The sequence below is a fragment of the Protomyctophum parallelum genome, assembly GCF_964188405.1.
Source record: "Protomyctophum parallelum genome assembly, chromosome: 12".
Taxonomy (NCBI): Eukaryota; Metazoa; Chordata; class Actinopteri; order Myctophiformes; family Myctophidae; genus Protomyctophum; species Protomyctophum parallelum.
In genome coordinates this window covers 46,679,741-46,823,919 of record NC_139712.1, presented here as the reverse complement: position 1 = coordinate 46,823,919, position 144,179 = coordinate 46,679,741, and the positions used below count along the sequence as shown (strand labels likewise).

The following is a 144,179-nucleotide window of genomic DNA, read 5'->3' as shown; positions in this document are numbered from 1 at the left end:
ACGCTCTTAATCCAGAGCGACTTTCATTTAAGCAAGAACAAAAGCATGGGAATACATCACATAAAAGCATTTATCAATATCATGAAACATGCGTAAGCTAAGAAAGTAACAGTGGAATATCTATATAATGAAACTATACATACACTATACATATAAACTATACATATTTACTACTATGCTATACATATGTACTATGGCGTGCTATGACTATATACAATACAATTATAGTGCTGTCTACATAACATGCTATAAGTCTGTGTCAAATGCTATCTAAGCCAACAGAAATGCTATCTAAGGGGTTAGGGTAAGTGCTATGGGCCATGATGGAGTCTGAAAAGGTGGGTTTTCAGGCTACGGCGGAAGATTGGGAGTGATGCTGCAGTTCTGACTGCAATGGGAAGTGCATTCCACAGTTTTGGAGCCAGAAGGGAGAAGAGTTTGGGACGTGTGGAGCGTTGTCCCGGCGTTTTTAGTGAGGGTACTTCCAGTTTCCCTGCGTTGGCTGATCTGAGTGCGCGGGAGGGTTTGTAGGGTTCAATCATACTTGTAAGATATGGGGGAGCCATACCTTTGGTTGCTTTGAATGCCAGCATCAGAGTTTTGTATTCTGTGCGGGCAGCGACCGGGAGCCAGTGGAGGGAGCGGAGCAGGGGGGAGACATGTGAGAATTTTGGCTGGTTGAAGACCAAGCGAGCTGCTGCATTTTGGATCAGCTGGAGAGGCTTAAGTGCACATGCTGGTAGGCCAGTAAGGAGGGAGTTACAATAGTCGAGTTTTGACAAGACTGTTGTCTGGATTAGGAGCTGGGCTGATTCCTGGGTGAGGAACGGTCTAATTCGTCGTATGTTATAGAGTGTGAACCTACATGATCGAGTGACAGCTGTGATGTGAGCTTTGAACGAGAGCTGACTATCCAGGACAACACCAAGATTCCTGGCTGTTGGGACAGACGTTACCAGGGCGTTGTCTACATATATATATGTCTACATAATATGTATTGCATGGGGGTGTTGTGTATATTATACACAACACCCCCATGCAAAGACCCCCTAGCAAGGGAATAGAATGGTCTTGGACCTGAATACCAGCTTTTTTTCCATTATCATTTGTGCAGTAAAAACTCTATACAAAACAAATTTGTAGGAATTGTCAGCATTTTTAAAATAATACGTTTTTAATTTTTAAAATAATAAAAGTTTTAAAAAATGTGTGTGTGTGTGTGTGTGTGGTAATTGAGGTAAAGTTACTTTTGTTGGTGTGTGTTCCTGATACAGCATTCACTTTCAAGGTGACCAGACTTACTGAAAATGTGTTTAATAAATAAGACAAAAGGCAAGCCGACAGGTCTTTTTTTTCTCTTTTCCCGTCCAGAGTTCACTTACGGAGGTCTGACATTTAGTTCCTTTGTGCTTCTGCCAGGGCGCCGCCGTGCTGCCGCAGCTGGCTGGTGAAGAAGCGCTCCCGCTGGGACACCTGCTCGTCGAAGGCCTCCAGGATGCGCCGGCGCTCCGGGGCGTCCAGGCTCAGCGTCTCCGGGTGGGCCTCCTCGATGTGGGCCTGCACCACCTGCGGGCTGTGCGAGTACTGCAGGTCGCCGCACACCATGCACACCAGCAGCTGCTTGAGCGGGTCGTGGTCCATGAGGTAGCGGTTCCTCCACACGCCGTCCGAGACGGGCCCGTCTTCGCTGCTGCTGTTGTTGTTGTACTCCGAGAACAGCAGCTCGTCCGAGTCGTCTTCCACTGGTGCATGGTAGCTGTAGTATCCTAGTTCGGCCTCCGAGGAAGTGCTGCTCAGAGTCCCCATAGGAGTGTTCCCACTGGCTAGAATCCACCGCTCCACGTTATTACAGTGCCTGGGGCCTGGCTTTGGACGCTCTGGGGAGCAGCGTTGCTGATGGCCCACTCTTTTGGCCCTCACTCTGTGCCCGCCGGGTAGAGGATAAGACTACCGTGGAGGTACGCAGGTTTGAGGGTGTGTTCGATGAAGATTCTGAGAGGGACGCGGTGGACGAGGGCGGAGCAGAGATCTGGGGGGAGGCCTTGGGACGTTGGGGGCACTTTTGCACTCGCTGACCGTGCTGAGCGTCTCTTCCAGAAGTTTCTTCATGGAGGCCACGGCGAGGAGCGTGGTGGCTTGGCTGTCGGCACTCTGGGCTGGGTCGGGCTCTGCCTGGGGTCCTCCAAGGGAAGGTGGCAATGGAGCCGGTGGGGGTTTGAGATCTGGACAGATGGCTTGTTCTGGCTGAGAATTTAGGTCAACTGCTGGTGTCGAGTCTCTCTCTCGTTTTATCTCATCTGACTGCGGTGTGGTAGGCGCGCGATGGGGAAGAGGTTGGATATTCACTACATGGTTAGGAACCACACCAGGCCCCAGCACCGCACCACCCCCCAGCACAGCCGGCAGGCCACGTGAGGACACCACAGGACACCCCAGCACATCCAGAGACCCCAGCACCGCCCCAGCACCGCACCAGGCCCCAGCACGGCACCAGGCCCCAGCACCGCACCAGGCCCCAGCACGGCACCAGGCCCCAGCACCGCACCAGGCCCCAGCACGGCACCAGGCCCCAGCACCGCACCAGGCCCCAGCACGGCACCAGGCCCCAGCACCGCACCAGGCCCCAGCACGGCACCAGGCCCCAGCACGGCACCAGGCCCCAGCACCGCACCAGGCCCCAGCACCGCACCAGGCCCCAGCACGGCACCAGGCCCCAGCACCGCACCAGGCCCCAGCACCGCACCAGGCCCCAGCACCGCACCAGGCCCCAGCACCGCCCCAGCACCGCACCAGGCCCCAGCACGGCACCAGGCCCCAGCACCGCACCAGGCCCCAGCACGGCACCAGGCCCCAGCACGGCACCAGGCCCCAGCACCGCACCAGGCCCCAGCACGGCACCAGGCCCCAGCACCGCACCAGGCCCCAGCACCGCACCAGGCCCCAGCACCGCACCAGGCCCCAGCACCGCACCAGGCCCCAGCACCGCACCAGGCCCCAGCACCGCACCAGGCCCCAGCACCGCACCAGGCCCCAGCACCGCACCAGGCCCCAGCACCGCCCCAGCACCGCACCAGGCCCCAGCACCAGGCCCCAGCACCGCACCAGGCCCCAGCACCGCACCAGGCCCCAGCACCGCCCCAGCACCGCACCAGGCCCCAGCACCAGGCCCCAGCACCGCACCAGGCCCCAGCACCGCACCAGGCCCCAGCACCGCACCAGGCCCCAGCACCAGGCCCCAGCACCGCCCCAGCACCGCACCAGGCCCCAGCACCAGGCCCCAGCACCGCACCAGGCCCCAGCACCGCACCAGGCCCCAGCACCGCCCCAGCACCGCACCAGGCCCCAGCACCGCACCAGGCCCCAGCACCGCACCAGGCCCCAGCACCGCACCAGGCCCCAGCACTGCACCAGGCCCCAGCACCACCCCAGCACCGCACCAGGCCCCAGCACCGCACCAGGCCCCAGCACCGCACCAGGCCCCAGCAGCTGAGGAAAGCATTGGAGGAAGCATTGGAGGAAGCATTGGAGGAAGGAGCTTTGCACCAAGCAAAGCGCCGTCATACATGAACTAAAAAAGAACAACAAGGATCTCAGGAAGGAGAGGACGGAGGACGGATAAGGAGTTTGAGATCAGCCGCCAGCCGGGGTGAACCACCATGCACCATCAGGGTGTCTCCGGTGAAGAGGGGCATGGTGGTACATCCCGGCTGGCGGCTGGTGGTCCTGCTCCCACTGATTTTCTCTGTCCCGCTTGTTGAATTAATATTCTATTCTTTGTCAAGGCCGTCCCACATCTTGCCTTATACAAATACATTTTGGCAATTGCCCAATTTCTCTCGTTCCTGAGATCCTTATGTTTTCGAAGGAGTTCTTTTTCGTTCTCCTCCTTCTTCTTTATGATCTTCGTCTTCACCTTTATGACGGCACTTTGCACCGAGCAAAGCGCCGTCCTCTTCTCCAAGACGGCGCCTTGCTTGCTGAAACGCGCCTCCAACTCCTCCAATGCTTGGCTCTTCTCCTCCAATGCTTGGCTCTTCTCCTCCAATGCTCGCCTCAGCTGGTTCTCAGTGGTGCTGGGGCCTGGTGCCGTGCCGGGGCCTGGTGCCGTGCTGGGGCCTGGTGCCGTGCTGGGGCCTGGTGCCGTGCTGGGGCCTGGTGCCGTGCCGGGGCCTGGTGCCGTGCTGGGGTCCACGGAGGTGCTGGGGTGTCCTCTTCTCAACGAGAAATTTCTGCCCGCTTTCCTGGGGGGTGGTGTGATGTATTCTGGTGCTGTGCTGGGCTGTTTTAGCAGGCTCCACACCCCCTTGGTTACCACAAAGTCTTCATACATGCTCAGGCAGCTGCTAAGGATGGCCTTGATGTTAACGTTTCTCCTTTCTGGATATTTCAACCAGACATACACGTCAATTTCCTTTAACGTCATTGCTTTTTTGCCTAACCCTTCTTGTATTATCTCCTTCCATGTTACTTTCTTTTCCTTTCCTGCTGCCCACTGCTGCCCACTGCTCTTTCCCTTGGCCTGCATGTCAATGATGTCACAGCATTGCCTCTTGGTGAAGATTTGTAGAAATTTGAAAGGAAAAGCTCTTTTTAGTTGTTGCACAGAGTAGGAATGTTACAAGCAAAAGTCCGGAATTTAATGCAAAGTATTGGCATTGAAATGTATTTAAAGTACAAAAAGTAAAAATTACTCATTACGCAGGGGGGATGTATGCATGCATAAAACATATTTTTGAAAATAGCAGAACTACAAGCTTACAATGTGTCACATAGCGACACATTGTGAGCTTGTAGATCGGCTATTTTAAAATGTCCAAAATCTATATAGGGATGAAGTGGTTACTGTATGTTTTGTAATAATCAAAATCTACCAAGTAACTAGTAAGTAACGTTTTCAAAGTGTATACTGGAGTAAAAGTCCAATATTTGCCTCTGAGATGTAATGGAGTAGAAGTAAAAGTACTGGAAATTGGAAATACTCAAGTAAAGTACAACTGCCTCAAAATTGTACTTGAGTATACAGTGCTTAAGTAACTGTACATAGTTACTTTCCACCACTGCATACAGAACATAAGATACTGTACTGTCTTTCTTGGGGGGGGTGCTATTGCCTTCTTAACCCATTCTGACCGGGCACCCATTTTGGTGTCAGCATCATGTTATGCTTTAGCTATTGAAAAATAGCAGATCTACAAGCTCATATCGCGCCACCGAGTGGCGCGATACGAGCTTGTAGGTCTGCTATTTTTGAAAAATCGAAGAACGACTGACATTTTTTAAATCTGATCTCAGGTCAGAATGGGTTAATCAGACCAGTGTGTGTCCAGTGGAAACCCTCGTATGAATCTGATCTCAGGTCAGAATGGGTTAAATTCTATACTTTTATTTGTGTACCTTCCATGAACGTCAAATGTTTTATACATTGGCGTGTCATGCAATGCAGGATGAGTAAAACAGCAGAGGATAGTGGGAGGGAGGGAGAGAGACAGCGGAGGCTCAGAGGCTATTATTGGCAGCGCCCGACGTCTGACATTGTTCAGGATTCTTTCTCAGACTGTTCCTGGTGGGGAAGCAGTATAAGTTGGCCTTTGCTGGGATGTGAAACACATTTCACACAATTTCCAAATATATATATACCTTTGCCGAAATGTCTGTATCGGTGGTGGCACATTCCTACTTATTCACAGCTTGCATTGTTTATTCAGTTATAACACCCACTGAACTGCCACACAGCAGGCCCATTGTAGCAGCTAATATACAATATTATGCAATATGTTTATGTATGTGCCACTGTGAACACGAATAATAAAACTGATGTTGGATGGCAGGTTAAAAAGATTTTTATATAAATGTGGTCACAACATTATTGTTATTTATCCCATTCTGACCGGGCACCCATTTTGGTGTCAGCATCATGTCATGCTTTAGCTATTTAAAAATAGCAGATCTACAAGCTCATATCGCGCCACCGAGTGGCGCGATACGAGCTTGTAGGTCTGCTATTTCTGAAAAATCGAAGAGCGACTGACATTTTTAGAATCTGATCTCAGGTCAGAATGGGTTCATCAGACCAGTGTGTGTCCGGCGGAAACCTCGTATGAATCTGATCTCAGGTCAGAATGGGTTATATTATACACGCACGCACACACACACACACACACTTGTGACATTTGTATCTGTGCGCGCTCACATCACAAAATCTAAACGGCGTAGCACTCATATACTTTCACCAATAAGGTGCATGGATTGTTCTGCATATTTATACGTTAACTTTTGCAACTCTGTGAGAAGTAAACATGTTCAGTCATCCGTGTGATACTTTGGTATCCTGCCAGTTATAAGCAGTGGTGTTAAAGTAACACAATGTAAGGCCATTTACTTAGATAGAATGTTGAGGTATTGGTATATTCTTACTCTACTGTATTTCCAATTGTCACATTGTGAAATGGGACATTCTGCATAATGAGTATTTATGTATTTTCTACTTTTGGTATGTTAAGTACATTTTGACATGTTTGTACTTTTACTCAAGTAGGCTACATTTTGAATTCTGGACGTATTTCGGCATGGCAGTATTGATACTATATCGACTGTCCGTCATCAGATTATTATTATTATTACATGTGTGCGTGTGCGTGCCTCCTTTTTAACCTTTTAAGTGTGCCCGGCTATCCGCTTTGTTCTATAGATGTGTTATCCCGATTGATCCCAGGAGCACCTTTTTACTATCTTTACCTGTTGTATACATTACCTGCACGCCTCCTGAGCACCCTGGTTGCCTCCTTGCCTCACCTCCTGAGCACCCTGGTTGCCTCCTTGCCTCACCTCCTGAGCACCCTGGTTGCCTCCTTGCCTCACCTCCTGAGCACCCTGGTTGCCTCCTTGCCTCACCTCCTGAGCACCCTGGTTGCCTCCTTGCCTCACCTCCTGAGCACCCTGGTTGCCTCCTTGCCTCACCTCCTGAGCACCCTGGTTGCCTCCTTGCCTCACCTCCTGAGCACCCTGGTTGCCTCCTTGCCTCACCTCCTGAGCACCCTGGTTGCCTCCTTGCCTCACCTCCTGAGCACCCTGGTTGCCTCCTTGCCTCACCTCCTGAGCACCCTGGTTGCCTCCTTGCCTCACCTCCTGAGCACCCTGGTTGCCTCCTTGCCTCTGCAAACAAACTTCTTCTGCCTGTTCACTCAGTGTGAGCTGCTGGGGAGGCAGAGAGCTGTTCACTCAGTGTGAGCTGCTGGGGAGGCATAGAGCTGTTCACTCAGTGTGAGCTGCTGGGGAGGCAGAGAGCTGTTCACTCAGTGTGAGCTGCTGGGGAGGCATAGAGCTGTTCACTCAGTGTGAGCTGCTGGGGAGGCAGAGAGCTGTTCACTCAGTGTGAGCTGCTGGGGAGGCATAGAGCTGTTCACTCAGTGTGAGCTGCTGGGGAGGCGTAGAGCTGTTCACTCAGTGTGAGCTGCTGGGGAGGCGTAGAGCTGTTCACTCAGTGTGAGCTGCTGGGGAGGCAGAGAGCTGTTCACTCAGTGTGAGCTGCTGGGGAGGCAGAGAGCTGTTCACTCAGTGTGAGCTGCTGGGCAGGCAGAGAGCTGTTCACTCAGTGTGAGCTGCTGGGGAGGCAGAGAGCTGTTCACTCAGTGTGAGCTGCTGGGGAGGCAGAGAGCTGTTCACTCAGTGTGAGCTGCTGGGGAGCCATAGAGCTGTTCACTCAGTGTGAGCTGCTGGGGAGGCACAGAGCTGTTCACTCAGTGTGAGCTGCTGGGGAGGCAGAGAGCTGTTCACTCAGTGTGAGCTGCTGGGGAGGCAGAGAGCTGTTCACTCAGTGTGAGCTGCTGGGGAGCCATAGAGCTGTTCACTCAGTGTGAGCTGCTGGGGAGGCAGAGAGCTGTTCACTCAGTGTGAGCTGCTGGGGAGCCATAGAGCTGTTCACTCAGTGTGAGCTGCTGGGGAGGCACAGAGCTGTTCACTCAGTGTGAGCTGCTGGGGAGGCATAGAGCTGTTCACTCAGTGTGAGCTGCTGGGGAGCCATAGAGCTGTTCACTCAGTGTGAGCTGCTGGGGAGGCAGAGAGCTGTTCACTCAGTGTGAGCTGCTGGGGAGCCATAGAGCTGTTCACTCAGTGTGAGCTGCTGGGGAGGCATAGAGCTGTTCACTCAGTGTGAGCTGCTGGGGAGGCATAGAGCTGTTCACTCAGTGTGAGCTGCTGGGGAGGCATAGAGCTGTTCACTCAGTGTGAGCTGCTGGGGAGGCATAGAGCTGTTCACTCAGTGTGAGCTGCTGGGGAGGCATAGAGCTGTTCACTCAGTGTGAGCTGCTGTTTGGGAGGCAGAGAGCTGTTCACTCAGTGTGAGCTGCTGGGGAGGCATAGAGCTGTTCACTCAGTGTGAGCTGCTGTTTGGGAGGCAGAGAGCTGTTCACTCAGTGTGAGCTGCTGGGGAGGCATAGAGCTGTTCACTCAGTGTGAGCTGCTGTTTGGGAGGCAGAGAGCTGTTCACTCAGTGTGAGCTGCTGGGGAGGCAGAGAGCTGTTCACTCAGTGTGAGCTGCTGGGGAGGCATATAGAGCTGTTCACTCAGTGTGAGCTGCTGGGGAGGCAGAGAGCTGTTCACTCAGTGTGAGCTGCTGGGGAGGCAGAGAGCTGTTCACTCAGTGTGAGCTGCTGGGGAGGCATATAGAGCTGTTCACTCAGTGTGAGCTGCTGGGGAGGCAGAGAGCTGTTCACTCAGTGTGAGCTGCTGGGGAGGCAGAGAGCTGTTCACTCAGTGTGAGCTGCTGGGGAGCCATAGAGCTGTTCATTCAGTGTGAGCTGCTGGGGAGGCACAGAGCTGTTCACTCAGTGTGAGCTGCTGGGGAGGCATAGAGCTGTTCACTCTGTGAGCTGCTGGGGAGGCATATAGCTGTTCACTCAGTGTGAGCTGCTGGGGAGGCAGAGAGCTGTTCACTCAGTGTGAGCTGCTGGGGAGGCAGAGAGCTGCTCACTCAGTGTGAGCTGCTGGGGAGGCATAGAGCTGTTCACTCAGTGTGAGCTGCTGGGGAGGCAGAGAGCTGTTCACTCAGTGTGAGCTGCTGGGGAGGCAGAGAGCTGTTCACTCAGTGTGAGCTGCTGGGGAGGCAGAGAGCTGTTCACTCAGTGTGAGCTGCTGGGGAGGCAGAGAGCTGTTCACTCAGTGTGAGCTGCTGGGGAGGCAGAGAGCTGTTCACTCAGTGTGAGCTGCTGGGGAGGCAGAGAGCTGTTCACTCAGTGTGAGCTGCTGGGGAGGCAGAGAGCTGTTCACTCAGTGTGAGCTGCTGGGGAGGCAGAGAGCTGTTCACTCAGTGTGAGCTGCTGGGGAGGCAGAGAGCTGTTCACTCAGTGTGAGCTGCTGGGGAGGCACAGAGCTGTTCACTCAGTGTGAGCTGCTGGGGAGGCACAGAGCTGTTCACTCAGTGTGAGCTGCTGGGGAGGCAGAGAGCTGTTCACTCAGTGTGAGCTGCTGGGGAGGCACAGAGCTGTTCACTCAGTGTGAGCTGCTGGGGAGGCATAGAGCTGTTCACTCAGTGTGAGCTGCTGGGGAGGCAGAGAGCTGTTCACTCAGTGTGAGCTGCTGGGGAGGCAGAGAGCTGTTCACTCAGTGTGAGCTGCTGGGGAGGCACGGAGCTGTTCACTCAGTGTGAGCTGCTGGGGAGGCGTAGAGCTGCTCACTCAGTGTGAGCTGCTGGGGAGGCAGAGAGCTGCTGTGATCAAGCTATGAAGCTATAAATTATCATTGGGACAGCATGAAGAGTGGAACTTCTTTTGATCACCACATCGCTGTGTTGCCATAATTAACCCATTCTGACCTGAGATCAGATTCATACGAGGTTTCCGCCGGACACACACTGGTCTGATGAACCCATTCTGACCTGAGATCAGATTCTAAAAAATGTCAGTCGTTCTTCGATTTTTCAAAAATAGCAGACCTACAAGCTCGTATCGCGCCACTCGGTGGCGCGATATGAGCTTGTAGATCTGCTATTTTTAAATGGCTAAAGCATAACATGATGCCAACACCAAAATGGGTGCCCCGGTCAGAATGGGTTAATATGCTCCTAAAAATGAGTGGTTTTAAGATAATGTCCTATAAATGATCAGTAATTTTCCTGTGGCGTGGTTGATAGGTAATTAATTATCTTCTGATGATGGCAGAGCAGGATATTTTGTTAATGAGAGATTTAAACGGCATCAATCAGTTTAAGCATACTTAATTATGGTATTTAATGAAAATCATAATTGATTGAGTACTGGCATGGTAATTAATTACTTTCTGTGCACATTTTATGACAAATTATTTTTTCGTTTGAGAATAAACCATAATATGTTAGTGAAAGTCAACACTTTAAAATGTAATAAATCCAGGATAATCCCATAGCAATCAATTTAGATTCAAATTGCTTTACTCCAAAGGTCGCAATGTGTAGCAAACACATCCTCCGTATGCCCCATAACCCATTCTGACCGGGCACCCATTTTGGTGTCAGCATCATGTTATGCTTTAGCTATTGAAAAATAGCAGATCTACAAGCTCATATCGCGCCACCGAGTGGCGCGATACGAGCTTGTAGGTCTGCTATTTTTTGAAAAATCGAAGAACGACTGACATTTTTAGAATCTGATCTCAGGTCAGAATGGGTTCATCAGACCAGTGTGTGTCCGGCGGAAACCTCGTATGAATCTGATCTCAGGTCAGAATGGGATAATGATGTCTATTTATATGCAGAGGACTTTGCCAAACTGTGGGAGACCTGTGAACTTACTTGCGTGAAAAAAAGAGCAGTTAACGTGCAATTTTGGGCACTAGATTTGCCCCGTAAACCTCAAGTTTAGCAGGCATATACAGTAATATACGGTATAATATACAGGTGTGATGGTACAATTCGAGAGTTTACCGGAGTTTGTTGGAAAGTTTAACGGGAGTTTCCTGTAATATACACATCCGTATTCCATGATTTTTGCGCAGTGTTATTTACCAGTGTTATTTATTTATCTAATGAAGATGAATCATTGAACAAGGAGTTATTTTTGCAGTGTCACTTAGAAAAGGGATGCTCCATGGGTTGGGATTGACCACGACCACAATTTGACTAGTTTAACCCGCATTAAGACCTGACCGAGGTCCGATTCTACAAACGCCTTGTTTATGTATTGTGGCGTCTTGGTATGGGACCGCGCGCCACGTCAGAACCGCCCAGGGGAGAGAGAGGCTATGGGGGAGGCGGAGTGAAGTGCTGCCAGATCGGTTATGTCATAGAGGGGGGCGGTGCTTCCCTCGTTACCTGTTCCATCAAGACTGATGACCTACCACCTGCGTCTTCACTCCACCCAGTATAAGAAGCCTTCGTCCTCCCTCAGTCTGCAGAGTCTCTCCCGGGAGGAGGGAGGGCAAGGTGAATTTACCGGTCGGCCCATGGGTTGGCTGGTCACCCAATGCGCCGACTCATGCGGCCGACCCATGAGGCAACAAATTGCAACGTTTTGACCTACCTAGGGTAGGTCGAAACGTTGCAATTTGTTGCCTCTAGATAAAGTAAGTCTCGGAGCTCTAGAAACTATAGTGTGCGGATGTTCAGACAGAGAAACCTCATCTGTTTCACAGAGCTGGTTGAAAGAGGAGATGTCGGACTCAAATCTACCGGGTTACACAATAATACGGGTTTGAGACAGAGACACTTATACGTCACAGAAATCTATTGGTGGTGGCCTGTGTGTCTATATGGACACCCAGTATACGGTCCGGGAACGCGTATGCACACATGACTATGAAATCCTGGTCGTCTCATTTCGTCCATTCTACCTCCCAAGAGAGTTTGGCCAGATTACAATCATACTGGCCTACAGTATGTACCTGGGCCGGACTTTGTGGGGGCTGCGGCCAGTATAGCAGAGTGCTACAACAACGCTCTGTCCCGCGCAGTTAACCAACCCGTTCTGCTGCTAGGGGACTTTAACTCTTGTGAACTGTCCGATCACCTGCCCACTCTACACCAGTACGTGGACTGTCCGATCACCTGCCCACTCTACACCAGTACGTGGACTGTCTGATCACCTGCCCACTCTACACCAGTACGTGGACTGTCTGATCACCTGCCCACTCTACACCAGTACGTGGACTGTCCGATCACCTGCTCACTCTACACCAGTACGTGGACTGTCCGATCACCTTCCCACTCTACACCAGTACGTGGACTGTCCGATCACCTGCCCACTCTACACCAGTACGTGGACTGTCCGATCACCTTCCCACTCTACACCAGTACGTGGACTGTCCGATCACCTTCCCACTCTACACCAGTACGTGGACTGTCCGATCACCTGCTCACTCTACACCAGTACGTGGACTGTCCGATCACCTTCCCACTCTACACCAGTACGTGGACTGTCTGATCACCTTCCCACTCTACACCAGTACGTGGACTGTCCGACCCGCCTATAGCACGCACCCTGGACAAGTGTTATGGCAACATACCAGACGCCTATGGGGCGGTGGTGGCTCAGGGGTAGAGTGCCTGGATGGTAACCGTAAGGTTGCCAGTTCAAACCCGGGCTCCCCCAGAGTTACTGTCGAAGTGTCCTTGAGCAAGACACTGAACCCCAAATTGCTCCCGATGTGCTAGTTGGTGCCTTGCATGGTTTCCGCTGCCATCGGTGTGTGAATGGGTGAATGTAATGCACAATCTCTGTAAAGCGCCTTGGATAAAGGCGCTATATAAATGCACCATTTACCATTTTACCATTTGCCTATAAATCCACCTGCAGGCCTGCCCTGGGGAAGTCTGACCATAATGTCATACACCTACCTACTCCCACGCTATACAGGGCTAAACTGAGACGGGAAAAAACTAGTGATCTGAAGGGTTGCATTCGTGATAAAAAAACTTGCTTTTAAAAATGAAAATGTTGAGTTAGTTAGAGAAAAAATATGTGAAGATGTACGATCTAAACTGAGACAAGCAAAAATAGATTACAAAGTATAAAGTTGAGTACCAAGATCATCTCCAATTTGCTTATAAAAGTCAGAGAGGAACTGAAGATGCAACTATCAGCCCATTCTGACCGGGCACCCATTTTGGTGTTGGCATCATGTTATGCTTTAGCTATTGAAAAATAGCAGATCTACAAGCTCATATCGCGCCACCGAGTGGCGCGATACGAGCTTGTAGGTCTGCTATTTTTTGAAAAATCAAAGAACGACTGACATTTTTTTAGAATCTGATCTCAGGTCAGAATGGGTTAATCAGACCAGTGTGTGTCCAGTGGAAAACTCGTATGAATCTGATCTCAGGTCAGAATGGGTTAACACCCTGTCAAAGCGTCTCCAAGTCCCCTCCCACTTTGCCAGGGTCCTTTTTTATTGATTTTAAATTGATGTTAATGATACTCTGTCCGACATCACTGTGCTTAACACCGGTGTCCGGTGCTCCACAGGGGACCATCTTATCCCCCTTTCTCCTTATATACAAATAAATTCCAGTTAGACCAGGATATGTTTCATTTGTTCAAATATGCGGATGACATGGTCCTGGTTGCCTTACTGAAGAAGGGGGACACAGCGGTGGAGGAAGCATACAGAGTTCATCTCTTCAGAACTGGTGTGATAAAAGCTCCTTAGGGATCAATGTGACACAAACAAAATAACTTGTCATTCATGAAAAGGAACCTGTACAGTCCATTACAATTGGTGGACAAATAGTGGAGGTAGTAGACCATTTTAATGTAAAAGGGAGAAGTAAGCTGCAGCGAATGGTGAACCTAGCCTCAAAAATCATTGGGAAGAGACAGAAACAATGAAGTTGTATCGACAAGGAAGTACTTCGGAAAGAAAGCTGTCAAGATACCAAATGACCTCCTCTCTCTCATCCACTCTGCAGGGAGTTAGAAAACGACCTCCTCTCATCCACTCTGCAGGGAGTTAGAAAACCACCTCCTCTCATCCACTCTGCAGGGAGTTAGAAAACGACCTCCTCTCATCCACTCTGCAGGGAGTTAGAAAACGACCTCCTCTCATCCACTCTGCAGGGAGTTAGAAAACCACCTCCTCTCATCCACTCTGCAGGGAGTTAGAAAACGACCTCCTCTCATCCACTCTGCAGGGAGTTAGAAAACCACCTCCTCTCATCCACTCTGCAGGGAGTTAGAAAACCACCTCCTCTCATCCACTCTGCAGGGAGTTAGAAAACGACCTCCTCTCATCCACTCTGCAGGGAGTTAGAAAACGACCTCCTCTCATCCACTCTGCAGGGAGTTAGAAAACGACCTCCTCTCATCCACTCTGCAGGGAGTTAGAAAACCACCTCCTCTCATCCACTCTGCAGGGAGTTAGAAAACCACCTCCTCTCATCCACTCTGCAGGGAGTTAGAAAACCACCTCCTCTCATCCACTCTGCAGGGAGTTAGAAAACGACCTCCTCTCATCCACTCTGCAGGGAGTTAGAAAACCACCTCCTCTCATCCACTCTGCAGGGAGTTAGAAAACCACCTCCTCTCATCCACTCTACAGGGAGTTAGAAAACCACCTCCTCTCATCCACTCTGCAGGGAGTTAGAAAACCACCTCCTCTCATCCACTCTGCAGGGATTTCCAACTACTTCCCTCTGGTATAGACGGTACAAAGTACCAAAAGCTAAAGTTACCATTTTTTTTAAATTCCCTCTTCCCAAATGCCATTCTAAATGATACCATGTCTCGCTAGAAATGTTGTTTTTCAATGTACGTATTTGCCACTGTTGTCCTGCACATTTTTGCAATGGAAAAATAATTGTGTAAGTGTTGTTGCTGTTGTTGTAACTGTTTGTTTTTTTACTGTTGATGAGACCGAAGACAAATTTCCACACGTGGACAATAAATTAAACAAACTAACTAAATAACTAACTTCTTTCTCATCCTTGATGTTCACCGTTAAACCTCCCCAGTGAGCTAAAGTAGTAAAGCTAAAGTGTTAGACCTACCTGTTGATCCTATGGGAGGAACCCTGAGCCCACTTACCTGACGACGATCCATCCTTTTCCTCTCCCCCTGTGAATTGAAGAAAGATATTGATTAGTTGATTATCACCTTAGACGGCAGAAGAGACTTTATTTGATACAGAAGATACCTTAGTTAACCCCACTTACCTTACAGCTCCGTCTGGAGCCTCCATCCTCATGGGGCCCCCCGATACCCCCCTGAAACGGAGATCTACGTGGACTAAAGAAGAGAATGAAATAGTTAATCGTTACTGACTACTATGTTAGGCTATAGTCACTAGCCTAAATGTATTCGTAGAAGATCCACATCCATCAGGTTGTAATTGTTGTAAAGTGTAATATAAATCTTTGACTTATGCAAAATAGCCAAACTTGCTTACATGCAACTGTTAATTATAATTATATTTGTCCTTTCTAACATTTGATAGGCTGTTGATAATGTATTTACTAGTGAAGGTGGTGCCCATAGGGCTGTGTTTGCTTTGGAGATAAAACGGTGTGAAAAACATGAATTTTGCAAATTGAGTGTAAGAGACAATGAAGCATTGAGTAAAATAATAAATTAAACAATAGCCGTTAGTGTATGCATGGACATGCAGATAACTGCTCCTCTGTATACCCCAGAGGATTATTATTATTATTAAGGGGATAAAAACAGAAAGAGGAAGTTGTGCACTCCGAATCCAAAGCATAATTCCTGCCTGAAGATGTATTTTTCTTCTCTCCATTACCATTTACCATTTAATGATTCACATCACTGTAATGAGAAGTGACAGAAGGGATTGGAGAGCCAGACTGCGGGTATGATTTAGTTCTCAACAGGGATGGGATGATCTTTTGACAAAACCATCCAGCAAGACTGGAACAGTTGGGTACATGCCTGCCTGCCTGCCTGCCTGCCTGCCTGCGTGTGTGCATGTGTCTGAGTGGTTATTGAGAGAGCAGTCAGTGGTCCATCAGTCATGATTTCACAGATACAGTGGAGCACAATGAGACGTGGCGAATAGACTTTCATATCAGCAGCTGTACAGTGATAGAAAGCACTATAAGAGGCCCCTCAATGGCAAGAATTCACAGGTTCATTGAAGGGATTTAGCTTTGCAGTGGTATAGCCAGGGATTAAATAAAAAATAAAAGGATTAACAGGATGACTGATACAGGTATCCGCGTGTATTCGATAAGGTAACAAAACATGCATAACATTCTTTAGAAAACCTAAAAATAATATATAGCTTTTACACTGAGGAAGAAAAATAAGCAAGTAACTCACATACAGTAGTGTGCAGTAGAGGTACGGTGATTCCAGGAATGCTGGGGTCAGAAGTACTGCAATTACATTCTATTTTTACCTCTGATTATCCACTCACACAGCCTCAGATCACAGGCAGTCAGAGTTCACTCCCTGAGGTTTTCCTTGATTTGTGTGTGAATGTTTCAAAGGCCACTAAGCCAGGGACAGATTCCAGTTCCGAGGCCGCAGCCGCCTCCTTTAAAGGAGAATTCCATGCTAGAATGCTTTTTTATCTTTCTTACCTTTCTTTGTAGTTGTTACGTCCCCACCAAAGAGGTCCAGGTGTTTTTTTGTGCAAAAACTCCTTATTGGCTATTTTCCCTACCATAAGCCCTCAATGAATTGCATTGCATTGAATGGGAATTGAATGGGGCTATGGGGTGTTATGCTAGTTCGCTTATTTCCATCGAAAGAAGTAGTAAAGTGTGCCGCTTGGGATATTATTTACATTATGAAGAGAGGATATATACAAAGAAATTATAATTTTGAGCGATGGAAATAAGCGAATTAGCACAACACCCCATAGCCCCATTCAATTCCCATTCAATACAATTCATGTAGGGCTTATGGTAGGGGAAATAGCCAATAAGGAGCTTTTGCACAAAATAACACCTGGACCTCTTTGGTGGGGACGTAACAACTACAAAGAAAGGTAAGAAAGCCTTTTAGTATGGAATCCTCCTTTAAAAGGATCCCTGGCTAATACGACAAATATGTCTTAAAACATTATAATTGCCCTAAAATAAAATAAAGACACCTTAAATATTGTATTTCTTTCATAAATAGAGAATCTTTCACTCAATAGGCACTGCTCCTGTCGTAAATTGATGCTGTCATATGTTCATGTGTGGTCCAGCTCTATGGAATTATGGAATGCACGTGCTAATGAAACATATTTTAAATAATGCTTTGATGCTCATTTTAAAGGTATATTCAGTGATTTCACTTAATTCAAATATCACTTATTTTTTTGTTTTGTTGTGATAATCCTCCCTACTATAGAGTGTGCTGACCATATAAGGAGTTCCTCCCTGTCCCCAGTTAACCCCTGGGGGTCAAAAAACCTTAGGTTCCGTTTTTGACTCTCTATCCTGATTGGACGAAAGGCTGGGTCCCACAGCCAAAAACGAAACCTAAGGTTTTTTGAGTGAAATCACTGAATATACCTTTAACTTTAGGAAGTATTAAGTTGTTTTTTATTAGCATATATATGCGTTCCATAATTCCATAGGGCTCGACCACGTATACAACAAATACCTTTGGCTGAACCTGTAAATGCTTTTTTAAAGGAGATGTCCGTGCTTCTGGACAAGAACGCAATCTGGACACCACGGCTGCTAGACTGGTTTAAGTGGGTTTCTTTTATAATCCCCATGAAGGGGCTCGTATATCGTATATGAGCCCCATCCGATGTACAGTCCGACATGCAACAGCTTGATACAAACGTGGCTGGTTAAGAGACTCACCCGAGTTTAGGATTAGGTTAGGGTTTTGGGTAGGATGTCGGATGTCGGACTAATGCCTGTCGGACTGTTATAGTACGTCGGAGTCATGGCATACTGGGCTACTATACAGCTCTCTTTAACCCATTCTGACCTGAGATCAGATTCATAACGAGGTTTTCCACTGGGACACACACTGGTCTGATTAACCCCATTCTGACCTGAGATCAGATTCTAAAAAATGTCAGTCGTTCTTCGAATTTTCAAAAAATAGCAGACCTACAAGCTCGTATCGCGCCACTCGGTGGCGCGATACGAGCTTGTAGATCTGCTATTTTTAAATAGCTAAAGCATAACATGATGCCGACACCAAAATGGGTGCCCGTTCAGAATGGTTCAACGAATATACAACATACGCTTTCAGCAATGGCTCAAAATATCCACATCCTTAGACTAAATATGACATCCTACACAACATGTAGTCTCAGAATTGAAATGTTACTCCTAGGATGAACTTGCTAATATGCGTTTGAGGCTATAGGAAGTGTGTGTCTTGGGATGTACCCTGCTATGGTGGTGTGGCATCTGATGCTCTCTTTGTGCACAGTCCCACACCCTCTTCAAACATAGTGGTGGTGGCACACACTGCCTCAGAAGACCAGGCAGAAACAAATGACCCCGAAAAACTAAAACAAGCTAGCAAACGCAACCTTGCCTAATAGAAGTTTCAGCACCTTCAAAGCATTTCAGAGAGAGAGAGAGAGAGAGAGAGAGAGAGAGAGAGAGAGAGGGAGAGGGAGAGGGAGAGAGAGAGGGAGAGAGAGAGGGTTCTGAGAGGGGGGGGGGGGGGGGCAGATATTGGTACAGTGTGTGCAGGAACAAACTCTCAATCACTTACTACTTTGGGGGGGGGGGGGGGGGTCCGCTCAGCTGTGAAGGGGTGAATGATGGCTACTTGGATGAAGGCTGGGGTTTAGGACAGGTACAGTAACAAATGACACTATACTAATGATAGTATTTGACACTATCTAATATCCTACTGTATGTGGATTATAGTATAATTGCCTTAGACTATTAATTTCCATGCAATTTATATCTAGCATGTGTAGCATTGCGCGGCCATGCCTAGATTGTAAATTGTAACATGTTTTATTCATGACTTTAAAGTCATTCATCTGGTTTCCTGCTAAGTGAGGGTATAGAGGAGTAACTTAAAAAAGTGGCCATGATGTTTTTGTTTATAATGCATAGCTGGTTCGATTGGAATTAATAAACGGCCTACTGTACCTGATGACTTGAATGATTAAATACTAATAATATGATAAACTGCACAGAGCTAATGATGAATATTATGATTTTCACAGTTATGAATTGAAATGGATTCAGCTCACATGCTGTACTGGTATGTGTGGCTGCATCAGCAAAGCGTTCCCTGTTCATGGCATCATGGTGAGATTGCCCCATCAGTATTATGTAAATGCTTCACTCAAATTAGATTTTGATAACCATCATCAAAATACCATAACATACATCCATCCCCCTTTTTTGTCATGCAAACAAATAAGATCCGAGGCCTTCAATATTCATGTCAGGAAGTCCTAAAGTGTTCCATTTCATTAGCTCTGCAATTCCCGGTGGCCTGCCTCCTAGTGGCCTGGCCTGGATTTTTTTTTTTTTTTTTTTCATATTTTCAGGCCAGCAAAAAAAAAATCTCTCCTAAGCTCAGGCCAGGCCAGCCAGCCACAGTCAATTTCAATTAAATTCAGGCAGTGTTGCTGCAGCACAACTTCATTGTGTGTCTTATGCTAATGGAGGGAAGAAGTTAATAATATAAATAACATCAGATGGTACATTCCTCATGTGAAATTGCTGTAAAGGCCCCCAAAATGTCCCCCAAGGGACCCCAAAATGTTGGCGCGCGTGGTGTGGCCTGCCAAGGGCGTATAACTCCCGGCCTGATTTGGAGTTCCACTCCGGGCCTGTCCTGACCCCTTGTGCAGTGTGTTACTCTATGAAAATGTGTATTGGCATATTTACACATACTGTACCATTGAAGCACTGGCAGAAACAAGGCATACCGTTATACAGTTCCCAGAAACGGGCGGACGTGCACTTGGCAGCTTGAACCATGCAGCGCTTCTTATATTCTTGAATTTGTTCATTAGAACTATATGGTACTCTTCTCTTCTTGCACTCGCATGGAATGCAGTCTCTCGTCTGTAGCAAAATTATAAATAACTTTTGCTACTCACCAATACAAAGGTGGCTTGTGTCATTAGAAAGCCTACTTTCTTTAGTGGACGCACTCTGAGCCCCCCACCACACGTATAAAATGCACTTTTTGGCTGACTCTTTTTGCCTGTGCATGTGAATTATTCCACCTCTGCTAGGGCAGAGCTATTCGTGCTGGTTTTGTCGTGGGTCTTGTGTCTGTGCTGTATTGGTTGTTAAGACCAGTTTGTCCTGTCATTGTTCTAGAACACCTTGAGAGTTTTCACCAACAAAGTGGTGACAGAATTCTCTCAGTTTTGTCACATAGGCAGCGCCTCTAATGCTCATTTGTTCTCATTCGAGTGGAATGAAAGCCATGTCCCCAGACATCAGATTTGGTTCATGGAGGCAATCTATCACTGTGATTGCAATGTTCACACTCATGTGTTTTGCTAAATTTCTTCAGAACACCAATACAGGGTAGCATTTTTGTAGGGATTGAGTTGTGGGAGGCTGAGCTCTGATACGGAGGGGTCTGAGCTCTCATTGTACAATGGCTTTCTTTTGTATATGTGTATATATATATATATATGTATGGGGGGGGGGGGGGGCAGCGGACTGACCGACCTCATGCTTCCTTCTATGCATCCTCCTTTGTTGAAAGGATGTGTCCACAGAGACGCCCACTGAGATTGTAGCTGTCTCCAGGGCCACGCTGAAAAGGGAACGAGGGAACCCTTGGAGACTGTTTCAGCGAGGTGTTCCTGCCTAAAATTAAATAAAACTACTCCATATCCAGGGATGAGCGCACCCAAACTATTATGCAGACTTCGAAAAACCACAACCGCGACTACAACTTTGCACCGTTGAGCCAGCTCTCTCCCCGCTTTCATTCTCTTTGCCATTTTGTCTGGAGGAGAGACTGCAGGCCCAGAAGCCATGAGGGCAACCAACCGTGCAGATGAATGCCGTCCGTGTCAAACACAGTTCTACTGGTAGTACTCCAGAATTATAATTTTCTGCTTGGCTTCTATTGGCAGTTAACCCGTTCTGACCTGAGATCAGATTCATACGAGGTTTCCACTGGACACACACTGGTCTGATTGACCCATTCTGACCTGAGATCAGATTCATACGAGGTTTCCACTGGACACACACTGGTCTGATCGACCCATTCTGACCTGAGATCAGATTCTAGAAATGTCAGTCGCTCTTCGATTTTTCAAAAATAGCAGACCTACAAGCTCGTATCGCGCCACTCGGTGGCGCGCTATGAGCTTGTAGATCTGCTATTTTTCAATAGCTAAAGCATAACATGATGCCAACACCAAAATGGGTGCCCGTTCAGAATGGGTTAAAGTAACCGGTAGATGGAGAGTTTGCTCTGTCCCACGCAGCACGTCACATCAGAGCCTTCTGAGGGAGAACCTGACACTAACCTCATCCAGTCAATTAGAATTGTCTGGGGGTGTCTATCATTTCTTCCCGTAATGCATAATGCACCTGGGAGTCTGGGACACTGATTATCCATAAAATAACTGATTATTTGTTGCTTCTCACCTCACCCCATTTATGTCACTAATTTGGTTATCAATTACTGTCATATTTATAAAACCAGCCTTCAGCCTCAGTAATTAAAATAATGAATAAATCACACAAACAAAAAGTGTTGGTGCAAACGTCTAGGGACAGTGGCATCGGATCAACTCTGAGGCCTCATTCACACGTACCAAACACCAATCAAGCAATGTTTGGTCGTTTTTTTGGGCCACCACAATGCTTTTCCAATGGGAGTCACATGGTTTGATCAAACATTTGTGTTTGATTGCTGATTGCTCCCCCCTCATCAAACAAATGTTTGGTCAAACCATGTGACTCCCATTGAAAATGAATTGGAGCAGCAATCAAACAGCAATCAGACATCGCACACGGACCGAACATTTGTTGTGTAGGTGTGTACGAAGCCTGAGACTTTTTTTGATGGTAAATGGTGCATTTATATAGCGCCTTTATCCAAGGCGCTTTACAGAGATTGTGCATTACATTCACCCATTCACCCATTCACACACACATTCATACACCAATGGCAGCGGAAACCATGCAAGGCACCAACTAGCACATCAGGAGCAATTAGGGGTTCAGAGTCTTGCTCAAGGACACTTCGACAGTAACTCTGGGGGAGCCCGGGTTCGAACTGGCAACCTTACGGTTACCATCCAGGCACTCTACCCCTGAGCCACCGCCGCCCCGATGCAGTCAGCAGTCAGAGGTCAAGTGAGAAATGAGTGTTTGAGCTGCAGGTGCTGGGAGGCATTCAGCAGCAGGTGGTCCGGATCATGTTGCTGCTGTACTGTTGCTTGTAGCGAGTCATGTGGAAAAGTGGAGAGGAGCTCTTAGGGTTGTCTGTGCTTGATTCATAAGGACACAGAGAGGCAAATATGTGCACACAGTCACTGGGTAATGAGCCGCAAATGTGATTAGGTCTTTACACTGCAGCTGCCTCCACTTCAGTGTACAGCTTAGCAGCAACCCGTGCAAGAATAGAATACACACCACACACATCGGTTACAATGAACATCAAAGCAATGGTGCGTGCTTGAATTACATAGCCAAGTTGCCTTAAGTTGTGTGATTCAGAAGGTCTTGAGATGAATGTACATAATGAATGAAGGAATGAATGTACATAAACGCAAGATGAACACATTCTAGATAGATAGATAGATAGATCTTTATTGTCATTGTATCATGTACAACAACATTAAAAGTGCCAACCAATCAGTGCATCAAATCACAAAAAAACACTGAAAAATCTGAAACTAAAACAACAAAACACACATGACCATACTTCCTGTTATTGCACAACCCCTATATAGCACTAAGCATACATTGCACAATAAACATGTAATTGCAGCTGTTTTTGCACAAACCCTTATTGCACAAAACAAAGCATGTATCGCAGCAACAGATCATTTCTTAGCCGCATTGAGTGCGACTACCGCTGTGGGATAGAAGCTGTTACTGCATCTGCTTGATTGATTGATTGAAATATTTATTAACAGTTTGTAGAATTTACAGTACATTTTAAGCACAAACTCAATACAAAGACTGTTAACTGTGAGTGGACGACCCAATTAAGCATTACACTTGTTTACAACAGGGTCCACATTGTTCAATTCATCAAAACATTTAGAGACATACAAACATTTAGAGACATACAAATAGACACTTCTATGTAGCTAAAGAACAGAACAGGAATTCATCATATAGGAAGCAAAAAAGGGAAAAGATACATATACAGTGAGGGGAAATGGGGGGGGTGGGGGATTCAGATTTTACAGGGGCCAGTTTCGAATTGCAGCCATCCGTAGGTGCCCTTTGAGAGCGGTTTTGAAGGAGTCAAGGGATTCACATGTCTTAATGACTGTTGGTAGGCATAGGTTTGTTGCACTCCCACTGGTGTTGTGGGTGTGGACTTTGTTTACATTAAGGAAGTATTTAGACAGGTATATGGGTATCTTGGTGGTGTATCGAATCTTGTGGACCCTGGACCTTGCTGGTCCCTGACTTGATCACTCTGTACCGTCTGCCTGATGGCAGCAGTTTGAACAGTGAGTGACCGGGGTGGGAAGTGTCCTTCATAATGTTTTTTTTTTTTTTTTGAGAGACAGCAGGATCTGTGTAGTTCTTCCAGTATGTGGGGAAGAGGAGAGGGCAGCCAACGATCTTCTGTGCTGAATCTCTTCGTCTGTTCCAATTAACCTTCCTAGGAGTATAACCTTGTTTTGTGACATTTGTACCATTCAGGCCATTCATATAAAGGACTATTTGACCTATTCAAAGGTGATAATGAAATGGCATGTTATCTAAGGAGAGAAGGTGAATGTGAGTTAGAGGCTGATTATGAGCAACTGTGATGAATTATACAGTATGAATCATGGGAGTACCTACAGTTATGCATTGCAGATATGGGCCTCGCAGAAAGTGTTACTGAATAGCAATAGTGTTTGTTTATAGTATTTATTCATAATTGTTATTGGTAATGCAATCAGGTATGTATCCCCCTGCCACAAAATCAAGACTAATTTGTAATGAATTTCTATCTCCCCTTTTCTCCCAATCATCATGCCAATTCTCACATTTCCCCACACACTCACCAGCCGTTTCTTTTCCACTGACAGTGGCTGCATGGCATACATTTTGAGGAAGACGCCATGCTATTTCTAATCCCTGCTAATGCAGCAACAGACTTCGCCCTCCCCCATCTTTCCATGCTCAGAAATGGCCAGTTGTGTTTATTTCAGCCCTGGCCTGACAGGGTTTTTTTTTATTCTTCGGCTAACAGAGTCAGCTATTTTGGGCATGTGCTGACCAGGGGAAGCCTGAAAGTAGATCCTGACAAAACCAAGGCTCACCAAAATGTCCATCGCTGAAAATGTCACAGCACGCTTTTCCTGACGGTCAGTTAACTAGAAAACTTCATCCCAAACTTCAGTGAGCTTTCAGCCCAGCTGAGACAGCTATACTGTGGTGCTTGAAGCTTACACAAAGTCATCTATGAGTCTGACACTGGAAAGTTGCATATCCTGTCCACCTGTCCTGTCGCACTTCAAAGACTTCCTTCCTTCCTTCAAAACCACACTCAAAACACATCTCTTCAGGATAGCCTTTTACAGTAGAAAAGCACTGTATACATTTGAGCTATTGTTAATATTATTATTACTCTATCGACCAACCAGTTACACGTAGAGGTGATGATTCACAACATGGACAGGGAATGGCGTGCTTACAAAGAGCCAGACCATTTGCCTATCAATTGGCCAAAGTATCACAAACGATGACCGAAACACGATAATTATGCTCAAATTAAAACGGAGGTCTTAGCGGTTGTGGTTGTTTGTTCATGCTTCAATGAGTATATATTATACAACCAGTCATCATAGAAACTCACCACCGAACCCTGGTCATAATTATCAGAATGCCAATTCCAACAATGTGCTGTGACGTTGCAGACTCAGATATTTTAGTAGCAATGCAACAATGTAGAAATAATATGCTGCTAGTAAAAGTCCTATATTCAAAATGTTACATTTATATTCAAAAAGGGAAAATACAAAAGTGTTGGCATCATAATATACTTTAAGTACCAAAAGGCTTGTTTATTATGCAGAATGTCTATTTCACAAGTTGGTTTTTTCTAATTTTATTTTCTTGTCAAAATCTTTAAAAAATACCACACGTATGAGCTTACAACACATCACATTGCATACAATATAGGCCTTATATTGTATAGTTATTGTACTGCATGTTTGTACTAATCAACAATCTACATTTAATTTTAAAACCAGTTCCGGCCTTAAGTTTTGGGCCTGTTGAGAACTCTAGTTTTCGACGGCTGCCTTTGGGGCCCGTCTAGAGTTTGGATGGACAGGTATCAGTCAAAAGGGAGACATCGAAGTGGATGGACGGGTGGGGAAGGATCAACATATGGAATGTCGGAAAACAAGTCAGCTCCATATATGGAGATCTAAGGGTTTGATGAGGTCAGATCAACATGGTATCCATGAAGCCGGATATAGAGTTGCTGGCCGGCTCCATATATGTAGATCTAGGTGATGATCCAGTCCTCTCCATGTATGGCTATCCAGGGTTTGATGAGGTCAGTGTCGTGATCTTCATATATGGAGACGGCCATATGTGGAGACTGGCATGAAATGCAGGTTTTCATAATTGTAGTGGAGTAAAAAGTACAATGTACTTCTACTCCACTACATCTCAGGAAAACAAAGTAGTGAAAACTGGACATACGCAAAAGCACTGATGGAAAGTAACCAGGTTTTGACTTAAGTACTGTATACCTACTGTGAGGTACTTTTACTTTACATGAGTATGTACATTTTCCATTCTTCTTTACTTTCTGTGGCCAGTCTCCTGAAAGCAGTCTTGGGCTCATTCAGCCTGCTGAATGTATAGCCACATTGTGGATAGAGTGAATTCAAAGCAAATTGCTCCTATAAATTGGTTCCCCAAATTCACTTCTCTTACCCGACTGAACTCAAAGCAGGAAAAAATCAAGCACTACAATTTCCTCTCAGGGGGTCACCTCAGTGAGTCTGTAACCACAACTAAGTGCCTGCCAGCATGTGACGAACAGACATGGTGCTGATTGAGCTGCGAAGCCTGCGATTCAATTTAGGAATTTACTGAAGGAGAGTGCATGCTTTCCATTTTCCTGCACAAGATGAAAATAAAATGAAAAATAAATCCAACAACAACTTTACAAAAATGGAGAGAGACAGCGAGAGAGAGAGAGAGAGAGAGAGAGAGAAATCTTAACTTTAGAAAACTTGCATCTGATCGAACAGAAAGCAGGACATCCATGCAAGACAGTAAACTTATATTAATAAAGCATTAATAAGCCTACACAGTCTGACACACGGGTGCTTTGGGTTAATAGAAACATCTTTATCTGGGTACTTAACTCCCCGGGGAGATGCGTGTCGGACGACGTGACGTGCGGACAAGTTAACGTTCAGTCCTTCTTAGATCGCAGGTCTGCGGAGGAGCAAAGTGAGCACACACTCTCTAAAGCCCCCTCAGGTCTGCGGAGGAGCAAAGTGAGCACACACTCTCTAAAGCCCCCTCAGGTCTGCGGAGGAGCAAAGTGAGCACACACTCTCTAAAGCCCCCTCAGGTCTGCGGAGGAGCAAAGGGAGCACACACTCTCTAAAGCCCCCTCAGGTCTGCGGAGGAGCAAAGTGAGCACACACTCTCTAAAGCCCCCTCAGGTCTGCGGAGGAGCAGAGTGAGCACACACTCTCTAAAGCCCCCTCAGGTCTGCGGAGGAGCAGAGTGAGCACACACTCTCTAAAGCCCCCTCAGGTCTGCGGAGGAGCAAAGTGAGCACACACTCTCTAAAGCCCCCTCAGGTCTGCGGAGGAGCAAAGTGATCACACACTCTCTAAAGCCCCCTCAGGTCTGCGGAGGAGCAAAGTGAGCACACACTCTCTAAAGCCCCCTCAGGTCTGCCGGAGGAGCAAAGGGAGCACACACTCTCTAAAGCCCCCTCAGGTCTGCGGAGGAGCAAAGTGAGCACACACTCTCTAAAGCCCCCTCAGGTCTGCCGGAGGAGCAAAGGGAGCACACACTCTCTAAAGCCCCCTCAGGTCTGCGGAGGAGCAAAGGGAGCACACACTCTCTAAAGCCCCCTCAGGTCTGCGGAGGAGCAAAGGGAGCACACACTCTCTAAAGCCCCCTCAGGTCTGCCGGAGGAGCAAAGGGAGCACACACTCTCTAAAGCCCCCTCAGGTCTGCGGAGGAGCAAAGTGAGCACACACTCTCTAAAGCCCCCTCAGGTCTGCGGAGGAGCAAAGTGAGCACACACTCTCTAAAGCCCCCTCAGGTCTGCAGAGGAGCAAAGTGAGCACACACTCTCTAAAGCCCCCTCAGGTCTGCGGAGGAGCAAAGGGAGCACACACTCTCTAAAGCCCCCTCAGGTCTGCGGAGGAGCAAAGGGAGCACACACTCTCTAAAGCCCCCTCAGGTCTGCAGAGGAGCAAAGTGAGCACACACTCTCTAAAGCCCCCTCAGGTCTGCGGAGGAGCAAAGTGAGCACACACTCTCTAAAGCCCCCTCAGGTCTGCGGAGGAGCAAAGTGAGCACACACTCTCTAAAGCCCCCTCAGGTCTGCGGAGGAGCAAAGTGAGCACACACTCTCTAAAGCCCCCTCTATCTAACTACAGGAGACCACAGGTTTTGTCTCCCCTCCTGCTATGACTTATGACAGCTAGCTCCCCCTCACTAACTGTCTTCACCGCAACACCTGCCAACGGCCCCTCCCGTACCCAGAGTGCCGCTTCACAACACGTGGGCTCCAACGACGCACAAACGTCTCTAAACGTCCTATAGTCACCACCTGAATTAAATGCATGCAATCACTGTGTCCCCGGTCGTTTATCACACCTGCCTGTGTGGCGTACCACTGTACCCAACACAAGGTTGTGTGCACACTGCACATATAATTCCAGTCATTAAAGCATACAGTATGGGTTTACCATAAACAAAGATAATGAGCCAATGACTCACACATTCAGGGTTATAAATTATGATAAAAGCCCTCTCCTACAGCTGTGTCATGCCCCATTTGCAAATTGATTCAATGAGCTTGAATGACTTCTCCGACAATGTCCATTATGATACAACCTTACGACCTTACGACATTCTCCTCATAACGCTGGTACTCTCACATTATGTCTTTACATGCCCTCTCTGTGAAAGAGATGATGAGCATTCATTTAGCATCTGAGGCTAATGTCCTGACCCTAAAAAGAATGTGAAATGCAGGAATGTAAATCGGAATGTTTTAATCATTGTCAGACATGCATCAGCAACGAGAAGATAGTGAAATCCATCATATTGCAAGCATATTCATCTACCCCTTGTACAGTACAGTACAGTACAGTACAGTACAGTACAATACAGTACAGTACAGTACAGGGAATTGAGTGTTTATACCAAGGTAGTGGATACAATGTTTTATTATTAGCTCTATTCACACAGTGTCTACTGTAGTATTTGGCCAAGTTCACCCACATCATAAAATGAGCTTGCGGCTTCTAACAGACGTGATTAATCAAAGATTTAACTGTCATGCTCTCTCTAGCCAAATTCAAATAACTCATTTTCTGCCTCCTCACCTCCTCTGCACTCAGTCTTTGGGTGTAAACCGGAAATGGGTGTAAACCGGAAATCATTTGTGACCCATTGCGAATGGGAGACAGTCATTGGATTATTATACATTTTCGTTTTTTCATGTCATATGAAAGGGCAGTGAATCATAGCTTCAACTTTTGTTCAATTTGACCCACCAATTTTAGAGATATGGCTTATAGAGTAATGTCTGGCAGAAAACAGCGAGTTGAGAAAACAGGCTTGAAAGGTTCACTTCTGTGGACTCTAACATTACACCTGTTGTTTAAAGATGAAGTGCCGTGATTTTTGTGTTTTGCATGTGTCTATGGAGTTAACATTACTCTAATAGACCCCCAGGTGTGGTTTTAATATTCAAATATGTCTTCCCTGTGTATTTTTGGTGTCTTCCTGAAAGCTGAAAGCCTTTGAGTCAAAAGGCCCAATCGAATTGAAACCATTTTACCCCTCCCCTAGCCTCGATACCCAGGCTTTAATTTCGTCTGCGCGAAAGATGGGCCGGGGGTGACGGACAGATCGATGAGATCCAATCAGGGTGCGAGCTTTTCTGAGGCGCGACCCTCCCATCTAGGCCAGAAATGTCTCTGCTTAGGTCAGGCTACCCCTCCCCTAAACCCCTCCCACATTATAACATTTGTCAAACGTAGTGGAGTAAAAGTACTAGTAGGATCCAAGATGTAGTACAGTAGAAGTAAAAGTATTTGAAATTGGAAATACTCTCATACAAGTACAAATACCTCAACATTGTAACTAAAGTACAGTACTTAATAAATGCACTTAGTTTCTTCACACCACTGAGTACATTTTGGCTATTCAGTCCTACAAAATTATTGTAATGTGATGTGAAGGTACAGTGTGACAGACTGGCCCTTATAGTGTAGTATTATTACAGTATTATGTTATCAGGGCTTAATTGGGATCTGCAATTCTGCATGGGCTAAAGATAGCAGTTTATTCATTAGCACTTTTCCTCAGGCTGAGATGGATACTTGTCCGAGTTGTTGGTAACTTAACCCATTCTGAACGGGCACCCATTTTGGTGTCAGCATCATGTTATGCTTTATCTATTGAAAAATAGCAGATCTACAAGCTCATATCGCGCCACCGAGTGGCGCGATACGAGCTTGTAGGTCTGCTATTTTTTGAAAAATCGAAGAACGACTGACATTTTTTAGAATCTGATCTCAGGTCAGAATGGGTTCATCAGACCAGTGTGTGTCCGGCGGAAACCTCGTTATGAATCTGATCTCAGGTCAGAATGGGTTAATTCAAGGTCACAACTGATGATGGGGAAAGTGATAAAACGATGGGTCGTTTAATTTGCTGCCGATCAAACAGGGTGACATGACGGCAGAAATCCGTTTGAGAGGCAATATCACTTCCAGAGCTAATCCCTGTAAACTGACCGAAAGCAATTATGTGACATTGCTTTACTGTGTCGTCCACTTTCTGGAGAGAGGGATTCCAGAGCTCTCTTTATGTCGGCCCACTTCCTTAGCTGTTCCATTCCTCTATTCCACTGATCACATTTCCCTGTTCTAATAGGAGTGTGTTCCCTCAGCGCTATGTTAAAGATGGAGTGCCACAATTTTTGTATTTTTCCAGTTTTCCATGTGTCTATGAGGTGACCGTACTTCATTAGACACCCTGGAGTTGTTTGTATGTGCAATGGTGTATTAACTTTGTATTTAGGGTTTCTTCCTGGAGGATGAACCCTTGACAGTCAAACGGGCCAATGAAGTAAACAGTAATATAGTGACACCACACTATCAGCCCCTCCCCTAACCCCTCCCCCTTTATCATACAACTACAGCTGTGGGTGCGGCTTCAGTTCAGGTGGATCACCACCCATCACCACCCACCAGGCAAACCAGGCATACTTAATGAACTGGTGGGCGTGTCCACATAAAAGCATGATTTTAACAAATACTGTACACTTTTTAGAAAAAGTTCTTCCCCCTTATATTGTAATAATACCTGATGATCATGTTTTAGGGTGGAAAAAAATGGTGGCACTCCATCTTTAACCTTAACCTAGGTCCGGTATGAGACAATAATTCATGCTAGAAGCCATATATATACCCACCTGCCACACTGCCAACACACAGATGATGTACACACGCATTAATGCATGCAGGCACACACATATTTAACTAAAACAAGCATATAAACACCTGCAAGCACATGATCATAATACACAACACAACCAGCTAAGCACACTAACTCAAAACGTTCCTTTCACCATTTTAAAATGGAAGCAATGTCATGTGCTTTCACATTGGGCTGAAAGATGTACAGAGTGGATAGAACATGTTTCATTCCGCATTGCCACAGATTTGCTGCTATGTAATTTGGACAGTTGGGGTATATAGCCTCAAAGGATGAATACGATTCAATAATATGGCATTGCCCAGGCCGTAGCGTAACGGTCTGGGCACCGGACTGGTGATCCAGTCGCGGTGTGCCGCGGGTTCGACTCCCGGACCCGACACGGCCTTTACCGCATGTCATCCCCCCATCTCTCTCCCGTTTCCTGTCAGCCTACTTTCTATCCCTTAAAAAATCAATAAAAGGCGTAAGCCGCAAAAAAATATCTTTAAAAAAAATAAAAATAATATGGCATTACGTTGACAGACATTACATTGACATTTACCAATTTCTGCTATACAATGTTTCAATTGCAGCCTTAGATAGCATTTGACACAGACTTATAGCATGTTATGTTATGTAGACAGCACTATAATTGTATTGTATATAGTCATAGCACGCCATAGTACATATGTATAGCATAGTAGTAAATATGTATAGTTTATATGTATAGTGTATGTATAGTTTCATTATATAGATATTCCACTGTTACTCTCTTAGCTTACGCATGTTTCATGATAAATGCTTTTATGTGATGTATTCCCATGCTTTTGTTCTTGCTTAAATGTAAGTCGCTCTGGATTAAGAGCGTCTGCTAAATTGTAAATTGTAAATTGCAGCCTTTGGACAACTGGGCCTGCTTGCAACGAAAAAGAAGAAAGGAGAAATAACGAGTGTTAGTTCCCTCAGCCTTATATGCTCAGTCACCCCCAGCTGAGGCCCAGTGGCTGACGACCTGCCCTGCCTGCTGTGCCAATCACTTCGCCTAATGGTGAAAGTTCCAGACAGGCAAAGTGGGAGGCCGTCACAATATAGCCTTCACAACATGGCACTTCACTTTCTCAGCAGACAGGGGAGGTTCAAGCTCTTGCTCAAGGAAATTCAAATAAGGGAGAGGGAAAACGAGATGCTTATCTGGTGAGTTTTTGTTCAAAGTTGTGGCCTTTGAACAGAAATGCTGACATGGATCATTAATTTGCAGAGCAGTGAGAGCACAGAGACAGTAATATAGTGCAGTACTGCTACTTATGTGCACCTATCTCCAGCATAATAGATTAGCCATTTTGTCTGAACATGTCGGCTATTTAATAGCTTATATATATATCACAATGTTCTCCAACAGTTTTGACAGACCATTCATAGTGTGAATACTCAAGAGTCTCTCTTACCCTCTTACCCTTAAATCCATCTTGATGAATATGATTGTGTGGTCTCTGCACTTTCCTATCAATAATAGTAGATAATGATCATAGGACTTGTACCTGAATACAATATATAGTAGTAATATAAAATGGTAAATGGTGCATTTATATGGCGCCCTTATCCAAGGCGCTTTACATAGATTGTGCATTACATTCACCCATTCATACACAGATGGCAGCGGAAACCATGCAAGGCACCAACTAGCACATCGGGAGCGATTTGGGGTTCAGTGTCTTGCCCAAGGACATGTAGACAGGAGGAGCCGGGATTCGAACCGCCGACCCATGGATCATTGGACGACCTGTGTGAGCAGCGAGCACCAGCAACTTTACCTTGAAAAAGTGATGATGAGCCCAGGCCGTAGCGTAACGGTCTGGGCACCGGACTGGTAATCCAGTCGCAGTGTGCCGCGGGTTCGACTCCCGGACCCGACACGGCCTTTACTGCATGTCATCCCCCCATCTCTCTCCCGTTTCCTGTCAGCCTACTGTCTGTCCCTTCAAAAATCAATAAAAGGCGTAAGCCGCAAAAAAAATATCTTAAAAAAAAAAAAAAAAAAGTGATGATGACACATACTGTAGTATCGCCAAAATCAAATGCACACTAAAATCTTTTGATCATAAATATTTGAAAAGATGTAGGCAAATTTGAAGTTTATCCCATTCTGAACGGGAACCCATTTTGGTGTTAGCATCATGTTATGCTTTAGCTATTTAAAAATAGCAGATCTACAAGCTCATATCGCGCCACCGAGTGGCGCGATACGAGCTTGTAGGTCTGCTATTTTTGAAAAATCTAAGAACAACTGACGTAGAAACATAGCTTTTTCAGAAAACTGTCAGGATGTAGAAGACGTTTATAGAATCTGATCAGAATGGGTTATATAATCTCAAATCACCCAGGAACATGCAGCCATCTTCAGAAATGTATGAAAATCTGATTTGCGTGACTAAGTGCTGCATGGCTGGCTGCTGGCTAGATCCGAGCACTCAGGAGTCAGGAGTAAAGAACAACCTTTTTTTCTTTTATTTTTTAAAAGGCTGTTTTTAACTCTTTTTTTTTTTTACTCCTGAGAGCCCGAATCGTAATTTTTTTTTTTTCTTTTTCAAATTGATCCGTGAGCACCATAATATATACTTTTTACCTCCTGTGAGCACCTGCTTTTTTTTTTTACTACCTCCTCCTCCTTCTTTGTCTTCTTCATCATCACACATGCTCTGAAAGTGCAACAATCAATGTGCAACTCGGAGACATCAGGTGATTATATGGCTTTGATGAAAACCACTGTGCAGTGTGCACTATAATGGCCTGGTGGTCACAGGCTCACTGAGGCACATCTTAACCCATTCTGACCTGAGATCAGATTCATACGAAGGTTTCCACTGGACACACACTGGGTCTGATTAACCCATTCTGACCTGAGATCAGATTCTAAAAAATGTCAGTCGTTCTTCGATTTTTCAAAAAATAGCAGACCTACAAGCTCGTATCGCGCCACTCGGTGGCGCGATATGAGCTTGTAGATCTGCTATTTTTCAATAGCTAAAGCATAACATGATGCTGACACCAAAATGGGTGCCCGTTCAGAATGGGTTAAAGTGTGTGTGTGTGTGTGCGTGTGTGTGTGTGTGTGTGTGTGTGTGTGTGTGTGTGTGTGTGTGTGTGTGTGTGTGTGTGTGTGTGTGTGCGTGTGTGCGTGTGCGTGTGCGTGTAGGGGGTGGACTGAGTCCTATACTGGGAGAAAATTACCTCTTCTCTTCTTGGCCTACTTTAATCTCCGGCCCTCTATTGAGGGAGTGAACGTTCCCTTCTCTCCCATTGACGAGCCTAAAATAGGTTTGCCGGCTTGATTTTCTTGCCAGTTTATCGTATCAGACGGTTATTTGTGAGGGTGTGCTTTTGTGTGCAGGGTCCCCGTGTGTGGGCATACATGCCCTGTGTGCTTCTGTTAACCTTTTAGCTGCTTAGGTGTCCACAGAATTGTTTTCATTCTTATTTGTATTTTTTTTAATATTTCTGCTTGTAGCACTTTGAGATTTGTTTCAAATGTAAAGTGCGTTATAAATAAAATTTATTATTATTAGGGCAGGGACAAATTGTGATTAATTTAGATGAATTAACTACAGAAAAATGAATCGCGATTAACTACAGATAAATTAATCGCACCTTTTTTTTCACCTCGGAACGTTTCTCACTGGGCGCTTTTCTATAGTACTGAAAACTGGAAATAATAAAAAGTCACCCCATTTTGTGTTGCCTAGAACTGGAGGTCTGACAAAAAACAGTAACAATATGTACAGCTTTGTGATGTCACTGAGATGTACTTGTTACTGTTACTATTTTTCTTTCAGACCTCCAGTTCTAGGCAACACAGAATGGGGTGACTTTTTATTATTATTTCCACAACAGGTATATTAATGACAGTAAAATGTTGAAAATGAGTGGTATCCTGTAGTCACTATATTCGTTGATTCACTGGGATACCAAAAAACATTAAAAAAAAAGGTTTCTTGCTGTTCTCGGGTTGAATATTGATATGCGATTAAAATGCGATTAATCTAGATTAATTAATCGCAAAGCCTCTGATTAATTAGATTTCTTTTTTTAATCGAGTCCCAGCTCTAATTATTATGATTATTATTAATGTTTCTATCCGTGTCCGTGCACTGTTTGCGGGGGTGAATGCATGTTGCAGAGGAAAACAATTTTCTGGGATTCTTGGTGTAGCATAAGCAATAAAGCAACAACATGAAATCATTCCTCAAAGAAAATGTGACTCTGTTTGATACAGAGACAGTCATGGCGGTAAACTATCTGTTCAGTAGAGGAGGAAAAACTGTTTATTTTTTTATCCAAAATGAGTTTTGGAGGCACAGGCAGAATCTTCACATTCTAGAGCATGTCTAAAATAAATGTCAGAGCTGAAATCGAAATGTAAATATGAAGAAAATGCTTAAACATGTTAAGCATTTATTGTTAGGTGTAATGTTAGAGCCCACAGGAGTGAACCTTTCAAGCCTGTTTTCTCAACTCGCTGTTTTCTGCATGCAAGACATTTCTCGTTAAGCCATATCTCCAAAACTGGTGGGTCAAACTGAATAACCAATATGTCAATTTGAGGCTATGATTCCCTCCCAGCAAGCCAAATGACGTTATGATGATGTCCTCCGGTGACTCTGGTGACGTTCAGGACTATAGGCCAGATCACAGCCCATATGGGGATGATCTTTACGTCATTTCCAGGACGTCTTCACCAGTTGAAATAATATAGCTTAGTCTGGGATATGACTTAAGTGGATCTGGCCTTGATTGGACTCTCTGTGATTCATCCAGGGACTCCATCTGTCTTAGTGGGCAGAATGTATGTTGGTTGAAATCAGGTGATATTCTGGGCCAGATATGACTAGTCTTGGTTCGACTTGATGTGGCCACAATCAAGACGTCACTAATTCGTCCAGGTCCTGACGTTGCTTGCTGGGCTGCTTTCATATGACATGAAAAACAAAAATAAAAAAGTAATTAATTGCCTCGGTCAGAAACGGTCACAAATTGCATTTCTGCATAAAAAAAAGAGCTAAATTAGTATCTATCGCATCTTCATACAGTATACACTGAAGGAAGAAAATCTGACACAAGCAGCATAAAGAACTTGGCGTACATAGCTTTAATATCTACATAACTAAAATGTGTAGTAATGTAAGATTACTGCGATACGTGCTGCAGCGTATATGTGCAAACATTATGTCTTCAGCATCTTGCAACCCTAGTTCCAAGATGCTGTCCACCTGGGTCAACTTTCTTTGTCTTCTGGCTGAGTTCTCTTTTCCTTAGCCTACCGTTTGTTAAAGTGAATGTAGTACTGGTGCTGCTGCTCCGATGTTGAGGCTGACCTCACGCTGTCCCCTCACTTGAGAAATAAACCCAGAGACACTTGAACACCTAATTATGAACAACCTTTCCTGTGGATGTAGCTTCCAACGATTGCTATCAGTCTCCTTCAAAAGTCATTATGAAAGTGTCATGCTATAGTATAGTGTGTCAACACAATTGAATTACGTAGCAGATTGAAAGCATTTTTATCCGAACTGTTATTTTGCCATTGGCTTTCAACTACGCGCCCCTATCAGTCGGGAGGAAGGTGGCACTCGGTGTGTTCGATATAGGTACGCTGACCGCCCTGCCAATACAGACTAATAGGCGAGTGCGCTCCCGGTGTGCAACTGTGGATTTCCCAAACGAACCCCGTTTGAAAAATGTAGCCGGGGCGCTCGGATAAAAATGCTTTTTATTAAACAACGCGGGATGCAGCAATTCTAATCGCTGGTGCTGCAACTAACTAACACCCGTGGGACAAATTGTGAGTACTTTATATTTGAAATCTGAATGTTTATATATACGTAAAAGTTGTAAATGTAGCGAGCGCCAAAAACAGGGTGCAGTTAAGTCATGACTGTCATGATAATCATCATGGCAGTCATGTTTCAGGAGGGCTACAATATATCCATGTGTCTTTCATTCCCGCTTGCAGAAAACAACACTGGTAAGAGGGGAGTGTCACTGCAATGTACTTTATGGTTAATGCCAGTTGAACTTGACTGATGCTCTGGTTATCCTGCACACGTAACATATTCTATAGGTCTTACAGTATGACCTGCATGCTTAGAACTGCCACGGAGAGGAAGAGGAGTAGGGTGAGGGGGTTAACAATACCATCCTTGCACATCGCCGGGAAGATAATCACTTCCATTAAGTCATGGTTGAACCCATTTCATTATTTTATTTGACCTTTGCAAAAGGTTAACCGAGGTGCAGCTCTGCATGGATAACATCGTTCTGCCAACCGAAACAATGCTACGACGGTCATACTGATGCATCGTAAGTGAAAGGTCAAGGTGCAACATTACTGCAAGTCATGTGAGACTGAAAAATGGTTGATTCACTTTTGTTGCAACACAACTACATGCATACAAACAATATTGCAACAGATACGTACCCACTAGGCCACTACAACACTATTCAGAATAGTGGACTCCCACAATTTGTAATTTGTAATCATTCATTATGATTCTGACAAGAACATAATAAATCCCTTCATCCCATCCCTTTTGTTTGAGGAGGAAGGCATGAGGTCCTCTGGAAACATTGGAAACCTTTGTCCTGTGGATAGACTTATGTTTGTGTGTGTGTGATATTGTGTACACATTATCAGTAAAGACACATTGACACGTGCGTTGTGCGTGCATGTGTGTCGGGAAGATGTTAATCTGTCTCTGCTTCTCCCACATATTTTTCAGACGGGAAAGCATATTCACCATCAGAAGCATATAATAATTAACCGTCATAGTCTGGAATGGGTCCAGATGGATGAGTTATTGTTATCATTATTGATACTGGCTGGTATGAAGCCCCAACTATCGGGGACTGTAATGCTGTTAGGATTTTGAACCAGGACACCACATCCACCACTTAGGGCCATGATGAATAGTGTTAGGCAAAGTCATTTGCACTGGCACTCACTCACTTCCCCTCATTTTATGTACTTTGCTTGCCTTATTAAGGCTCTTACCACAGGCTTAATCGCCTATTTAGAATTCTCCTCTTTGTGACCTAGATGTGTTTTATTTAGTGAATGTAATTAAGGTACCTGCAAATATCATTGATCTAGCCAAATCCATCTTCCTTTATGCGAGCACTCTATTTCTCGTTTTAATTAATTTAATGGCCACTGTGTCTGGACACTGTTAACCTCAATGAAACCAAGGGGAGACAACGGTTTCAATCAAGAGAAGAATTGCAAGGCAACAATGAGGCTCTAATGCCCAGACGATAGACATTAGTATTGGTTATTTGAGCCTATGAGGCAACAATTTGCATTAATTACATATCATGTACTGGTACACAAGAGTGACATTATTTGTTATTATTTAATAAGCCTGAGGAAGGTCGCAAGACCGAAACGTTTGCTCAATTAATAAAATTGCTCTGAACTAGCAAGTGATTGACATTGTATACTCTTTGTCATCATCGCACCTGCTCCAAATTGCCTGCCGGGTGTGCGGAAGTCTTCTCTCTATTATTATTTAATAACAACATTAAAGAATAACAAAAGTAAGTAGCGAGGCAAAACACTCAAAGTCATCTTGTACAGTGCTTTTATAGTGCTTTTCAATTAAAGTGTTAAAGCATTTCACTGGAAGGGAAACATGTATTCCACTGTTAAGCTATTGTGAAGTCTCTTTAGACATGAATGTTTCATCTTCAAATGTGTGTGCATTGTTGTGGTAGGACAACGTTGCAGATTTGACCTTGTTTTCCTTGAGTTTTTCTCAAAAGGTCCACTCTGAAAAACTCATATGTGCCATATCTCTCCGTCTTGCTTATAGCCCTCTTTGTGTGTGTGTGTGTGTGTGTGTGTGTGTGTGTGTGTGTGTGTGTGTGTGGGTGTGTGTGACATCTCTGACAGAGCTACAGTAACATGTCATTGGTCTGACCTCCCGTTAATCTGACCGATTACTAACACTATCCCAAACCCTAACCTCAGTCTTAACCAACCACACCGCAGTCTTAACCGGCCACGTAGATCGTACTAACGGGATGTAGGACTTGTGTGTGAATTGAATTGAATGTGTGTGTGTGTGTGTGTGTGTGTGTGTGTGTGTGTAGACAAAAATATGGACACAGCAATTCCATTGGTTTCTACAGAACATTTGGCAGCGTGACGCGTTGTGAGCTTGTAGATCTGCTATTTTCAGCATGCAGCTGTTGTAAAATGACCCTGTTTTACTGGATCTCTTGTCCACCAGTCCCTTCCTAATATTTTAGTCTAGTTTTTATTTGTTGATGAAATTGACAATATATTTAGTCTTAGTTGTACGCATCATACATAGTTTTCATTTAGTCTCCATTTAGTTTTTGTCATTGAAAAAAAGATAGTCGACAAACTGTTTTCGTCATAGTATTACTCGACGAAATAGCACTGCTCACACAGCCCACCTCATTACCTATACTACAGGGTGATTCCATTATTAGATTTACAAATACCAGACTGCGCAATTTATTTCTTCTCTGGTGCAAAGATTTTGGATCTTTCTCTCCCGAATTCCAGTCATTCTTCAGCAACACCCCTCCTCTATCCACACACGGTGATCTTGAACGCAGGCACAAACGAGGTGCAATCTGTAAAAGTGAGTAATGACCACGAGGCCCTGGCAAGCTCAGTTAAAAGCCTCTGGTCTGGTCCCACCCTCCATCACAGCTCTGACAAATTCAGCCGCCTTGTTAGGGCAGACAATCAGCCATGTAATTGTGGTGTTATGGCTTATGGCTATATTAGCCATTTTAACCAGTTCTGGAACACCCCTAGTCTATATACAGAGACCTCTTACAACCAAACAATAAAGGCGTCCACGTTTTGGCCCAAAACATCTCCCTCCACCTACAGTAGTCATTCCTCGGGTATGAAATGACCATTACGTACATCACCCAGTTATTCTCATCTCCCTATTGAGAATCCATCAGTAAACTACTGCTTGAAGACTACTATCTCACCCCCAACCTGCACCTTAAAGAGCATAGAGAACCTCCCCCATTTCAGAAACATTTCAGACATACTGTACAATGTGCTCTTTTACAAGGCACAACTATCCCCCTGGACATTAGAGTTCACTGACTGAGGCAAGTGGGTCGGTTCATTATTATTTCTATATATTATATATTTTATTTATTTTAGTTCGGAAACCTGCTCTCAAAAAGTTTCAAAGTGAGACTGGCTTTAAAAGGTGAGCTTGTTCCACTTTGGTTGAATATTTTCGCATTTTTGCATATGCTGGGTCCCTGAACCAGTAACCTCTGAGCCAATTCACTGGTAGATAATTTTCTTCTCCCCACAACTCAATGCTGCATAGTTGAAAGAGCTCTTTCACAAGAAGCTAACCTTGCAAATGATTACAGATTTTCCAAGGCTTTTGTATGACAGTATACATTATGTTTTGTGTTCGTTTATATGTGCCTGCATGCGTACATGTGTACTACTGTGGACTTCTGTGTCAATTCAACTGGTTGCTGAGACTGGATGCTATTCCGTCACTCTGGACTCCGTCTTTTGATTGAATAAATGGTCAATTCAACACTTTCAGTTCAAACTCTCTGCCTGCGTGCTTCTTCATCTGATCGTCTGAGGCGTTGATGCCTGGTACTAGTTTAGAGAAACTCATTCAGCCTTTTTGTCTCTATTTAGTTTAATGTAGTTAATGTGGTGGGTTAAAAATACACGACACAATGTCAGACAGTGACAGCTACCCCTACCCCTGCCCTTCTCATCACCTCATGTGTGGTCACTGGTCAACAGCTAGACTGTCTTTTTTCTTTTCTTTTTTTCCCCTCCACACGATGCTGCATTGAGTAAACACGAAAGAGACCAAACTCTGGTGCCTCACCAACACATCACATGGGAAAAGGCGTTTCATTTTTAATTCTTCAGCATCAAGAGAAAGGTGTCTTTAAATGACCTTGAGCATAAGTGTCCTTGTAAAGTATTGTAAATGTAATACACAAGTGAATACACGTCTGTTGTACAGACAAGTGTGCCAGTCAGTTTTTCCCTCAATGTGTGAAGTCTTCGAAAGATGTTTTCAGTGCTTTGACAATTGTGGTTAAACAAGATTCAAAACCATATCTTCTCCAAAATATCTTCCATAAATGACACATCATTTGAAAGCTTACATTCTGTACTTTCATAATGTTAGCATCATGTTATGCTTTAGCTATTGAAAAATAGCAGATCTACAAGCTCATATCGCGCCACCGAGTGGCGCGATACGAGCTTGTAGGTCTGCTATTTTTGAAAGATCGAAGAGCGACTGACATTTTTAGAATCTGATCTCAGGTCAGAATGGGTTAAAGGTATATTCAGTGATTTCACTCAAAAAACCTTAGGTTTCGTTTTTGGCTGTGGGACCCAGCCTTTCGTCCAATCAGATAGAGAGCCAAAAACGAAACCTACGGTTTTTTGACCCCCAGGGGTTAACTGGGGACAGGGAGGAACTCCTTATATGGCCAGCACACTCTATAGTAGGGAGGATTATCACAACAAAACAAAAAAATAAGTGATATTTGAATTAAGTGAAATCACTGAATATACCTTTAATCAGACCAGTGTGTGTCCAGTGGAAACCTCATATGAATCTGATCTCTGTAAAAAGCTGACCATGTAGGTGAGTTGTGTCGCAAAGCATTGTAACCAGTCTGCAGACCATGAGGGCACAGGGTTGAATAGCTAGGTGGGATTTTACCTATTAAAGCCACTATGGAAGAAATGCTTACTTTGATTTCCCCCAGGCTTTTTGAGCTCTCTGAGCTGAATGAAAATGCCTCCTTTTTGGCACATGTGGTAAAAGGTCTGACCCAACACATGCACGCACGCACGGGCACGCGAGCACACACACACACACACACACACACACACACACACACACACACACACACACACACACACACACACACACACACACACACACACACACACACACACACACACACACACACACACACACACACTTATATAAAGTACACACTTTATAGGTTTAGTCCACAAACTTTGAAGGTTGAAGATACTGCTTCATTACTGAATGACCTTGCCTGCATTGCTGGGCTTGATGGGGATTTAATGCATCATGACAAAGAGTTTGGCTCATTATGCACATGGGCCTGCCTGGAAGGGAAAACAATACCACACTGGCATGATTCGCACAGTAATACATACATAGAAACCATATGTCCCTCTTCTCAATCCATAGAGATAAATGAAGCACACATTTGGTTTTACTGTCTGTATGCCTCCACAAACCCACGACTCACAGATTGTAGAATATGATGAAGTGAATGAAGTGACTTTGAAAGCATTTAATGAATGTCTTTTGTGAGATCAACCTGACCTTTTACCAGTTTCTTCTAATCAGTGCATCCAGATTTATTTTTGTGCCACATGTCATAAGAATTCTCAGGTGATATCTCAGGTTTCCTGAGATATTGGACAGACGGACGGACAAACATAATACAATCAGCCATAAAAACACTTATTGTAGCCTATATCCTTATGTGCTGTAACATCCCAGTAATTCCAAAACATACAGGTTTATTCATGTGGCGTCCTGAACTGAAAGCTCTGATGGCTATAATGGCACATGAGCAGTGGATGACTCTCTGGGGTGAGGCGAGCAGATGTGCTTTGAGTCCCCGAAGCGCTTTGAGTTTGCTTTGCAGACATGTGTTATTAGTGCTAAGGGTTACTCTGCTATTCATTTGTGTTTCTGGGGCATGTGTGTGCATGAATAATGTGTTGATGTGGCAAAGAGACAGTTTCCATTTAATGCATTTATCCACCTTTCCATTTACTACTCTTATGCGATAGGAGGAGATGACTCAGTACACATGTTGTTGTTGTTGTTATACATTAATTATAGTGATTCTCATCATCTGTTAGAGCAGAGGGTGTGAAACGTTTCTATGAAATCAGTCTGGAATACTATTCAATTATTCATGATGAATCACAATGAATGACATTAAGTTACACACGTTGGGTCCGTATTTACCAGTTTAGACGTTCTGCCATCTGTTGCGCACCTCAATAGGCCTACTTACCAGTAAGACGGCGGGGGCGGCGGTGGCTCAGGGGTAGAGTGCCTGGATGGTAACCGTAACGTTGCCAGTTCGAACCCGGGCTCCCCCAGAGTTACTGTCGAAGTGTCCTTGAGCAAGACACTGAACCCCTAATTGCTCCCGATGTGCTAGTTGGTGCCTTGCATGGTTTCCGCTCCAATCGGTGTATGAATGTGTGTGTGAATGGGTGAATGGGTGAATGTAATGCACAATAAATGCACCATTTACCATTTACCATTTAAGACGCCCTGAGGGCGAGAAGCGACCTCCAAAGCTTCAACGTTTTCAGGAGTGGCCCGTTTTGTACACAATGCGGCAAATCATTAACACAGCGTCCGATTGCGGTGAAACTGTGCACGTATATTCCCACTAGGCTGAGGAAGAAATGCCACCTGACATTTTTCCAAAAACGATTCTATCCTGGTGGAGACCTGTGTCCAGAGGAGCACTTCTTTCTAGTTTTGTCATCTTAATTTATTCTATAGCCCTAGAATTAATGTGTTTGGATTTGGGCAACACAAACTGTGCAACATCAATAGAGTCGACGAGTCGTACAAGTTAAATGTGTTAGAAAAAGTGTTTCCATCTAATCCCCCATTTGTCAGTTTCATTTTTCGATAAAGCCCAAAAAACCAACTCCTTCAAGCGAGAGAGATTGCAAATAGCCTCAACACATGTACAGCCCCAGGCTATAATCAATAATTTAGTGGGCTTGTATGGGTCAGTGCTCATGCACAAAACCTTTCAAGACAAACTGTGGTAGGATAACTTATATTTGATTAAATCAAATAGACGTTACACATAGATCCTGTCACTGTGTGATGGCTGTCCTCATTGTCTCCACCAGGCAGAACGTATGGGGAGAGAGTATGTTTTGCACTCCATCCGTGTGCGTGTGTGCGTGCGTCCGTCCGTCCGTCCGTCTGTTACCAGCTTAATCTCCGGCACCGTTAACCCATTCGGGGCGGGAACCCCTTTTGTTTTTTTAACTAAGCATTATGTTATACTTTAGCTATTGAAAAATAGCAGATCTACAAGCTCATAGCGCGACATGCACCGAGTGGCGCGCTATGAACTTGTAGGTCTGCTATTTTTGAAAAATCGTGAAAATGCTTTCATGAAAATCATGTGGGCCAATGGGTTAAATTACAGCTTTTAGCTGTAATAAGAAATTATTATTATTATTATTATTACATCCAATATGCATAAAGAGCATACAGCCAAGAAAGCTTTCATCACATGCCAACACAGCTACACAATGCATATTACATAGAGGGAAATCACACATTACTGCCCAGTATATAACACTGTCAGTCTAATGGTCTCCCGATGTTGTCTACAATACATAATGTGTGATTGCAGTGCTGGGCTCCACTGGGAGCTGCCTGCACATTGGATTAGCAATTTTCCATCAGCTATAGCGCTGCATGATAAATCATTCAGCATTTACTTGCCAATCTGTAATGCCTGTCATATAACATTTAAATATATTTTTTTGTCCTGGCTATAGCCATACACAATTTATTATTACCTTATCTTTTGGACAAATGGAATACACATGCCAATGTCAGTTTTCATGAAATGGGCATGTGGACGTGTGTGTCAGGTCACAGGTGTATGATAAGTTTGGCTTCCTCAGCACTTCAATTGTCCTTATCTCCCAGTGGAGCTACATCAGCATTGATTTGAATAGCAAAACGGCACTCTGTTTTACCATTAAAACCCATTCTGACCTGAGATCAGATTCATACGAGGTTTCCGCCGGACACACACTGGTCTGATGAACCCATTCTGACCTGAGATCAGATTCTAAAAAATGTCAGTCGTTCTTCGATTTTTCAAAAAATAGCAGACCTACAAGCTCGTATCGCGCCACTCGGTGGCGCGATATGAGCTTGTAGATCTGCTATTTTTAAATAGCTAAAGCATGACGTGATGCTGACACCAAAATGGGTGCCCGGTCAGAATGGGTTAAGAGCACATACACCTGTGTGCTTCTAACCAGGACAATACACATTACACAGTACACGTTTCCTGGGGTCTATTAGGACTATAGTAAATAATAAATAAATAAAAATGCCATAATTTTTTTGTAAAAATAATATATATTTAGCCCCATTTTCGAATGCCCCGCCCCCTGTCAAAAACAGCTAAAATCCATAAAAACAAAAGAAAGCAGCAAAAAAAAGAAAAAAAAAAAAAGAACACTCATCTTTTACTTTCTCCAATAACATCCCAAAACATGAACCTTGGTTAAAAAAAGGTTGTCTTGTATTGTCTTTGTATTGAGTTTGTGCTTAAAATGTACTGTAAATTCTACAAACTGTTAATAAATATTTCAATCAATCAATCAATGACAAAACGTCCACTCCAGTGAATTAATTGGTAGACACTCCCTGAGCACTGAGCAGGCTTCAAGCGCACCGGTAGCCACGCCCCCTCCCCACACAGCTGCTGCAAACAACACATTTAATACACGAGCTCCTTTAGGTTCAGTAAAAAAGAGTGAAATAAACAACTTATAATAACTTTACACCTCATGGAAGTTGAGTAGAGTAGTCTAGGCTTTTAGGACGTGAACACTGCTCGGTCACAAAGTTGAAAGATAGGTTTTAATTAATCTTCATAAATACAAGCTGCTTTGGTCGATTTGTTTTGAGTTTTTATTCCGCACAAATCTGCATGAGGTGAGTTATGAACTTATATACCTACAGTATACGCTAAGCGCGCTCGCACGCGCGTGAGTGTATGCGAGAGCGAGGGAGCGTGAAATGAACAAACATAAATGTGCTTGAAGTGCTGTGTGCATATTTGCATATTGCTACTCCTGGTCGAGTGCTGTAACAAGCGGGACCAGGGCTATGTGCATGCATGTGTCCTATTCACATTTATAGAATAAATAGGCCTACAGACACAATGTTTTGTTTGGGTTGTCACAGCCAAATCCTTGTATGAAACTTCAATGTACCAATGATGTTTTGAACTGTAATAAGTTTGGCACCTATAGGCTATCTACTCCTACAGACCTACACACTTTCACTTAGAAACTCCATTCAAACTTCTCCCTATTCCTTCATACTTTCACGGAGAAACTCAATGCCACCTTCCTTAATTACTGTGGACATGCATGCTTGAGATTATTACTTTGAAATCATTGCACTTTTCGAAATATATAACTCCAAATGCTCAGCCTCAATGCATTGTCAAAGGCCATGGCCATTTAAAGGGTAGCAAGTAGGCTAGCTACAGCAAAGAACACAAATCCATATATTTGTCTCCACCAGGCCGAAGGCATGGGGGGAGAGTATGTTTTGCACTCCGTCCGTCCGTGTGTCCGTCCGTCCGTGTGTGTGTCCGTGAGCAGCTAATCTCGGCCACCGTTAACCCGGTCGATGCCAAATTTTGCACACACACTCCCTGGATGCCAATGATGAACCTCTGCCCCAAAATTTCCAGAACGGCCTGTTATAGCGCCACCAGGAGGCCGCTTTGTGCAAAACAAGTTTTTGCACAGTACACCTACAGATTTTGTCCAAACATCGCGCAAATTGGTACACAGTCTCTCTAGTTTAAATAATAATTCAGATTGTATTAATATTAACTCTACTACATACTTTCTTATGCTTACTCAAGTAATTATTTACAAAGACTCCTATCCTCCTGGTGGAGACCTGTGCCCAGAAGGGCACTTTTTCTAGTTTTCAATGCTCTTGTCAATGCTCTGGAGTCCATGGGTTTCACAGAGCAGCTCTGCTCCTAGCCCCTTTCGGTACCCTCAGTTACCTTTTCTGAATTTTGATCAGTTATTCCACTCTCCATAGGACGCAGATTGACCTTCTCTCTGTTCACGGAGACCTGCTCGGACGGTCGCTCGAGTGAGATGTTTCAAAGATGCATACAATGAGGCTGGTCGGTGCCATTTGATACTGGGAGGAAAGTACTGGCCAGCTAGCTATGGAGGATGGAGATGACTGGAGACGCTGCTGGAGGGCTCATCATGAATTAAAGAGAGCCGGAGGCTCTATGGGTTCCACAGTTAGAATTCAGTTTCAATTAAGGTAAGATTGCTTTTTATTAATGTTTTTGCTTCTTGCTTGTGTGTGTGTGTGTGTGTGTGTGTGTGTGTGTGTGTGTGTGTGTGTGTGTGTGTGTGTGTGTGTGTGTGTGTGTGTGTGTGTGTGTGACTGTGTGTGTGACTGTGTGTGTGTGTGCGTCTGCGCGTGCGCACTATTGCTGTCATTTTGAAACCTAATGACTGGGTGGCAATGAAACATGTTCAGTAACTGTTTCTGGCTATGCTGATGTGAATCTACAGTTTGTACATTATGTTATTGTCTCCACCAGGCCGAAGGCATGTGGGGAGAGTATGTTTTGCACTCCGTCCGTCCGCGTGTGTGTCCGTGTGTCCGTGTGTGTGTCCGTGAACAGCTAATCTCGGCCACCGTTAACCCGGTCGATGCCATATTTTGCACACACACTCCCTGGATGCCAACCATGAACCTCTGCCCCAAACTTTCCAGAACGGCCTGTTATAGCGCCACCAGGAGGCCGCTTTGTGCAAAACAAGTTTTTCGATGCCATATTTTGCACACACACTCCCTGGATGCCAACCATGAACCTCTGCCCCAAACTTTCCAGAAAGGCCTGTTATAGCGCCACCAGGAGGCCGCTTTGTGCAAAACAAGTTTTTGCACAGTACACCTACAGATTTTGTCCAAACATCACGCAAATTGGTACACAGTCTCTCTAGAGCCATTCAACGAAACGGGTCTTTCAGATTTATCAGACTCCATCCTGATTGGTTAAGATTGGCTTCCAAAGTTCACAGGAGTGCTCAGTTTCAAACAAAATGCTGCAAATCATGAACACATCGCGTGATTTCCGTGAAATTGTGCACCCACATTCCCACTAGGCCGAGGACGAAATGCCACATGAACAATTTCAACTCAGCCTCAAGGTGGCGCTATAACTGGCCGAAAAGTGTTTTTACCTCTAACTGCACGGATCTGTGGATAACCTGGTGGAGACCTGTGCCCGGAAGGGCACTTTTTCTAGTATTGTATCTGCTGTTGAAGGTATGCAAGTTGTGACAGGGAACAGCATGTGTCTGTGGCTCTCGATCACTTCATAATCCTATGAGTCAATTGACTATTTCCTTTTGGTTTGAGCTAGATATTTTGATCTTTATAACAGCCGTCAATTCCAAAAACGGAAGACTGATAAACAGTAGGTTGTGTTGTGTTGTGTTGTGTTGTGGTGGATCGTTGTGAGTCATCAGTGATGTAGGTTTTCAATGTAATGGGTCCCGGGACCCAGGGGTGGTCTTTTAGAGTCTGTTATGGGTCCCAGGGACATTTTATGATTCCCACTTCAACTATGTTAGGAGTCTCTTTTTTTCCCCCCCATGGGTCTATGATGGACAGTCAACACTGAAAACAAGATACAGAGATCATGAGCTCCTCATCTAACACTCCTGTACAAAAACAACTGCATGTTCAGCCCTCTCAATATTTCATTGGCAGAGGCCAGCTCTGAAGCATGGTCCGCTGTCCAAAATGCACACTCTCTCTCTCTCTCTCTCTCTCTCTCTCTCTCTCTCTCTCTCTCTCTCTCTCTCTCTCTCTCTCTCTCTCTCTGCCATGCATAGAAACACCTACACACACACACAGGCAAACACGGGCTTGTACTGCCTTGCAGACAAATTAGCACACGTGCATGCAGCCATGCACACATACAAACACAACCCCAGGCATGTACACAAAAATACTTTGTACGTCACATGAATGCGACGTACAAAGACATACTACACATCACAATACATTCATGTACCCTACTAAGGTGTGCTACACTGCACATGCATGCAAACACACACACGTATGCACACCTACCTTGCGCAATCATACACACTCATAATCTCCACATGGCACATGCACATTGCCAGTCGGATATTGATTTGATATGGAGAACAAGACCAAGAATAGCAACCCTTGTTATTTCAAAGCAAACCCCACAAAAACAATAATTTCTGTTGACAATCTCTTGTCTTCACTTTAGTACAATACGAAGTTAATTGGCCTGTCAATGTTTTCACTACATTTCTCTCTCTCTTATCTCTCTCTCTCTCTCTCTCTCTCTCTCTCTCTCTCTCTCTCTCTCTCCATTTGGCAAAAACAACACTATAAGCCATTATCAGCCTGTCATGGGAATCAATGTGTCTCATACCATGGGTTCGCAGAGTACAGTAAGTACAGTGCTGAAGCAAAACACGAGGACTGAAACACGAGATCATGAAGATTCACCTTCTTGGTACAGCATTATGTGCAAATGGTCGTCTGCATTTAAATGTATCATTACATTTATTTATCATTAGCACAAACATTACTCACCTAATGCTGCAGGCTCCATGTTTAAGTAATCCCAACATGTGTAACCTACTGCACATTGTTTCAGTGACGCATGATGCATGGTTTTCATATTGTAAATAAGAGCCACTTGTAATGACTAGTCAACACTAGTTTTATTTCTAAGTCTACTTACAGCACGTTAATATCACTTTTGGTGCCTTTGAGTTTGATCTCCTGCGCAGCAAACATTTTGACTATGCATGTGCACTGGCGCACCAGTAATAATGTCCACCGCTGTTCATATGCCATCCCAAAACATTAGCTGCGAGATACAGTGTAGATGCAGGAGGAATGTTTTTAGCCGTAACGTAGCGGGACATTTCTCCAAGCTGCAGTGTACGTATTCAATGTGAATGTACTGTACTGTACAGCAGTTTACATTGCAGTCTGTCTATTCAATGCAAAGTAGCAAAAACTAGTTCCAGCGTGTGTGTCTAACACCAGAAACTAAACATCTTCTGCTTATCCAAGAGGGAATTGCTGGATAATGGCCTGGGGAAAGGTTGGGCGTATAGGCTTTAGGCAGTAGTACTAGTCAACTCGACTACAACCACTACAGATGTGCTATTTACTATTTAATATTTAAAATATTATGTGTACTATTTCTACATGGCTCGCTGACATTTTGGTGTGACACATGGATGTTGATGGTTACCAATTTGAAGTCGAGGATTTGAACTGATTTCAGATAGAGGGGTTTATAAACTATAATGTGAGCTCAACCTAAAAGCTCAACCTAATGGCAAACACTGTTGGTTTTATTTAACCCATTCTGAACGGGCACCCATTTTGGTGTCAGCATCATGTTATGCTTTAGCTATTTAAAAATAGCAGATCTACAAGCTCATATCGCGCCACCGAGTGGCGCGATACGAGCTTGTAGGTCTGCTATTTTTGAAAAATCGAAGAGCGACTGACATTTTTAGAATCTGATCTCAGGTCAGAATGGGTTAATCAGACCAGTGTGTGTCCGGCGGAAACCTCGTATGAATCTGATCTCAGGTCAGAATGGGTTAAGATGTCGAATAGATTGACCCGATATCAGATTATGAAGTACTGCCCTCAGGTTGAAGAATCTATTGCTATAGTGGAAATTATTGAATTGTCACAGATGTGTTTCTCTACAAATACAATGTGAGTGTCGAGACAGGTACACATGGGGGCATATACAATACACACACACACACACACACACACACACACACACACACACACACACACACACACACACACACACACACACACACACACACACACACACACACACACACACACACACACACACACACACTCATGCGCCCTGAAAACAGTAGGGAACCTCTGCTCTAAATATCACGAATCCAAAAGGGATTTCACGTCCACCCATAGGAGGTGTCGCAAAATGTTACAAATGTCTCTGTTACCTTATCGGGCACAAAAATGGTCTCGTGAGTCATGTGGCAAATGACCTTCAAACAGGGTTTGACACTCCATACTGTTTGCCTGCCATTGCAAAGAAAAGACTATTCAAATCACAGCCACAATTAAATCTAGCATGAGTCACAGAATAGCCATGGTGTATGCACTTAGGTGGCACTTATAATATAACCTAAGTGCATACACCATGGCTATTCTGTGTCACAATATTATGGTAAACTATGACTGTATTGTTAGATTTGGTTCTGATGGATACAAAAAGCCCCGGTCAGAATAAGCTGGATCAACCGGCATGCCTTTACAAATGTGCTAATGGCATGAAATAATGCAAGCCTCTCAGAGGGTTGCCATGGTGACGGACAGTGGTGCAGTGTCTTGGTGGGAGTCATGACCACACAAGGCAGGGACGTGAGCCTCTACGCTGCGACCCGCTGCCCCTCCTCACCTTTCTAACAACCGCCCCCTCTCCCCTCCCGAGGCTTTGGACCCGGACCCCAGCGTTCTACAACCCTGACCCTTGCCGACCCACATTTGCGGAGGCACACAAGTATATGTAAGCAACACAGGCGACGTGCCGGTGGTCGGTTTGTCGCTGACCCTGCCCCAGGGCTGGGTCAGATCTCCCAAATGCTATCAACGGTTGGCATGGATGGGGGAGGGTACAGCCCCAGCTGCAGCAGCTGTAAATAATATTCTCCGAACAGAACAGTAGACAAAAAGTTGAAGAGATGTGTGGCAGAGGCAGGCTGTTGTTCAAGCAGCTATAATGGATATATTAGTTTTGAGTGTACCAAACCAAGCATATATTTTTGCATTTCTAGTCTAGGATAAATTTCCCTATGGCCCTTAAGTGCCATTATCCATTATGAACGCTATATAGGCTCCAACCGCATTTTGCGTTTGTACAGCAATTGACAATTGAGAATAAATGCATTAATTAAAAGTTCCAACACCATTTTATTTGCTTCATTCTTATCTTTATGATGAGGATTTTTTTTTTTTTATGGCAAAACTACAGTAATAGCTCTGAAATATTTTATTTAAGAGTTGCTTCACTCAGTCTGACATCATCAGACTTAGAGGAAGAACATCTGGAAGAATCTATGATGAGCATTATTTCAGCTAAATGGAATATGAATCACTCGAGTCACTTTTGGCCAAATTCAAAGACACCCTATCTCAGACACTCCAAGATAGCGCAGCCTATTATATGCTTTTGCATGCAGTGATACTTCAGCACTGAAAGTGCGATATTAAGCCATTCAGTAATGATTCTTTCAGCATGGAATAAAGACACTGACTATAGCGAGATCACATAATATGGTAGTGTTCAACATCTACTGTATACTCCATTCACTCTCAGTGCTTGTCCCATTTGACACGACACATTGACATTAAGAATTAGAAGTGTACAGTATACATGCTAAGTGGTTTTATCTCGCTCAAAAATCATCCTCATCAGCCATTTGGCTCCAAGTTAAGCAAGGGCAGGTTACTCTCCCCTATAACTGCCTTCCGGTTGATGGGTGCAGTCAGTGCGATGGAATGATGCATATTCCCTAAACGAGTTGCCATTATATGCAATGCTTGTTAACATAATGCAATGAGAGGCACTGGCACTGGATTTTAATTTTAAAACACGTTAACCCATTCTGACCGGGCACCCATTTTGGTGTCAGCATCGTGTCGTGCTTTAGCTATTTAAAAATAGCAGATCTACAAGCTCATATCGCGCCACCGAGTGGCGCGATATGAGCTTGTAGGTCTGCTATTTTTGAAAAAAATCGAAGAACGACTGACATTTTTAGAATCTGATCTCAGGTCAGAATGGGTTCATCAGACCAGTGTGTGTCCGGCGGAAAATTCGTATGAATCTGATCTCAGGTCAGAATGGGTTAAGCACATTTACCACTGAATATGAGGACGAGACATGTTATGCAGTATGTTGCGCGCGCCGTGGCAATTATACAATCACCCTTGAACACTAGTCGACGGTACTGTGTGTGTGTGTGTGTGTGTGTGTGTGTGTGTGTGTGTGCAGTAGTGTGTGATTGAATCCAGTTTCAGACGTTGGGTAACATTTCATCTCCCACTCGACCCCACTACATGAGCTGTCTAATGTTTTGTTCAACTTCACACTATCCGCCTTTTATCGAGAAAAAGTCCTTTATTTCTGCTGCAAATTAATGACAAATAAATTGATATGAAAAGTGTTGAAAACCAACTTGCTTATTAATTGCAATATAGTAATTTGTAAGACCTACAATTCCATGATATAGCAAATACGATAAATTATGTCAGGTAACATATAGGTTTAATATAAGCTACTGCTTTATTAGGCAGGAGAGGAGAAGGACACTGTATGTTAGTCCAGGGTTCTGTGGCTGAGACCAGCTGATAAAGTGGTTCACATAAGCATATTTCAGAAAATGTTAAACTATTCAAAGTGCTCTTTTCGGCCAGTAGTTAATGATACGAGCGTCTTCTAAAAGCCGCCGGTATGTTTCCTTTTGGTCATTTCTCATAGGCTTTCCATAGTAAAAAGGTGGTGACTAAAAGCTACCCCTGTGCAATCGTGGTGAATACGACATCAGAAAGACAAGAAAAGTCAGTTTTGCGGGTCTGTTCAAAATGGCTTCAACATTGGTGATTAGAAAACAAGGAAAGGTTTGTTGCTTTTCATACACTCGTTTGCTTTTAATTGGACATAAAGACGAAATCCCATAATGCAAGGGGCTTCGTGTGTGTGTGTGTGTGTGTGTGTGTGTGTGTGTGTGTGTGTGTGTGTGTGTGTGTGTGTGTGTGTGTGTGTGTGTGTGTGTGTGTGTGTGTGTGTGTGTGTGTGTGTGCGCGCAGACAGCAAAAGAGAACCTAGTGCCGTGATTTTTTTCCCCACCCTAAAACATCATCATCAGGTATTATATTACCATATATTGATATGATATTGTGATGTCCCTATATCACAGTTATTACCGTATATTGATATGATATTGTGATGTCCCTATATCACAGTTATTTTCATTGGCACGTTTGACTGTCAAGGTTTCAGCCTCCAGGAAGAAACCCTAAATACAAAGGGAAGACATCATTGCACATAACAACCACACAAAGGGGTCTAATGAAGTACTGTCATCTCATAAACACATGACATAACAACCACACCAAGGGGTCTAATGAAGTACTGTCATCTCATAAACACATGACATAACAACCACACCAAGGGGTCTAATGAAGTACTGTCATCTCATAAACACATGACATAACAACCACACCAAGGGGTCTAATGAAGTACTGTCATCTCATAAACACATGACATAACAACCACACCAAGGGGTCTAATGACAACCACACCAAGGGGTCTAATGAAGTACTGTCATCTCATAAACACATGACATAACAACCACACCAAGGGGTCTAATGAAGTACTGTCATCTCATAAACACATACAAAACTGGAAAGAATACAAAAATCACGGCACTCCAATGGACAAAACCAATGGACACAAAGAACAGTTTAGTTAACCTTTGATTTTCCATCAATGGAATGGAGTGATTGTGAGCGATGGTTGTGCAATGTGCATGCATATAGTTTCCATGTTTTTGCATACTCCATGCATGTGTGCACATACCGGTATGCACATCTTGCATAGCAGTTGTGTGCAAGTGTGTGCATGCACCCGTGCATGTTTTTTTTGCGTGTGTGCGTGAATGTGTCCATAATCCATATGTCTCTGAAATGGGATTGCTGGCAGCAATTGCCCTGTTTTCCCCATCTCCCCACTGGCTAATCACAAGAGATCCCGTAAATCCTCTCTATCGCCATGGGATATATATATAAAAAAAGGCTCCTTCCAACCCCTCCCCAGCACCCCAGCACAACAACACCCCACTCCCACCCGTCCACATCCCTCTGGGGAGGACATTTCCTCTGAAAGAGCACACACTGGAGCCATCCTTTTTATATTTGCCACCCACCCTCAGGAGGAACAGCCAAGGCTCCAGGGGTTGTTTAAGATGTGCCGTGACGGCGTGACATCACCACCATTGTGGCTGACTAGTGGGAGACTGGCTCCTCCAGAACGCCACGCAACGCCATGCACACTCGATTGATGGCACGAGTACAATGAGTGTGGCTCCCCAAAGATAGACTGTTATCATAAAATATAGTGCAATAAGGAATCTAGGAAGTCGTTTAGCTGCTGGGCATGAGAGATGGAAGCATAAAGGCTAGCATATAACATTGTTTCGCTTCAGGACAATAAGAACAAGGGCATTTTGAACTTCGGCGCAGCGCCTTTCCGACGTTCGGTAGTGTCTGCAACTCCATGATGTGCGATTGTTGAGAAGTTCAACATCGGCGTGATTTATTTACCGGTAGTTCCGTTTCTGCTTTCTGCCCAGGGTTTGATTCTGCAAGCAGCGAATGCAGAAATGATTGACGAGAGCTCAGGTTGGATGAGGAGGTTAGGAGGTATTAGTCTCACAACTGTAATCCCTCTCGTATGGACCATAAACACAGCCTGTTGCAAGAAATAACTTCGGTGACAAATTTGCCATAGTGTGTCGGAGGAACATCCAGGTGGTAAAAACCACCTGTTCCAGCGTTGAAAACAATGAATGCTTCAGACAGTGGCTTGAGCGATAGAGCAAGCTGCGGTGTAGCTACATTACTGAGTTTGGGGGGGGGGTACAACTTAGCAACAATATGAAACACTTTCATTCTCTCCAAACTCTCTTCGATTCGGGAAGTTCTGCCGTAGCCAAAAGTGTTAACCCATTCTGACCGGGCACCCATTTTGGTGTCAGCATCATGTCGTGCTTTAGCTATTTAAAAATAGCAGATCTACAAGCTCGTATCGCGCCACCGAGTGGCGCGATACGAGCTTGTAGGTCTGCTATTTTTGAAAAATCGAAGAGCGACTGACATTTTTTTAGAATCTGATCTCAGGTCAGAATGGGTTCATCAGACCAGTGTGTGTCCGGCGGAAACCTCGTATGAATCTGATCTCAGGTCAGAATGGGTTAAATAAATAAATCCACCCCCTCCCACCACCCTGTCGGGAGGGTACGGATTAGCATCTGAGGCGGCATGCGTATCTGACAGGTCCACATGTATTTGTGATGAGAGATTAGATATACTGTCGTGCACTGTCATATGTGGCCCCAGACACACCGCAGAGAAGCCCTTTGATGGTTTTGAAAGCCTTGAGCGAGTGACAATTACAAGCTCAGCATGGCAAAGAGGGTCAAAGAGGGGAACATTTGATGGTGTGTGTGTGTGTGCGTGTGTGCGTGCGTGCGCGTCTTGTCTACTGTACATTATGCTGTCAGATGATGGGGAACAATTATTATATATTTTTTTAATCCTTTATTTACCCGTGGTAGTAGCTGAGAGCACAAGTGCCTCATTTTCAGCACAGAGTTAACTTTTGGATACCTGGAATTTGGGGAAATTACTTGACCGGGTGTGGTAGGGTTCAGACGAGTCCCATTTCAGGAAAGATGAGATGTTTTTAGGACAATCTCTCCAACCATAGCTTTATACAAAAACAGGTGCCAATGCAGTTCTCGTCTCTCTGTCCGGGAGGGCGCGTGGAAGGACTAGGCTCTGTGGTTTGACTCCTGTCCAGGCCCCTCCTACGTCTCACCAGGTCCACTTTATATATTAACCCATTCTGACCTGAGATCAGATTCTAGAAATGTCAGTCGCTCTTCGATTTTTCTAAAATTGCAGACCTACAAGCTCGTATCGCGCCACTCGGTGGCGCGATATGAGCTTGTAGATCTGCTATTTTTCAATAGCTAAAGCCCGGTCAGAATGGGTTAAAGGGACACTTCACCCTTTTTGCAAAAAAATATATGTTAATGACGTTTAGAAGCTTTAGATCACTTTCCTGGGGGTCTTTATGTGTGTAATATGTGGTTTTAGTTATTTTAGATTGTAGCAGTGAGCCTGTTGTCTCTGATGTCATGGACACTGGTCTCACTACCTTCCTGGACTACAATTCCCATAATTCTTTGGTGCACTGCTCCTCCTTGTGGATAGGGGGAGAGCTGTCTTACTGAGACAACATGTAGTCCAGGAAGGAAGTGAGCCCAGTGTACATGACATCATAGACAACAGGCTCCCTGCTACAATCTAAAATATCTAAAACCACATATTACACACATAAAGATCTCCAGGAAAGTGTTCTAAAGCTTCTAAACGTCATTAACATATATGTTTTTGCAAAAAGGGTGAAGTGTCCCTTTAAGGCAGTGGTTCTCTTACAATTTCCTTTTTTTCTCCGTATGTAGGCCTATGTATTTGAGCACGTGAAGATGTACTTTCTTGTTTTTGTGCCACTGTGGCACATTTCTGCCTGTCATTATAATAACGAAAGAGTTAGGAGAGCTCATCTGTCATGGTGGGAGATCAAACACGTTTCTCCTTGCAAAGGGAAATGTGTTCCTCTTCCACAGAACAGTGTTCACTGATCAGCACACAAGAAAGCCAGCACTGAGCTTTCTTGTGTGCCGAGGAGGAGTAGGACACGAGGCATGCCGTCTCCAGGCACTAGAGAGATTAAATGGAGTATATAGACGGTAAACATGGCCAGGTTGAAGCAGGTTGAACAGCTCAGTGGAAAAGCCTCTGTGGAATTGCTGAGTTGTATGTTTTTCTTAAGCACGCCAGGGGAATAATTGCTTTAATCAAAACCGTTAATATCTTTTAGACTTTCAACTATTCATTATCTTTTAGATTTTCATCTATTTATTATCTTGTATGACGCACACACACACACACACACACACACACACACCCACACACACACACACACACACACACACACACACACACACACACACACACACACACACACACACACACACACACACACACACACACACACTAGCAATTGCATTCATTGTCACAAAACAACATGACCACAGATAGAAAGGCCGGGTGCTAATCCAAATGATCAACATTCTAAAATCCCACGGCTTTGACCCCAAAGTGTCATAGTTAGACGAGGCCATTCATTATCAGTCTTTAATTGGCGCGTCGGTTTCACTGTGTTTGACAAATTATACTCTGCCATTAACAGTCTTGATATGCCAATGATATACCGTACGTACCACTGGCCAGCATATAGGCCTATGGTCATGTGATTGTCCCCAACTCTCTCTGTGTGTGTGTGTGTGTGTGTGTGTGCGTGTGTGTGTGCGGTTCTGTCTGTGTGTCTGTGATTCTTTGTGCATTTGCAAAAAATACTGTAACTGTTGCCAGAGGGTTCTTATTGAAGTGGCATGGTGATATTGATATTAAATCCCATCTGCACATTTTGTCAACAACACTCTGTCACACGTTTGGTAAAAAGGTTGACCGAAGTGCCGGTCTCCAATGCAGAGCACAGTCACGTATTGCAGGGGTGGTCGAGTATCGACTGAGTACCATGTATTGTACATCACCCAGTCTTGACTCTTGAGGCATCATGGGCTGAAAGTGCACATACTGTATATGGAAATGTTGGGCGGTTTGATTCATAGTTAATTGAGTCATGACGTGTATAGAGCCTTGAGTGCCGATGTTTAACCCATTCTGACCGGGCACCCGTTTTGGTGTCAGCATCATGTTATGCTTTAGCTATTTAAAAATAGCAGATCTACAAGCTCATATCGCGCCACCGAGTGGCGCGATACGAGCTTGTAGGTCTGCTATTTTTGAAAAATCGAAGAGCGACTGACATTTTTAGAATCTGATCTCAGGTCAGAATGGGTTCATCAGACCAGTGTGTGTCCGGCGGAAACCTCGTATGAATCTGATCTCAGGTCAGAATGGGTTAAGGTGTGTATATACCTCTGATGCCTGCAGCGAGTCCTGCGTTTAATTCCCGTGCCCGGGGGCCATTAATGCATGCCACTCTGCGAGATATTACTTTACATACTTGGGTACCATGTAGCAGTCTTCCTCTGGAAACGGTAAAGTGGCTGAGAGCTGCATTCAATCATTAGCAATTATACATCCACTTAACAAATGTACATTTGTGTATTTTGCTAGTAGAGTAATTGCCTGCTTTTTGCCTGACATCTTTAAGTACCATTTCAGCTCCCTTTTGTTAATGCAATATGTAAGACCCTACAGTGCGAAACAGGGAGAGTGCAAACCAGGGAGAGCGCATAATGTTGTTGGTTTTCCCAGCAAAGATCTGTAGTGCTTAACCCATTCTGACCTGAGATCAGATTCATACGAGGTTTCCACTGGACACACACTGGTCTGATGAACCCATTCTGACCTGAGATCAGATTCTAAAAATGTCAGTCGCTCTTCGATTTTTCAAAAATAGCAGACCTACAAGCTCGTAGCGCGCCACTCGGCGCGCTATGAGCTTGTAGATCTGCTAAAGCATACTGTAACATGATGCCAACACCAAAATGGGTGCCCGGTCAGAATGGGTTAAGTTCAAGGGCATATCAATACAGTAAAATAATGGATTTTGAAATTGTCATTGACCTTTTTTGACTGCTTGGTCAAGCATGGTCTTGTGTTTAACAGAGGCTTTAGTATAGTGATAAATGCCATTATGTTTGTGTGAATGAGTATTCATGTTCCCTATATGTGACCAAATTTGACTGTGAGACTGCCATTGGATTTTTTTGAACTTTTGTTTTTTCATTTCACATCAAAGCAGGGAATCATAGCTTCAAATTGACATATTGGTTGTTCAGTTTGACCCACCAGTTTTGGAGATATGGCTTATAGAGTAATGTCTTGCAGAAAACAGCGAGTTGAGAGAACAGGCTTGAAAGGTTCACTTCTGTGGTCTCTAACATTACACCTAGCTTTTTTTTAAGCATTTATTTCATATTTACATGTCAATTTCAGCTTTGACACTTATTTCAGACATGCTCTAGTATGTGAAGAGTCTGCCTGTGCTATTAACTCATTAAAAAAAATAAAAAATGTTGGAATGTGCGCGATGGCAGTCTCTCAGTCAAATCTGGTCACATATGTGCATCCTCTCGACTGTGCATGTCGCACGTGATCGAACGCACGCTTCCGTTCAATTCTAATTCCCTGTTCCATGTCCACCATCTCACGCAATGTGCCTGCAGGTAACCGCAAACCCCCTGCAAGCACATTATTTGCACTGATAACCCCGCGCTCAGCATCTATACCTGTCTCGCAACTCCCCGCCAGTCACCTGCATGCCTGGCAGCTGTGGAGGGATCTTCTCATGTGCAGACTGAGCCCGCTGGATGTTGAACCCCCTTTTTTTTGCTCTCCTCTGAAGCGAAATATCATGACATCTGCTCATTATCCAACGTGCTCTTCCCGCTTGAACCCCTGTGACAGTCTGTCTTACTCACGCCCCGCTACTCACAGACATGTCAAAGCTTTTTGCAAAGTCTCTCGTTTATGCCTCGCATTTTGCCTCTGAAACGTCTTGGCTTTGAAACATTAGGGCGCCTCAGACGCAAATTCTGAACATGATGGTCGTCGTAGTCGACACTTTTTTCTGCCCGCTAGGTGGTAGCATAAGCGCTGTGCCTGGCATAGGCTCCAATTGTACCGGGCCCTCCGTTTCATTTCCGGGTTATCAGGGATAAGAATCCCATAGCTGGTGGGGAGGGAGGCGTTGCATAGCAACCAGAGCAATGCTAAAAGGGTAAATTGACGGTCGCCGCTTTCATAATACTGGTACGAACATGTACCTAGTTGGCACCTGTCCGGATGTGTTCGTAGATGGTAGAAAAATAATTAATTGCATGAATAAATCATGTCTCCGACACGTTGACTCATCCCTATCATTGGGCTTGCTTTTTTAATTGTTTCCGTATTGCAGAAAACAAATGTGTCAACGCTTATCTATGGAGAAATTATGACATATGTATAGCTACATGCACCTGGGGTTTATGGGTAGGCCTATCGGTGCGTCCAGATGACCTAATGACCTAATGTGTCTCAACCACTAACAAACACACACAAGAGATGTGAAGATCTATGACCTAACACAGGGGTTCTCAACGTTTTTGGCCGGGGACCCCCCCCCCGGAAATGCTTTGGCAATGCTTAAAGGGACACTTCACCCTTTTTGCAAAAACATATATGTTAATGACGTTTAGAAGCTTTAGAACACTTTCCTGGGGGTCTTTATGTGTGTGATATGTGGTTTTAGATATTCTAGATTGTAGCAGTGAGCCCGGTGTCTCTGATGTCATGGACACTGGGCTCACTTCCTTCCTGGACTACATGTTGTCTCAGTAAGACAGCTCTCCCCCTATCCATAGAGGAGGAGCAGTGCACCAAAGAATGGTGGGAATTGTAGTCCAGGAAGGTAGTGAGACCAGTGTCCATGACATCAGAGACACTGTGCTCACTGCTACAATCTAGAATATCTAAAACCACATATGACACACATAAAGACCCCCAGGAAAGTGTTCTAAAGCTTCTAAACGTCATTAACATATATATTTTTGCAAGTGTCCCTTTAACAGTCGGTGAGAGCATTGTCGAGATTAAATAATCTCTGCCATGTTGTTGTGTACTTCCTGAAGATTCATACAACACAGATGAGACGGTTCAAAGCTGATGACATTCTTAAAATAAAACTATGAAACTGCTGTTGGCTTGCAGTTATTTTGTTTTCAACAAATACATAACTTCATCATTCCCTCTTGCACCATTTCAGTTCCCTGTAACCCAACACTTTTTGTTCATAATTTCTTTCTTTTTTTTCTATTATTTTTGTGTGTGCAACGCACCAAATCCCAGTGCTTATTCACACAATCCCAATGGAATATTCTGAAATATGCATAGAAAAACAAATTGTAGGACACCAAGAAAGAATATTATTCATGAATCCTTGCAAAACACAGATGGCATTGTGATTCAGTTATAGGATTGTCCTGCAATGGTAGGCCAACAATTTATTGTATAGTAGTACATTAAACGTTACTACTTGACAGTTAACCTTACAATTTTATTGGAACCCATTTTTCTCTCTAAACTGACCTGCAGATCCAGTGAGGATCGAAATATCATATTTATTTTCAAATTAAGTGGCTCTGGCCATAACGTGAGTAACCAGAGCATTGCATTACACACTATTCCTCTATTACTGTTGTGTTTAAGAGGCTTTCATGAAAATGTCTCAACAACTGTCATATGATACTGGGTTCGATAACAGAGACTGGCATGTGTGGTTGTTTACGGGATTTGGATAATATATGTTTTGAGGAGAGTAGCGTTCCCCAGCCGTTGTTATGCTATAGTTTGCTAGTTGGTTGCGATTAAAAATTCAAACATACAGGTCATGTATGTTTTAACCCACTTTAACTAGGGATGCTCCGATCACGTTTTTGGGGGCCGATCACCGATCATTTTTTTTAAAGATCAGCCGATTCCGATCCCGACCTTTAAAAAAAAATATATAATTTTTTTTATTATTATTATTATATATTTTTTTACTTTTTTTAACCTGGCAACCCGCGCCCCGCGGTCATTTTCCGCTAACCTGAGCGGGGCTCCCTAGCCTGCTGGAGGGGCTCCCATCACCCCATGCACCCTGAGAGAAAAAAAGGGAAAAAATGCAGCCTTGAGCCTACCAATGTAACGTTGTGGTCTTGAGCCTACCAATGTAACGTTGTGGTCTTGAGCCTACCAATGTAACGTTGTGGTCTTGAGCCTACCAATGTAACGTTGTGGTCTTGAGCCTACCAATGTAACGTTGTGATCTTGAGCCTACCAATGTAACGTTGTGGTCTTGAGCCTACCAATGTAACGTTGTGGTCTTGAGCCTACCAATGTAACGTTGTGGTCTTGAGCCTACCAATGTAACGTTGTGGTCTTGAGCCTACCAATGTAACGCTGTGGTCTTGAGCCTACCAATGTAACGTTGTGGTCTTGAGCCTACCAATGTAACGTTGTGGTCTTGAGCCTACCAATGTAACGTTGTGGTCTTGAGCCTACCAATGTAACGCTGTGGTCTTGAGCCTACCAATGTAACGTTGTGGTCTTGAGCCTACCAATGTAACGTTGTGGTCTTGAGCCTACCAATGTAACGATGTGATCTTGAGCCTACCAATGTAACGTTGTGGCCTTGAGCCTACCAATGTAACGTTGTGGTCTTGAGCCTACCAATGTAACGTTGTGGTCTTGAGCCTACCAATGTAACGTTGTGGTCTTGAGCCTACCAATGTAACGTTGTGGTCTTGAGCCTACCAATGTAACGTTGTGATCTTGAGCCTACCAATGTAACGTTGTGGTCTTGAGCCTACCAATGTAACGTTGTGGTCTTGAGCCTACCAATGTAACGTTGTGATCTTGAGCCTACCAATGTAACGTTGTGGTCTTGAGCCTACCAATGTAACGTTGTGGTCCTTGAGCCTACCAATGTAACGTTGTGGTCTTGAGCCTACCAATGTAACGTTGTGGTCTTGAGCCTACCAATGTAACGTTGTGGTCTTGAGCCTACCAATGTAACGTTGTGGTCTTGAGCCTACCAATGTAACGTTGTGGTCTTGAGCCTACCAATGTAACGTTGTGGTCTTGAGCCTACCAATGTAACGTTGTGGCCTTGAGCCTACCAATGTAACGTTGTGGCCTTGAGCCTACCAATGTAACGTTGTGGTCTTGAGCCTACCAATGTAACGCTGTGGTCTTGAGCCTACCAATGTAACGTTGTGATCTTGAGCCTACCAATGTAACGCTGTGATCTTGAGCCTACCAATGTAACGTTGTGATCTTGAGCCTACCAATGTAACGTTGTGGCCTTGAACCTACCAATGTAACGTTGTGGCCTTGAGCCTACCAATGTAACGTTGTGGTCTTGAGCCTACCAATGTAACGCTGTGGTCTTGAGCCTACCAATGTAACGTTGTGGTCTTGAGCCTACCAATGTAACGTTGTGGCCTTGAGCCTACCAATGTAACGTTGTGGTCTTGAGCCTACCAATGTAACGTTGTGGTCTTGAGCCTACCAATGTAACGTTGTGGTCTTGAGCCTACCAATGTAACGTTGTGATCTTGAGCCTACCAATGTAACGTTGTGATCTTGAGCCTACCAATGTAACGTTGTGATCTTGAGCCTACCAATGTAACGTTGTGATCTTGAGCCTACCAATGTAACGTTGTGGTCTTGAGCCTACCAATGTAACGTTGTGGCCTTGAGCCTACCAATGTAACGTTGTGGCCTTGAGCCTACCAATGTAACGCTGTGATCTTGAGCCTACCAATGTAACGTTGTGGTCTTGAGCCTACCAATGTAACGTTGTGGTCTTGAGCCTACCAATGTAACGTTGTGGTCTTGAGCCTACCAATGTAACGTTGTGGTCTTGAGCCTACCAATGTAACGTTGTGGTCTTGAGCCTACCAATGTAACGTTGTGGTCTTGAGCCTACCAATGTAACGTTGTGGTCTTGAGCCTACCAATGTAACGTTGTGGTCTTGAGCCTACCAATGTAACGCTGTGGTCTTGAGCCTACCAATGTAACGTTGTGGTCTTGAGCCTACCAATGTAACGTTGTGGCCTTGAGCCTACCAATGTAACGTTGTGGTCTTGAGCCTACCAATGTAACGTTGTGGTCTTGAGCCTACCAATGTAACGTTGTGGTCTTGAGCCTACCAATGTAACGTTGTGGCCTTGAGCCTACCAATGTAACGTTGTGGCCTTGAGCCTACCAATGTAACGTTGTGGTCTTGAGCCTACCAATGTAACGTTGTGGTCTTGAGCCTACCAATGTAACGTTGTGGCCTTGAGCCTACCAATGTAACGTTGTGGTCTTGAGCCTACCAATGTAACGTTGTGGCCTTGAGCCTACCAATGTAACGTTGTGGTCTTGAGCCTACCAATGTAACGTTGTGGTCTTGAGCCTACCAATGTAACGTTGTGGTCTTGAGCCTACCAATGTAACGTTGTGGCCTTGAGCCTACCAATGTAACGTTGTGGTCTTGAGCCTACCAATGTAACGTTGTGGTCTTGAGCCTACCAATGTAACGTTGTGGCCTTGAGCCTACCAATGTAACGTTGTGGTCTTGAGCCTACCAATGTAACGTTGTGGTCTTGAGCCTACCAATGTAACGTTGTGGCCTTGAGCCTACCAATGTAACGTTGTGGTCTTGAGCCTACCAATGTAACGTTGTGGCCTTGAGCCTACCAATGTAACGTTGTGGTCTTGAGCCTACCAATGTAACGTTGTGGCCTTGAGCCTACCAATGTAACGTTGTGGTCTTGAGCCTACCAATGTAACGTTGTGGTCTTGAGCCTACCAATGTAACGTTGTGGTCTTGAGCCTACCAATGTAACGTTGTGGTCTTGAGCCTACCAATGTAACGTTGTGGCCTTGAGCCTACCAATGTAACGTTGTGGTCTTGAGCCTACCAATGTAACGTTGTGGCCTTGAGCCTACCAATGTAACGTTGTGGTCTTGAGCCTACCAATGTAACGTTGTGGTCTTGAGCCTACCAATGTAACGTTGTGGTCTTGAGCCTACCAATGTAACGTTGTGGTCTTGAGCCTACCAATGTAACGTTGTGGTCTTGAGCCTACCAATGTAACGTTGTGGTCTTGAGCCTACCAATGTAACGTTGTGGTCTTGAGCCTACCAATGTAACGCTGTGGTCTTGAGCCTACCAATGTAACGTTGTGGTCTTGTTGTGGAGCTGCTTGATCACCTCCTCCTCCTCCTCCTCCTGTCCTTAAATTGCCAATACCAATAAATCCACACTAAAGTAGTGTGAATACTTCCACAGCCTAATCAATCTGTCAATCTTTGTCAACTCAGCATGTGTTGACAACCAGTGGCGGAACAACATTGGGCCGGGCCGGGGGGTGAGACAGCACGACCGGGCCTCACCGAACCTGACTCCCCCCCATGAACTCTTTCACCGAGCTGAGGCGCTCCAACACAAACAAATCTGACGCTAAGCTCCACACTACAAACACTGTGTAAAAAATAAATAGGCTACTCATCTTTGTGTTCTGTTTCACCGTATTGCTGAGTGATCGCACACAGGGAAAAGCAACAAGAAGGGGTTTAGAAGCGAAAAAGTCCGTTGTGGAGAAAAGGAAGTCCTCACAGAGTGATTAGCCTATGAGTGACAGCCAGGTGCTGAGGATGTCTGTTGGAGAGAGTGTGAGACAGACTCCACGGTGCTTGTACAGTACAGTCCAGCGCAGTACATTCTCATCAGACATGATATTTTGCTAAAGTGTAGGCTATTATAGGCTATATAAGCTCTGTATCTGGTTAATTGCGGGATTCGCGGGGGCCCGCTGGGTGAAGACGTGAGTGCTCTCTCGCTCTGTCTCTCTTTTCTCTCCCTCTCCCTGGGGGGTGTGTGGGGGGGGGGGAGATTTTAGTTGCGCTGCCTTCGACAGCGCTATATTTCTCCAGTAGCGGTGCCGAACCGAGAAAGTGACACATTATTTTGGATTATAAAACTGCGCAGATCTTTGCTTTGTTGATCGGTTTCGCGGATCGGTGGATTTTGCACGGCCGATCCGATACGATCGATCGGTGATCGGCCACGATCGATCGGCCACCGATTGATCGGAGCATCCCTAACTTTAACTATACATAATACATCTACAAGCTGCACAACACAACATATGATGTGTTGTGCAGCTTTTTGTGGGTAGAGGGACAAAAGGAGGGAGCAGTAACCGACCGTAACATCAACAGCAGCAGACTAGAACATTGCTTTTTTTTCCCCGTTTTATTAATAAAATAAGTATAAAAATATAAATATAAAACAGTATGACCCAGCCATTCAAACAGCTTGAATCCAGTGTATGACATTTATCCTACAACACAGAACCCCCCCCCCCCCATTACATAGTAACACCTACAATAGTTTGACAAACTGCAACGACCGTTCACATGGACATCGATAGCAAATAGCAAATAGCATATATACGGATGTTCATCATTAACCCATTCTGACCTGAGATCAGATTCTAAAAATGTCTATTACATCCTGACAGTTTCATTATTAACCCATTCTGACCTGAGATCAGATTCTAAAAGTGTCTTCGATTTTTCAAAAATAGCAGACCTACAAGCTCGTATCGCGCCACTCGGTGGCGCGATATGAGCTTGTAGATCTGCTATTTTTCAATAGCTAAAGCATGACATGATGCCGACACCAAAATGGGTGCCCGTTCAGAATGGGTTTAAAAACAGTTTTACAGTATCTAACGCAGCTGTGTCCCCCCCCCCCTGCACCCCCCACCCCACCTACCCCTGTCACCAATAATAAACACTGATAGTGTACAATACTACTATCTCTGAGGCTGTTACAAAACACATTGTCCACACCACTGTTCACAAAAGGTCCTAAAATGGCAAAGGCATCTTTACTGATTATAATATAGCGCACGCTAGGGGGGGGGTTTGGAGTACTGTTTTACTTCTTCCATTTTGGCACCAGGGAATGGATGGCAGGTGTCTTTGTGTGTACATGTGCGTGTGTGTGGTGTGTGTGTGGTGTGTGTGTGTGGTGTGTGTGTGTGTCAGAGACACAGATATAGATATAACAATAGAGGTGCTCAGTGGAGCTCATGTTCCCCACCAGAGAATCTCTCGTGTCATCAATATGATGTCATTCTTGCCCAAATATGTATGGCGCCAAGTGGCGCTCCACATTTGGACGTTATAGAGTTGGAGGCCAGTTTAGCCTGGCGGAATGTGGATTGGCAGGATGGTGGATCTGATGAGATGAATAATTCGCACGCACGCACGTACGTACGCACTTCTCAATTCTCAGTTCACTCTTTAATCACATACAGTAGCACGGTAGCATAGCCAATAGACCATGGAGCCCCTGGGTTAAATGTTTCACCTCAAGTGAATGCTGCGTTCCAATTTTGACAAACGCTTAGCTTGTATCTTACAATTCAAAGAATGTAATACTCAATCAGAATCAAACAACCTTCTAGTTTCGAGTTAAAAGTGCAGCCGTGGCAGGTGAAAGAGAGCCGAACAGAGCTTGAAGGAGGGGGATTATAATTACAAAAGAGTGCAGGGGATACATTTATCTCCTTGTCTCGTCTCTGTGCCGCTAGGTGTCCCGGGTGGGGCTCTTGCCTATGTACATTTCGGCCAGCTTCTTGAACGGCGGCCCCCAGCCGCTGAGATAATCGTACTCGTGGTCGCTCTCGGTAGACTCGGCCGACTCCAGCGAGCTCAGGGACTCCGCCGGCGAGCCGCTGCCCTCGTAGGCGTACGTGGCCAGCGAGTCGTACGGCGGCGCCGTGGGGTCGACGTCGTTCTCCCGCAGCCGACCGCTGATGAAGTCCCGCACGTCGGCGTTGTCCTTGATGGGCGACGCCCGGCGGAAGGGGAACAGCATCTCGGGGATGATGTCCCGCCGCATCTTGTTGGCGTCGATCACCTCCGGGTTGCGCAGCGTGCCGATGTCGAACGCCTGCGTGTAGGGTTGTCACAGTTATTACATAATGACCGTCTAATCGCAATCATTTGAAATAATTGATTTTTTTTGTCATCATGTCCATACATAAAATCACACCTGTGTGAACTGAGTGGTGCAACTCCTCTCTCTCTCTCTCTCTCTCTCATTAGCAGGCAACAGTGCAACACTATCTCTCTCTCTCTCTCTCTCTCTCTCTCTCTCTCTCTGTTTCTGGCACAACAGCGCCACTTTTGCCCCTATTGGTACTCTAAACGGACATAGTCACATTAGAACATAGGTTTGGACATTGCTGTTCCTTGGAGTGGTTGCAACACTCAAAAAGTAGAAATAGCAGATCTACAAGCTTACAACGCGCCACTTTGTGTCACGTAGGTGAAAAGTGTCTTGCTATATGTCAGTTATTTCTCATATTATCTGCCCTGTGCACCTATAGAGGGTGCCGCTGGGATCACTGCGTTGGATCATAGTTATTGGTTCACTATTAACCCATTCAGGACGGGAACCCCTACTGGGGTTCTGTACAGTATGTGCAGTATTAAAAGATTACAAAATTGTGATGCTAAATATTAGTTTTTTCAGAATACTTAGAAGGCGTTTTTAGACTCGGCCTCAACCTGGGGCCGTTTCTAAAAACAAATTCTTCTAAAAATCCTGAAAGTGTTCTGAAAACCCTATATGTTTCTATGTCAGTGGTGCTCAACCTTTTCAATGTCAAGGACTCCAACAAAAATGACATGTATTTGGGTTAAAATGTGTGATCGTGACAGCCCTATACCTGCGTGTCCTCTTCGCCGCCGCCCTCGTCGTTGTAGCTGACCACGTTGTCCCGCACGTCCTCCTTGGAGAGGATCAGAGGCTCCTTCTTCCTCTGTCGCCGCAGGGTCGCGAACAGCACCACGATCACTGTGAGCGAGGGGAGGAAAGATAAGGGGAAAAGGAAATAACAGAACAGAGTAGTGTTCAGTCTGAGACTCGTACCCAAGTGGAGACACACTTAGCTATCAGTGATATATTCCCGGCAGGCCGGCACTGCCTCAAGCGTCCTCTTATTAAAGATTGAGCAGGAAAAAAAGAGAAGAAAAAACACGCTATTAAAAAAAAAAGAAAAAACGTCTTTTGGAATGAACCCCGCTATGCAGAGGAGTGCATGTGAGTTCCTAATTCTCCTGGAAGCTCTCATTCAGGACAAGTAAAAACTCTGCTTCACTTATCTACTGCACCCCCACCACCACCTCCTACGCACTTTTCCTATCCACGTTTTTCCTCTCCGGTGGTTTCAGGGAGTAGTCTTGCTTGCCTCCAACCATGTGTTAATTACTGTCACTTTTAGGGGCTCTATACTTTCCAACAGTTCCAATTTGGTCTAAACGACACAGGAAGCTCTGCATTGAGCCAAAAGGGAGGCAACGGGGGGGGGGAAACGATCGTCAGAGATAGGTGTGAAGACAGACTGTAATAGGAGTTAAAGCTAGAAAAGCCGTTGGATAATGAGCAGATGTCATGATATGTCGCTTCAGAGGAGAGCAAAAAAGGGGGTTTCAACCTTCAGCATGCTCAGTCTGAACACAATTAAATCTCTCCACAGCCAACCAGACAGGTGACTGGCAGGGAGTTATAGAACAGGGAGATGCTGAGCGCATCATGGGCTAAGTCTGTCAGTGCCAATATGCTCGCATGAGTTGCAGTTTTCCGAGGGAGGGTTAGGGTTTGAGAGAGAGAGCCACAGAACATGGAAGAATTGAAAGGAACATCGGTTTTTATTGCGTGTAACATGCACAGGGGGAGAGGCTGCCCATGTAGACACATGGTCTTGCGTAGCCAGACCTAATCAGAGAACTTCCCTACCAATACATCAGGGCTAGGCCTACATACAAAAAGAAAAGGAAAATATGTATTACAGAACCAATACAATCAGTGTGGTCCTTGATAGAGGGATGGTACCACAATTATAGTTTTAGGACACGCATGCATGCATGTACACAGACACACACACACACACACACACACGCACACGCACACGCACACGCACACACACGCACGCACGCACGCACACACACACACACACACAGGGCATTGCCCACTCACTAAGCAGTATGATGACACAGAGCAGGATGGCCACCAGGGCTCCAGTGATCAGCCCGTCTGAAAAGGGCAGGACTTCAGGGTTGCAGGACTGCATGTTGCCGCGCCTGTCGCAGGAGCACACGCGCACGACGAGCGTGCTGGTGCTGCTCTGGATGGGGTAGTCGTTGTCCGAGATGACCACGGGCAGGAAGTACACGCTCATCTCTCTCCGGCTGAACCCGCCCCTTCTCGTCAGGATGTTGGCAGTGTTATCTATCAGTGGAGACGCACGGGAGGAACGCGACTTTTAAGGCGTCTAGAAAGCAATACAGTGTCACCCTGCGAAACTTTTGAAAAACTGTCTTGAGGGGGCGTCTAACAACGCATTCTATCCTATGCTGTACTGACACTGTCATGTACAAGCAGCAGTTATCAACTCGCCCAGCAGAATGCCAGGGTTATTGTGTTGAAATGTCGAACATAAATTGAGTCGATCTGACAGGAACAATAGTGCAGCAGTACTGCAGAAAATATGCCTTGACACTGGTTATTGATTAATGGCTGTGCTACCTACATTGTGCACCTAGATGGAGGTGTTTGTATTTTAGGATTGTATTCCTTCATGGCTATTTCCGTAGGGTTCACGTGGGAGAGAGTGTGATTCACCCATTGCTTACATCACATGTATACCTGGTGTAAACATGTGATGGGTCAATAAACCTCTCAGTTGGTATATTTTGCACTTTCTTTTCTCCCCCATCTTGACCCTGGGCACTGCCAATTAAACTCAATCACGTACATTTTCCTCCCACAATGTAACATCATGCCAGATGATACAGTATACTATAGTAGTATACTGTACAGTATTAAAGGGATTGTGACATTAACAAAAAGGTTTTGGAATTGTTCTTATTTTTTTTAGGTTTTCTAATCTCAATTGCACCCAAAAAACATGAACTTTTAACATTCAGTAGATTTTCTGTGATCTGGGGTTTTCTGGCTCAAACAGGTGCTCTGATTTTCCTGCTGTTTGTGATGTAAGATCCTGCAAATCCCATATATGTCAATGGGATTTGCCAGCAGATGTCACTGTTTTCACTGTTTTGCCTGTTTTCATTGTAGCTCAAAAGGCTTCCAAACCCCAAAGAAAACTTCAGACCACAGAAAATCCACTGAATGTTCAAAGTTCAGGTTTTTTGGGTGTAATTGAGGTCATAAAACCTAAAAGAAAAAAGAAAAAGACAAAGAAATTCAAATGAATGTCATAAAACCTTTAACAGGTTGTGAGCCCAAAACGTCCACAGACGTCCTGGGAAATCCTGTTATATAGTGTGCACAAGACGTTTGTGGACGTCTTGGCAAAAAAATTAATGAATGAATGAATGTAAAAAGTGGGCACCCTGGGTTATTTTTTTTAACCCATTCTGACCGGGCACCCATTTTGGTGTCAGCATCATGTTATGCTTTAGCTATTGAAAAATAGCAGATCTACAAGCTCATATCGCGCCGAGTGGCGCGATATGAGCTTGTAGGTCTGCTATTTTTTGAAAAATCGAAGAACGACTGACATTTTTTTAATCTGATCTCAGGTCAGAATGGGTTCATCAGACCAGTGTGTGTCCGGCGGAAACCTTGTATGAATCTGATCTCAGGTCAGAATGGGTTAAAGTGTTGTGTGTCCACACAATGTGTTTTTAAAAGCACATTGTACCTTCTCTGTCTTCAACGGTGAAGTTTGGGTTGTTGGAGCTGATACTGAAGACAAACTTGTGTCCAACGAGGGGCTCATCCGTGTCAACTGCACTTATCGTCTGAATCAACTGTGAGAAGTATAACATAGGAACCGTTCAAAATGGTCATTCATGCCTGTCTTTGTTTCCCACACAGCTTTCAGTTTTAAAGATATATTCAGTGATTTCACTTAATTCAAATATCACTTATTTTTTTGTTTTGTTGTGATAATCCTCCCTACTATAGAGTGTGCTGGCCATATAAGGAGTTCCTCCCTGTCCCCAGTTAACCCCTGGGGTCAAAAAACCTTAGGTTTCGTTTTTGACTCTCTATCCTAATTGGACGAAAGGCTGGGTCCCACAGCCAAAAACGAAACCTAAGGTTTTTTGAGTGAAATCACTGAATATACCTTTAAGTTTCACTTACACTTACACTTACACTTACACAATAATAATTCCACCAATATTTATTAACTATGAGATGCTATTGACGTTAAATCACCTGTCCTGCTTTGACGTTCTCACAGACAAATGTGTCGTAGGGCATCGCAAATTCTGGTGCGTTATCATTGACGTCCAACACTTTGATGAATACCGGCACTCGAGTTGTCTGCCGTGGGTTATCTGAAACAGAAATGTACAAAAAAACATTTGCCATAATATAGAATCTATACAGCGCACGCACGTGCATGTGCACGCACACACACACACACCAATGCAAAGTCAATTGATAATCACTGCTAGTGGTTATAATGTAATATAATCACTAGCAGTATAGCTAATATCTAAGAGATAGAATCACGCAATCACATATCCATGCTAATACTGAGAAGATAGCATCAGGCATTCTGTCGGAGGTATAATTACTGGGAGCTGAAGCTAGATATTAACCCATTCTGACCTGAGATCAGATTCATACGAGTTTTCCACTGGACACACACTGGTCTGATTAACCCATTCTGACCTGAGATCAGATTCTAAAAAATGTCAGTCGCTCTTCGATTTTTCAAAAATAGCAGACCTACAAGCTCGTATCGCGCCACTCGGTGGCGCGATATGAGCTTGTAGATCTGCTTTTTAAATAGCTAAAGCATAACATGATGCTGACACCAAAATGGGTGCCCGGTCAGAATGGGTTAAACAGATATAGATCATATAAAATAAAATGAGGCAATAAAATAAAAGAATAATTACTTATTTCCGTTGCGAGCACAGAGATGTTGTGCCACTTGGACGTCTCTCTGTCCAGTGCTTTCAGCGTGGTGACGGTGCCGTTGGTGGAGTCGATGTTAAACAGCCTCTCCAGGTCCGTGTGGCGGTCAATGGAGTATCTAAACAAAAATGAGCAGGAGGGGTGGTGGGTGGGTGGGTGCCGTGTTTCTGGACCTGTGCAAGGCATTTGATACGCTCACTCACTCCTACAGTACTGTCTAAAATGAAGCTCTTTGTTCACTTACTTCATTCGATTCAGTCCTATACCGACTTGATTGCTCCTGTGTTTTGGATTAAAATATCAAATATCTCTAAAGAGCCTGCATTACGGGAGTTGATCTAGCTTTGGATCATTGTTGTCACCACATTTGAGGAATGTTACTTTACTGATTATGTTATGGATTATTTTCAATTTCAATTTCTACTCCACTACATCTCAGAGGCCAATATTGTACTTTTTACTTACAATTTCTTTTTTTTTAATGGTGCAACCACGCCAAGGAACAGAAATGTCTGTGTGTGCCTACTGTATGTATGTGTTGGTTCATGAGCACCAGTATCACTATGACTACCAGTAGGGGGCGCTGTTGTGCCAGAAACAGAGAGAGAGAGAGATAGTGTTAGTGCTGCACTGTTGCCCGCTAATGAGAGAGGAGAGGATCACGGGTGTGATTTTTTACTATAGGGAGGGAGGAGTTTAGCTCAGAACGGGTTATTCTGGTTGCCATTTTCCTGCCTACCTGTAGGCTAGTAGGCTATACAGTAGTAGTAGGCTGCTGCTTAAAGGACCTATAACATGAAATTCAACTTTTTCAATTTATTTTGTGTTTTTGGGGCTCCCATATGTGTTTTCTACCCCCACAAATAACCAATTTTGAACAATCAGGCCTTCATGTCATATGGGTGTTTTAATGGAAATTGCTCTCAGAAACAGCTCGACTGATTTTGGCCTCATCGTGATGTCATCAATGTCACCCTACTTTGTATAATTCCTCCTTTTCTTCAGTCTTCAGTTGCAAATTTGCATTTCCACTTTGTTTGCAATGTCCACCATTGTTGATTTTCCAAGCTGGCATGGAATGGAAACGAGCCTGGTTTTATCTAGCATCAGTATTATAATGACTCAAATATTAAACTAGAAAAAGTGCCCTTCCGGGCACAGGTCTCCACCAGGTTATCCACAGATCCGTGCAGTTAGAGGTAAAAACACTTTTCGGCCAGTTATAGCGCCACCTTGAGGCTGAGTTGAAATTGTTCATGTGGCATTTCGTCCTCGGCCTAGTGGGAATGTGGGTGCACAATTTCACGGAAATCACGCGATGTGTTCATGATTTGCAGCATTTTGTTTGAAACTGAGCACTCCTGTGAACTTTGGAAGCCAATCTTAACCAATCAGGATGGAGTCTGATAAATCTGAAAGACCCGTTTCGTTGAATGGCTCTAGAGAGACTGTGTACCAATTTGCGTGATGTTTGGACAAAATCTGTAGGTGTACTGTGCAAAAACTTGTTTTGCACAAAGCGGCCTCCTGGTGGCGCTATAACAGGCCGTTCTGGAAAGTTTGGGGCAGAGGTTCATCGTTGGCATCCAGGGAGTGTGTGTGCAAAATATGGCATCGACCGGGTTAACGGTGGCCGAGATTAGCTGTTCACGGACACACGGACGGACGGACGGACGGACGGACGGACGGACGGACACACAAATGGACGGACGGAGTGCAAAACATACTCTCCCCACATGCCTTCGGCCTGGTGGAGACAATAATCTGCATATCAGCACCCCCACCACCTCAGGACATTGTGGTACTGCAGCTAAAACTGCTTTCAAAGTCCAGAAAGAAAATGACAAGGCCTGGTTATATCAGAGTGGTGATTGAGGCTCAAACCATTAGAAATAACTTTGATATGATTATTAAATATTAAAAGCAGTTTTAAAATGCATGTTATTTGCGCTTTAAATAATTAGTCGAACCCGCGGCACACTGCCAGACTGGATTACCAACCGAGGTGCCCAGACGACTACGCCAACCGCCCCGGGCCCAGTAAGTTGATTATGTAACAACACACTGGCGCACAAGCCACAGCTTATTTTGCACATGCACATCATAACCGATCGAGACCTCTTTAATCTGAAATTGCATTTGATGAAGCATAATTTTATTTTCCACAAGCCCTTTAGGGTTTATGATATAGGAACAGGACTCCCTCAACAATGTATCTGCACACTCAAGCTGTAACAATTACTCAGACGGTAACAAAATTGTCTGTATATATATACATGACACATTGCTTATTGTTTCCAACTGGGCAGGTTCAGGTTCATTTATTTGTTTGTCCCCAACTCCCCGAAGGGCGATTTGGTGTACAGCAAAGCATAACAGGAAGACACATGAATCACATAAAACACAGTAAAAAAAAAAAACATGGAACACATAGAAAATAAAAAACAGGATGGCAGTTCAAGGTATCAGTGTAGCAATGGAATTCATAACGGCGACAAAGTGACCACCTCCTCCTATCTGCACTGGATAGACACAGGCACGAAGGAGAATTTATACCTGTTACTTGTGCCCCCTGGAACATTTAGCCGGAAGGAAGCAGCCTGTACTTAGCCCTCTAAGACCCAGCGTTGCTTTTTAGCAACAATTTTATTTAATTTAATTACTAATTTTTTTTTTCTGTTCTTTTTTCACCTAAACGTCATCAGTGATGTTCATTGCAATGCCATTTCAATGCCATTGGTCATGATATTTGCATATAAATACCCCCCACAGAGGCTGAAATTCACACCAAAAAACATTTTTGAACATTTTTTTAACCTAAGACTTTTGACCTTTACCCTAATAAAAGTAGGTACAATAATTGTAATATATGTTTTTTTGTGATCATTAGAATGTCTAGAACATGTTTTATTCATTATTGTGAAAGATATCCCCCAAATGTAAATTATTAATTTATTATATTATTATATAATTATTATATAATTATTATAAATTTTCCATCAAACTTTTTTTTCTTTTTATTTTTTTAACATATGTTTTAGTGTCAGTCCTAGTAGTACAAAGTAGTAGTAAGGTTGAAATCTATTTTTTGCAAGTAGAAATTAATGCGGGTGTTAGAGGGCTAGAGCTGAGGGGATGGGAGTTGTCCGTACTAATGGACCTGCACCTGCATTTATTCCCTCCTATATTTTGTCAGGAAATTATACATCCCTCTCAGTAGCCCCTCAACTCATGTATCGTAGTCCACTTAAAGGTATATTCAGTGATTTCACTTTATTCAAATATCACTTTTTTGTTTTGATAATCCTCCCTAGTGCTGACCATATAAGGAGTTCCTCCATGTCTCTTGACCCCTGGGGTCAAAAAACCTTAGGTTTCGGTTTTGGCTAGAAAGGCCTTCTAGCCTTCATCCAATCAGGATAGAGAGGGTTCCTTCCTTGGTGCACCTGCTGTTGGCCTATTGCGTCATTGCGTGTGTCCCCCTCTGTAGAGCGTGCATGTGCACATCTTGTTACCGGGGCGGACTGTTTTTTTTCTCCAAATCAGAAATCACCCACATCACTGAATGCTCCTTTAATAGGGGCGGTGGTGGCTCAGGGGTAGAGTCCCTGGTTGGTAACCGTAAGGTTGCCAGTTCGAACCCGGGCTCCCCCAGAGTTACTGTCGAAGTGTCCTTGAGCAAGACACTGAACCCCTAATTGCTCCCGATGTGCTAGTTGGTGCCTTGCATGGTTTCCGCTGCCATCGGTGTATGAATGTGTGTGTGAATGGGTGAATGTAATGCACAATCTCTGTAAAGCGCCTTGGATAAAGGCGCTATATAAATGCACCATTTACCATTTAATATGTTCCACTGACATTTATGCGACACGATATGTTGCACCAAGGCAGAGGCGGCATATCTCTGCCATATGTGAGGAATATCGACACTTTGACTTTGTGCCGTAACACAAGAGATGTCTTACATCATTCTGGGGGGAACAAACACAGTCTATATTTGCTTCATCTCTCCAAAGGGGACACCGTGAATAATTTGTTTGAGTGGTGACACAGACACACACGGCCATGCTGATGGGTTAGATTTGGCCGAGCGAGCACATAATCACACGCACTCTCCCGTAAGAGAGGACACTTCGCATTTACAGTGTAGTGTTTGGTTGCTATGTTGATGTTGTTGTTGATTCCTGTGCCATGGTATTTAAAGCTGGGACCACGAGGCTTGGTCCCAATCGCTTTTACCAGGATGAATCATCACACGTACTAACACCATGTTTCTACATGGTTTGACGAGTGTTAACTTTTTCGCTGCTATCTACGTTTATAAACGTAGCCAGTGTATCGGTACCTACTGGCTCTATTTATGCGTATGTTCGTAGACAACCATATACTCCATATATGAAAGCAGCGACCGTCAGTTTACCTTTTTAGCATTCCCCCGGTTTAGTATGGAGAGCCTCCACCAGTCCCCACCAGCTATGGGATCTTTAAATCCAGCTCCATTGAGTCTCTCCATTAAAGGAGAATTCCATGCTAGAAGGCTTTCTTACCTTTCTTTGTAGTCGTTACGTCCCCACCAAAGAGGTCCAGGTGTTATTTTGTGCAAAAGCTCCTTATTGGCTATCTCCCCTACCATAAGCCCTAAATGATTTAATTGAATGGGGCTATGAATGGGACTATGGGGTGTTGTGCTAATTCGCTTATTTCCATAGCTAAACATTTTTTGTACAGTATTATATCCTCTCTTCATAATGTAAATAATATCCCAAGCTGCACAGTTTACTACTTATTTAGATGGAAATAAGCAAATTAGCACAACACCCCATAGCCCCATTCAATTCCCATTCAAATCAATGCAATTCATTGAGCGCTTATGGTAGGGGAAATAGCCAATAAGGAGCTTTTGCACAAAAGAACACCTGGACCTCTTTGGTGGGGATGTAACAACTACAAAGAAAGGTAAGAAAACCTTCTTATGGAATTCTCCTTTAACAGGATTTTCAAAGCGCTGTATCTCAAAAGTTCCGAGCGCTGTCTATGGTGAGCCGCCGCGCACACGACGATCGTACATCTATTGTGAGTTTGTACCGCATCGCTGAGCAAATGTAACTGGTTGTGATGATAGCTAAGGGGTCTGAGCTAATGTGAGTTATGTGACTGATACTGTGCTCATTACAAAAGCTTCCTGAATAACCCGGAAAGGAAACCAGGACAGTAGAGTTAGAGTGGACGGGTGGCGTTCCTTAGGTGTGCATATTATGCTGCCACCTGGCGACAGGTGAATCAGTGAAAAACGTGGGTATTATTTTTTTTTTAACCCATTCTGACCTGAGATCAGATTCTAAAAAATGTCAGTCGTTCTTCGATTTTTCAAAAATAGCAGACCTACAAGCTCGTATCGCGCCACTCGGTGGCGCGGTATGAGCTTGTAGATCTGCTGTTTTTCAATAGCTAAAGCATAACATGATGCTGACACCAAAATGGGTGCCCGGTCAGAATGGGTTAAACCTAAAAAAGAATAATGGAGCTGGGAACTTCTCCTTTGGTCCAGAATGTGAGAATGGTTCAGTGAAAAAAGTGTATGGGATTTTTCACACGGGTGAATTTCACCCGAACACCTGCCTGTAGGAAAAAAAACAGGGATGTGGGCAGGGAAACAAACCTACCTTCTATGTCACTGACAATACAGTTGATTCTGAGCATTATATAGGCTATACCCACCTCAGACAACGGCAACATTCTGAAAATGACAAAAAATATAATTGTCCGGGTGAAAATCACCCGTGTTTTTTAGTGTTCGAGGGTTGAGAAAGATTTGTGTCGGACTCACTTGAGCGGTTCGTTGGCGGCGTCCGGGTCCCGTGCCGACGCGACGCCCACGAAGCTGCCGGCCGCCGTGTCCTCGTGCACGTCGATGATGTAGGGGTTCCTGGTGAAGATGGGCGGCTCATCCACGTCCTCCACCGCCACACGCACCGTGGCATGGTCCTTGAACTGCACCCCCTGGAGGAACCGCGAGTCCAGATACGTGTTTCTCACTTCCACCTTGAACTCATAGTCCCTCTTGGTCTCATAATCCAGCGGCTGAAAGATGTGAAGAGCCGGAGGGCCAGAGGAATCAAGTTTGTAGACGGTAACAACAACAACAACACAATAGGCCTACAGCCTTTTTCAAATAGGAAACTTGCACAGCACCCTTCATCTAACCTTCTGTCCACCAGATAAAATAATTCTAAAACCCAAGCAGGAATACTGATATTGAAAATCTTATGAACGGAGCTGAGGCAGAGTGTGTTCCAATCTCCTCTGACTGCACCGAAGCAGCTCTTGAAAGTAAATATAAAGAAAAATGTTACTTTTTATGGAAATTGTGATAACAGAAGAGGGAAATGGGGTATATTTATGGCCCTGCATAGAAAACAAGACCGTTTTAAATGTGGATTTTAGTGACGTTACTGGTAGAATCTTGGGTTGTAGTTTTACAGCTATACCTGGGTGAGATCATGATCCAAATATTCTCATCTTTGCACCATGAGTTCAAAATTAAACACAAAATGCATCACAGATGAACATTCAGTTTCAGTTTAGATTATTTATAGTACAAAATCACCCCAAGGGGTCTCTGTGGACTTTACAACATTAACGCATCAAAAAACTAATCAAAGACACAAAACATAGCAATAAAAAAACATATAGTAAAACATGGTAAAATGTGCATAGTTATGGATCATACAGATTAAAACTAGGCGGAACCGTAGTGCATAGAAAGAATATGTGTTTTTAGTAGGGATGCACCGAAAGGGAAATTCTTGGCCGAAACCGAATACCGAATATAGGAAACAGTTGGCCGAAAACCGAATACCGAATAGCCGAATACATCTTCGTTGTAAAGCTACCTAATTATGGCAAAAGACATGATTATGGATTTTCATAATCGATTCATTGGGCGATTATTTAAACGATTAATCGATTAATCGGATTATGGCACCTTTTTGCAATTACCTTTAAAGGTATATTCCGTGATTTCACTTAATTCAAATATCACTTATTAGTTTTTAGCTTCCAGGGAGTTTCTGACATCTTGAGGGAGAGCGTTCCAGAGACAGGGGGCACAATGTGTGAAAGCTCTGCCCCTAACCGTTCTTTTATTGTGTGTTGTGACTTAGGTCTTGGAGGGATGTATATTTTTTACTAAACTGGATATGTAAGGTGGTGTGACTCCATTTAAGGTTTTATAGGTCAGGAGGAGTATCTTGAAGTCGGCTCTGGCCTGTATGGGTAACCAGTGTAGTTCTATTAGTGTTGGTGTGATGTGGTCAAATTTCCTTTTTTCTGGTGAGTACTCTAGCTGCTGCGTTTTGGACTAATCTAAGACCATTTGTTGGAGAAGAGGGTATTGCAGTAATCTATTCTTGAGGTGATGAAAGCGTGGACCAGGGTTTCGGCATCGGGAAGTGAAAGTATTGGTCTTGGACGGATTCTAGCAGCAACGTTGCGCAGATGGAAGAAGGCAGATTTTGTGATGCTTTTTATGTGGTGTGTGAAAGATAGGGATGTGTCAGAAATTACTCCTACGTTTCGGACTGTTGGTTTGTGGGTTATTGGGCAGCCATCGAGGTTAACCCATTCTGACCTGAGATCAGATTCATACGAGGTTTCCACTGGACAAACGCTGGTCTGACGAACCCATTCTGACCTGAGATCAGATTCTAAAAATGTCAGTCGTTCTTCGATTTTTCAAAAATGGCAGACCTACAAGCTCGTATCGCGCCACTCGGTGGCGCGATATGAGCTTGTAGATCTGCTATTTTTCAATAGCTAAAGCATAACATGATGCTAATACCAAAATGGGTGCCCGGTCAGAATGGGTTAAGGGTTATGTTATTGAACAGATGGGTATGTTTGGCTGGACCCGACCGACTAGCAGCATCTCTGATTTGGCAGAGTTCAGGTGCAGGAAGGAGCTGTTCATCCATTCCTTGATTTGGTTCATGCTCCTCCCGTCTAGGACACATTTAGTTGAGGCCAGTGTAAAATAGCTGTATGACACTCATTATTTGAATGCAGATAATTGTAATGCAAGAGCAACATTATGTCATGTTAGTGTGGAGTGACGGAGGCTTTGTGGGCAGAATTAATGATGGTATTGAAGTAATAAGTGCAAACATGTAGATTGTTTTGTTTTTGTCGTAATTATGTGTATTAATTAATTCATAATTATGTTTATTTTCCTCTATTTATTTCCATGTGCTTATACTGTTTGTTTCACTCTGAGGACCAATTTGGAGATGCATTTTATTTGCTTTATTTGCTATCATGCTTTTAATTGCTATCCTCTGTTACTATGAGATGCTGTTTCTCTTTGAATATTAATACAATGAATTAATGGATCTAATTATATATTCTATTTTTTTTTCTTTGAATATTGATTTAATTATCAGATTTTCATTGGTTGGTTGATTGATTGATTGGTCGATTGATTGATTTCCAGCATTTAAAACTATCTGTTCATTTACCTGTTTAACTGTGATGACCCCCTCCTGCGTGGCCTGGTCTGTGATGATGTTGAACATGTCGTGGCCGCCAACAATGCTGTAGTCCATCTCTGCGTTGCGGCCAACATCTGGGTCGTCTGCTTTGATCCGGCCAATGGTGTCGCCGATTTCCTTCGACTCCACCACAGTCATACGAAAGGAATCTGTAGGGAAATAACACAAGTTTTGGTGTGTGTGTGTGTGTGTTTGTGTGTGTGTTTGCATTGCACATGTTTGTCAGTGTGTATTTGTGTACTTGCTTGGTTCATTGTGCATGTGTAAATAGAAGCACAATTCTTCTAAACACATTCAGTTCTAACGTATTTATAGCAGACCTACAAGCTCGTAGCGCGCCACTCAGCACAAAATATAAACAATAAATGAGATAGACAGACATGTAGAAAATATGTTAACAATTTACAATTTAGGCATTTAGCAGACGCTCTTAATCCAGAGCGACTTACATTAAGCAAGAACAAAAAAGCATGGGAATACATCACATAAAAACATTTATCAAGAAACTTCTTACGGTTAGCGAAGCGTGGCGGGCTGTCGTTGACGTCTGACAGAGTGATGCTGACCGTGGTGGTCCCTGAGAGCCCCCCCATCTGTCCAGCCATGTCTTTAGCCTGGATCACGACCTGGTAGTTCTCCTTCACCTCCCGGTCCATGCCGGGCAGGGCCGTCTTGATGGTGCCTGCGGAGAACGATTGGTAGCACAAATAATTCAATAGTCACGGCAAGTTTGTGTGTTTTGTAGTATGTCTGTCTGTCAGCCGCCCATAGCTGAGCGGTAAGTGAGCCCACTGGTCAAGAGCCCCTGGTTGTCCCAGGTACGATCCCATGAGGCCAGGCCAATGTGTGTCCCGCTGTCCCTGAGCAAGACGATCCCATGAGGCCAGGCCAATGTGTGTCCCGCTGTCCCTGAGCAAGACCCTTCACCCCTAATTGCTCCCTGAGCGCCACACAAAGGCTACTCACTGCAATGGCTGCTCGCCTAGTGATTATCAGGATGGGTAAATACAGATGACAAATGTCACATTATGTGCAAATATACAGTGTCCAAGAACACCCAAGGAGTGGGGACCATTATTATTACGATGATTAGTATTATATTATTGTCTGTCACAAACTCCACATGCCCCAACATTTTATTTACTTGCTATAGTGTCAACTCCTTTATATCCCTTTGTCGGATCTGTGGTTAGACTGCCATATTTGCCGATACCGATATGACCCTTAGAGTATATATATGAATAGAGAAGGCACCCAGAGGAAATCTTGAGGCGAAATGGACATAGTGGCCGAATGAAGGTATTGCAGCCTGGCCCCAAACACATGAACGCGCTGTCCGTTGACTAACATTGTACACGTTCACGACGGACGACGCTCGTGCGCGTTCAATGGCAGCGCGTTCATGTGTTTGGGGCCACTCACCATTGCAATCCGTCCCAGAATGCACTCTGTTCTTACCCGGAAGGAGGAGTGAATCCGCCTCATGCGCTTTTGAGCAACTCAATGCAAGTGGATGGGAGAACTCGGGTGTCTTCTCTATAGATATATAACTCTATGATATGACCAAATAAGGGCCGATCTGATACTTTTCCGATACGATACAGTATCGGGGAACATCTCTAGTGCTTTAATATCAGTTTAATGTCTCGTGGGCGATAGCTTACCAGTTTCAGAATCCACAGAAAAATATGGCTGTCCCTGCAGGATGCTGTAAACAAGTTGGGCGCTGTTCCCGTATGTCTGATCGTCGGCATCGGTGGCCGTTATCGTGGCGACAGACATACCTGTCAAAGAACAGAGCGGGTCAAAATCAACTCACATTAAAAGGCAGTGTTGAGCTAAATACATTAACCCATTCTGAACGGGCACCCATTTTGGTGTCGGCATCATGTTATGCTTTAGCTATTTAAAAATAGCAGATCTACAAGCTCATATCGCGCCACCGAGTGGCGCGATACGAGCTTGTAGGTCTGCTATTTTTGTAAAAATCGAAGAACGACTGACGTTTTTAGAATCTGATCTCAGGTCAGAATGGGTTAATCAGACCAGTGTGTGTCCAGTGGAAACCTCGTATGAATCTGATCTCAGGTCAGAATGGGTTAATATGTTTTTTGTTCACATTTGTCAATCAATCAATCAATCAATTTGCCTATACCTGCCTGCTGTATGGTTGTACTACAGTAGAGAATTGTCTATTTTATTTTGGTCCACTGGAATAGTGAGCAGTTGTGGTTTTGTTTGTGTTGGAGATCAGCATGCAGAAAGTAGCATGGAACCCTGTTTGTGTTGGAGATCAGCATGCAGAAAGTAGCATGGAACCCTGTTTGTGTTGGAGATCAGCATGCAGAAAGTAGCATGGAACCCTGTTTGTGTTGGAGATCAGCATGCAGAAAGTAGCATGGAACCCTGTTTGTTTGTGTTGGAGATCAGCATGCAGAAAGTATAGCATGGAACCCTGTTTGTGTTGGAGATCAGCATGCAGAAAGTATAGCATGGAACCCTGTTTGTTTGTGTTGGAGATCAGCATGCAGAAAGTAGCATGGAACCCTGTTTGTTTGTGTTGGAGATCAGCATGCAGAAAGTAGCATGGAACCCTGTTTGTTTGTGTTGGAGATCAGCATGCAGAAAGTAGCATGGAACCCTGTTTGTTTGTGTTGGAGATCAGCATGCAGAAAGTAGCATGGAACCCTGTTTGTGTTGGAGATCAGCATGCAGAAAGTAGCATGGAACCCTGTTTGTGTTGGAGATCAGCATGCAGAAAGTAGCATGGAACCCTGTTTGTGTTGGAGATCAGCATGCAGAAAGTAGCATGGAACCCTGTTTGTGTTGGAGATCAGCATGCAGAAAGTAGCATGGAACCCTGTTTGTTTGTGTTGGAGATCAGCATGCAGAAAGTATAGCATGGAACCCTGTTTGTGTTGGAGATCAGCATGCAGAAAGTAGCATGGAACCCTGTTTGTTTGTGTTGGAGATCAGCATGCAGAAAGTAGCATGGAACCCTGTTTGTGTTGGAGATCAGCATGCAGAAAGTATAGCATGGAACCCTGTTTGTGTTGGAGATCAGCATGCAGAAAGTAGCATGGAACCCTGTTTGTGTTGGAGATCAGCATGCAGAAAGTAGCATGGAACCCTGTTTGTTTGTGTTGGAGATCAGCATGCAGAAAGTATAGCATGGAACCCTGTTTGTGTTGGAGATCAGCATGCAGAAAGTATAGCATGGAACCCTGTTTGTGTTGGAGATCAGCATGCAGAAAGTAGCATGGAACCCTGTTTGTTTGTGTTGGAGATCAGCATGCAGAAAGTATAGCATGGAACCCTGTTTGTGTTGGAGATCAGCATGCAGAAAGTATAGCATGGAACCCTGTTTGTGTTGGAGATCAGCATGCAGAAAGTAGCATGGAACCCTGTTTGTGTTGGAGATCAGCATGCAGAAAGTAGCATGGAACCCTGTTTGTGTTGGAGATCAGCATGCAGAAAGTAGCATGGAACCCTGTTTGTTTGTGTTGGAGATCAGCATGCAGAAAGTATAGCATGGAACCCTGTTTGTGTTGGAGATCAGCATGCAGAAAGTAGCATGGAACCCTGTTTGTGTTGGAGATCAGCATGCAGAAAGTATAGCATGGAACCCTGTTTGTTTGTGTTGGAGATCAGCATGCAGAAAGTAGCATGGAACCCTGTTTGTGTTAGAGATCAGCATGCAGAAAGTAGCATGGAACCCTGTTTGTGTTGGAGATCAGCATGCAGAAAGTAGCATGGAACCCTGTTTGTGTTGGAGATCAGCATGCAGAAAGTAGCATGGAACCCTGTTTGTGTTGGAGATCAGCATGCAGAAAGTAGCATGGAACCCTGTTTGTGTTGGAGATCAGCATGCAGAAAGTAGCATGGAACCCTGTTTGTGTTAGAGATCAGCATGCAGAAAGTAGCATGGAACCCTGTGTTGGAGATCAGCATGCAGAAAGTATAGCATGGAACCCTGTTTGTGTTGGAGATCAGCATGCAGAAAGTAGCATGGATGGAACCCTGAGATCAGCATGCAGAAAGTAGCATGGATGGAACCCTGAGATCAGCATGCAGATCAGCATGCAGAAAGTAGCATGGAACCCTGTGTTGGAGATCAGCATGCAGAAAGTAGCATGGAACCCTGCATGCAGCATGCAGATCAGCATGCAGAAAGTAGCATGGAACCCTGCATGCAGCATGCAGATCAGCATGCAGAAAGTAGCATGGAACCCTGCATGCAGCATGCAGATCAGCATGCAGAAAGTAGCATGGAACCCTGCATGCAGCATGCAGAGCAGCATGCAGAAAGTAGCATGGAACCCTGCATGCAGCATGCAGAGCAGCATGCAGAAAGTAGCATGGATGGAACCCTGCCAGCAAGCCTCAACAAACACAAAGTATATTGGGTGCCTCACTGCATGCCTTTACCATACAGTACCTAGGCAACAAACTAAACTAACCCATTCTGACCTGAGATCAGATTCATACGAGGTTTCCACTGGACACACGCTGGTCTGACGAACCCATTCTGACCTGAGATCAGATTCTAGAAATGTCAGTCGCTCTTCGATTTTTCAAAAATAGAAGACCTACAAGCTCGTATCGCGCCACTCGGTGGCGCGATATGAGCTTGTAGATCTGCTATTTTTAAATAGCTAAAGCATAACATGATGCTGACACCAAAATGGGTGTCCGGTCAGAATGGGCTAAACTGAGCAACCATAGCATGTTAGTGTATGTCTACGCAATGGAAATAATAGAAAGATGGCCTCTACGGTAGGCCTATACAGTATATTGACATTTTATGTTCTCGTCTTGTTATGCTTTAGTTAATCCACACAACAGGTCTCTCCAATAATACTACCACAAATTTCAAAAAACTGTCCTTGGCATTGCGAGGCCCCTCTGTGTCGCTGTGTCCTGTTGGGGCAGAATGTCACCATGCATACTAATGAAAGTCTGAACATCTGTCCCACTTTGTCCCTGCACTGACTATAAAAGGGAGCCAGCTTCATGGCTGGCTTGCTTTATTAATCACACATTCTTCCAACACGTATAAGGCCTTTATTTGGCGTGTGTGTGTGTGTGCGTGCGTGCGTGCATGCACGCGCCCGCAGGCATCATCGGCATCATACGTTATTCTAATATGATTCAGAAGGATCCATGAATCTCCATGATGGATGTGCTATGGATTTCAAAGAGGGCCGGTGGTTATTTATGTTTTGTGTTGCCTTATTGCACCCATGTATTAATTTGCAGTTGTAATTGGGATAATTATTTTTGTGGATTTTGCCTGGATTGCTTTTCATATAGGCTGGAATTCATATGAACCAGAACACAGTCAGGCAAAGGCACTTTTAATGACTTAACAGTTACAAAGTAAACTTTACAGTTTCCTACATAATTTAGAAAATGGCATTAGGCCTATTTGTGAACAAAAAAACCACCATATGAATGAGTGAATGAATTAATTAATACATAAATGCATAAAAAGGCACCAGAATGTGTATTTGTGGCACCCACAAAACGTTATATTGTTTATTGATGTAATTCATTTTTCCTATGAATACACACATGCATGAGTATGTCATTAGACTCCAGGACCTGGCTAAGATATGTATGCACTTCATTTAGCGGAGAATATCTCAACTGTTCTTGGCTAATATGACCGCTGTGAACAACTTAGGAACTGTGAAAAATTCTCTATCCGGGGCGAAATACCCAAAAATGACCACACCCTTTAAAAAATAACCGCCACTTAAAGGGATTGTGACATTAAAAAAAAGGTTTTGGAATTGTTCTTATTTTTTTTAGGTTTTCTAATCTCAATTGCACCCAAAAAACATGAACTTTTAACATTCAGTAGATTTTCTGTGATATGGGGTTTTCTGGCTCAAACAGGTGCTCTGATTTGCCGGCAGTAAGTGATGTAAGACCCTGCAAATCCCATATATGTCAATGGGATTTGCCAGCAGATGTCACTGTTTTCACTGTTGCCTGTTTTCATTGTAGCTCAAAAGGCCCAAAAAACCCCAAAGAAAACTTCAGACCACAGAAAATCCACTGAATGTTCAAAGTCCAGGTTTTTTGGGTGTAATTGAGGTCATAAAACCTAAAAGAAAAAAGAAAAAGAAAAAGAAATGAAAATGAATGTCATAAAACCTTTAAACCTCTATGCCTCTATCTTCTAAACCGTTGGAGCTACAGATGCTCTGAGATGCTCAAAAAAAGACTCATGTTTGAATACTCAATAGACCGTATGCACACGGTGGTCATCTTTCCATAAGTTAATGGCAGGGTGGAAACTAGCCACAATTTGCCAATGACCGCCCATACATCCAAACAGACAAAGTCCTATCTAATTGTATTAAATTATGTCAAACTCACCAACATTGCAGCTGTACAAAAAGCTTTAATTATCCTCTTTCTATCTGCAAAGTGTTTGTTTCATAAAAATCCACAGTAGACGAGTTATGAGCTACTTTATGTCAAGAAATTCCTTGCAGGTTTTCAAGTGTTTGGAAGCGCTCATTGAATAATCAATCAACGGCCCTGCGTACCACCAGTTTTTAATTTGCACATAATGCAGGAGGCAGCAGGATGTCTCAAAAGTACAGAACATACAGTTAAAGCATGGCTTGGCTTGGCAATGAATACGAGCTAAAGCATTGTGTAAATCCTGCATGATATTGAACAGTGAACGACCACACTTTGCCAAATGATAATGGCTCTGTGCCAAGTTTCAACTGTCTCTAAACTACTTAGAATTCACTACAATGTGTTCTATAAACATTATTGATGACTTAATGGCTGTTGTTTTTTTGATATTATGTTCATACCGTATGTTCATATCTATAGAGTGTCTCTACCAGGCGATTAAACACTGCGCCGCGGTAACACAATGTTTTGTAACATGGAGGGAGAGGGAGATCATATTATGTTGTGGAAAACAGTTCTACAATTTCGGTTGTGCTTGCTTGTGCAATTTGACGCATGCAATAAAGTATAAAGAGATAAGGATAATATGACTCTAAACTATAAACCAGCATGAACCAAAAATCTACAAACTCACTCACAACGCGTCGCAATGTGCTGTGTGCTCATGGCAGCTCTGGCTTGAAGTGTTTTCTCCAATTACGGCTTACGGCTACACAAATGTTCAGATTACAAAAGGGCTCTCACCCTTTTGTAATGGATGTTACAATTCTCCTAGGGCGGGTATAAGTACCGGCCGGCCTATCTTCCGTATTGTTCAATAAAAAGCAAAGTTTAATCAGTTTTTGGCCATGATTGTGCTTTCAACAATGCGGAAGATACGGGTAATTATACCCACCCGAGGAGTTTTGTAACATCCGTGGCTCTGGGGCGAGCACTTTATATTTGAAATCTGAACATGTAATGTATACGTTGTAAATGGGAAAAGTGCATAAAACAGGTTGAAGTTCCGCCATGACAGACCAGCGTCATGTGAACAACGGCTAAATCGTCTCTTATACTTAATAATAAGTCAACTTTTCGAGGGCGACTGAACGATTGCGTTCCAGATGTCCTTCTGATGGATGTTGTGGGCGTTCCTGTCTACCTTCGTGTCAGTGTATATATTCATGTGGATGAGTTTAATGCTGTACCACTGTAGGGTGTGAAGAACAGCCAACTAGTGACAGTAGGGGGCAGTGTCTGCAATTTGCTGCAAGAATCCATTACCTGTATAGACCGATTCACAGAGGGGTGCCCTGGGCGCGGCCATTACTGAGGGGTAATCCATGGAGCAGGTGCTCCATAGGCCAGGTGTAGCTAATCAGTGCTGTTGCACTCAATGGTACACCTCAGTAATGGCCGCACCCAGGAAACCCTCTGTGAATCGGTCTATACTGTGGATCTTGTGAAAGAGCAGACACGTTTTCCTTGTTATTCCTTGTGTCTTCTGTCTTGTATTTCAGGTTAGTATTAATGACCATCTTTCATCATTTCATCATTCTGAATCCATTCCAAGCATTAGTTTTGCATGAAAAACACTCCTTGGGCTAAAAATGGCCATAGCCAGAATGATGAAATGATGTTTGACACGTCACATGCTATTTAAAGCATAATGACATTTAGAACATTTTGCCCTTTTGGCTGTAAATGGTACCCCAACTTTCAGCAGCTGTCACCAATTCCCCTAGGGTGGTTGAATATAAACCAATGTGGGGTGTGTTAGTAGACACCTTTACAAACACATTGGTGAAAAACTTTATTCCCAGATTTGACATTATAGCCTACTGATAAATGTGATAATATTCCCTGACTATCTTGTCTCTTTCCAAGTAATTAATGCAGTGACACTGCAATGTTTGATACTGATGAAAATGGCATTTTGCTGAGAGATGCATTATGAAGAGAAGTTATGCTGTATGCTGAGGATTGTGTAATGGAAAAGTGAGTTTGTATAATGACAGAACGATTGTTATTGTTTATGATTGTTGAATACACAAAAGATGGACATTGAAAATACAATGGAGAAAGATAGAAAGAAAGAAAGAGAGAGAATAGATTTGGGGTTTAAGGGTTTGGGGTTTGTCCTGTAATTCAGGTTAACCTATAAACTGAAAATCATGTACCCACGCCTTGGACTTGTAACATCTCTTAGAGTGGGTACGTACGTGGGTACGTACGTCTGTAATCCAGGTAACTCGAGAACAGTTCGCCCCACCGACTTCAAATTCGATTGTTCCACACCCCCACAGGGAGTGCAGTGCCCGGTGTCGAGGCCGTTGGATAGCCTGTTGTCCAGAACCAGCACAAAAGCCTCTGCTCAGGCTCTGGACCTGATCACAGCCTATATCTCCATATATGGAGCTGGGCTGTTCTGGCATCACAAGGCTGGTTCTGACATCCGCATAGACTCCATATTTGGGCATGCCTGACAAAGAACTCCATATATGAGCATAAAAGGGACACAGACATAATAACTGGGTGGGAGGCATGCATTTCCAACTTGCATCGTTCCAAGTAGGCCAGCTCTAGTGTATTTTAAAGTTAACACTGACATTGTAGTTGCTGTCCAAAATAATGTTTTGTGACCTTTACTGTGAGAAATAACTTGTGACCGAAGGGTGTGGCTTTGAAGTCTATCTCTATCTCAGGTTTCCAGCCTGATTTGCTGCGTTCCGTGATTTGTTTTGTCACTTCACTAGTCAGTCTGGAAAGGGTCCTGTCTCACTCGTATTTCATAACGTCACCTGTTACGTAGCCACATTGTATTTCATAACGTCACCTGTTACGTAGCCACATTGTATTTCATAACGTCACCTGTTACGTAGCCACATTGTATTTCATAACGTCACCTGTTACGTAGCCACATTGTATTTCATAACGTCACCTGTTACGTAGCCACATTGTATTTCATAACGTCACCTGTTACGTAGCCACATTGTATTTCATAACGTCACCTGTTACGTAGCCACATTGTATTTCATAACGTCACCTGTTACGTAGCCACATTGTATTTCATAACGTCACCTGTTACGTAGCCACATTGTATTTCATAACGACACCTGTTACGTAGCCACATTGTATTTCATAACGTCACCTGTTACGTAGCCACATTGTATTTCATAACGTCACCTGTTACGTAGCCACATTGTATTTCATAACGTCACCTGTTACGTAGCCACATTGTATTTCATAACGTCACCTGTTACGTAGCCACATTGTATTTCATAACGTCACCTGTTACGTAGCCACATTGTATTTCATAACGTCACCTGTTACGTAGCCACATTGTATTTCATAACGTCACCTGTTACGTAGCCACATTGTATTTCATAACGTCACCTGTTACGTAGCCACATTGTATTTCATAACGACACCTGTTACGTAGCCACATTGTATTTCATAACGACACCTGTTACGTAGCCACATTGTATTTCATAACGTCACCTGTTACGTAGCCACATTGTATTTCATAACGTCACCTGTTACGTAGCCACATTGTATTTCATAACGTCACCTGTTACGTAGCCACACTGTATTTCATAACGTCACCTGTTACGTAGCCACATTGTATTTCATAACGTCACCTGTTACGTAGCCACATTGTATTTCATAACGTCACCTGTTACGTAGCCACATTGTATTTCATAACGTCACCTGTTACGTAGCCACATTGCATTTCATAACGTCACCTGTTACGTAGCCACATTGTATTTCATAACGTCACCTGTTACGTAGCCACATTGTATTTCATAACGTCACCTGTTACGTAGCCACATTGTATTTCATAACGTCACCTGTTACGTAGCCACATTGTATTTCATAACGTCACCTGTTACGTAGCCACATTGTATTTCATAACGTCACCTGTTACGTAGCCACATTGTATTTCATAACGTCACCTGTTACGTAGCCACATTGTATTTCATAACGTCACCTGTTACGTAGCCACATTGTATTTCATAACGTCACCTGTTACGTAGCCACATTGTTGCTGATACGTCATCAGCCAGCCTGACTCTGTCCATGCTTTTCTCACTGTTCTATCTTTTACATACAGTGTCCCGCCTACTTTGGAGATAGGATCCTTTACCAGACTGACTAGATGCATTAACGTTCTACGCCCTGGAGACGGATTTCCATCATGAGGATTCCTTATTGGCAGTGGCGTGCACAGATAGACACTAGGGGGTGCTAGATCACCCCCTGCCAGTTTCACTCTGGACAGCAATGTGCCCTTTTGAACCCTCCACCCCCCCCCCCCCCCCAACAACTGTTTTGTTTTGTACAGTGTACACTGTACAGTATGTGGACCATGGTGACATTGATCAATTCTTGATGAAAAGCTTCTAATATATTATGTATGCCCCAAAATCTATAAATCTCACACTATTAAGGCAACCGGCTGGTTTCACGCGCTGCACAAGGTGCCCTTTTTTCACTTGAGCACCTGCCCCGCTAAATGTCTGTGCACGCCACTGCATTATTGGACATAAATGAGATCAGTGCAGATCCGGAAAATAAACAAATAAGGGGGGGGGGGGGGGGGAAATAAGAAAAGGAAAAGACGAGGAGCGTATGACAACACGTTAGCATTGCAACAAGCTAAGCTAACAACACCAGCCATGGTGGTGATGTTAGCTTAGTTTGCTGCTGCTTGTCTGTTAAACTTCACTTCATCTCCACCTGTAATTTATCTTATTTTTTACTCGGGCACCGGCACTGCAAAAACAGACAGATCTACAAGCTCTCAAAACGTAGCGAACGGCGCTGCAAAAACAGCGCTTGTAGATCTGTCTTTTTTGCGACCCTCAGTGAGCTGTTCTCACTTTACTTTTATAACACGAATATATTGTCCATCTGCAATTTTTGGACAGACGATGGGCGATTGGAAAGAAATTGCATATCGCCCGACCTTACCACGTAACGGGTAGGACAGGGAAGGCAGCAGTAATTGACAATAAACGTGCTTACGTTCGGTTCTCTTGCATTCAAATAGACAGCAGAGCACTTGCTTAATGCCATGTTTGCCAATTAGTGATTTGAGAGGATTTGTTACACAAAAGTTACCCATACATGTGTGCCAATGCAAACACTTCAGGGCGGTGTTTAATTTGGTCCCAACTTCACCAAGCCGCGTCCGGGGCTCCGAGTCTTTCTTTCTCCATGAATGCCTCCATGATTATTATCGCTCAATTGGACTACCGCTACGCGCTACCACACAGGAGTTCAACAATGCAATTGACGGTGGACAAACCTGCACCGTTTTCAAGGCAGTCATGCGATATGGAGGCATTGGTAGTGAAAGGAGACTCGCTTTGCTTGGCTAAATGAAACTAAATGAAGTTGGTGCTCTGCTGCCTCTGCAACACACTGACTACAGCGCTGCCGGGTGCATCAATTCAAACAACAAGCGAGTAGGCTATGCATATGCACGCAAATCAATGACCAATTATCGTGTGTGCAATCATAAGCTTGTTAGAACGTAAGGGAAGCACCATTTTACAGTACCACACCACGGAGGAAAACGCTTCAAAAAAATTGAAAAATAACAGGCTGGGGGCTGGGGGTTACAACGTTTCACGAATCAGATATTGGGTCGTGGTCTGAAAAACATTTTCCATTTTGGGATTTTATTTTTTACTTTAATCCCTGTGATTAGCGAAGTGACAAAACAAATCACGGAACGCAGCGAATCAGGCTGGAAACTAGCTAGGCTACACATCTCTTATTCAATGTATTCCTTCAGTTATACACATATTACTTATTCCAAGAACTCTCCCAGACAGTTAGCTTTTTAACTACAATCTAACTTACCAACTTCGGACATCTCAGGAACACTGGCAAAGTAGATTTCCTTCTCGAACTTTGGCTCATTGTCGTTGATGTCATGGATTTTGATGTTGAACTCGGTGTCTGGTTCCAGATCAATACTTGTGATCCTGTCCACGACCTTGGCCTTAAGCGTGTACATGTCTTTTTCCTCCCGGTCCAGCCGCTTGGTGGCGTGAATGTCCCCCGACTTCTCATCGATCAGGAACAGGGTGCCCGCCCCGTCCCCTGTGAGAACGTACTTCACGTTGCCCTGGCCTCTGTCCATGTTGGAGTGTATCTGAAAGAATGTAGTAAAGCGATGATTGATCAGATAAAGATGGATAATTATTGTCTGTCATAATTACCATCTATCTCCTTAAAAGGTTTTTGAATATTCACAGGGAAACTTTTATTCCAGGCTTTAACCCATTCTGACCGGGCACCCATTTTGGTGTTAGCATCATGTTATGCTTTAGCTATTTAAAAATAGCAGATCTACAAGCTCGTATCGCGCCACCGAGTGGCGCGACACGAGCTTGTAGGTCTGCTATTTTTGAAAAATCGAAGAGCGACTGACATTTTTAGAATCTGATCTCAGGTCAGAATGGGTTCATCAGGACCAGTGTGTGTCCGGCGGAAACCTCGTATGAATCTGATCTCAGGTCAGAATGGGTTAAAAGGTTTTTGAATATTCACAGGGAAACTTTTGTTCCAGGCTTTAAACATGCATTTGTGCAGTTCTAAATTTCACCAAGTCTGGAAACGTTAAAAAGGTATTGCCCATAACTTCATGTACGATAGATAAGGATCAACAAGTGTATTGTACAGAGAACAGGTGTATTGTACAGACCGAGTGTGTAATGATTTATGCAGTATGTGTCTGGCTTTACCCAATATCATTAACTTGTTCTTGCCAGTTTGGAACACACATATTTTGTATAGGATTTCCAGCAGAGTCTGTGGTCAATTTAGACACCCAGAAACTTGATCTCATACACTCTTTCAATCTTTACATGATTTATTTAGCGATTTCCAAATATCATACATATTTAGTTTTACTCGGGTTTAGTGATAACTTATTTTTGTCAAAGTAACATTCAAAGTTTTAAAATGTTTGATACATTAAATATATAATTTACGTATAATATATATTTTATAATTATAATATTTTATATAATATATATATATAATATGAACATTTTAGGTCCTAATACTGACCCCTGTGGGACACCGCAGGTGATGTTTAAGCTCACAGACTTTACTTTCCCATTTGGACAAATTGTTGCCTATTCCTTATGTAACTATGCAGCCAAACAAGTGCTGTCCCTCTTATACCATATACCTCTCCATCTTATAACACAAAACAATGTAATTGCAAGACCTTCCAATGGGAACAACTTTCATGATTTGACAATCTGCTCCCAAAGTAATTTTCTACAATGAATGAATGCGGTATCATATGGCGACACGTTGTGAGGTTGTAGATTGGCTACATTCTAGGGGGTGTCAAAAAAAATCGATTCGAATTAGAATCGCGATTCCCGTTATGAACGATTCAAAATCGATTCATAATTTCCAAAAATCTTTTTTTTATTTTTATCTTTTTATTTTATTATTATTATTATTATTTTTTTAGATTTTATTTCTGGTTAGTTACAGGAGTTTTCACTACATGGTGTTTATAATATGAAATGTAAGCTCACCCTAACCCTCACCCTTACAGTAAACATCATGTCTTCAGTCATTTTCAAGTTAATCACTTCAGTTGGCTGGAGTAGATTGTGATGAAATCCTATGTATTGAATCAAGAATCATTTTGAATAGAGAATAATCGTTTTTGGAGAATCGAGAATCGTAGAATCGAAAAAATCGATTTTGAATCGAATCGTGACCCCAAGAATCGGAATCGAATCGAATCGTGGGACGCCCAAAGATTCACAGCCCTACTACATTCGGAGGAGGCATTTAGTGCAGAGGGAAAATGGGTATAGAGTAGCATAGATATAGAGCCATGGATGGCTCAGGTCAACTAAAGTATAGGGTTTAAGTAATGGGGTATACTAAATAGGAAAATATACTTCAAAATTGAAATTGCATTTGCTCGCACAGATACTGTACCACCCATGCATGGACACACACATGCACGCACGCACACACACACCAGTACAGAACCAAGCCTCCGCTCTTCTTTATCTATAGGTTACTATTGATGCTCACACAATCAAACTGCTCCCCCCCCAAAAAAAAAATCCCCCACTTGTTCGATCAAATCCACAACACAACAGTGATGGATAGCAGAGCAGACTAGCACTGCTATCAGCTCAGACATCTGAAATCCAATAAATAAACACCGTGGTACACCACCTCCTATTTTACTGTTAATGCAGCCAAGCCAGCGTAGCACAGATAAGTCGGATAAGTTGAGCGGCTTTGGCATGTCTAGCTCTTAACCTCGAGAATTGTAAATGTTTTATTCCAAAGGCTTGTGTATTTTTGTAAATCTTTTTCTACCTGGAATTCATCTGTTCATTCATCCACAGACTAGGCCTATACACATGGGTCTATGCACCAAAACAATGCTAATTTCAACAAGCAAGGATGACTTAACGCAGTGGTGGTCTCCAAACTGTGTTGGCCGTGCACCCCCTGTTACCTCCTGACCTAGCTGACGCACCCCCCCAACGTTCGGTCTCGTTGTATTTGGCCAAAAATGATATATATTTTTAATGATTATGTCAATGATTATGCACTGAGAGACATGCAGCTGCTGCATACTCCTGCAGCTGCTCTATATGTCTCCTTACAACAGTGTTTTACCGGATTTTGCTCGCGCACCACAAGGGGTGCACACACCACAGTTTGGGAACCCCTGTCTTAACGAATTGTGACATGTTTTCCTGTACTTGAAAATCACCAATGACTTTTCATATTTTGTCAGAGGTGTCCGCAATTTCAAACGGTGGAATGAAAACTCAGCCAGACGTTTGACATTTGACGGTGTCACTTGCTGAGAACATGACAGTGGTTCACTGCACAGGGAGTTGAATATCGCTAACACGCTCCATTAGTGTGCATGAACTGTGCAAAACGAGTCACCTCTGACTTCTATATCTCCCAGGAATGGAAGCTAGTATCACAATTTAGTAACTGAGGAAAAAAGTGAACACTTTTACAGTTTTTACAGAGTTCAGCACTGTCTGCAGTTCCATTTTGGAACGGAAAGTAATTAGGGACATCAGTAACTTATTAATATTAATGCTGACGCACTATGCGGTCGGAAACTAATTATTTTTGCCACAATCTTGAACATTTTTGCCATTTGTGGTTGGCACCGTGATGTAGTGGTCAAAGTTTGACGCGCCGGTGGCTCAGGGGTAGAGTGCCTGGATGGTAACCGTAAGGTTGCCAGTTCGAACCCGGGCTCCCCCAGAGTTAATGTCGAAGTGTCCTTGAGCAAGACACTGAACCCCTAATTGCTCCCGATGTGCTAGTTGGTGCCTTGCATGGTTTCCGCTGCCATCGGTGTATGAATGTGTGTGTGAATGGGTGAATGTAATGCACAATCTCTGTAAAGCGCCTTGGATAAAGGCGCTATATAAATGCACCATTTACCATTTTACTCCACCAGGGCCGCTAGCTCAGCGGTCCAGGCACCTATGCTACAATGTAGCCCTGTACTGGACAGCCTATGCTTCCTGTCACTCCCCATTTCCTGTCAGTCTACTGTTCCTATCAATAATAGTCTTGCGTTGCCTCGCGCAATTTTCAAATGCTTCCATCATACAGTCTGGAGCAGTCTGGTCTTTACAGTTGCGCAAATGTATCCTAATATAAATCGAAATCATCCATGGATATTATAGCTTGCTGCTTTGCAAGAAATGGAAATACAAAAATGAGCTCTAAAGATATTTTAAAATATATTTTTGGTAACGGAAATGGCAGCTTCCTTACTCGGATTTCGGGAACTGTAGTTCCAGACTCTATATACTGTAGCATTCGGAGTTGTCTGGCTACGCAAGGCTATAGCATTTTTTATCTTAATGATCACTGTTGTCTGAGTGGAATGGCAACAAAAAAAGAAAAGAAAATCTCTCTAGTATTATTCAATGTAAGCTATCATTTTGACAATGCTAGGGAATAGCACATGCTAGTCATTGCATGTCTTCACAAAGGCAACTCCCTAATCATAATGTGCAAGCAGATCGCTTTTCCATATATCGCTTTCTCACTTCAGTAAATGATCTCTTAATTATGGCGGTATATTCCCCCAGTGTATACACATGCATGTGTCCGTGATGCAACGCGAGGCACTTTATTAGCCCAAGCATAGCCAGCACCAAAGTATCTTTAACTTCTGTTGCACTAAGCAATGACACTGCTTGGTTGTCACAAGCTCTGGCTTGACCCATGAGTCCTCCACTCACCCATGAGATTAACATGCATGTCACATCCATTGCAGGCAACTAGTGATGGACAAAGTACTCACATGTTTTACTTCAGTACAAGTATCAATACTGCAATGTAGATAATACTCTGTTACTTATATAAGTCCCGTATTCAAAATGTACTTCAGGAAAAGTATCGGCATCGAAATATACCAAAAGTAAAAGTACTCGTTGTGCATGTCACATTTCACGTGAGGTGCGCTAATAAATTAATGTCTAACTCATGTTGATTAGGTGATGTGATGGTGATGTAAAACAAACGGTGCCAACACAAACGTTAAACGCCATTAACAATAAAGAGACGATATGACGTAAACGACGATGGGAAGATTTTCCCATAATTGTCAATGACAAACATTAAACCTGTGTATAGGAGGGGCTAGCACCCCTCAAAAACAACCCAGACATCTACCAGTGTCCTATTGCTTTAAGAAGAAGGGGGAAAAATTGATTTACGTAGTGAGAAGTCTCACTATGTGAGCCCATTTTACTTTATAAAACAGATGATGTGCCTGCATGTTCTGCGGTCTGTTAGCCACATTGTGCATCTGCTGCATTCAGTCCTTAACCAAAAGCTGTCGGTTTATTTGGTCGATAAAGTGGCCCCTACGTTACAGTATAGTGCAGGAAATAGATTGCATAAGCACGGTTGGAAGTTTGCAATGACAATCTTGAAAAAGTGCCGCACAATGAGTTCCCACAGAGCCGTGACAAAATCAAATTTGTATAGCTTTAACCCATTCTGAACGGGAACCCATTTTGGTGTTGGCATCGTGTCGTGCTTTAGCTATTTAAAAATAGCAGATCTACAAGCTCATATCGCGCCACCGAGTGGCGCGATACGAGCTTGTAGGTCTGCTATTTTTGAAAAAAAAACAAAGAACGACTGACATTTCTAGAATCTGATCTCAGGTCAGAATGGGTTCATCAGACCAGTGTGTGTCCATGTGGAAACCTCGTATGAATCTGATCTCAGGTCAGAATGTGTTAATGGCTTCCCTTTCAAGGTCTCAAAGCCTTTTCATGGCCCTGCAACATAAGCACAGAGGAGAGACTTGATGAGTCAAATTGCGTCGCACAAACACTGAGGGATTGTCGGTAAAGTGGCAAAATCATTGCCAATTCTTGTCGGCTCTGAGGTGAGCATTGCTCGGTTCTGCAAAGAGGAGATAGCAAAAATACAACTCAGAACGGATACAGAGTAATTATCTCCCTCCCCTCTCTTGCTCTTGCTCTCTCTCTCTCTCTCTCTCTCGAAGATCTGAGTGAAAAGTAATGCACTTATGTAGATTAAACTAACATCTCAAAACCACCTGTCTTGTCTACTTCGCATTATGATGTATCATGCACATTGCAATAAGTAATGCTGTGTAAATAATCTTTGAGTAAAACCTTGAAGACGCCCATTGTCAAATAACACACGAGAGTGAGCAAGCTGCAAGCTGCAAGCACAGTACAATACAAGGTACCCCGGGAAATTTAATGGGATTTTTGTTCACTTCAAAACACACTGCAAAATAGGCTCCAGACTATAAAGTTCCTGATTGTGTTCACAGTTCACAGACCCCCTTAGAGAAGTAGGGTACCGCGTCTGGGTTTTCTGACTGCTCAGTGCTCACACTTGTTAACGGCAGTCTGGAAGTAAGTCAAAATGAAAGGCTTAAACTCCTGGTTGCAAGCACAGCACACCCATCGCATATTGTTCTGTAATATTAGAAACAACACACTGGGCTACACGTTAATGAGACGATGCAGCGTGGTTTGTCTGTGTGGTGGAAATAAAACGAAAACGGAACAAAGAAATGTGTGCTAAACACTTCTCTAGTATAATGTATTTATTTTCAGCTCATTTAGCGTTAAATGAAACATTGGGTCGAACCTCAGTAAGCACAGTGGAAGCTAGTTTGTCTTCCACGATACATCCCAGTTTTCACTGCCTGCACCGATCCATCCTGAAGGGAAGAGGAGCTAACTTCTGTTCTACTGTCAGCTGGCAAATGTACTGTATTTATGTTTCAGTACACCAAATTATTTAGCTAGTTATTAAGCAAAATGAGGAGCTCAGTCTGACTGGATAAAATATGTACATGCGGAAAAGAAAACACGAGGGGATTATTCAGAATTGTAATGAAAGTAGAAAGTCATAGCTATGATTGAAATGAGGTATTACTTAGATTGGATTGACTCAATTATTAATTGTGTGTGTGTGTGTCCTTTTTCCATAGCATATGAAAGTAGAAAGTCATAGCTATGAAATGAGGTATTACTTAGATTAGATTGACTCAATTAATTGCGTGCGTGCGTGCATGCGTGTGTGCGTGCGTGCTTTAGAGGGAGGGCGGGGGCGGGGGGGGGGGGCAGAGAATGCTCGATTTAATGTGAAATAAACAAGGCTTCCCATGGTGCACTGCAAAGGCCATTACATGGTCTTCACCAGGGCTTAGCAGGCTTCATGATGTGCCTGTTAAGTGCATTGCTTCTGGTCCAGTTTCTCTCTCTCTCTCTCGTGCACACGCACACTGTCTCTTTCTCTCTCTGTGTGTGTAGAACTCTGTAGTAGTCTGAATAGAGTCCAGTTGGATGAGAGCGAAGCAGCAGGGGTATTACGAAGTGACTTTATCCCATTCTGACCGGGCATCCATTTTGGTGTTAGCATCATGTTATGCTTTAGCTATTTAAAAATAGCAGATCTACAAGCTCATATCGCGCCACCGAGTGGCGCGATACGAGCTTGTAGGTCTGCTATTTTTTGAAAAATCGAAGAACGACTGACATTTTTTTAGAATCTGATCTCAGGTCAGAATGGGTTAATCAGACCAGTGTGTGTCCATGTGGAAACCTCGTATGAATCTGATCTCAGGTCAGAATGGGTTATAATACCAGCCATCTTTGACAGTGCGTATGTATTTGGTGGAATAACCCTGGTGAATTTGAGTATGGTATAGCTAGTACTACTCGCACTGTTTTGCCGTCCATCTGATTGTAAAAGGATAGTATTGTGAGCATAGTGTTGGAATTCAATGCATGTTGTCCACGCTTCATATAGATCTGATGGGTTTCACTGCAGGCGCACGCACGCACGCACGCACACACATACACACACACACACACACACACACACACACACACACACACACACACACACACACACCGTTCGATATGATTATAACTTTTTTCACTGTTCCTTTTTCTCTGAAATATGCACATGACTCATCAATGGCCGCGTGCCTTCGCAACTACCAAGGCTGTGATTGCAGTTGTATGTGGCTCTGTGATGTGTATAGCCTACATACAAGCTCCCAAAACAAGCTCCTGAAAGAGCTCTTTTCCACAGCAAAATGGCAAAGCATCCTCATCACATCAATGACTTTGCACAGCGGAAAAATGAATCAAATGTTGATGTGTGAGGTGACATTCATGTCAGAGTTGCTTTTACGACACATACACGATGTGGTGAAATGGGATGGGAGAGCTGTGGGTGGTGTACATGCTGCATTGACCCGAGGCTGATTCAAAAGAATGTCTTCCATAACAGTTTTCTGAAGAAACAAAAACATTGCTGTGTCAGTCAGTGGTGCTCAAAATATTTCATGTCAAGGACCCCCAAAATGAGATATATTATTCACTACATTTTAGGGACCCACAGATGCAGAGATTTGAGTTAAAAATGCACCTCGCCAGTCCCGTCACAACAACTGACTCGCAGTATAACAACATCCGGTTTGTATACCCCAGTCTATTCCCACATAATAGAAGTTTTCATGTTGCTCACGTTCCGATTTAGAATGCAGATCTGAGCTGTGGTATCACTGTTTTGGAGAAGCTTTGTGTGCCTCATCCCCATATGAAGTCATCCACATGGCAGGCTAGAACTCCAGACACAGCACAGTCCTTATCTAAGCCAGTAGAAAATGGCTGGATCGACTTTGGGAATGTTTCCTCCTGTTGCCAGCACTATTTCCTTCACTCTGTTGTACCAATCATAGACTGTAAAAAATATGGACAAAGCGTTCCCCGGGTCTAACATGAACGTAAAATGAAGCCTGAAATCCCTTGTATTCTAATGCACTGTAAGTCGCCATCTTTCAAGATCCGTTTTGGCCCAGCTGGCCATTGGCTGGCCCAGACAACGAGGCGGGACTTCCCCCCTTCTTCTCCGTTGGTTTTTATTTTGACTCGAGTGGGGCCAAAATACATGGGCCTCTATGGAGCTATGGGGCTTTTTGGGTCCAGTCCAGCGCCACAACAGGCCATTATATGAACTACCGATTTCAAATGAGGCTTCACGAAATATCTGGCTGACTGCCCCCCTGGTACCAATAGAGAGAAGCATCCGCCAGTCCATAGACACACTTTTTCAGCTTCCATAATGTGCCTTCACTCTCAGCCTCATGAGGAGGAGGCCTGATGTAAACACATCACGCGACAGTGTCATTCCCTGCAAAAATGCAGACTTTATGTCCATTGAATGAGGTGTCCACTGTCTTTGACAAATCACTGCCACAAGCAGTCAGAGGGACTCTGTAGCACATGTGGGGGAGTCCTTTTGCAAAGTAGACACTTGTGACTCCTCAAAACCTCTAGCCACGACCACGAGGCGTGCTTTTGGTACTGGTCCAGTGAGTGACTCTTTAAGAGTACACACCCACCTAGTAGAAACAAATTTTTGCCCCTCAACACTGCGTCGGGAAGTTCCATTTTGTATTTTCGCATACGAGAATAACGTTGCTCAAAATCAATGATATAGTCCGCCATGGACACGCTGCCGTCTCTCGCTACCCGATCAAAGCTCGAGTAAGCTTCATATACTTGATCCTTCTCTTCTTTAAGAAACAAGTTGTCGGCCCAGGCCGTAGCGTAACGGTCTGGGCACCGGACTGGTAATCCAGTCGCAGTGTGCCGCGGGTTCGACTCCCGGACCCGACACGGCCTTTACTGCATGTCATCCCCCCATCTCTCTCCCGTTTCCTGTCAGCCTACTGTCTGTCCCTTCAAAAATCAATAAAAGGCGTAAGCCGCAAAAAAATATCTTAAAAAAAAAAAAAAAGAAACAAGTTGTCAAGCTTTGCAATCAACGGGTATTTCCATCGCCGTTTCTCTTGCGCATCCAGATAGCGCCAAAACCACCGCAAGGGCTTGTTTCTTTTTTTTGTCAGCTCCGTGACTCTGCTCCAGATTTCCATTTCATTCTTCCACGTTTCATAATGGCTTCCCTTCGTCGAAGCCTGGTGGGACTCTATAGTTTCCAGCCATCTCTGCTACCAATGTTACTGGAATAAAACAACTGTAGTTCTGCAACACAACTTTATTGTCGGCACTAGGGATGACCTTCGATTACGTTTTTGATGATCGACGCTTCGATATAAATTTGTTTCGATATTCGACGCTTCGAAACCCAACAGGGGGGGGTGCGTGATGCGAGGCGCGCGAGGCGAGCAGTGACTCTTTGGTTTAAACGATAAGCCTTTAGGGCTGACCAATGAACTATAGGCTTAAAATAAAACAGCGATATAGCAGCAGAAGATAGAGAGGAGCGCATATTGGATTGGTCTTTTATTTAACAATTAAACAGCGCCTGAAACAGGCATTACCTCTCCATCAAATAAAAATATATATAATCCAAACTCCTCTGTCAATTGTAAACGAACGGTAACATGAATGAACTCTTCAAGCCTGACACTTGTCAGAAATAAAATCAACCACGGTTAATTTGATTGATCATGAAGTTAATGTGACTGTGAGTGTGCGTATGGGAAAATATATATAAACTTCACAGATTATATAGATCACGATCACTTTTCACGATCACGATTTTAACAATCTGTTGAGTATTGCCTGAATAATGCCACTAGTGAAATCCCATTTTTATCGACATGCGATGCCGATGGAGAAATCCCACATAGTTAATTACCTCATAGTCATGCTGCATGCGCTGTTGGTCGATGAAGAATTATAATCCAAGGTTTGTCAATCATATTATGGTTTATGGTTGAAAGTAAACCATAATAAGTAAACTTTAAGAAGAGATCTGCAGTCATTGTGCTGCAGACAGTGCAGAGCGCATGAGAGCAGCTCCGCTTGCTAATTGAGTTGACATTTGCGCAACTTCACTGCATGGCATTACAGTAATTAGTTATTTGCCAGCACCTGCTCCAATATAGGCCTAAATCAAACTTTATTTATATAGCACATTTGAAACAATAAAAGCTGACCAAAGTGCTGTAGGCCTACAGGCTGAAACAAGTGGAGCATCACCATCGGCGCACAAAAAAAAACATAATTAAAAGAAAAAACACAGGCAAATAGGCTACATAATTACAATAATACGATCAGGTGCAATTAAATGCCAAAGAGAAAAGGTGTTTTGGTCTGGGTCTGTAGGACAGGGGTAGGCAACCTTAGGCACCAGTGGCAACATTGGCACAAAGGAGGGTGATCACTGGCACACTGGCAAGTGTGTGAGAGAGTATCTTTGGTTTAAAATAAACTATTTAAAAAAATGCAGTCAAATAAAGTCCCTCACATTTGTGTGTAAATTACATCCTGCATTCTACATTCATTAAAACTGAACTCTGTTACTGCCCTGACTCTAATGATCATTATAACAACGTGAAAGAAAATATTTAAAAATAAGGAAAAACTTTATTTGTGGACAAGCAAAATATGTTGGAATCTTTCACGTGGTGTCATTAAAATTAATTAATGTGGATATGGCACACTGACGATCCAGAAAATAAAAACATGACACTTCATTTAAAAAAGGTGTGTAGGTAGGAGCTGCTCTGCTGCATGGGAGTTCACAGCGATGGAACAGGTCAGTCTTCACTTCAGACAAGAAAAGATATCGCTGGCAACGGCAAAATCAATTCTCCGCATCGCCAAAATAAATCTATAGGCCTATAGTTTCATTCGTGCCATTATACTCAGCCAATATGCACAACGCAGCGCATGAGATTGCAGATCTTTGAATTTTCGGTGCGCGCACTCACCATGTGAATCCAAGCAGGTCCTCACAAGTATAATGTAGCCTACACCGCCAGGCTCCACAAGGTTCTCAGCGCAATGGCGCGTCGATAAAAGTTGAGATTTTATAGTGGCATTATTCAGGCAATACTCAACAGATTGTTATAATTCCATGTGATCTATAATCTGTGAAGTTTATATTTTCATTTGGGTGCAAGTAATGTTTTTATATGACTTATAAAACATGGTAGCCTATATTTAATGTCCACTGAGCTGTGGTGCGCTTCCTTGTTTTTAACACGGGGAAAGAGGAGGCGTTGCGAGGTGCTGCGAGGCGCAAGCATGGCTCGCGGACCAAATGGGGCCGTCTCGCGGACCAAAAGCGTCCGCTTTTTTTTTAATGACTATTCGATTCAAAATTTAAAAATCGATTCCCGTGCGTATCGATTGAACGTCGATTAATCGATTTTTTTGGGTCAGCCCTAGTCGGCACCTCGCCAGACCCATCACAACAACTGACTCACAGTATAACAACATCCGGTTTGTATACCCCGGTCTTCCCTTAAGGTCACAGTGCATCACATAACACATACACTCACTAGAAGTAGTAAGCAGGGAACAACATTAACTTAACAGTGAAGACAGAACATTGTCCTTCTGGTCAAAACCATGGAGAGCTCCCTAGATTAGGAGTTACGAGCCCTTCTTTTGGAGCCGTAAACAAGGAAGTGAACGGCAGCGCGCATGCGCAAAACACCAGGAGTATATTATACGGTGTACGGGTGTAGAAGGAAATTCCTTTATCAACCGATACCAATATTATGTATAGGCTTTTTTTTAAATCCAAAAGTCAGCTAATTGTTACATATCGAATACAATAAAATAGCTATGATATCAATATAATACAAATATCAAATCAATCGAAATTATAACAGTGATGTTTTCAATGAAGTGATTCCCGTCACTCAAAGGTGGGCATTTGAATGAGTCCCACTAATTTTAGATTAGATGCTGGCCTATTTGACAGTGCATAAGCATATAGTCGCCTTGATGCATATAACATTAGCAAGCGCCAATGAGCGTCCGCTAGACAATATCCACCTAAATTATCGGCCGATAATGGCGGTCGACGGACGATCGGACGTCCCTATAGTTCTGAGACGTTACCTTGCCGACGTACTGATGGTCGTTTCCCGCGTACTCCTCCAGCAGAAAGAACTGATTCCACATCCATCCTCGTTTGGAGCGCTGCAGTATCCGTCCGTCACCCTCTGACATGCCGAACAGATTCCCGATGCTCCGGGGGGAGAAGGGCAGGGCGGCGCTGGGCCACAGGACGGACAGCATCAGGAGGAGCGGCAGGTGATTGGCTATCATGTTCGGAAGGGCGGGGACGAGGGGCTGGTTAGACTCGTGAGTTACGGGAGTTACGAGTTTCAGCTGGGATGAAAGCTGGACATCAATGTCGCCACGCGGCACATTGTATTCCCGTCCTCAACGTCATGTAGGTCCCTGTGGAGAGGAGACAAACGCAAATTGATTGGATCGTCTGGCAACACAATATTGATCATTGATCATTTTTAGCTCATAGTGTGTCACTTCATATGACCTTGTAGATCTTTTTCTTTTTTGAAAAATCATGAACAATTTTGCAAATATTTGCTACATTTCTTTAGATGGGCGTCCGCAGCCAAATACATGCAATTTTGGGAACAATTTACTTCTATTCGGATCCATAGATATGTTTATAATTAGCGACACTTATAGGTGACAAAAATAGAACAACAGCAGGATAAGAATCACACCTGTGTGATCATCGTACATCATCATGACGTAAAATAGACACACTGTCCATTTGCTCAGACACTGACGTAAAATGCTCCGTTCAATTGTCAATGGGAATTTAATGTTAGTGTAGTTTGTGGACAGACACCAAAAGCTGGATATAGGAGGGGCTAGTGCCCCTCAAAAATTACCACACTCCAAGGGGTATATGCATACAGACACAGAGAGGAGGTCGCTCCTGTAGTGTGATTATTTGCAGTGTACAATTTATTTAGATTTTCTTCTGGTTGACATACACTACAGTACGGTAGGTCAGTGAATGCTCCCCAGATGTTGTTCAAGCTCTGTGTTTAACCAGACACAATTCTCTGGTTAGTGCACCTCTCTCTCTCACTATATACCTCACTGTGCTCCCCACAGGACTAGCCCTGATAGGTGATTTGGGGATGGATGCATAATGTATGGGCCTTGCATGGGAAGTTAATCCTAATAAATCTTCCTTTCTAAGGAACTAGAATGACTAACAACAAGCATTCATTGAGTATCGTCGGGGAATAGCGAACACATTTGCTTTTGTTTCCGAGCTCTTAACCCATTCTGACCGGGCACCCATTTTGGTGTTAGCATCATGTCGTGCTTTAGCAATTTAAAAATAGCAGATCTACAAGCTCATATCGCGCCACCGAGTGGCGCGATACGAGCTTGTAGGTCTGCTATTTTTGAAAAATCGAAGAACGACTGTGACATTTTTAGAATCTGATCTCAGGTCAGAATGGGTTCATCAGACCCAGTGTTTGTCCGGCGGAAACCTCGTATGAATCTGATCTCAGGTCAGAATGGGTTAAATAAGGATTCTGGTGACAATGGAGGCAGGAGAGTGAACAAAGAAACTCTTACTGTCTTTGAGCAAATTATAGTAGTATGGTTCTATAGACGAATGGAACAATCCACTGTGAGTCCTATGAATAGAAATCTATTGAGATCTCACAGTGAAACTCATTCCACCAGGCACTCCCACATGCAGAGCTAGTCTGGCTGAATGAAGCCACATGATTAATAGAAATATGCAATTGAACTTGTCAAGGTGATGCTTGTGTGTTACTGCGGACGTCATTTAGAATGTAAGTCCTAAAAGATTAGCAACATGTTCTATCTATCTATCTATCTATCTATCTATCTATCTATCTATCTATCTATCTATCTATCTATCTATCTATCTATCTATGACCGATTGATGAAATTGATGAAAATAAAATAAAAGTCGTGTGTGTGTGTGTGTGTGTGTGTGTGTGTGTGTGTGTGTGTGTGTGTGTGTGTGTGTGTGTGTGTGTGTGTGTGTGTGTGTGTGTGTGTGTGTGTGTGTGTGTGTGTGTGTGTGTGTGTGTGTGTGTGTGTGTGTGTGTGTGTGTGTGTGTGTGTGTGTGTGTGTGTGTGTGTGAAGTTTAATTACATTTCTTTGAAGCTTTGTTTGATGTCATGGGATTCGAACGGGAAATAAATATGTGAATATTCAGTGAGTTTTCTAGCTTTTTCTAAACTTTCTTAACTTAAGCTGTATGAAATACTTGCCGTTAATATAGTGTTTCGTGGTGGGATCAAAGTTGAACGAAAGTTGCGCTAATATTTTAGAAATAGGTCAACAATACAAAAGACATTAGTTTTGTGCATTAATTTACTTGTACTGCGTGGCCCCCCTGTTCCCCCCCCACAAAATGACCGGAACTACTTAATATTGACCAAAACCTGCAGAGCAGAACTCCCACCACGGGACTCAGGCAATCAATTAATACAGTTGCAACCACTATTTTAAATGGCAAGTATTTCATACAGCTTAAAGGAGAATTCCATGCCTTCCATGAATTCCATTCTTACCTTTCTTTGTAGTTGTTACGTCCCCACCAAATAGGTCCAGGTGTTTTTTTGTGCAAAAACTCCTTATTGGCTATTTTCCCTACCATAAGCCCTCAATGAATTGCATTGCATTGAATGGGAATTGAATGGGGCTATGGGGTGTTATGCTAGTTTGCTTATTTCCATCGAAAGAAGTAGTAAAGTGTGCCGCTTGGGATATTATTTACATTATGAAGAGAGGATATATACAAAGAAATGATAATTTTGAGCGATGGAAATAAGCGAATTAGCACAACACCCCATAGCCCCATTCAATTCAATGCAATTCATTTAGGGCTTATGGTAGGGGAAATAGCCAATAAGGAGCTTTTGCACAAAATAACACCTGGACCTCTTTGGTGGGGACGTAACAACTACAAAGAAAGGTAAGAAAGCCTTTTAGTATGGAATTCTCCTTTAAGTTAAAAAACATCTGAACTATCCCTTTAAGCTCTCATTTGGTCTGACTGTGGTGCACTGATACCTGTTTCACCTCAAAAGCAAGGTGATACGTTTCTCTACTCCTCTATGCTCTTTCCCCACCTCACGTCCTCACTATGCTCATGATTTAAGGCTCCAACTCATGTTTAACTTAATGTCAGAGCCAGAGGTTAGGTTAGAGCAGCCCCGCAAGCCAAGTGAGCAGTACAGCTACAGCTCCAGCTCCGGCCCAGGAGTCATTCATTGCCTGGCATGAGTTACTAGTTCACACTGGGTGTGATTATTATCGTTTTGTTTCGTTTTTTTTTAATTAAAAAGACGAGTGCAGTGACCGTTCGGGTGATGGTCGCCATTCAGAACCCATGGAGAACCACTCATCCATTTGACATGGCTTCACACACTCAACATTGCACTTCCATTGGCCCTCGCTCGGCATTACAGTAAGTGTGGAAGTTCTTGAGATAAGTAAAGCACAGACGGACGGACAGAGTAGGAAAATAAATGCCTTTCGGACATTTGGACCCTCCTTTCCTTTGCAAATTACATTGGAATATTTTGGGTCTTTTCATCTCCCATTATCAATGCAAATAAATTATCAACTCTCTCTCTCTCTCTCTCTCTCTCTCTCTCTCTAACCTCATTTAGCAAAATGTGTGGGCGGCATTTGCATCTCTTGCATCAGCCCAAAAAATATCTATAATTTTGAGAGAACAAATTTACATTATTTTCCTTTTTTAGCTTTCCCACCATAGCTTTCCCGCCGCCGTAGTGCTGAAAGGGCATGATCACACACTGAGTTGCATTCCCAACATCAGGAAACACCTGTCTTGTAATTAATCTGGTCAAAAGGATAATTGCATTTGCATTTTCTAATTAATTTTCATTTAAAGCCGTCCTTGAGTGACATCTGCAGTGACATCCACTGCTGTTGCTGTTATTACTTCACCTGTATTTACCAGATTGTCCACATGATTCCATGCCTCTGGTGATAAAGCCATATTTGAATACTGGTTCTTGATTGATGCCCCACAACTTTGGGGCAGTGAAATACTTTTAACCCATTCTGAACGGGCACCCATTTTGGTGTTAGCATCATGTTTTGCTTTAGCTATTTAAAAATAGCAGATCTACAACCTCATATCGCGCCACCGAGTGGCGCGATACGAGCTTGTAGGTCTGCTATTTTTTGAAAAATCGAAGAACGACTGACATTTTTAGAATCTGATCTCAGGTCAGAATGGGTTCATCAGACCAGTGTGTGTCCAGTGGAAACGTCGTGTGAATCTGATCTCAGGTCAGAATGGGTTAAAGACCCACCTTTTCAGACAGGCATTTGTAGTCCTGCATTGCTTTCTTACTCTTCATCAGTGCCGATTGTACTCTTTTCTATCTCCTTGCTTTATTGTTTTATGTTTTGCTGTTATTGTTGTGAAGCACTTTGTGACTCTGTCTGTGGAAGATACTCTATAATTTAAATTACTATCTTACAACTGAGGGCTTTCTTTTTGGCAGATTTGTCTGGTTTTCAAGCTCAAGGGTACTTTTAATCTCCACTTGGCATGGGAGGTGGAGCCAAATGTTTTATTCTTTTACTTTAGCAGCCCATTTACAGTCTTGCGTTAGTCTGGTGTTGCCAAATGATTTCAGATCTCTCCGCCTACTGATACGTCTAGGAAAGGGGTGTCCAGACCTTTTTCAAAGGGGGCCATATTAGAAACTAGAAAAAGTGCCCTTCTGGGCACAGGTCTCCACCAGGATAGGAATGTAGGACATTGCAGCTTGCCTTCATCTGGTGGTTGGATAAAAGGGCAACAGAAGTAAAAAATTCCAGGCAAAGGTTTTTCCTTGGCCTCTAGGGAGTTGGCATACAAAGTTATCCACAGATCCGTGCAGTTAGAGGTAAAAACACTTTTCGGCCAGTTATAGCGCCACCTTGAGGCTGAGTTGAAATTGTTCATGTGGCATTTCGTCCTCGGCCTAGTGGGAATGTGCGTGCACAATTTCACGGAAATCACGCGATGTGTTCATGATTTGCAGCATTTTGTTTGAAACTGAGCACTCCTGTGAACTTTGGAAGCCAATCTTAACCAATCAGGATGGAGTCTGAGAAATCTGAAAGACCCGTTTCGTTGAATGGCTCTAGAGAGACTGTGTACCAATTTGCGTGATGTTTGGACAAAATCTGTAGGTGTACTGTGCAAAAACTTGTTTTGCACAAAGCGGCCTCCTGGTGGCGCTATAACAGGCCGTTCTGGAAAGTTTGGGGCAGAGGTTCATCGTTGGCATCCAGGGAGTGTGTGTGCAAAATTTCGACCGGGTTAACGGTGGCCGAGATTAGCTGCTCACGGACACACACACGGACACACACACGGACGGACGGACGGAGTGCAAAACATACTCTCCCCCCATGCCTTCGGCCTGGTGGAGACAAATATTAAAACACATAATGGCCAACTACATAAAGTACCTTCGGATTTAAACAATTCTATTTTAACTATAATATAATATATATAATATATTTAATCAATGGTCTTTTGTCAGGTCAGGTGTGTGCTGTGAACAAAACGTGTATGTCAACCTTTTTCCAGCCTTACGTCACATTACCAAATGTAACCAAGCAAGCAAGGTAAAACAAATAGAAAAACATTGACAAATTATACTTTGTGAAATGCCCAGGTTAATGTCCCATACTGCTGTTGTTCATAATACAATTCAGGTATGAATCTGATCTCAGGTCAGAATGGGTTAATGTCCCATACTGCTGCTGTTCATAATACAATTCAGGTATGAATCTGATCTCAGGTCAGAATGGGTTAATGTCCCATACTGCTGCTGTTCATAATACAATTCAGGTATGAATCTGATCTCAGGTCAGAATGGGTGAATGTCCCATACTGCTGCTGTTCATAATACAATTCAGGTATGAATCTGCGGGCCGTATAACATTCGCCCTAGGGCCGCATTTGGCCCGCGGTCTGCACTTTGGACACAGCTGGTCTAGGGACTTCTAAATTGCTTGAACAGCCACTAACTAATTCCATGGCCACTGCTTTGAAAACCAATCTTGTCACCGATATGAGGGACAAAAGAACCACCCTAAAAGACTTTAGATTGGTTTTGCAATGCATTATTTGTTCCGCACAGTTTTAGCAACAGAAGCTCTGAGATTGTCCTCTCAGTCTCTTATTGAGCACAGCATTGAATTAGATACTGATTTGTGCGTCTAACAAGAACATGACTGGGTATTGTCTTATGTCATAGTTTGTGTGTTTAGGTCATAGACTGTAAAAAATATGGACAAAGCGTTCCCCGGGTCTAACATGAACGTAAAATGAAGCCTGAAATCCCTTGCATTCTAATGCACTGTAAGTCGCCATCTTTCTAGATCCGTTTTAGCCCAGCTGGCCATTGGCTGGCCCAGACAACGAGGCGGGACTTCCCCCCTTCTTCTCCGTTGGTTTTTATTTTGACTCGAGTGGGAGGGGAATCCCGATCATAGACTGTAACGGTAGCCACGCCCCTCAGAACATGCGCGACTTTATGGTCATTTTTTAAATAAATGGGACCATAATTTTCCAAAAAGAATATTATGACATTAGAAATGAGACTTTAAACTAGTGACTGGAAGCAGAAAGTATTCATGACCATGTTTATTAAGGTAATACAGTCTAGGTGAAGTTGGGCCAAAATACATGGGCCTCTATGGAGCTATGGGGCTTTTTGGGTCCAGTCCAGCGCCACAACAGGCCATTATATGAACTACCAATTTCAAATGAGGCTTCACGAAATATCTGGCTGACTGCCCCCCTGGTTTAGGTCCAATGTAGTCTACCTACTGTATGTGCATATTTAAGCACTGACAGTGAATGTAGAGCAAGAACCAAGATGAAAGCCCCATTCATTCCCTTACCATAAAGTAATTCCCCAGAGATACTATCATACTTATATGCGTTTGTTTCCTTTCTTTTCTTCAAAATACTACAAGCTAAGGAAATGTGCTGTACTGTGTGGTGTGTGCTGCCTGTAGCAGCTATTCCTTGCTCAAGGTCATGCACTATTTCAGGTTCCTGTACTATACAACTAAGATAAAATCTATCATCTTAGCCTCCCTCTACCCTCTGGTCTCGCACCTTCCTACCTACATGACTTGCCTGCCAAAATATGTCCCAAACCGCCCCCCTAAGGTCTTCCACTGCTGGCCTGCTCGCTTTGCCTAAAAAAATGGCAACTAAAAAATACGGGGAAGCAGCTTTTTGCTTCTACGGGCCGTCGGCATGGAACAAGCTCCCACTGTACCTTCGTCAGGCAGCCTCTGTAGACATTTTTAAAGCTCAGCTCAAGACCCACTTCTAACAACATTGCTTTTAATTGATCTTTTATTATTTTTTGTTATTCATGTCCTCACTGTACTGCATTACTGCTTGTTTTTTTAATGTCGTTGCCTTGCTTTTCTTTTATTCTCCATTGTTCTGTAAAGCACTTTCATGTCATGAAAGGTGCTATACAAATAAAGTTTTATTATTATTATTATTATTACCCTGCTTATTATTATACTGTATACTTAGGCCTATATGTTTTCCCAAGGTCCAACATGCACAGTACAAGATAATCTTGTGAAAACATCCAACCTGCCGAGCGAGCGAATAGAGCTGAGCCCGATTGGCAGAGCTTTTTGTGGCCGGGTCTTGTGATTGATTGTGATTGTTTATTTATTTCCGTGTCCTGCACACAATGTGCCCAACCCTCATGGGTTTATAAGACACCATTTCACATTTTAACCCATTCTGACCGGGCACCCATTTTGGTGTTGGCATCATGTTATGCTTTAGCTATTTAAAAATAGCAGATCTACAAGCTCATATCGCGCCACCGAGTGGCGCGATACGAGCTTGTAGGTCTGCTATTTTTGAAAAATCTAAGAGCGACTGACATTTTTAGAATCTGATCTCAGGTCAGAATGGGTTAATTTACAGCATGTTTACATTACATAATTCATTACATTACAACTAACTCAGATTCATACAAAGTCGTCACATTATACTTTTACAGCTCAGATTCAGACAGAGTACTCTGTCTTCTTTCCCAAGCTTGACAAATAAAATATGCTGCAACAAAAGTCCCCTTGGTAAAACACATCTCCATTTTTTACATAGTCATTTAAATCTAGGAGATCTCCACAGATAGAAGACATCTCATTAACCAAAATATCCCTCATGTCGTCATATTTAGAGCAGTAAAACAAAAAGTTAACTTCATTTTCAATTTCATCAAGATCACAGAACAAGCAATAAATGGTAAATGGTGCATTTATATAGCGCCTTTATCCAAGGCGCTTTACATAGATTGTGCATTACATTCACCCATTCATACACCGATTGCAGCGGAAGCCATCCAAGGTACCAACCAGCACATCGGGAGCAATTAGGGGTTCAGTGTCTTGCCCAAGGACACTTCGACATGTAGACAGGAGGAGCCGGGATTCAAACCGCCGACCCATGGATCATTGGACGACCTGCTCTACCTCTTGAGCCGCAGTCGCCCCCAATAAGTGTTGACAGGACAGGGCAGTAGTGCCCTCTTGTCTAGGAGGGCACTACCCATAGGGGGCGGCAGTGGCTCAGGGGCAGAGTGGCTGGTAGAGCAGCCGGATGAGAACAGCAGGGTTCCCAGTTCGATCCCCCAGAGTTATAGTGTCCTTGAGCAAGACTCTGAACTCCTAATTTCTCCCGGTGTGCAGGGTGGTGCATGCATCGGATTCTAGAAATGTCAGTCGCTCTTCGATTTTTCAAAAATAGCAGACCTACAAGCTCGTATCGCGCCACTCGGTGGCGCGATATGAGCTTGTAGATCTGCTATTTTTCAATAGCTAAAGCATAACATGATGCTGACACCAAAATGGGTGCCCGTTCAGAATGGGCTAAAGTGCTTTGGATTAATGTGCTATATATATGCACCATTTATCCATTTACATCTTTCCCATTTAGCGTGTGCCAAAGTGAAGTCCTTGTATGAACCCAGGCTCATACTTTGCAATGCAGTGTTTCCGCATCAATATGGATTTCACTCTGAATGTAAATGCAGCACCTTCTGTTCAACACCTTGTTGAATTTCCTGAGTCACACAACTATTATGTTTCCTTTCCTTTATGATCTTACAGCGTCAGTGGTTGGTGGTGTTTACCAGTGAGGAGGCTTTGCTAACGGCATGCTTTTGAAGGGCTTATCAAACAACACAGTTTTGTTAGGAGCACGGGTGGACTCAGACAAAAACTCCACCCTGGCATTTAATGCCTTAACCCATTCTGACCTGAGATCAGATTCATACGAGGTTTCCACTGGACACACACTGGTCTGATTAACCCATTCTGACCTGAGATCAGATTCTAAAAATGTCAGTCGTTCTTCGATTTTTCAAAAAATAGCAGACCTACAAGCTCGTATCGCGCCACTCGGTGGCGCGATATGAGCTTGTAGATCTGCTTTTTTTCAATAGCTAAAGCATAACATGATGCCGACACCAAAATGGGTGCCCGTTCAGAATGGGTTAAAGCGCAAATAACATGCATTTTAAAACTGCTTTTAATATTTAATATCATATTGTCCATGTCCCTCAAACTTATTTCTAATGGTTTGAGCCTCAATCACCACTCTGATATAACCAGGCCTGGGCTGCGTCCGAATTCATTCCCTATGCCCCATATAGTGCACTACTTTGGGGTTCCGCCATTTTGTTATAGTGTCCGAATATGTAGTGAGCATTTTTGCACCCTACAGTAGTGGACTGAAGTATCCCACAATGCACCGGGAATTGTAGGGAGCTCCCGATGGTCACTACAAAAACACAGCGAAGCAAATCTGCCCCATAATGCATTGCGCAAGCTCGCTCTTGAGCGCACATGCACGCGTTTGCGCACGTGCGCTGCTTCTGCATGCATGCGCTCATCGCGCTCCAACTCAGAAGAGGCAGAAGTTGAACTAGCGAAAGAACTCAACACAAATGTACTTTTTAAACTTTCGTTTTCCCCTCTTTTCTTCCCTGGCGGATCTCGAAGCTACAGATCGAGACAAATGATCTGTGCATTTATTTGAAATGGTTTTATTTTATTTATAATAAATCTACTCATTTGCAATAGTATTACTAATCTGATTCATTGTATCACCCAGGCCCAGCGCATGACGTTAGGAGAGGAATCAGTTGCTTGCTGTAGAATATATTTGTGAGATTCTTTATCCCAAACGTAGGCTAAATACATGCATGTGAGACACATATTAATTGTGTCCGAACATATGTTTTATTAATATTCATTCATTCCTGCCATGAAAAAATATGCTATCTAACATTATTTCATTGAATTGCGATAAATGCATTAAAACTTCATTGTGTAGGCAGACAAGGCAGTCATTTATTGGTCTGCTGTTTCTGTTAACACCAAACGTCCGTATTGTGAGCAGAGCTTGTAGATCGGCTACTTTTGGTAATTCTTTACCAAAAGTACCCAAGTAAAAGTATACAAGCTCACAACACGGACGTTGCGCGTTGCTTATAGATCGGCTATTTTTGCCGTATCCCCCCGCCCCAGGATTAGCGGGGGTTCATGTGGTCATGCTGCTGATATTTTCATATAGCCTATTGTCAAGGTTGTGCACTGTTTTCATATTGCTGGATAATGGATATAGCCTAATATTAATTTATTGATAATAATCATAGGCCCATTGTTATTTTAAAATAACCTTTTTATCATAGATATATAGGCCTAAATGCCTGCAAACATATTTTCATTAACCTATTTTTTCTTTATTCATTCATGAATTTAACAAACTGTCCTTGCAGGGAGGTGACAGCCTGCAGTCACTTATTTGATACAGTCTGTTCCTAGCGGAAATTCAGCCGCAGCGTTTTGACTGGTTTCTTGTAGTCAGTTGATTCTTCATATCCAAATGAGTGAAACGGCCGGGATAATTTGTTTATTTTTCAAACAGTTCTTTATGAGGCGATCTGAAAAAACCTAATGGGGATTTCATGCAAATAAAAAGTACATGAACCCGCGGAACTACAGCGCCCTCTACCGATATTGACGTCAGAGTCGGTGCTCCCCATACAGGGAGTATTGTCCGAAATCTTCACTATAGAGTCCACTAGAGTCTGGATCCCCGTATGGGGGGTAGGGAGTAGGGAACAACCCTAGCAATTCGGACGCAGCCCTTGTCTTTTCTTTCTGGACTTTGAAAGCAGTTTTAGCTGCAGTACCACAATGTCCTGAGGTGGTGGGGGTGCTGATATGCAGATTATTTAATATTTGAGACGTTATAATACTGATGCTAGATAAAACCAGGCTTGTTTCCATTCCATGCCAGCTTGGAATATCAACAATGGTGGACATTGTAAACAAAGTGGAAATGCAAATTTGGAACTGAAGACTGAAAAAGAGAGGAATTATATAAGTAGGGTGACATTGATGACATCACGATGAGGCCAAAATCAGCCGAGCTGTTCCTGAGAGCAATTTCCATTAAAGCACCCATATGACATAAAAGCCTGATTGTTCAAGATTGGTTATTTGTGGGGAGAGAAAACACACATAGGAGCCCCAAAAACACAAAATAAATTGAAAAAGTAGAATTTTATGTTATAGGTCCTTTAACAGTTTGACTGCGGAAAACGATTTACCGGACTTTTAATCAACCCCCCTTCACTGCCGAGATTGTTGTATTACCTTTAGAGCATACGCTGAATTATTTGGGCTTTTAATCCGCGAAAATCGAGCGAAAAAAGCTTCCCCCGTTTGTTATGAACGGCCGGACCACCCGCCATCTTGGTACACCCGGAAGACGCAGCACAGGACCCTCCTCCATGAGGCGTTGAACCCTATTCGTTTGCATTGGCCTCAATTTCCCAGAAGCCCTAGCAGCCCACAGCATGTGACGATTTCCGTTTTCCTCATCAGAACAGATGCATCTACTCTCTTTCTCCGCGGCGAAGACGGATTTTCTTTTTAATTATTACATTGCGGCGGATTAAACACATAAAACAAAAGTCGCGTATGTCCGATATGGCAGCGACATTAACCTGGAGTAATCCATTCAAAGCACGGAAACTGTTAACCGGCCCACGTGGCTCACGTGACTTCATTTTTATCCCTTTTTGTGCTCATCACATTTCATTTCACATTTACATTTCAGCATCAATAGATGAGCACACGGGGTTAACCATGCAGACTCTAATGTGTGACTGTGCAAGAAGTCGCTCTCACACACCAACGTACGTGCGTGCGTGCGTGCGTGCGTGCGTGCGTGCGTGCGTGAGCACATGCGCGAGGGAGAGCCTGCAGGACACCAGACAAATCTGTTACAGGAAAAAAAGAATCCCTAGGGAGATTGGTCTAACACTCCTCAGTTTGAATTACATTTTGCTCACCCCAGTGTTGTGGGTGACCAATCAGAGCCCACTATTCAAATGGAGACATTTTCTCCGTGACGTTTTAAATCTGTAACCACCCCTTGGGAATAAATCTTCCACACCGAAGTTATCTATGCAGAGATATTTGTCTAGCCATGCCAGGCTCTCTCTCTCTCTCTCTCTCTCTCTCTCTCTCTCTCTCTCTCTCTCTCTCTCTCTCTCTCTCTGTGATACATACCTACTGTTGTGCCTCCCTGCTTTGTGGGATGGATGTGTTCTAATCAAATGTGCTATGGCTGATCTAAACATCTGGTTTCATATACTGATGATCTATGGCTGAACTAAACATCTGGTTTCATACTGATGATCTATGGCTGATCTAAACATCTGGTTTCATATACTGATGATCTATGGCTGAACTAAACATCTGGTTTCATACTGATGATCTATGGCTGAACTAAACATCTGGTTTCATATACTGATGATCTATGGCTGAACTAAACATCTGGTTTCATACTGATGATCTATGGCTGACCTAAACATCTGGTTTCATACTGATGATCTATGGCTGAACTAAACATCTGGTTTCATATACTGATGATCTATGGCTGAACTAAACATCTGGTTTCATACTGATGATCTATGGCTGACCTAAACATCTGGTTTCATACTGATGATCTATGGCTGAACTAAACATCTGGTTTCATACTGATGATCTATGGCTGAACTAAACATCTGGTTTCATACTGATGATCTATGGCTGAACTAAACATCTGGTTTCATATACTGATGATCTATGGCTGAACTAAACATCTGGTTTCATATACTGATGATCTATGGCTGAACTAAACATCTGGTTTCATACTGATGATCTATGGCTGACCTAAACATCTGGTTTCATATACTGATGATCTATGGCTGAACTAAACATCTGGTTTCATATACTGATGATCTATGGCTGAACTAAACATCTGGTTTCATATACTGATGATCTATGGCTGAACTAAACATCTGGTTTCATACTGATGATCTATGGCTGACCTAAACATCTGGTTTCATACTGATGATCTATGGCTGAACTAAACATCTGGTTTCATACTGATGATCTATGGCTGAACTAAACATCTGGTTTCATACTGATGATCTATGGCTGAACTAAACATCTGGTTTCATACTGATGATCTATGGCTGAACTAAACATCTGGTTTCATACTGATGATCTATGGCTGAACTAAACATCTGGTTTCATACTGATGATCTATGGCTGAACTAAACATCTGGTTTCATATACTGATGATCTATGGCTGAACTAAACATCTGGTTTCATACTGATGATCTATGGCTGAACTAAACATCTGGTTTCATATACTGATGATCTATGGCTGAACTAAACATCTGGTTTCATACTGATGATCTATGGCTGAACTAAACATCTGGTTTCATATACTGATGATCTATGGCTGAACTAAACATCTGGTTTCATACTGATGATCTATGGCTGACCTAAACATCTGGTTTCATACTGATGATCTATGGCTGAACTAAACATCTGGTTTCATACTGATGATCTATGGCTGAACTAAACATCTGGTTTCATACTGATGATCTATGGCTGAACTAAACATCTGGTTTCATACTGATGATCTATGGCTGACCTAAACATCTGGTTTCATACTGATGATCTATGGCTGAACTAAACATCTGGTTTCATATACTGATGATCTATGGCTGAACTAAACATCTGGTTTCATATACTGATGATCTATGGCTGACCTAAACATCTGGTTTCATACTGATGATCTATGGCTGAACTAAACATCTGGTTTCATACTGATGATCTATGGCTGACCTAAACATCTGGTTTCATATACTGATGATCTATGGCTGAACTTAACATCTGGTTTCATATACTGATGATCTATGGCTGAACTAAACATCTGGTTTCATATACTGATGATCTATGGCTGAACTAAACATCTGGTTTCATATACTGATGGTCTATGGCTGAACTAAACATCTGGTTTCATATACTGATGATCTATGGCTGAACTAAACATCTGGTTTCATAATATTGATGATCCGTACAAGACCATTAGGATTAGTGATGCACCGAATATTCGTCCGCAGAAAATATTCGGCAGAAAATGGCTAGAAATGCATTTTCGGCCTATTCGGTTTCGGCCCAAATAGGCAGAAAATATATCACCGAATAGTGTATGCAATTAATGCATTCAAAAGAGCTGAATAAATGTTTTATGGACCCATAATAGTGATTATTATTTAAGTTAAGTTTTGCCATAACCATAACATAACATTTGTAGAATCAAACTCAGGTCTTAATGGGTTAAGTGAGGATACTAAAACAGCGATATTCAGTTACACTTCATACCAATGATACTGTGCGGGTGTAGGTATGTTAAGTGATAACCACTTTCCACATGGCATTATAGGCAAAAGCTTTCTAAATCTTTTAACATTTTCCAAACATCTACAAGCTTGTAGGTCAACAATTTTTGCTATTTGTTGTACAACAAAGTATATAGTGCTTAAGTGGCATTCTGGACTAGACCTGTCTGGCTGGAAACATTGTGGTTGCAAGGACTGACCTTCTGACCTTTCAGCCAGAGGACTGTGTCACAGTCATTACCAGGTGATTGAGAGATTATTTATTCTTTAATTACTCTGTATAAACATACCATTTTAACTAGTGATGCACCGAAAATTCGGCCGCAGAAAATGTTCGGCAGAAAATGGCTAGAAATGCATTTTCGGCCTATTCGGTTTCGGCCCGAAGAGGAAGAAAATATATCACTGAATAGTGTATGCAATTAATGCATTCAAAAGGCTGAATAAATGTTTTATGGGCCCATAATAGTGATTATTATTTAAGTTAAGTTTTGCCATAACCATTTATTTTGCCATAAATCAGGTTGCTTTAATATCGGATATTCGGTATTCGGTTTTCGGCCAACTGTTTCCTCTATTCGGTATTCGGTTTTGGCCAAGAATTTCCCTTTCGGTGCATCCCTAGTTTGCAGTGATCCCTCAGATGTGACGATCAAACCCTTAAATGGAGGCAAGATATTTTACAGTTTAACAATAAGTCCAAAATGACTTGAAAAGGACTTACACAGTAAACCTCACTGGGAATTCAATAACGTGCGTGCACCGCACACCAGGATTGAGAAACAGGAGACAGTGTGACAAAGGTCAATTAATACTGCGCTTCCTCTTTTAATCTCTCCCTTTGTACGATTTCACTTGACATTCTTTTCCGAACAGCCAGAAGAGTTTTAAGCATTATGTTATATACTTTAGCTATTGAAAAATTGCAGATCTACAAGCTCGTAGTGCAGCACCGAGTGCAGCGCTATGAGCTAGTATGTCTGCTATTTTTGAATAATTGTTAAAATGTGGCACAAATCTTTGAATATGTATTCTTTCAGAGCCAAAGTTTTTAACTCAAATCTTTGCTTCTGGAGGGTCCCTGGAAGAACATATTTTCAGATGGGGGTCGGTGGCCAATTACATATAATTTTGGGGATCCTTGACATCAAAATGTTTCAGAACCACTGACATAGAAACATAGGGTTTTAACCCTGTGAGAACCACTGACATAGAAACATAGGGTTTAACCCTGTGAGAACCACTGACATAGAAACATAGGGTTTAACCCTGTGAGAACCACTGACATAGAAACCTAGGGTTTAACCCTGTGAGAACCACTGACATAGAAACATAGGGTTTTAACCCTGTGAGAACCACTGACATAGAAACATAGGGTTTAACCCTGTGAGAACCACTGACATAGAAACATAGGGTTTTTCATAAAACTCTCATGATATAGAAGACTCGTTTTCCCAGGTCAAATTGGGTTAAAAGGGAAAGAGCCAGGATACCAGCATGGCAGACAGTATAATGTATATACTGTATATATACAGTATAATGTTTTGCGAGGATGAAAGAAGAATATCACTGTCAGACTGACGCTGATCACACAAAGCGTGGGCATGTCAGCACAGCAGCAGTTACAGTAGCCTCGTCACCACCACTGTACGCCGTGCCAATTAGGACGCTATCTCCACACGGCTACATACTGTACAGTACAGTAGCACATACTTTGCTATACATAATACATCTTCTGTTGGCTCATAATGCTCATACTGTACTATGTGTTCTAACTACAATGTACAGGTGAAGGGATGTTATGGGAAGAAAGGTTGCAGCTAGAAAACATTTTTACACTCATGGAGCTCCATGTCTTGTCGGTGGAGGAAAGTAACTATATGTACATTTAATTCAGTACAATTTTGAGGCATTTGTACTTTACTTTAATTGAGTATTTCCTAATGTCAGTGCTTTTACTTCTACTCCACTACATCTCAGAGGGAAATATTGTCTACATTTATTTGAAAACTTTAGTTAGTTTGTAGATTTAGATTATTATTACACAACATGCATTAACGACCGCTTTGGCCTTGTACCGGTATACATTTTTGCCATTTGAAAATAGCCGATTTACAAGCTCACAATGTGTCGCAATGCAACACATTGTGAGCTTGTAGATCTGATATTTTCAAAAGGTTGTTTATACATGTGAAAACTTGAAAGTGGGCATTCTGCACATTCTGGGAGCGATAGAGAGTGAACACACACACACACACACACACACACACACACACACACACACACACACACACACTCACACACGCTCCCTCTCGCTCTGTCTGCACACTCTCTCTCTCTCAATGGTAAAGTGACAGAATGTAAAAAGATTATACACATTTTAATCAGATTGATCACAGCTTACAAATGATTAATAACCATTTGAACTTTATGTCCTCCAAAATATGCCCTTTTCTTGTGGGAACCCAAAGATAAGTGACTCTGTCTAGCTCTCTCTATCTCCATGTCTCTCTGTCGTCATTTGAGCTGCTATGTGTCAATTGTGACTTTTATGGCGATTAACAGACTTGTGTTTTTCCCAATCCAGATAGGGCTAGATAGCAGTGTTGTTTTCGTCGACTAAAACTAAGACACCTTTCTCCACTGACGAAAACACAATGGAAACTAAATGAAAACTAAGCTATGATGACTAAGTAAGACTAAATATACTGTTGATTTAGTCAACAAATAAAAACTAGACTAAAATGTTAGTAAGGGACTAGTGGACAAGATATTCTGTATGGGTCATTTTACACTTTGTTGCATGCTGAAAATAGCCGATCTACAAGCTCACAACGTGTCGCAACCATAGACAGAAAAATATGGACAAAGCGTTCCCCGGGTCTAACATGGACGTAAAATGAAGCCTGTTATTCCTGCACTGTAAGTCGCCATCTTTCTAGATCCGTTTGGGCCCAGCTGGCCATTGGCTGGCTCCGTTTGGGCCCAGCTGGCCAAGGCTGCCCAGACAACAAGGCGGGACTTCCCCCCTTCTTCTCCGTTGGTTTTTATTTTGACTCGAGTGGGTGGGGACTCCCGATCATAGACGGTAACGGTAGCCACGCCCCTCAGAACATACGCGACTTTATGGTCATTTATTTTATAAAAAAGTATATTATGACATTAGAAATGAGACTTTAAACTAGTGACTGGAAGCAGAAAGTATTCATGACCATGTTTATTAATGTAATACAGTCTAGGTGAAGTTGGGCCCAAATACATGGACTTCTATGGGGCTATGGGTTTTTTTGGGTCCAGTGACAGCGCCACAACAGGCCATTATATGAACTTTCAGGAGTTTCAGGCTTCACAAAATAGCTGTCTGACTGCCCCCCTGGTCGCAACACATTGTGAGCTTGTAGATTGCTATTTTCAGCAAGTTTAAGTCATTACGACGGCATTAGGGCCCGCCGTAACCCGTAACACATTTTACTCAAAAAAAATCTCATGCTATTTATAGTCAACTAAAATTAGACTAAACCCCAAAACATTCCAGGTGACTAAAACGTGACTAAAACTAAGTAAAAACGTTTTTAAGAGACTAATGACTGAAACTAAAATGTACATTTGTTGCCAAAAACAACACTGCTAGACAGGGCTTCTCTTTCCATCTGGTTGTGGATCTATCAGCCAATCAGAAGTCAGAGTGGATGGTATTATGGGATGTATGGGGCAGCTGTATGCATTGATTGATTAAAAAAAAGATTATTATTTTTGTCAAATACGGTTTTATTAAAAGCAGGGTATAAATGATTACATCATTGGTACAGTATACATTTTTTCCCTTTTTATTAAAACAAAAAGAAGAAAGGAAAGAAATAAGTGAGGGGCGCTAATATATTAAAGTCTAACTCATGTTGATTAGGTGATGTAAAACAAACACTAAATGCCATTATCAATAATGAGACAATATGTCGTAATTAGCACATTATAACGTACATTTTCCCTTCATTGTCAATGTGTTTACAAACAAACATTAAACCTGTGTAACGCCCCTCAAAAAACAGACACAAAGAAAACCCTCAGTCCCTCCCACCCAGACTGCTCAATGACACCGCATAGAATAAAACAGTAAGATGATGAAACAGTCATGGGAATCAACATCTGAAATTATTCTATACAGTCAATTCAAGGATTATTATTTTATATGGTGTTATCATTTTATTATCAGTGATTCAAGTGACTGCAGGGTTCATAGTCTACCTCATCCTGTGGTTTCATTAAAGTAATTAACATTAACTAATATTTAACACACTGACCTCTGCTAACCATCATACAACTATATAATGTCATAAAGAGATTCATCCAACCTGATTATTACATTTTAGGACATTGTGTAAAAAGTACAGTACAGTTAAGTGTAAAGGTTTGCACGGGAGAAAACTATACTGAACATTTTTTATGGCTTAAATCAGAGCTATTGAACACCATTCACGTCAGTGTGTTGTTTAGAAAATATTGAACCAATGAAAAGTAGTAAGAAGCACTTTGGACAAAACCTCTTAACTCCATTGGACCCTCAAACTGTGATTAGGCAGTATTGCAAAATATAAGGTTTTCTTAATTTCCTGATAAATGTATATTTTCCATTTCCTGAAAAAAACTGAACATGTTGGAGTTAGGTGGTTTCTTCCTAACAGCAGAGATATACAGTATAAATATAATAGTGTACATTTTATGGTGAAGTATCTCAATTCCTCAACATGATTACTACTGAGATCATTTCATGTCTACATGAATCCCTAATATTAATCACCTTTAAAATCATTCAAATAATCCTGATATAATTACATATACATACTATTTTTTTTTTAAAGATATTTTTTTTGCGGCTTACGCCTTTTATTGATTTTTTTTTTTAAGGGACAGATAGTAGGCTGACAGGAAACGGGAGAGAGATGGGGGGATGACATGCGGTAAAGGCCGTGTCGGGTCCGGGAGTCGAACCCGCGGCACACCGCGACTGGATCACCAGTCCGGTGCCCAGACCGTTACGCTACGGCCTGGGCCTATACATACTATTATATTGAAAAGTGATAGCAGACAATGGAAACTAAATATTGTGTATAACTTTAGTATTTTTTTTGATTATTGACAATAGGCAGTAATATATCCATAACATGACATCATCATCATCATCATCATGTCTAACTACGTGGTTCCAGAGTCACACTGACCTTCCATGGTAACATCTTCAGAGGGACAGTATGAAAGGTGGAAATGAATGGAAACAGTGTGTCAGTGAAGGTGTGTGTGAAGGTGTGGATGTGTGTGTTGGTATCAGGATCAGAGAAGGACAGAGTTCCTTTGTTCCAGTCCAGCTGGACTCGGATCTTCTTGGCGTTCTGCTTCAGTGAGAGAACAGTGGCTGACCCTGAGGAGGAGGGGAATGCTTTGTATTCACCTTTATTGAACTGTATGCCCCAACGTTGACCCCCTCCGTATCCTTTCCTCTGGTAAGACTCCGCTAACACACCCAGTCCCCAGTATGTGTTGTCTCCAACCTCAACATCCCAGCTGTGAGTCCCAGAGTTAAAGCCCTCAGAACCCACGACACAGTCCCAGTAGTTAAACCTCTCTGGATTGTCAGGAAGCTGCTGTACATCTCCACGTCTCACACTGGTCAGATCATCAAACAGGGTGAGGTATGGACGGGCAGTGTTGGGGTCCAGAATGACAGGAGTGTAGGAGACGATGTCCTTCATCTTGTCCCAGACTCTGAAGGCCAGGTTCCCCAGGTGTTTGGCCTCGTCTATCAGTGCTCCTGAGACCGGCTGTGGGTCCTGCAGTGCAGTGAGCTGGACTCTTTCCACTGTGGTCTTGTAGTTCTGCAGGAATGAGACGTGTTCGGCTCTCAGCTCCTCCTCGGTGGCTCTGATTATGTCTGAAATGGTTGATATGTCTCTGTTCAGACCCTCCGTCTTCTCCTTCATCATCTGACTCTTCTGCTGCTCTTCCTCCCTCAGTGCAGTGATCCTGGCCTCCTCTTCATCATGTAGAAACTGATGCATCTTCTTAAACTGTTCCTTCATCTGCGTCTCGGTGTGCCGGGCCCGGACCTTAATGTGTTCTGCCGTTTGGTCGTAGTTTGTTTTAACTTTATTAAAAACCTTCAGTTTCTCCTGTAAAGGCTTCAGTGATTTCTGGACTTTCTCCTTGTGTTCTGGTGCAGCTTCATCGATGGGTCTGAAAATGTGGTTGGCGTGTTTTTTAGAATCTCGACACACAAAACACGCTGGCTGTTGACAATCCAGACAGAACAGTTTGCAACACATGGCACAGGAATAATCCGATTCTGGGCGAGATGCCTTGGAAGCCATTTTGTCTCAGAGTTTAGCTACAAAGACAGGAAATGCAGTCAGTGGTGGTAATTCTCCTACTTTTAGAATTATTCTAATGAAGTTTACTTTGACTGTGAAAGTGGTTGTTGTTAAAGTCCATTCAGCTGATAGAGCCAGCAGGTAGTTCCAGTGGTCTGGGTCAGTGTTCAGGTATAGTTCCAGTGGTCTGGGTCAGTGTTCAGGTATAGTTCCAGTGGTCTGGGTCAGTGTTCAGGTATAGTTCCAGTGGTCCTGGGTCAGTGTTCAGGTATAGTTCCAGTGGTCTGGGTCAGTGTTCCTTCCTCTAGGTGTGGATCTAAAGACAGTCTGTTCTCTCTCAGTGGAAGCTGTGTTTGATCTGGCGTCTCAGGTCAGACTGGCAAGAGGTGGAGCTTTGACACAATATATATAGACAAAGTTCACTCTCTCTCTGTCACACATGCAGGTTCGCCCACGCATTCTGGGCTTGACACACACCTAAATAACAGGTTCTAGGAGTCAGGTGGCCCTAGGCCCTATGCCCTATGCCCTAGGCCCTATGCAGGTCAGGTCCGGCATGTCTGGCATTTGCCAGAAAGGCCGGGAAGGGTGGGGCCGGCTGACCGCCCAAAAATAAGTACAAATAGAAAATAGAAAAAAAAACACACACAGGCTGCACCCGGCCTGGCCACCGGCTCTATTAGAGAATTGGGCCGGCCCGGTCCATTGCGGGGTTCAAGTGATTGTGACATTGGTGGAGGGGAGGCAAGGCCCGCCAAAACACATTTTAGTCGACCAAATCAACTGTAGATTTAGTCGACTAAAACTAGACTAACACTAAAACATTCCTAGTGACTAAAACTAAATAAACTATTCAAGAGACTATGACTAAAACTAAAACACCATGATGCTTGTGATTGACATTTTCATCAATATTTCATTTTTGCCAGACATACAGAATTAGTGATCAATAAATTGACCATAAATACATAATAAACTAAATGTGCTGCACAAAAAATTTAAATTATACTAGAATAAGTTATTTATAGTTAGAGAAAAGTCAATTTACAGTACTTGGCCTATAATGACATGGCCAAACAAAATGAATGAATGAATGAATGCATTTTATTTGTATCACACCTTTCCAAACATAATACAAAGTGCTTTACAGACAGGTTATAAAAACAGTAATCATAAAAACATCAAAACAACAAAACATCAACAATAAACATGAAAAAATAACTGGTCAACAAAACAATTAAAAACAATACTAGGAAAAACACTTGGCATACAGATGTGTTTTTAAAAGCGTTTTAAAAGAAGACAAAAGGCCCGGTCACCCCGAGTGACCAGACGCGTTGCAGGAGGAACTAGGAGGGCCCTAGCCGAGGATCTGAGGCAGCGCATGTACCGTAGATGGTAAAGTAATCAGTAAAATCTTAAAATCAATCCAGTGAAGAGTAGCTAAAATAGGTGTAATATGCACCATCTGGAGGCGAGATATATTTATCTTGCTCATACCAGAGTATATTTAATTACAGTAATCCAGTCGTGAAGATATGAAGGCATGTATGACGGTTTCCAGGTCTGCATATGGCATATGTGATGTTTGCGGATAGGGTAGACAATATATTATTATTAATATATAATACAACACTGAAGCCTCATTTTGCTGTGTTGATGATGATGTCAAAGTGAAATTGAGGCGAGACAGTCTGTATGTCCTGCTATCAGTAATCAGAGACAGTCTGTATGTCCTGCTATCAGTAATCAGAGACAGTCTGTATGTCCTGCTATCAGTAATCAGAGACAGTCTGTATGTCCTGCTATCAGTAATCAGACAGTCTGTATGTCCTGCTATCAGTAATCAGACAGTCTGTATGTCCTGCTATCAGTAATCAGAGACAGTCTGTATGTCCTGCTATCAGTAATCAGAGACAGTCTGTATGTCCTGCTATCAGTAATCAGACAGTCTGTATGTCCTGCTATCAGTAATCAGACAGTCTGTATGTCCTGCTATCAGTAATCAGACAGTCTGTATGTCCTGCTATCAGTAATCAGACAGTCTGTATGTCCTGCTATCAGTAATCAGACAGTCTGTATGTCCTGCTATCAGTAATCAGACAGTCTGTATGTCCTGCTATCAGTAATCAGACAGTCTGTATGTCCTGCTATCAGTAATCAGAGACAGTCTGTATGTCCTGCTATCAGTAATCATCGTCCTCATTGTCAAAGATATGCAGATTCTCACCTCTGCTTCCTGCTTCATGCCTTCCCTGTCTTTATTTAATCTCTCTCTCTCTCTCTCTCTCTCTCTCTCTCTCTCTCTCTCATGAATATGCAGTAGTATTGAACGTGCGTGCGTTTAAAGCCTGATTGATACTGTATTCCAGTCCAATGCTGAAACAGATATAATGGAGTAAAGAAAATCTACACACAAATGCTTTGTTTGGATTAGTGATGCACCGAATATTCGGCCGCAGAAAATATTCGGCAGGAAATGGCTAAAAATGCATTTTCGGCCTATTCGGTTTCGGCCCAAATAGGCAGAAAATATATCACCGAATAGTGTATGCAATTAATGCATTCAAAAGAGCTGAATAAATGTTTTATGGACCCATAATAGTGATTATTATTTAAGTTAAGTTTGCCATAACCATAACATAACATTTGTAGAATCAAACTCAGGTCTTAATGGGTTAAGTGAGGATACTAAAACAGCGATATTCAGTTACACTTCATACCAATGATACTGTGCGGGTGTAGGTATGTTAAGTGATAACCACTTTCCACATGGCATTATAGGCAAAAGCTTTCTAAATCTTTTAACATTTTCCAAACATCTACAAGCTTGTAGGTCAACAATTTTTGCTATTTGTTGTACAACAAAGTATTTATAGTGCTTAAGTGGCATTCTGGACTAGACCTGTCTGGCTGGAAACATTGTGGTTGCAAGGACTGACCTTCTGACCTTTCAGCCAGAGGACTGTGTCACAGTCATTACCAGGTGATTGAGAGATTATTTATTCTTTAATTACTCTGTATAAACATACCATTTTAACTAGTGATGCACCGAAAATTCGGCCGCAGAAAATGTTCGGCAGAAAATGGCTAGAAATGCATTTTCGGCCTATTCGGTTTCGGCCCGAAGAGGCAGAAAATATATCACTGAATAGTGTATGCAATTAATGCATTCAAAAGAGCTGAATAAATGTTTTATGGGCCCATAATAGTGATTATTATTTAAGTTAAGTTTTGCCATAACCATTTATTTTGCCATAAATCAGGTTGCTTTAATATCGGATATTCGGTATTCGGTTTTCGGCCAATTGTTTCCTCTATTTGGTATTCGGTTTCGGCCAAGAATTTCCCTTTTCGGTGCATCCCTAATTAGGATTCACTAACCGCATGTTGCTGCGACGGAGCCAAACAGATGCAGGCCATGCATGATAAACAGAGGGCAAAACACCATCATGGTGAACAGAAGTCATTTGACAGTGAAAAATAAACCATCACATCAGCAGCAGCATGGTAACACTTTAGAATGATCCGTTATAACTATAGTTAATTGATCATCACTTAATTTATGAATGATCTAAGATTCTAACTTGTTAGTTAATGAGATATTAATTACTTAAGTACAAAAGTATTGGTATCAAATTGTACTTAAAGAACCAAAAGTAAAAATTACTTATTGTATAGAATGTTCCCCTTTCAGGTTTTTAGAAATGTATATGAACATCTATTGTGAGTTTGTAGATTGGCTATTTTCAAATGGCAAAAATGCATATATATATATACATGTAGGGCTGAAGTGGTTAATGTATGTTTTGTAATAATAATCTATACATCTACACAGGACCTATAGTAACTAACGTTTTTCCTTTTATAGTTACTTTAGTTTCCACCACTCGTTCATGGCATGCGTGGGACTGCCTTCCCACCCACGGAGCACGCTTTCCAGGCAGCGTGACCAGCGTGACATCTGTGACCAGATTTGACTGAGAGCCTGCCATCGCTTTTCACCAGCGAAAAACTGGTTATTGTTTTCCCCAAAATGAGTTAATAGCGCAGGCAGACTCTTCACATACTAACTAGAGCATGTCTGAAATAAGTGTCAGAGCTGAAATCAACATGTAAACATGAAATAAATGCTTTACCCATTCTGACCGGGCACCCATTTTGGTGTCAGCATCATGTTATGCTTTAGCTATTTAAAAATAGCAGATCTACAAGCTCATATCGCGCCACCGAGTGGCGCGATATGAGCTTGTAGGTCTGCTATTTTTGAAAAATCAAAGAGCGACTGACATTTTTAGAATCTGATCTCAGGTCAGAATGGGTTCATCAGACCAGTGTGTGTCCGGCGGAAACCTCGTATGAATCTGATCTCATGGGTTAAACATGTAGCTAGGTATAATGTTCCACAGAAGTGAACCTTTTCAAGCCTGTTTTCTCAACTGGCTGTTTGTCTGCAAGACATTACTCTATATAAGCCATATCTCCAAAACTGTGGGTCAAACTGAGCAACCAACATATCAATTTGAAGCTATGATTCCCAGCTTTCATATGACATGAATGACGTGATCAAAATTACACTCCAGTATATCAGTGGAATGACCCGGTGTGTGTGTGTGTGTGTGTGTGTGTGTGTGAGTGTGAGATGTTTTACATGAGCTGTGTGTGTGTGTTAATTAAAGAATAATTATTGAAGTGGATCATCTACAAAATTGTTACTTAACATGGTGCACTTTGATTAAGTCAACCACTTGAGGAAAGCCAGCAGATAACCACTGAATCCATAACGAGTGCACGGCTGCAAAAGCCAATTTCATAAGGCTTTTTAACCCATTCTGACCTGAGATCAGATTCATACGAGGTTTCCACTGGACACACACTGGTCTGACGAACCCATTCTGACCTGAGATCAGATTCTAGAAATGTCAGTCGCTCTTCGATTTTTCAAAAATAGCAGACCTACAAGCTCGTATCGCGCCACTCGGTGGCGCGATATGAGCTTGTAGATCTGCTATTTTTCAATAGCTAAAGCATAACATGATGCCAACACCAAAATGGGTGCCCGGTCAGAATTGGTTAAAGGATGCCATTTCAATTATTTTCTTCACTGAGTCCGAGAACAAAAGGTTTCCCCAGCAGCACTGCTGCTCCAACACGGCGGTACCAGCGGACGGTACCGTACAGCCCACCAGTGGTTCCCAAACTTTTTAGCTCAAGACCCAAAAGAGAAATTAGTCGTTTAACCCCGGGACCCAAACTAGTGAAAATAGCAGATCTACAAGCTTTGAGGTGCGTTTTGAGCGTCACTATATAACTGTCACTAAAACTAAATGAAAATGTATTCAAAAGACTTTGACTAAAACAAAATCTAAATTTGCTTTCAAAAACAACATTAGCTTGCCCGGGGGTCGCGAGGTGACATGCTCAGGTACCCAGCAAGGGATGATGTCAGTCAATTATGATGTCAGTTTTGTGACATAAGGCACGCACGTCTATATTTGGTCATGAGCCAGGCACTTACTGTACATCATTTATGCTTCATGCCGTATTAACAGACTGCCCGACGTTGCCAGGGTTTCACATTGACAGCGTGTTGCAAATGTCCACAACTTTAATTTGCGTGCGTGCGTGCGTGCGTGCGTGCGTGCGTGCGTGCGGGCGGGCGGGCGTGCGTGCGTGCGTGCGTGCGTGCGTGCGTGCGTGCGTGCGTGTGTGTGCGTGCGTGAGTGTGTAAAAAGAATAAAATGGAGTGCAAAGCTCACCTAATGTGTCGTTGTTGACTTGCACGGCAGTGTGTCCTCCTTACTCCTTTGTGATGCTCAGCTGCAACGAGCGATCCCTTCACAGCAGTGCTTACATTCCAAGACTGACAACGCTATAGGTATATACAATTACAAATGTGTGTGTGTGTGTGTGTGTGTGTGTGTGTGTGTGTACAGCATATGAGAGAGAGAGAGAGAGACTTCCCAGCTTCCCTCCTCTATTGCGGCGCTTCTCTCTATGCCGAGTCCCCCCCTGTCTATCTTGCTTCTCCCTCGATCGCGCTACCCTCTCGCCCCCCTAGTCTTCCCTAAGCTTCTCTCTCACTTCCCTCCCTACAAATTCTTGCCATCCCCCCCCCCCCCCCCCCTCCCTCCCTCTCTCTCTGTCACCCTCCCTCTCTCTCTCTCTGTCTCCCTCCCCCTCCCTCTCTGTCTCCCTCCCCCTCCCTCTCTGTCTCCCTCCCTCTCTCTCTCTCTCCACTCCTGGAGGTGGATGTCAGGCGAGCTGACGCCTGATTGGCTGCCATTTACAAGTTGGCTGGAAAGCAAAGAAAAGAAAGGGGGGCATATATAGGAGAGGGGGAAAGGGAAGGATATATACTGTAGACGGAGGGTTAGGGGGGTTATTTACGGGGTGTAATAGAGGACAGAGAGGTTCCCTAACATCCCGAGAGAGGGAGTGAGGCAAAGTGGGAGTGTCTGTGGAACTGGCGGGCTGAGAGAGAGATAGAGAGAGAAAGAGAGAGAGAGACGTGGGGGGGGGATCGAGATCAGGATCTCTCACCATTTCAATGACTATTATTTACTGACTGACTGACTAGGCTGACTGACTCAACGGGAGGAGAGGAGGCATAATATAGGATGTGGATGATGAGGTAGTTATCCTGTCTCAATCTCTCTTCATCACAAAGTGGCCAGTCTTGACTATGTGCGCTTGCTTGCCTGTGCGTCAGAAAGATGTGTGCATGGCATGGCATGCACAAGCAGTCCGAGGGCACTTTGTCACGTCTACCTCTGATGCACATGGATACATCTCTGTACCGTTATGTGCCATTCTCCAGGTCATCTTCTAGCATGTTAACCCATTCTGACCTGAGATCAGATTCTAAAAGTGTCTTCGATTTTTCAAAAATAGCAGACCTACAAGCTCATATCGCGCCACTCGGTGGCGCGATATGAGCTTGTAGATCTGCTATTTTTAAATAGCTAAAGCATAACATGATGCCAACACCAAAATGGGTGCCCGTTCAGAATGGCTTAACGGTGCCACGGGGATCAAGAAGGATTTTGTCTCATATGTACATAATGTGACCAAACTTGACTATAGGAGACTGCCATTGGATTTTTTTTTCATTTTTTTTTTTTTCATTTCATATCAAAGCAGGGAATCATAGCTTCAAATTGACATATTGGTTGTTCAGTTTGACCCACCAGTTTTGGAGATAAATTATGGCTTATAGAGTGATGTCTTGCAGAAAACAGCGAGTTGAGAAAACAGGCTTGAAAGGTTCACTTCTGTGGTCTCTAACATTACAATAGCTACATGCTTAAGCATTTTTTTCATATTTATTTACATGTCAATTACAGCTTTGACACTTATTTCAGACATGCTCTAGTATGTGAAGAGTCTGCCTGTGCTATTAACTCATTTTGGGGAAAAAAGAAGACAAAAGTTTTTCTCCTCTGGTGAAAAGCTGGAATGTGCGCGATGGCAGTCTCTCAGTCAAATCTGGTCACATATGTTGGTGGGAGAGGCTGTGCTAATGCAAGTCATAATGAGAGAGAGAGAGAGAGAGAGAGGGACAGAAATTAACAGTACAGAACAGAGGGAGCAGATTGCTAAGGGGCTGAATGCCACTGGCCACAACACCTTTTTGCATGTACCATATGCTGATATACTGTACAGACATGGAGATGAACACCATGTACTGTACGGTACTGTAGTGTACACGTACCATCTGTTGACATACTGTACGACATGAGGATGACGTGACTTTGAAATGCGCGGTGGGATAATATGCCACTGAGACCTCGCCGTCCGTCTCAATGCATGTTATATAAGGAAAAGCAGCAGAACTACAGTATATGACAGACAACCTCCTGTAACATGCTCAACTTTTCGGGGCACGGTGGCACAGTTGGTAGTGCTGTCGCCTCACAGCTAGAAGGTCCTGGGTTCGATTCCCGCTCGGGGTGCTGTGGGTGCTGGCGGCGTGTTTCCTCCTCCGCGTCATCAGTGCCCATACCCGAAGGCGGGGTTGGCGAAAGGGCCTTTCTGTGTGGATTTTGCATGTTCTCCCCGTGTCCCCTAGGGTAGGTACCCTCACAAAATCATGCAGTAATCCTGGTCTCTAAACTGCCTCCCCCTGGCCAGCCGGGACGCCTGATGGAGGGGAAAGGAACTGGTCTCTAAACTGCCTCCCCCTGGCCAGCCGGGACGCCTGATGGAGGGGAAAGGAACTGGTTGGAATAACGTGTTCCTTCCACTCGCTACGTCCAACCAGGGAAAGTCCCCCCTGTCAGGTGTAAAGGAGCAACTTGGACTCTCAAGCATGAAGGAAGCATGAGTTAAGTCCGTTGCTCTCCCTAGGTTGGTGGAGGGTGTGTAGAGCCCAGGATCACATCACAGGATGATTGACACAGGGGTGAAAAATGGGTTACAAAATCGTGGGACAAAAAATATAAATTAAAAAAAACCATGCTTAACTTTTCTATCTACCAATATCGGTGCAAATCAATTAGCAACGTAGCCTAGCCTCCATGTGATACGCAGCCAAGTTCAAACACTTAGTTTGAAGTCTCGTCAACCTTGCTTTAACCCATTCTGAACGGGCACCCATTTTGGTGTCGGCATCATGTCATGCTTTAGCTATTTAAAAATAGCAGATCTACAAGCTCATATCGCGCCACCGAGTGGCGCGATACGAGCTTGTAGGTCTGCTATTTTTTGAAAAATCGAAGAACGACTGACATTTTTTTAGAATCTGATCTCAGGTCAGAATGGGTTCGTCAGACCAGTGTGTGTCCGGCGGAAACCTCGTATGAATCTGATCTCAGGTCAGAATGGGTTATCAGAGAGAGAGATGAAGTGTACAGTATGTGTGTGATGTATTAGCTGCAGGCTATCTGTATGTGCTTGTGTGATGGCATGCCTACTTGTGTGTGTGTGTGTGTGTGTGTGTGTGTGTGTGTGTGTGTGTGTGTGTGTGTGTGTGTGTGTGTGTGTGTGTGTGTGTGTGTCGTGGGCGCCATCAATGCTGTAGTAGTCCATCTCAGCATTGCGGCCAAACATCTGCTTTGATCCGGCCAAAATCGTCTCGCCGATTTCCTTCAACTCCACCGCCGTCATACGAAAGGAATCTTTAGGTAAATAACACAAGTTATGATCTCTGCGTTAGGCTTGGCGGGCGATATTGATTTTTTTTATATCGGTATTGTCTGATGCCGTGAATAATATCGCGATTATCGGTATTATCGATTATCAGCCTTTTTTATTTTGGCTGGAACCCCGAAATGCTGCCAAACAGCAGTATTTCCAGATGTTTTTTTTTACGAACCAACTTGCTAGGACTTGTTACTCTCACCGGCGCCATGTTTTGTTTGCTTCCCTGGGCGGAAAGGCGGTCCGACAACGCTGCTGTCGCCTCGTCACCGTAATTCAGCGTCAGTGCCATGAGTCAATGCATGGACACTAAGTTATTAGGCAAATTATAGTCGTTTAAAATGAAATACTTGTAAATTCATCACACAGACACACACATACAGTAATGTAGATGTTTAGTTAAAATAAATACTCCACGATATTACCGCAATTATTATTGCCCAAGCCTACTCTGCGTGTGTGTGAGACTGTGTGATATATATCTTTTACAATTACGAGGCTTTTCTCCACAGAGATGAGAAAAGGTAGTACAGTAAACACGCACGGCCGCACACGCAAGCACAGATTCATATTTCTTCATCCTTCACACACCTCAGGCCTGTGACTTATAACTGAGTACTATAGCGTGAGCATGGCAGCCAAGCAATGTTTCTCTCTATTACATTAAATCAAAGTGTTCCCCCGGCCGAGGCAGTAGCTATCTTAAGTAACTCTCTCTCCCAATTCGGTGTGTCTGCTCCCATCAGCATCACCAGGTCTCTCACACTCCCCGGCTCACTTCTTGCGCTTCTCGCCAACGCTTATTGTCTCCTTGTTTCTTCTGCGGCCTCGTCGTCGCCGCCAGGGATACAATAAAAAAAAAAAAAAAACGTATGGTTGCAGATATAAGATAAGAGTGTTTATAAAAAAACAGTGTATATTTATTTTTACCGAACCCTTGTACTCTTCGGAGAAGACGGGCTCCAAGGATGGTCTTTATTATAGCGCTATACACTATGCCTCATTTTAGCAGCAGGTTCGCCGCGGAACCAGCTAAACATATTTTTTATTTCACTACGCCTTTAAACCCATTCTGACCTGAGATCAGATTCATACGAGGTTTCCGCCGGACACACACTGGTCTGATGAACCCATTCTGACCTGAGATCAGATTCTAAAAATGTCAGTCGTTCTTCGATTTTTTTCAAAAATAGCAGACCTACAAGCTCGTATCGCGCCACTCGGTGGCGCGATATGAGCTTGTAGATCTGCTATTTTTAAATAGCTAAAGCAGAACATGATGCTGACACCAAAATGGGTGCCCGTTCAGAATGGGTTAAGATCAACCGCAACTACACACCCACAAAGTGCAAAGCGCACTAGAGTGCAAAGCAGCTGCGACATAACATGCGTCATAACGCCGCAGCACAAGATGCGACGATTTGTTCTAGCATATCGTGCCAGTCACAGAAGATAGAGGGCCTTCAGAGAGAGAGTTTGATTTGTCATAATACATGGTTTACATGTGTAAAACAGATCGATACACGTTATTGGCACCTGATTTATTCCGCGGCCTCGTCACCGCCAGTGATCAATACAATCAAATAAAAAATATATGGTTGCAGACAAGATAAGAGTGTTTATAAAAACACTATATTATTTTGCCGAACCCTTGCACTTAGACGAGCTCCAAGGATACACAAACCACAAGAACACATACTGCCTGAGTACCAGACCGTTTACACTCCAATTAAGCCCATTTAATTTCAAAAACCTCCAGGGAAAGCCTTCACTCTCTGTGATCTCCATTAGGACCATTATTAAAACATTCTCTGTACTGACTCCATCAGTCTACACAAGAAAACATAAAATTCAATACAGCATGAAAGGCTGTACTAGTCAAACATTTCACTTGCATTTGCTGACATGGGTGAAAGTATTTTTAACCCACTTCACACACAAGGTTAAATAAAAAATATTGTGTTTCCTAACCAAATGTACAACTTACCAGATATCCTTACAAATGGCACACACATTTTCTTTTGTTATCTTCCTAATAGCAGACCTCTCACTATTAGTGATGAGGCTGCTCTCTGCAATGAGAAGACTTAATACGCCTTCTCATTGCCTTGCTGATGTCTTGTGATCTTCCGCTTTCTACACGGAATATATTAACATACTAATATGAACTCACTCGTCACATGACTACTGCAGAGTGCAAATGTCTCTGTGGCGCCTTCATGTTTTGCTCTGCGTTTCCTCACATACTGTAAAGAGGAGTCTAATTATAGTCCAAAGCAAGGGCAGACCTCCGGAATAATCACTGTTAATGTCTGACGATTAAGATATTGCTATAATTAAACAATAACTGTGTGACATCTAGGTGTCTTACTTTGAGGAACTATGGTATCATTTATTTAATAAGAAGAAACGGTGTCTGGGTTTTAAATCCAAATCCACCTGTTGACAAAGATTTACCTCAGCTCATAATGGGTGTAGTTCTACAGTATTTGTATTTAAGTATAAGCCCGATCCTCACGCCCAATCCGCACACACGCGCACACACACGCACGTGCGCGCGCACACACACACACACACACACACACACACACACACACACACACACGCACACATGCACTGGTGGTCACCTGATCGTTGATTGAAGTCCAGTGACAAATTTAAAATTTTAACGGTGAGACCTCAGTGCGACTATCTGACAAAACTTTACTCGGCTTATGGACACTCCCTTATGAATGTGTTCGGCAGGAAACTAAATTCTTCACAGATTGCAATTCACCAGGTTTTCAATTCACCAGGTTTTCAATTCACCAGGTTTTCAATTCACCAGGTTTTCAATTCACCAGGTTTTCATTAGGGATGCACCGATCCGGCTTTTTGGCATTCGATACCGATTTCGATACATGGGGGTCCAGTATCTGCCGATACAGAGTACCGATCCGATCCCCCCCACAAAGAAACGTAATAACCTATTAAGCTGTATGCCTCACTGTGTGGAGTCTGGAATCATTATTTTGTGTAAGGCAACATCAAGGCTTGACTTAAACATTACTTTCCCAACTTTGTAAAACAAAATGTAACAAACACAGATATAAATGCACTGAATTATTTATTAAATAACTGTGCAACAATTAGACCAGGTTAATGTGTGCGCAGGCTAGCCTGGCTGCATTCCACATGTTATACTGTCAATACTACACTGCTGTGTCACAGAGGAGGTAGAGTTGTTTTCATACTGTAATTACACATAATTATCGGATCGGATCGGATAATGGATCGGCCACCGATCCGATACCCGATCTAGAATTTTAGCCTGGATCGGCGCCGATCTCCGATACGAGTATCGGATCGGTGCATCCCTAGTTTTCAATTCACCAGGTTTTCATAGCACACTTTGCTGCCAGAGATAATTCTTTACCCGTTCTTGGTTGCAACACTTAAAGCGAGTTTCAGTCATAAGTAATTGCTTGTGTTATCTTTTGAAAAGCACATTTGTGAAAACAAAGAGCCGGTAAATTAATCCAAAGATGTAGCGATGACAAAGGAAGAGTGAAATAATAGAGGGATGTCAAACTCTTTAGATTCCCTCATTCATGACAGACTGGAGAGCTGATGTCAAGTCATAAAATCGCATAAATAAAACTATTGAAAACGGAGTTACAGTAATGTGAGAAACAAAGAAAGAAATAAGACAAAAGTCAAAGACAGAGAGACAGGGGCAGACAGACTATAGACAAATCATGACAATGAACACAATGTTTTGGGCCGATCAAATCATTAGAAAGAAGAAAATAAAGGCAGGAGACAACACTATTTGTTTTGTTTTTATTCTTATAAATTATTTGATCGGCCCCAAAACATTGTGTTCATTGTCATGATTTGTCACGATCCGAGTTGGCTTTGTCCGCGGCGTAACCGTCTTTAAATAAATACTTAAAGAAAATCCTATGGGAGAAATGCATTGCGATTCATTTCCTGGGCCACTGGTCGTTCTGAAAGGGGGAGGGACTGCGCCGCTCTATAGCAGACAGACTGATGCAGGGATCTAGCCCCAGCTGTCCCCTCTATAGCAGACAGACAGATGCAGGGATCTAGCCCCAGCTGTCCCCTCTATAGCAGACAGACAGATGCAGGGATCTAGCCCCAGCTGTCCCCTCTATAGCAGACAGACAGATGCAGGGATCTAGCCCCAGCTGTCCCCTCTATAGCAGACAGACAGATGCAGGGATCTAGCCCCAGCTGTCCCCTCTATAGCAGACAGACAGATGCAGAGATCTAGCCCCAGCTGTCCCCTCTATGGCAGACAGACAGATGCAGGGATCTAGCCCCAGCTGTCCCCTCTATGGCAGACAGACAGATGCAGGGATCTAGCCCCAGCTGTCCCCTCTATAGCAGACAGACTGATGCAGGGATCTAGCCCCAGCTGTCCCCTCTATAGCAGACAGACAGATGCAGGGATCTAGCCCCAGCTGTCCCCTCTATAGCAGACAGACAGATGCAGGGATCTAGCCCCAGCTGTCCCCTCTATAGCAGACAGACAGATGCAGGGATCTAGCCCCAGCTGTCCCCTCTATAGCAGACAGACAGATGCAGGGATCTAGCCCCAGCTGTCCCCTCTATAGCAGACAGACTGATGCAGGGATCTAGCCCCAGCTGTCCCCTCTATAGCAGACAGACTGATGCAGGGATCTAGCCCCAGCTGTCCCCTCTATAGCAGACAGACTGATGCAGGGATCTATAGCCCCAGCTGTCCCCTCTATAGCAGACAGACAGATGCAGGGATCTAGCCCCAGCTGTCCCAGAAGAGAAGCCGCTCTATAGCAGACAGACTGATGCAGGGATCTAGCCCCAGCTGTCCCCTCTATAGCAGACAGACAGATGCAGGGATCTATAGCCCCAGCTGTCCCCTCTATAGCAGACAGACTGATGCAGGGATCTAGCCCCCAGCTGTCCCCTCTATAGCAGACAGACAGATGCAGGGATCTAGCCCCAGCTGTCCCCTCTATAGCAGACAGACTGATGCAGGGATCTATAGCCCCAGCTGTCCCCTCTATAGCAGACAGACAGATGCAGGGATCTAGCCCCAGCTGTCCCCTCTATAGCAGACAGACTGATGCAGGGATCTAGCCCCAGCTGTCCCCTCTATAGCAGACAGACTGATGCAGGGATCTAGCCCCCAGCTGTCCCCTCTATAGCAGACAGACAGATGCAGGGATCTAGCCCCCAGCTGTCCCAGAAGAGAAGCCCTGGCTTTTCCCTGAAGGGCTTTGTCACAATCAGTCAAAGGCAGTGGAGGTGGCTAACATTTCAATGAGTCTCTGTGTGTTTCAGTGGAGGTGGAGGTTTCAGTGGAGGTGGCTAACATTTCAATGAGTCTCTGTGTGTTTCAGTGGAGGTGGCTAACATTTCAATGAGTCTCTGTGTGTTTCAGTGGAGGTGGAGGTTTCAGTGGAGGTGGCTAACATTTCAATGAGTCTCTGTGTGTTTCACCTTTGAGACACAGTTCCAGTCTTATCACCGCTCTCTCTTTTTCCCCTCGACTGCCACCCCCCTTTTCCCTATACTCACATAAAGCATTGGTGACTTTCACAGATCACCGTTGCTATACCTTAAGATTAACCCATTCTGACCTGAGATCAGATTCATACGAGGTTTCCACTGGACACACACTGGTCTGATGAACCCATTCTGACCTGAGATCAGATTCTAGAAATGTCAGTCGCTCTTCGATTTTTCAAAAAATAGCAGACCTACAAGCTCGTATCGCGCCACTCGGTGGCGCGATATGAGCTTGTAGATCTGCTATTTTTAAATAGCTAAAGCATAACACGATGCCGACACCAAAACGGGTGCCCGTTCAGAATGAGTTAAGATTAATGATGAATCTAAACTGGTATGAAGTGATTAAGCAGATTTTTTCCCCCATTTTCTTTTCTTCCTTTTCTTTTTTTGTGGGGGCACATCCAACAAGCCGTTGTTTAAATAAATATTTTATCAGAATAACACATTCTGTATTATCCAGAGTATTTGGCTCTGTGAAGTTATTACATTTAATATTCAGCACACATATTCTGCTTGCATAACATGCCACAAAAGATGTGAAAGTGCTGTGCGAGCCGTGAAATACAACACACTTGACAGGAAGAATAAGAGGCCACATCATTTTCCATTCTGGCAGAGAGAGATGCAGAAGATCCATTAGCGACTTGTTGACTTGTTGACATGAGTCACTACACTCTGAATCAAAGCCCGACCACTGTGATTATAAAAGGAACAACCTGAACTCCTTGAGAACAAACAGCAGAGCAACTGGACTGCAGAGCACGTATATAAGGCTGGTTTGTTGTGGTTTCCTTGATTAATCCTGAGGACCCGACGTGAACATTTAACTTGTTTCCAATCTAACAATCTAACAATGGACGTCTGCTCTGCTGTGAACTGGTAATGTGTGAAATCTGTCACACAGGCACAGAGCAGCAAACTGCGCCGTTCAGTTCACACGTGACGTGTGTATTGTGGTTAAGTTAATACACCATTGCACATAAAAATGAAGTGTGAAGTATACTGACACCTCATAAATACATGAAAAACTGGAAAAAATACAAAAATTGTGGCACTCCATCTTTATAACTTCACATGTTTGATACGGGTCTGGCCAGACAGAAAGGGTTGAAAACAGAATCTCCGTCCCTGGCCTTCAGTTTGGCAGAGATAATCTCGTGATTAGCTATTTAACAGTTTGACTGTTTTACACGCTTAACCCGCATTTTAATCAACCCCCCTTCACTGCCGAGATTGTTGTATTACCTTTAGAGCATACGCTGAATTATTTGGGCTTTTATCCAGCAAAAAAAGCTCCCGTGGTTTGTTATGATCCGAGCGTAGCATCCACCATCTTGGTGCACCCGGAAGACGCACACAAGACTCGTCTCAATGAGGCGTTGCACCCCATGCATTTCCATTGGCCTCAATTTCCCAGAAGCCCTAGCAGCCCACAGCATGTGACGATTTCTGGTTTCGTCATCAAAACGAAACCATCTATTCTCTATCTCCGCGACGAAGACGGATTTTATTTTTATTTATTACAATACAGCGGATTAAACACATAAAACAAATGGCGGGTTTAGCGGGTTTGGCAGCGACATTAACCTGGAGTAATCCATTCCCGGCACGGAAACTGTAGGAGCATTCAGTGATTTCGGTGATTTGGAAAACCCCCAGGTCAGTTCCGCACACGCTCTACAGTGGGGGGGGGACCAACAGTACGTGCAGCAAGGCCCGCCCCCACTCGATCATGATTGGAGGAAGGCCGGCCCTCTCATCCTGATTAGATGAAGGCTGGCTAACCCTAGACAAAAACTAAACCTATGTTTGTTTGTTTTTACCCCAGGGGTTAACTGGGGTCAGGGATGAACTCCTTATATGGTCAGCACACTT

General features: G+C 43.6%; 2 protein-coding genes across 3 annotated transcripts; both read right to left on the bottom strand.

Annotated features, from left to right (window-relative positions):
• Positions 1-67,706: 67,706 nt before the first annotated feature.
• On the bottom strand, positions 67,707-106,704 carry LOC310868382 (cadherin-10-like; the record flags this gene model as incomplete). Of its 2 annotated transcripts, none has more annotated exons than XM_083778806.1 (12): positions 67,707-68,072; positions 68,854-68,981; positions 70,164-70,415; positions 71,854-71,962; positions 72,375-72,540; positions 73,015-73,203; positions 78,913-79,166; positions 81,599-81,780; positions 82,146-82,313; positions 83,296-83,415; positions 93,923-94,217; positions 106,495-106,704. In XM_083778806.1, 12 exons carry the CDS (start codon positions 106,702-106,704, stop codon positions 67,707-67,709), a joined length of 2,439 nt encoding a protein of 812 aa, XP_083634932.1. The 2 variants fall into 2 exon arrangements, with proteins under 2 accessions (XP_083634932.1, XP_083634933.1); XM_083778807.1 differs by having other exon boundaries at positions 72,375-72,496; positions 73,067-73,203.
• Positions 106,705-126,431: 19,727 nt separating this feature from the next.
• Positions 126,432-127,604, bottom strand: LOC310867693 (nuclear factor 7, brain-like; the record flags this gene model as incomplete). The annotated part of the gene is made up of 1 exon (XM_083777812.1): positions 126,432-127,604. The coding sequence occupies one exon, from the start codon at positions 127,602-127,604 to the stop codon at positions 126,432-126,434; it is 1,173 nt and encodes a 390-aa protein (XP_083633938.1).
• Between the last annotated feature and the right edge of the window lie 16,575 nt (positions 127,605-144,179).